At 38.9% G+C, this 123600-nt stretch overlaps 4 protein-coding genes across 6 annotated transcripts in view; 1 reads left to right on the top strand and 3 right to left on the bottom strand.

Annotated features, from left to right (window-relative positions):
* The first annotated feature begins 5968 nt into the window (after positions 1–5968).
* On the top strand, positions 5969–43319 carry LOC109044606 (uncharacterized). Its single transcript, XM_019062428.2, has 3 exons — positions 5969–6122; positions 32577–32716; positions 42042–43319. The coding sequence occupies exons 2-3, from the start codon at positions 32581–32583 to the stop codon at positions 42383–42385; spliced, it is 480 nt and encodes a 159-aa protein (XP_018917973.1). The 5' UTR covers positions 5969–6122; positions 32577–32580; the 3' UTR covers positions 42386–43319.
* Positions 43320–53600: 10281 nt separating this feature from the next.
* LOC140225691 (uncharacterized) lies at positions 53601–66591 on the bottom strand. The gene is made up of 6 exons (XM_072305357.1): positions 66468–66591; positions 64783–65522; positions 62784–62892; positions 60441–60703; positions 54419–54465; positions 53601–54058 (listed from the first exon to the last, which is right to left on the bottom strand). The coding sequence occupies exons 1-6, from the start codon at positions 66589–66591 to the stop codon at positions 53989–53991; spliced, it is 1353 nt and encodes a 450-aa protein (XP_072161458.1). The 3' UTR covers positions 53601–53988.
* Positions 66592–73169: 6578 nt separating this feature from the next.
* On the bottom strand, positions 73170–81108 carry LOC109044408 (uncharacterized). Of its 2 annotated transcripts, none has more exons than XM_072305048.1 (6): positions 79746–81108; positions 79218–79326; positions 77373–77635; positions 75539–75629; positions 74146–74192; positions 73170–73443 (listed from the first exon to the last, which is right to left on the bottom strand). In XM_072305048.1, the coding sequence occupies exons 2-6, from the start codon at positions 79270–79272 to the stop codon at positions 73360–73362; spliced, it is 540 nt and encodes a 179-aa protein (XP_072161149.1). In that variant the 5' UTR covers positions 79273–79326; positions 79746–81108; the 3' UTR covers positions 73170–73359. The 2 variants fall into 2 exon arrangements, with proteins under 2 accessions (XP_072161149.1, XP_072161150.1); XM_072305049.1 differs by having other exon boundaries at positions 79934–81108.
* Positions 81109–100910: 19802 nt separating this feature from the next.
* hig (locomotion-related protein hikaru genki) overlaps positions 100911–123600 on the bottom strand; it is a gene marked incomplete in the record, with an annotated part of 286062 nt that continues 263372 nt past the window's right edge. For both annotated transcript variants that reach the window (XM_072305530.1, XM_072305531.1), the window contains 5 exon segments: positions 100911–103589; positions 105331–105510; positions 109277–109486; positions 122492–122635; positions 123227–123361. In XM_072305530.1, the coding sequence (XP_072161631.1) occupies positions 103390–103589; positions 105331–105510; positions 109277–109486; positions 122492–122635; positions 123227–123361 (869 nt within the window).

The raw sequence follows: 123600 nt of genomic DNA, 5'->3' as shown, positions 1-123600 counted from the left end.
CATCTGATCTATCACTATATGAACTGCAGGCGTACAAAAATAAAAGGTGGCCTTCTGATTAGACCCCCATTCGATAAATTTTCGGTTAATTAACGACGTATCAAAGCTTTAAATTTGGAATAGGAAGTAAGAACTCTCCACATGTGAATGGACGGTAATTCAATTAACTAATCGTGGCTTAATTACACTGCGTCTTTTATTACAATCCTGCAACCATTCAAAAATACACCTCCCGTGCCGTTGTTTAATTTGGACGTATTTCTATCAAACGGAACTCTGTGCATGAAGACATGAGCCTTGAGTCCCATAAGAATACATACATACCAGGGCACACGTCATGATACTCATAGTTCCGTTTTACAGAAATGCGTCCATTTGAGATGAGGTACCATTAGAAGCTAGACTCTCCAACGCCGATATGCCGGAAATATAATTAAGTATTTTTGTCGAAATCTTTGGACTGTGCCTCCAGAATTCAACAGTGAGGTTGCATTGTGGAGGTTGGAAAGACAGATGTTTGTACGCCTGTTCGTATATTCTAAAAGTGATTTATTCGTAGGACAGAAAAGTAGGTACGTGGAGTTATGAGGGGGTGAGAAATCCATATTTTTTGGCAATTCTACTCATTCAGACCGATTCAGACTATGTTTTCATATATTAATATGGATAATTTAATTTTTTAAGAGAACTCATCCACGCAAGTTTCATCTAAAATTTCTGATTTCTACATGAGGTCATAAAAAAATGAATATGAGGTTCAGTTGAAAATGCGCAAGATTCTCCTGTTAAAAATGCAATGTGCGGGGTTTGGCAACATTGAGATGCAGTTACGTACTTTCACAAGGAAAACGACGATCTTTGTGCATAATATTTTTTTTTTTTTTTTTTATTTATTTATTTCATTCATTTACGAGTTTTCATGGCTCCTTCTAGCACACATAGTTCAATTCAGAAATGATCAATATATTGATTGATTTATCGAATCAGTTTCGGAAAGGTTATAGAGTCACCACAAAAATCCATTATTGCACTTCGTCAATGAACTTTGGGTACCGGATGTTTCCTCTGAGTTCTCAGCACCAGTGGCATGGGATGTTTTACGATGTATCGATTGATCTCTCATTCTCATTTAAACCTATGGAAAAGGATCTACTGACAGAGTGCTCGCAACGAACATCTTAATGATCGATTCCTCACCATAGCTTCAAATGGGGAAATATCGATAGTTGATCATCCACGCTTTGCCTCTGCTCAGCATTTTCACAAAATCGAACGCTTTCTGCTCCTGCGCAGTGAGATGAGATACCACAACTGTTGACAGTTGACTCACGCGGGTCAATCACTGCTTTTCCGGTCTGAATCCTTGTGGCACGACCGAGCGTTTTCCAGTGGCTTTTCATCAATTTCCTCCGATGATAGTTACCGCTGCGTCATTGATTTCCACCACAGGTTGATCAGTTCAACGGGGTCTCCAAATTCTACAAGAAGATTCGCCTACATCAGCAAGACTTCATTCGAGAAAAAAGTTATTTTTGTGCTGATCTGACGACTGCGCTCGAAGAGTTGCCAAATATATGCAGAATTGAGTCGTTTAAATATGAAGATTGATCATTTGTATTGGCAATTCGGCTACCGCCGTCTGATTTTGGCGCGATTGCGAGACCCTCAACCGTTCATCTCCGCGCGGCTGTCATCGATTACAGACCTGCGCAAAGCGCGTCACACTTGCTACTTCCCAGATTTTTTGCCTTTGGGAGGGGACGTTGTCATATTTCTCGATTAATTAGCCCCAAATAAAATAGGTGCATATCGGCCTTATAATAGCATCAACAGATGCTGTGGAAACCTGAGGGTGGATGATTTGCATATGGCTTTTCTATCTCCGCGATCATCAATATTCTGATAGAGGAGAACTTCTTTGAAGTATACCTTTACAGAATTCCCTCTTTACGAATAAATTAAGAAGTTAAACACAAACACGCACACACACATACAAACCGTCTTACGTGACGGAAATTTGAGAAGGAGCCCGCCCTACTGCTCAATTAATTAGTATGGCGCAATAAAAAAATTGGGATTTAATGCAATAAATCGCCACATTTTTACCATGAAATTGCAATATTTTTACTTCAGTTGGTCAGTAACCGTTGAATATAAACAATCAAAAATATGAATTCCATGTGTCAAAACGATAAGCTGCAATTTGCAAAGCAATACACTGCAACTAATTTCAATTTCATCAGCAATTTTTAATGAGAGGTTTGTCCCTTCGATCAGTGTATAGGCAACGTGCCCAGCTTTCCAGTGCAGTGCGGCAATAATTTTACCGTGCATTTGCAATCTGTGCTATCAGGGCGGTAAAGTTTCTTCAAATACAATTTGTTCATATGCCAGTCAGGTTGGTCCAATGGTCAGTGCATCTTCCAATAGTTCAACAAGTCCCCGGGTCTCTCTGGAGCACGAATCTTTTCATGATGGCACATTTTCAGAGAACTGATGAGTAGATCTACAGAAGCATATTTCACTTGGCCTTAAGCCCTGAAAATGCGAAAGTCTAGAACATGGCTGCACAATGCACACTAACCCTGTAACTTGATGCTCTTTAAAAGTTGCACAATCCTCACAAGAATTAACTATCTCAAATAACTCGACAAAAATTGAAAAAGGTTAAGGGACTTCATGAGTGACGTTTGACGATGTTTACGTCTTTTTGATCCCTGTCACACCCGCCCTGTCAGGTTCTCCATCAGCCGGCAAAAGGGCAGCCTATCTTGTAACACGAAGAATGTCACTGACAATCTTTAGATTCTAATATCAAACACTGAAAAAAAACACATTGGATCTCGAGTCCAGGCTCTTAAAAACATCGACAAGAAAAAATACTCTTGATTCGATCAGAATCTAGCTTAAATCAAGAACCAAGCATCTTAATTTAAGCGGATTTCGTTTTGATTCAAGCAAAAATCCATTTGAATCAAGAGTATTTTTTTTGTCAATGTTTTCAAGAGTCTGGACTCTAGATCCAATTCGTTTGTTTTTTTTTCCAGTGAACCAAGATGCCCAAGAATGTTCATAAATGAGCGTTCTCCCGCTAAAATGTGTAAATTCATGCAAAAACTATTATATCGAATGACGTACCCACTAAATCAGTCTATTGAAAGGCTCTTTTGGAGAAATCTGTGGGCTCTGTGCAGATTGGCAGCACTGACTGTGAGAGCGAGAAGAGGACGCAGGAAGAACCGATCGATGCGGTTTCGACTGCTGCTCCACTTCCGAAAACCCGAGCAAAGAGGCCGCTGTTTAAAGTCTGCGGTTTTTTTTTTCGTCTTTCTCTTGGCGAATAAAAACATTTTATTTTTATGCCTGATTATTCAAATCATTGTTTTTTTCAATTCAAATTGATGACCGTCCATTAACATCGTCAAGCTTTTCTCCAGATTTTAAACCCCTCCCTCTCCCCGTGTCACGTCTCACAGAGGCCAAACAAAATTTGGAAACTTTAAACGCTTATAACTCCGTTTATACACAATTTTGAGGTTCTGAAAGTGGTTCCATCGGTTTTTTTGTGAAACTTTCCTCTAGAAGCACTCCTCAAAATTTAATATGTGACGAAATACACAACAAAATTTTCAGTTTTAGTCAAAAATTGTATGTCGACTCTCTGACTGACTCAATCCCAATGTGCCTCCTCTCTCCCTTCTATGCTCTTTTAAGGTGGCCAGTCACGCAGTTCTAGAGCCCCCTTCCCCCAAGTGCCTGGCTTCATTCTTGGACGGACCCTAATTATTTAATTAAATGTAATTTTTGAACAGACGGTTCTTTCCATGGCATATAAATACTGTTTGGCTCGTGCAAAATCAACTATGGCCGTATTTAAATAAGTTATACCTCTGATATATATTTTTTCGGATCAAGCTCAAGCACGTTATACATGTGAGTAAATTCTTAATTAATGCTTTTATTAGCCCTTTTCACAAGCAGCGTTGATTTTTTTTTCTTTTTTTACTCTAGATTGATTGATTGAGACACAGGGGACTAAAAGATATTAACTTAAAGTAAACGATAATGAAAGATAGTAACTTGAATTAAAATGTAAAGGGTAGAATACAGCCATAATGTGGATTATATCGCCTCTTCTTATTTGAATTTCACCCCTCACTTATCGCAAAGAGAAAAAATTGAAAATAACAAATTGCCGTCAATGACATCACACAGAGAGAAAACTCATCACAAAAGTTCGGTCAATACGGAAAGTAAACAACAAAATGACCCAAGCTTTCGTTAGACTCTGGAGTTTCCCAGTCCCTCCATTGTTTTCTTCGCTTAATTTACCGCAAAATGTACCATGATCAACACAGAATTTTGTTTGGTTTGTGTTCGTAAGTCCAAACGGGAAAATTGTAATAATTTTTTTTTTTTTTTAAGACGCTCGATGGACGGGGTGAGGAAGGGGAGTAAGAAGCGGCCTATGGGGGCGCGCAGTGCCCCGGGGGTTTGGCCGCGTAGTGGCCAAGGGGCGAACCTCCTACATAGTATCAGATAAAACCTTTTAATCTGAAGGTACGTTGCAACCCAATTTTGCTACCCATGTAACGGCGCAGAGACTTAAACGCAAGGGTAGAAAATCAAGCAGAATATGTGGAGAACATTATGAGAATATTAAAGAATCTTTAGGTACCATTTTACAATATTTCAGAATAACCTCACAATAGTTTAGCGCTTTCATTTGAAAATACTTTCAATATGTTCTGAAATGATACAGAAAGGCCAGGTTTGGTTGAAATATTGTAAACGGAGATGAAATTCTGACTCGAATGTGGGATGCTTTTCATTGTTCAGTGCATGGTTTTCTAAACAGAACCGCATTTTTTAGCATGGCATGAAAATATTTTTTGTAGCTCGAAAAGTGCCCATGTATCCTCTTGATCCTACACTGCTTCAATGGAAGCGCAAATTTTTTTATTTCTTGCTTCATCTGAAAGTCCTTGAAGAGCTGATTTCAGAGTAATTTTTATAATTTTTTTCTGATATGAGAAACAGTCTAAAAACATATTTATAGATGTAAGAAAATTTACCGACAAGTTACGTCATCTGAAAGAATTTCCCATTAAAACATGTGTTTCAGAAAATTATATCATATTGTCATATCCTCTCCAATAATCGTTCAATATATGAACCAAAGGATATCCTCGTGTTTAGACTACACACAGGCTACATGAAAGTGAATGGTATTGCTGATTTAACAAGATTATAGTTAGAAAAAGTGTCAGGCATGTTCCAATGTAGATTCTACAATTAAAAATGCTAATTTAACCATCCGCGTCGTTACATTACCCTTCCACTATTGTAAAATGTATTTTTGAAACATGTCGGAGATATTTTTTTAACAACTAAATTGATAAATCAGCAATCCATTTTTTGCCGTGTACATCGAAGTTTTGACACCTGGAAATTCTCCATTGCTGTTGTTGCGGCAAAGTTGGAAAAAAATAAGTAAAACAAGCAAAAAGTGCGATTTGCAATTTCACCATCCCCGTGATGAAATTACCTTTCCACTATTGTAAAATGTACATTTGAAACATGTCAGACATATTTTTTTCCCAATTAAATTGATAAACCAACAATCCATTTTTTGCCGTGCACATCGAAGTTTTGACACCTGGAAATTCTCCATTGCTGTTGCTGCGGCAAAGTTGGAAAAAAATAAGTGAAAACAAGCAAAAAGTGCGATTTGCACTCTCTAATTACAACGGCATGGAGAATCCTCCAGAAAGTTCTTTTCCACAACAAAGACGTCGGACAGTTGGACGTCATGCAGATCCGAGAATATCAACAGAGATCTGTTTCACGGAACCTCACCTGAACCAACTTTACCGCGAGTGACCCTCCCCCTCCCTCGCGGTTAGGCGGAGACACGGCCGCAGACGAGATGGGGTCCTCCCCCCCGCTCCCCCCGCCAGCACCCGTTCCGGCAGACTTTAGTTAGCCCCATATAAAACGGTGGTTCTGGGCGGGTGGAACACTTGTTATATTGGTCCCGTCAGCATCGGTGAAGTGCAGTGTTCCGCGCACGCCCTTTCGTCAGCGTTTTCTAGAGTGTTCGTTTTCACTAGCCTTTACAGGTACGACATCGCATTTTCTTTCCTCGACTATAATTGAATCAATGAGAACGAAAACACATTAACTCGGTAACTCGAATATGCTCAATTTCCACTAAAGACAGTTAATTCACATAAAGGTCATTGCAGTTAACGCATCTGTTCCAACTTGGACCTTTAAAGTGTCCATAAGTACTTGTCTTTTGGCAGCAAAAATATTTTCCTTAAACTAACTTCTTCACCTACTGTGCAGTTTTGTGTGCGTGTCTTGATTTTTTTCCTTTCATTGAAAAAAAGAGAATCTTATAAATTTGCCGCCAAGAAGTACTTCTTCTTAAATCAAGAATTTTGTTGCTTAATTTAAACTACTTTTTTGCTTAACCCAAGCATTATTTTTCTTGTTTCAAGAAAAATTCAGCTTTAAGCAAGATAAAAAAAATTCTTGGCGGCAAATTCAAGAATCATCATGCATAAGCCAAGCTACTTTTTTTTCAGTGTTTTCCGAGTTGGTGTGTTTTCGTTCTCACTGATTCAATTTTCGATCCTACACGCTTCAGCTGTTGTTTTTTTTTTTTTTTTTTTTTTTTTTTTTTTTTTTTTTTTTTTGGGAACGTTGACAAGAAAAATAAATAAAAAGTGCGCATCACAATCTCTGGTTACCAAAAATAAAGAGAAAATTAAATTTTTTTTAAGAAAAAATGGTTGCGCACCTATTTTAGTTTATTTTGGCGTGACGTTCTGAAGATATGATCACTGTCTTTCTTAGTGTGTTCGCGATATAGTTTCGGGTCTTTCGCTCCCTTAAATGTGATCACCTGTCGGGAACGCATTGAGACGAAACTTTTCGTAGAGCGATTTTTGTTTAGCCCGCTGGAAAAATCGGATTTTAAGATTTCGATCGAAATCGCTTTCCTGTGTCTTGAGAACACATTGTGACGGCTCAGTATTTTGTGCCGACAAAGAGTGTAAAGTTGCATTATAATCCGGCAATATCGCACATGACAGGTTAGATGTCAATCAGCTTTTTCTCGAAACTACGTTTTGGGATTGCAAGCTTTAAATGTCATTACTCAGGTCCGGCTTGGCATTTTCCGGCGTGTTCGTCCAAAATTTTTGTAGAGGTCTCCGGTATGATCCGGTACCAAGAACTTAGTTTTGAGTTTTTTTGTGGACAACAGATTTTTTTTCGGGGCCAACTACAAGAGGTCAAATCTAAACACGGCAGCGTGTCCTTAAAGACACAGGGATCGTATCCTAGAACTGGATGTCCAGATATATTAAAAGATCAGGAAATGCAAAACACACAACGTATTCTTTATGCTATTTTTATCACGATTTCGTTTGTTTTTACTGAGTGTTTATTCGTATATGCCTCGCACAATTCCAATCGAGATCTCAGAACTCAGAATCTGCACAATGCACAATTCGACCACTTTCACTACTCTTTCGTAGATGGTTTTTTTTTTCATCGACTTTTTTCCGATTTCCGATTTGTGATTTATTACTAGACTTCTGTTACAACTTACAGTATATTATTTAGTGATTAATTTTCCAATCACAGAATTATATTACGAGGACCCATCTAGATCCTGATAACTTGAAAGTAAATATGGATCCAGCTTGCGTATTAATCTGTCGTAAAAAATCAACTAAATTTCTAAATTCTAATTCTAATCTAATATATTTTCTAAATTTTCTATGCCAAATTCCAATTTCGTAAAAAAAATACATCGGTTTTAGCAGTCCTAACTTTCTGGAGAGAAAAATCGTTTTTCAAAAGTTGCCAAGTTGTCCGCCATATTTTGCCGAATGGCTTCACATGGGATCTTTTAGTTTGTTTTCTCATTGATCTTTCTTGGCTCGTTAATTTTTTTCCTTGATTATTTTTTCAATCGTTGGATATGATTAAACCTGATATCTCAATAGTCACCAGGTCATTAAATGAATCCGAATAAAATTGATGTCTGTGAGAGACAACACTGCGGTAATTTTTGTGAGGTTGCGGAAGGTTTACATTCATATCCTTGCGTTTAAGTCTCTCAGGCATACTTGCTTATCATTGAACGCAACGACTTTTTGCATTATTAATGCTTGCATCAATATTTTGGTACGATTGTTTTATGTTTGCAGTTTTTAATGACCCAAAAACGCTCAATCGTTGATACGTTCTCAAAATTGAAATACGTGAGTTAGTTTTATCTAAAAGTGAACTTCTGAGAAGAAAAAATGAGGATTTTAGATAACATAAAATTATGAATAGACGTATGTCCGGAGATTATTTTTGAAATGACAAGTGCTAGCTTCTAATGGAGCCCACCTACATATCTGTCAAAGCTACCCTTATATAGTAAGAGGCTTTTCTCTGATCGGGAAAAGAATGTGCTATTTTTATCACATCTTGAAGATCTTAAAAAATTCCACTCGTTCCTGTCTAGACGCTTTGTTGACACCTTAAAATCAAGTAATTGAAAAGATCAACTATTTTTATTTTATTAAAAATCTGAGATATTTATTAACTAGCTTTAATTAAGACGGCACTGGAGGGAAATTTCAAAGAAAAAAAACATAAGAATTAGACAAACAAATTAAATGTCCCTCAGAATCGCCATACGGTAAGGGAAAATAAACATCAATTGCCACTTCAATGGATTAAGACTTCACCTTCTTATTTTCTTCTTCCTCTCATTTTTCTTTTCCTTGCCAATATCTTAGGGCATAACCCCAGTTTAGTAAGGGCAATTTGTCTGATACCTTACCATATACTCACGAAAGTAGATGAAATAGAAGAAAATTTAGCTTATGTCCTAACAAACAGTATAGTATAGGGAGAGTTTACTGTTTGATCGTTATAAAAAAAAAAATTACCAAAAAAAAAACAAAAAAGTACTGAGCCCATCTTTTAGGTGGTCAGTCGGGCTTCCTCCTGTTATGTGGTCGTTTAACCAGATATACATGAACCGCGCTAAGCAGAAAGGAACTATACTAAGTCACATCAGCTAATGCCAAATTTTATTGGGAAATTTAATTGTTAATATGAAAACGGTTGTGCAGATTTGTGTGCAAATTTCAGTGAAGTTTCTGCATAGTACGAAGCGAATTCCTCAACATTTTCAAAGGTATATCCCTACGAAGTTCTCTTGTAAAAAATCAAATTGCCCAGTCAAATTTGACAAAAACTGATGTGCCCTGGTTCCTTTCGGCTAAACGCAGTCCATGTAGTTATCAAGACCGTATTTGATACTGGTTCGAAGTATCGTTTAGTTCAAAACAATAGAACATAACTTCGAATTTTTTTTTCAGGATTTACGTTGAAAAAGCTGAAAATGAGAGAATTCCTAACCATTTCACTTTTCATCGGCATTTGGTGCTCAGAAGAATAAACAATCTATCCAAAAGACCCGTTCCCTCAGATTTCTAAATTGACTTTTGAAGCTATGTTTACATGCTGAACCAATCGATATCGATACAATCGCACTTGTTCGATGTATCGAATACGATCTGTAACGATACGATACCAAACGCAAGGTATCACGATTCGAGACACCAGTGGCGTGGCGTGAATAATCGATTATCGATATCTCGCTATTTGAAACTATGGTAAAGAATCGATTACTAAGGTGTTCGCTGGGAACACCCTGATAATCGATCTTTTTTCACAGGTTTAAATGGCATAACAATCGATATATCGCAATTCACGCCACGCCACTGCGAGACACCTTTCTTTTTTGCTCTCGAAGCAAAGACGAGCGACGAAAAAAGGGCAGGAAAAAACCGTTCACCCACCAGATCGATCAAATCGTCGCTTAAGTCGCTATTACGCCAATCGGACACCAGACAGAAGTCCGGCCGGATTACACCACCGGTTACGTGTCGGTCGTCACCAGCCATCGATGAGTCGGGCGCACCGTTGTCGGATGACCGCGGATCCGCCGTACGTCGCCGTAAGAGCCGGCTCGAATTGGGAGGATTTTCACACGCGGCGGCTCTTGAATAATCGTTTCACCGCTTGTCTCATCGCTCATCGCGGAGGACATCGGATTTTCGCGCTCTGGTGCTCCCGAAGGTCCCCGAAGGTTACCCTTTACGAGCGATTACGATGGATGTCGATATCGGTCCAGTTTCGTTGTGTAAATGCCACGTCAACCCTGAGGACCCGCTTAGACGTCCACGTTTGCCGCGCTTATCTGGAATTTGCTTACATTTACACTGGAAAGAAAGTCGCTTGGATCTAGAGCCCAGACTTTTGAAAACAATGTCAAGAAAAAATACTCTTGATTTAATCGGATTTTTACTTAAATCGAGAACCGATCTTAATTTAAGTGGATTTCCTTTTGATCCAGGCAAAAGTCCGATCAAACCAAGAGTATTTTTTCTTGTCATTGTTTTCAAGAGTCTGGACTCTAGACCCAAGCGACTTGTTTTTCCCAGTGAGGTTAGGAATCGGGAATGGGCCTCGAGACGCTTTAGAGCATTTGCTAGCCGTGGCTCGTACAGAAATACACTTACGGCTCAGTGACGTGTTGTACTTTGCGATCCATCGATTGATTAGCCATTTGGACCGCGTTCAGTAGAAAGGAACCAAGCCACATCACCTATTGCCAAATTTAACCGAGCAATTTAATTTTTTTGAGGAGAACGTTTGTGTGGATTCCTTTAAAAATCTTACGGAATTCGTCCCGCACTATGCGAAAAATTCACTGAAATTTGGACAAAAATGAGCACAACCTTTTTCATGTAAAAAATTATATTACCCAGTTTAATTTGGCAAAAGCCGATGTGGCTTGGTTCCTTTCCGCTTAACGCAGTTAATTTAAACTTATGGAAAAGGATCAATAAGCAGGATGTTCCAAACAGCACCTTATATAATCGATTCTTTACCACAGGTTTAAATTGGGATATATCTATAATCGATCATTCAAGCTTCGCGCCACTGAATTTTAGAGCAGGTATCAGTCGAGAAAATTTATTTTGGAGACCCCACACTGACACTCTGAGTATTATAATCAAGTTAGGCAAAAGTTAAAACCGGAATTCAACAATACTTACCACCTAACGATGATCGTTGGGCGCCTAGTTGAGCAAAAAATCGAGGAAAATTCACCTTATAATGACTGATGAGTGTCGGATGAGATTTTGTCTTGAGGCAAGTTTTTGCGAAGGTTCTGAGCCATCATTCAGTGAATTTGAGCGTTGGCATCCGAAACTAAATTTTGCCGATAAGGTTACAAGGAAGATAAGTAGTGGGATGTCTCTAAAATATTTTGTCTCTGATAAGGACTTGGATGAACAGAAAGGAACACCAGAGAGGGCTGAAGAAAATGCACTGTTTTTTTTTTTTTTTTTTTTTTTTTTTTTTTTTTTTTTTTTTTTTTTTTTTAATTTTTGCGCATGTTGCACCAATTTAATTTTTTAAAGGTACACAGACTGAAACGATTATGAAACTGAAATTAAAATCGGCAAAACAAAGCAGCAAAACAGAATCCTTGGCCAGAATCCCATTTCTGGCGCCATGCTGAGCGACGCTCGAAGTTCACTGTTCTTCACCCCGCGCTTTTTTTTTTTGCATCACATCTCTGAAGAAATTCCTTACAGCATGATGCACGTGCAGTGCAACGAGTCATCGCAGGGAGTTAGACATGAAATTTTTGACCAAAATTCTTCGCTTGGTTGACATAAGGGCGTAACTACAATTTGAGATGAGCCTGAGAAAGCACTGAGTTATATGGACAACAGGGTTCATCGTCGAGTGTATAGTTACGCCCTTACGTCAGGAAAGCGACGAATTGTCGCCCTTTGGATCCTTTGGTCACCTAGTCGGATTGCGACAACGGTAATATGTCGTCAAGCAGTTTTTAGGGTCTCCAAGTTGTTTTAAGCGTAACATTGTTTGTTGCACAGCGTTTGTTGAAAGTGAAACACCAATAGGAAACCAGGATTTCGATCGCTTGACGTTGGGCTATCGGAATCTTCCTTGTCTACAGGTGTTTCACTTTCAACAAGCGCTTTTGACTCGCAGGTGTATGTGGGCCTTTACTATTAATTGAAAAGTCTATGTGTGTTAGACTCGTGTAAAGCCCGACTTTCGGACCCTCCGGACCGGAGCACCTCGGCGACGAGAGGGAGTTAAAAGCGCTCCCGTTCACCCGGGAATCGAACCGGGATCGCTTTGCACCGTCCACGGGAGACCGGGAAAAGTTTATTAAAGCTAGGCGAAAGTTTAATGTGCGAGTGAACTTTCGCTGATCGCCGGCACACTCGGCTTGACGCGGCCTGCCCGCTGTACGCGGAGTCTGTTCCTAGTCCGAGCATCGCTCATCATGCCAGATCGAACCGGAAAGACTCCAGTTAGCCGTGAGAAATATCCAATTTGGTGTTCGATGTGGCAACAGCGAGCTAACTCGCGCCGGTGAGTTATAACCAGAAGCTACATCGGATTCTGTACGTGCAGCTTTGCGATCTGTATCAGATGACTCGTGGCAAAACGGTTCCTTGGGTGATTTATACTCCTAATTTTGTGATTATCTCGCTTTGATCTCACTCGAGCGTTTTTACAGTGGTCCCGAAGGAAAGGATAACCTTATCTATCGATGGATAAATGCCCTGGGCAGATTTCATTTGCTCTCGATAATTATTTTTGTCTCCTCTCCTCCCCTCTCCTTTCCTTCAGGATGTGGATGCAAGAACGCTTCTGAATGTTAATTGAAGAGAAATAAAAGTATCCGATGGATGAAATCGGAAAATGTGCATAATCGGCTACGATGTTGCAAATATTTGCTTGTACACCCATTTTTTTAAATAAACACATTTTCTCGCATCCTCAAGAATATCCTCAGAAAGTGTCAAAGAAATATTTTGCTTGTTCAAAAATAATCAAATGTAAGTAATCGGAAATTTTGAAATTTTGTGATGCACATTGAAGCATTTCTCAATCTTAGACACCGTATCGCTTCAATATTAATACATTTCATTCCTAGCAATGTTTTCTGTTGGGAAATGTATTTATTGGGACGAATTTCACCTCCATTGTCGTAGGTGCCATTATGTCCAATAACCGAGTAAACAGACAGGATGAGGATATTCTTTTTTTGGAGAGAATAACATTATTTGACATCCTGAGCAATTTGAATGTAGGAACTACCTCTAATTCTAACTCTAGGTCTGGTCACTGTTAATTCAAAGCAAACGCGAGACTGAGGGAGCCAATTTCGAGCTTTAGATCAAATTAGGAACAAAAGTCTCCGAAAAATCGGAAGAAAATACTTACACATTTTCCCACGAATTCGTGATTTGTCAAAGGAAATTTGGCAACGTCTGGAGGCTCATACCGCGTTTTTCCTTAGCACGGATGCTAAAATAACACGCTTTACATTATTCGGTATGGGGTGGGGACAAATCGCTGAAGTTACGTATTATCTTCCTCCCAAAGAAGTACAATACCCTTCCGGAGTGCTGATACCTGCCAACTTTCGGCAACTCTTCCTCATTGGTTCTTTTGTGCGAGCATCGCAACATGGGAACTAAATCGGCCAATCGCAAACTGTCTCGGCCGAAAAGTTAGCCTTTGTTCGAAAAGTCCGAGGTTACGTAAGTCAGCGGAAGTGGTGTCCCGCGCGGAGGTGGATGACTGGAGCGACGTTGCCAAACCGACCTTGGCCTCTCAATGTTGCACACGGACGAAAGGCTGCCAAAGAAGTTGTTTGATTGGGTTCCTCCTGGGAGGAGACGAAGGGGACGCCAGTGAAAGGGTGGTGACAGGGAGTTTTAGAAGAAATGAGGTTTGTCAACTCCCTGAGAGGCTTTGGGAGGATAGGGACTGGGCGGTTAGGGGTCGTAGAGCGCCGAAGAGCGCTATAAAAGCGGCTTTACACATACATACATATAAATGATTATGAGATTTGACTAATATTGGATATTGATAGAAAGAGAGGGAGGAGGAGTAAAAAAAGAAGAGGATGAGGAGAAGGATAGGAGGAAAGAAAGAGACGGAGAAGAGAAAGAAGAGGAAGAAGAAAGATAAAAGGAAGACAAGAGGAAGGAGAATAAGACGAAGAAAAAGGAAAAGAGGGAGAGAATGAAGGAGAAGAAGGGAAGGAGAAAAATAAGAGGAAGAGAAGAGCAAGAAGAAAGAGAGGAGGAGGAAGAAGAAGAAAATAAGGAGGAGGAAGAAGAAACGAGGAAGAAGAAGAAAAAGAAGAAAAGAGAAAGAACTGCATTTTCCTCTTCTTGTCCTTTGTATCCTTGCCCTTTCTTTTCTATCTCCTCTTTTTCTTCTCTTGGCTGTTTCTTCGGGGTCCAAGTGACCCACACAAGTTGATTTCGCCAAAATCGGCAACGTCGCAAAGGAATTGGTTTATTAATTCGCGGCAGGAGGCAGCTGCGGCACCTTCGGGGACTCGTTGGTAAGCCCGAAAGGTGTCGCGACGGACGCCGGGTCGGAGCCTTGGAAAGGAGCCAAGACAACGTGATCGGCAGTGTCGAAGGTCATTACGAAACAGCTGGAACCCAAAGCTCCCTAGCGTCCCGACGCCCCGCCGACAGCGTCTCGACGCTTGACCCTTTGTTTTATGGGCCCCGACCCGACCCGACCCAACCCCCTGCCGCTGTGGATCACCCAATTACCTCCAGCTCCATTTGTGTCTGATCATGTCCAATGTTGATTTTGAAGCCTCTTCCTCGTGTAGTTCTCCGCGTGCCTTCCTCTTGTTAGCTCTAGTCTGACGGACTCGGGTCTTTTTGACTCAAGTTTTCGACGTCCTCTAAATTGAGAGACTAAGACAAGGAAGAAGAAAAAGAGGCAAAAAATAATAGAAAATGATAATAGGGAGAACATGACGAGGAAAAGTAAATCTGCTTCCTCTTAGGTATCCTCTGTTTCTTCTTCCTCCTCTGCTTTGCCTCTGTTTCTTATTTATCTTCCTTCTCTTATTCGTTTCTCCTCTCCCCTTCTTCTTCTTACTTTTCTCTTTTTCTTCTTTTCCTTACAACAATTGCTAGGATTAAAAGTTTTATTGCAATAGGGTCTAAAAGCAAAGAGACAGACAACTGTAGCAATTCGCTTGCTTTTCTATCCATGCGTTTGAGTCTCTTTGTTGACTAAAGCTACCTCTTTTTTTTACCGTAAAATTCAAACAAATTGCACACTACAACATCAGAGATTACAGATCTTTTTTCCTTTGTAAAAAATATAGTATTTCTCAATCACTCCATCCCTCAAACCGTTTTATACATACGAATTGACATTCATCATATTGAACACAATATTTCCTTCTCCAATGTTCTTGGTTTCTGTAATAAGAAGTTATAGTGAGGCCTTTGAGATGAGCGAATTTCCTCCCCATCTAATCTGAGTTTTTGCCTTCTTCTTTGCGTGTTTTGTTCATTCTTTGACTTTTTTTTTTCTTTTGAAATTGAAAGTGAGCCCGCGGGTTCGTATCACTATAGGTGTAGAATTACAGATAATAATCCTTAAAACAACATCGCGTAACTGAGGTCAAAATGTGACACTCTCTAGGAGGCTGATCGTAGGAGGTCTTGGCAATTCTATGATCTACATCCACCAACCTTGACACTCATACTCTGTAAGCAAATCGGGTCTATAGATGTAAAATGCAAACACTTGTTGACCGATGCATTGAAACAGTGTCTCGACCACTAAGACCGCAATTCATGGTCTTCGTCTATTATATCCTATCATGCCCACTCGCCAGGCGCTATCTTTTGACACCATTATCTTTAAATGAGATCCCACGCCTCTTAGGTGTTATTTTGAAAAAAGAGTCACTTCGACCTCTCATGTTTCAAGAATGAAATGTCTTGTTTGAATTTGCATTTGGTCAAAACATTTCTCGATCTCTTCACAAAGGCGTTAATTGGAGTGCTATTTAGTAGATTTGAATGAAACTCCTTTACGATAATTCCAAATAGAAACCACACTGGAGAAAAAAAAACATTGAATCCAGAGTCCAGACTCTTGAAAACATTGACAAGAAAAAATACTCTTGATTCTATCGGATTTTTACTTGAATTAAAACTCCGCTTAAATTAAGAGGCTTGATTCTTGATTTAAGCTAGATTCTGATTGAATCAAGAGTACTTTATCTTGTCGATGTTTGTAAGAGTCTGGACTCTAGATCCAATGTGTTTTTGTGCAAGCAATCGTCTTTTAATTCTCATTTTAAAGATGATCGCCTGAAGCTCCATCCCTACAATTGTTTAGTGAATTTTGGTGTATGACTTGCGTATCCCACTTGGAAATCCCGAATAAAAATTGGAAGTGTCCGATCGCAAAACTGCACTTTTCAATACAGTTTAACAAATGCAACTTTTCCCTCAGCTCCCGTTTTGATACTCTCAGCTTTACTTTGCATTTTCAAGGAAATTATTTTGGCTTTTCTGCGTTATCTTTCTATTTTCGGGTGGAGTCTAGAGTTGAAATCAGTGTTAAGGAAAGTATGCTCGTTATTTAGATGCTTGTTGACTGCTGGTGTAAATTCACCTCAAATACAATTTTGCTGGCTAAATTCGGTTCCTGTTCATAAAACATCGAACACCAGGAAATACCCTTTATATATCGTCGTTTATTTTGCTTGATGGGGATTCAAAATTGTTTCACTCTTTGTCACCACTGGAAAAAAAACACATTGGATCTAGAGTTCAGACTCTTGAAAACATTGAGAAGAAAAAAGACTCTTGATTCAAGCAGATTTAAGCTTAAATCAAAAGGAAATCCGCCCAAATTAAGAGACTTGGTTCTTGATTTAAGCTTAGATCTGATTGAATCAAGAGTATATTTCCTTGTCGATGTTTTTAAGAGTCTGGACTCTAGATCCAATGTGTTTTTTTTTTCCAGTGAACCTTTCCATTTACAATCTCAAGATCCTAACCGTACCACGCACCACGTGACTGGACCGCGAGCCTGACTGCCAAACACCCACCGCAACAATAAAATCGATTTTGATTGGCCGTAAATCAGCGTGTCCTTCTGTGAACCTTGATTAGCGGGATCGAAAACGGATTGCATGCAGCGGATATGACAGCCGAGGTTAAGAAATAGCTGCAAATATTTTTTAATAGCTTCGACGCTGACCGCTTGGTTCGGCTCCCGCGCACACTAGTCGCTTCGCCCTTGAGCCGTAGGAGGGTGAAAATTCATGTTTCAGTGACTTTACGAGGGCTTAAAGACAATAATATATTTGGACTACATTTTGCCATAAGGAACTACTATTTCTGGCTCATCCGTAAAATCACCTATCTACTTAGGGAAACTAATAGCATAAAAGTTTTTTTTTTTTTTTTTTTTTTTTTTTTTTTTTTTTAAACTGAATTGCAGTTCCTAATTGCAGAATGTATATAGTTCAGTATCTTGACACGAGAATGTTTGATGTTACATTCTTTTATCGCGCTGAATCAAAATCTTAAATTGAAAATTGTTCCTCAGAGGCAAACAAAGTGACATCAATAAGTCATAAGAGGCAACTAAGGAGAAGAAGGGTGAAACAAAAGAGGAGGGGTAAAGCAAGTAGGAGAGGAAGATGACAAAAAAGGAAAGAAGATTATGATGATGAAGAATATTTGGAAGAAGTATGAGATAAAAGAGGAAGAAGAGGCTAGACTTTTTCCCTCGTGCATTTCTTCCTCCTTTTCTCTATCCTCTTATTCCACTATTTCACTTAGCGTTATCCTTATTCCGATTCTCTTCAATTCTATTTCATTTTCCTTCGCTATTTTTGCGCTTCTTCTTTCACGTACAATTTTTAAAACAACCCCATCTGACAAAATTGAGGGTCCTAAATTATCAAACGAGTTTCTTTTTTCTTCTTCTTTTTCTCCCTCTTCTTTGTTTCCTTTTCTTACACTTCCCATTTATGTATGATTCCATTGCTTGCTTTAATCCAATTACAGCAAGCCTCGGGTCTACAAGATCCAAGTCGGCCAGAACAGGGCTAATTTGAACGTGGAAATTGTCAAACGCAGTATCTCCTCCGCCAACGAGATCGCACGCCAATTAGAGCAATCTTGATCCGAAAGATAGCTACATTGATAAGTAGAGCAGAGGCTGACAACAGGAACCAAGCTCCTTGTAATCGCATACAGTGAACAACTGAACAACGGCGTTTAAACCGCGTGGGCTCAATATGTTAATAAGTGCAGTTCCAATAACAATGAGTAGCGTTCGGACATGTGTTATAGAGATTTTATGCCCGTCGAGTGAATGTTGACGAAGCTAATATTCTCGTTAGCATCCAAATACCCTTCATTGACTGCTTTCTTGTGTCCCATGTTCCACACTGACTATCTGCACAGCCTTCACCTATGCTTGGTGAATATGTGTCTGTTTTACATTTTACTATCAGCTTCCTCGGCGTTTCTTTCATGTCTTGCCCCCTTCCGTGGTTCTTCGTCACTTCCTTTCATCTCTCTCGATCCTATTTAAATCAGTTGTTTTCAAAAGCAAACACGTCCATTTTTTCATGAGCCTTGGCTTGTATAAAAGGACATACTGACTAAGACGCATCGAGGAATGGACCTATTCTCTTTTGAAAACGACTGATTTATTTTTACTCGTTTGACGTGTTCCTCTCACAAGAGAACTCACAGTCACAGCGATGAAGCCTATACGATGCAGGCCATGCACTTTTGACACTTCAGTCGTACAATTTGCCGTCAGAATTTTTGTTCCAGAAATTTTATACAAATTAATACATTTTGTAGACTGAGCACATTCTGTGTTTGAGTTCAACCATTTAGACAATGTTCGGTAGTTGTCGACAAAGTGCTAAAACACTGAAGAGCATTCAGCGCTTAAAACTGACATAAAGGATACTTGGTTCCTAATCCTTGACGATCTTACAAAATTATTTTTTTAATCATTTCTTTTAATTTCATATTTTTGAATTCTGAAGTTTCATGCCCATATAAATAAAAACATATAAATATATACATGTAAATAATATGTTAATGGAACATCACTAGTATTGTGATTTTATCCAAGGTTACTGCTTGGAGTAGATAGAAATTATTAGACAAATCTTACGTATATTGTACCCTCTGATCCTCAATGTATGTTTCTACCGGTCGAATTCTTTCCGCCAGCTGAAGCGAGGGCAGATTTTTTGTATCGAGCTGATCAGAAATTCGGTTTTGTTTGACATTAAAGAGATCGAAATGAGAAGAGCTTGGCAGAGGAACAAGAACCCGATGGAATAATTTTCTGTCACATCTGGTGCGGGTTGGTCAAGCGACATCGTTGTCAGGTCTGGACGGAGACTGATTGTTTTAATTTCCCTCTTAGTTCTTGAACTAAAATCAGGCAGCTTTTGCACTTCTTGCCAACGATGTATTGGACTTTCTCTCGTTCATATGACAAGAATAATGTTACGCAACAAGCCGGTCACCACAATGCTCTGATCGCCTTTGATGTTGCTGTTTACCGTGTGGAATACGGGCCATCCGATCAGACAGTGATGTATTCTGGACGTATTTATCGAAAGGAAACGGCACACTTAGTCAACGATCATGGTGTCAACAAACAGTTTTTCTAAGTTTTTGTTGACACCATGATCATCCAAAAATAAAAAATTCTGACCCTCATGAAAAATGATCACGGTGTCAACGATCACGACGTCAACGAAACTTAAAACTTGCCTCAATAACACCTTTTAAATCTCAAGTCTTGTTTTTCTTGTGTTATTCACTCTAACCTAACCTAACCTAACCTAACCTAACCTAACCTAACCTAACCTAACCTAACCTAACCTAACCTTACCTGACCTAAACTAACCTAATCCAACTATACGTGACCCAGACCTCTCCTGTACACTTAATTTTTTAATTTTACTCACAAGGAAGATATTTTTCTGTTTGTTGACACCGTGATCGTTGACACCATGCTCAGGGCCCATTTTTGCGTTTTACTGCCTGATCACGACGTCAACAATCGTTGACTCCATGATCAGATTTTTGGTTTGTTGACACCATGATCGTTGCCACCATGCAACGTTACCCACACGTACCGACATTTAAACTAAATAAACAAGAGGTATGCAACTTCACTCGAGATACAGTAGAGAATAACTCTTGGATCCAGAGTCCTGGCTCTTAAAAAATTGGACAAGGAAAAATATTCTAGATTCAATGGTATTTTTGCTTGAATCGAGAGCCAAGACTCTCATTTCAAGCGGATTTCCTTCTGATTCAAACAAAAATCTGATTGAATTAAGCGTATTTTTTCTTGTCAAATCATTTAAGAGTCTGGACTCTGAATCAAAGAGACTTTTTTTTACCAATGTGTAGTTACATTACACACACACAGTGAACACACAGTTACATCCACAGTGAAGATTCAATAGTTGATTTCGAAATTGATAATTATGGATTTTAAGAACATTTTTTCAAAAACCCTAAAAATCACGTAATTTTACTCCAGACATGTTAAAAAAAAGTCCTTTTCATGATGCAATGACGAGGCTGTCCTTAAATCTCTCTTAATTAGAATGTAAACAACATGGGACTGCTAAAGGAAAGGAACTGTTCTAGGAACGACTATGAAATGGACGTATTTCTTCCGAACGGAACTATGTGCATTTAGACATGAGCCTCGAAATCCATAAGAATACATGCATAACAGGGCTCACGTCACAATGCACATAGTTCCGTTTGGCAGAAATACGTCCAAATACGGCTCCTAATCCTAACATTCATTGGATAATACCATAGTCAGGAGAGAGTGTGTGTGAGACAACCAGTAGCATCAAGTTCGAGGTATGGAAGCGAATAATCATCCTCGAAGGCTACCGAACTGCAGAGGAAAAGTTGTGACCTACTGAGTTTCGAGTTACATGTAAATTTTGATTCACGCGTGTGAATCGACGAATTATTTCCCACGCACACGCTGTCAAACGTAAATTACTTACTATGCTAAGTTGCTAGACTCCTTAAAACCAACGGAGATTTCCTGTGCTATATGCGGACGAAAATCGCATATTTTTTTGCTCATCGTTCAACCGGGTGCGTGAACTAATAACCACCTCGTGCAACGTGCTGATTGGGAAGGACAAAATTCTGAATGATGCACGTTGCATGTTACCGCTTCTCTATTATTTTGGGTGGTTGTGAGTCATTTGATTGAGACGGTACATTGCTGTATTGGCTTCAATTGACAGCGGGCAGAGAAATGACGACTTAAAAAGCATTGGTGTTCGATTTTGAGGATATACAGGGTGATTGAGGGTTAAACGGCCGGACTGCAAGAGCCGAAACACCCCCAAACCCCCTCTTTAAATTGAGATTTCAATTTTTTTTTTTTTTTATCATTTATGAATTCAGGGCATGAAAGCACGGGGGGTACAAATTTTCATGAGATTTAGTTCATAACTGATGCCAAAATTCAGCGAAGGCGATTTACTTTCCGAAATTTTGGGGGAAAAAAATGGCTTGGATCAAGCATGATAATTCTTGAATTTGCCGCCAAGAATTTTTTTATCTTGCTTTAAGCTGACTTCTTCTTGATTCAAGAAAAAAAAGGGAGGTTAAGGGGGGGAGGGGTCTTGGGTTAAGCAAAAAAGTAGCTTATATAAACCAGCAAAATTCTTGATTTAAGAAGAAATACTTCCTGGCGGCAACTTTAAGATTCTTTTTTTTTCAGTGAAGTCGACTGTGTCATAGTGTGTCTTTTCCAGCGTCACAAGCACTGGAAAAAAAAACACATTGGATCTAGCGTCCAGACTCTTGGAAACGTCGACAAGAAAAAATACTCTTGATTCAATCAGATTTTTGCCGAAATCAAAAGGAAATCCGCTCAAATTGAGAGGCTTGGTTCTTGATATAAGCAAAAATCCGATTGAATCAAGAGTATGTTTTCTTGTCGACGTTTCCAAGAGTCTGCACTCCAGATCCAATGTTTTTTTTTTTTTCCAGTGAGTGCCACAATTGAACAACGCGCCTCACAGCGATTTGTGGGCGAGACGATAATCCTATTACAAAACTAATCATAAATTTAAGCTTATTACGAACCTGTCGGTTGTTATGTCTTACCGCGGCGTTGTTGATGGATCGAGAATCCACCCGAGATCCGACGTGATGCGGGCGGATTTCGACACAAAATCGGTGACATCGCACGAGGCGAGGATCCATCTACCGGTGAAAGTTTGGTGACTCGCAAAAACAGTCCGCGAACCGGTGACTCATCGGCGCCCACCGAGTTTGCTAATTGCTCGCGCAAATTTATGCAAAAGCATTAGGAAGTGCATGTTTATTTTGGAATCCTCGGTCCTCCAGTTTGTCCCGCGTCAAATAATTTTTGCGACAGTGTTGCCGCTTTTGCGCTTTGGAATTAGTCCGCGGGAACCCAAGTAGCAGAGATCGCGATATATTGCGATTTTATCGGTCGGTTATCACGATTATATCGGTATCAATTTATCGCAATATTTGCGAAGTAAAAATTGCGATTTATAGCGATCAAATTGCTATTCATCGCAATTTTTGGTTCGATAAAATCACGATCAATTTTCTACGACAGAATCGAAATTAAATCGCCATATATTGCAATATTTGTCTCGATGATATCGCGATAAATTGCCGGGCGATAAAATTGCAATTTTATTTCGATAGGATCGAGGATAATAGCTCAGATGTTGCTGATTCTAGCGATTTTATCGCCAATAAAATCGCAATAAATCGCGATTTTTTCGTTGAAAAATGCTGCTTGGGAAGGATGACATGGCGACCTGATCACAGTAGTTCTCCACTCCATCCAGTATCTTGGAAAACGGTTTGATAGTCAATCGATCAGTTGGACCGAGTTAGTAGAAATAAACCAAGCCACATCAGCGGGGTGATTGTTGAGATTAATAGACAAAGCTATAGACACGGAAAAAAAGAGGTATGGGTTAAGTCCCAACTGTTGGACGATATAGACATTCCCAATTAATTGTGGTAATACCCCGATTAATTGTGGTAGTATCCCAATTAATTGTGGTATTATCCCGATAAATGAGGCTACTAACCCAAATGCTGCGGTACTACCCCACTTGAGTTGCGGTGCTACCAAAATTAATTGGAAATGTCCATATCATCTAACAAATTGGTGTAGTACCACAATTTTAGGGGATAACCCCTGACACTTTTTTTCCGTGGACAAAGAAGACATAGGAAGTATGGAGCGATCCTTTTTTTTTTTTTGAATGGATGGTTTTATTGACTAAGGAGGTAAATGATGGACTAGCTATCGGGTCTCTCGTGGGGTGCCGTCAGTTAGTCTATTACCTACGTCCTTTTATCCATTGTCAATAGGATCCCTCCATATCCTTCTAGTCTTGTTTGTCTACCGCTTTGTCTATCACTTTCAAGAATTAGCCCGCAGCTATTGCCAATTTAACGGAGCAATTCAATTTGTTAAAAGAGAATGTCTATGCGGATTCCTTTGACAATTGTAAGGAATTTGCTTCGCACTATGCAGAAAATTCATTGACATTTGCACAAAGAACCGCAGAACCGTTTCCATGTAAAAACTTAAATTGGGCGATTAAATTTGACAATAGCTGATATGGCTAGATTCAATTCTGATCCATGCGGTCCACTTGATAATTTTTGGATTCCAGAACTTTTATTTGAAATCTCAATGTGTGTTTCATTTACCTTCTGTTGCGAAACTTTTTCAAAATTTTGGTTTGAATTTGACAACAAGCGTTTTTTTCTTAGACCAATTGGATTATCGTCACGTGACGTGAAAGAGATAATTGAATAATCCTCTCAACACCTGATGCGCAGGATGTTTTAAATTTTTACTCGAATTACTAATAGATAAAGCGGATTATGAACATTATACGCGATACAGTGCATCAAAAATCAAAACAAATTTTCCCCCGTGTAGGATAAATTCAACGCATTCATCTTAACTGAACGAATAATTGCGCTGAAGTGATACTTTGATTGTTCATATCCCAGCGGTAGATACTATACAGGTGAATTCAATGGAATATACGTTGTTCTTGTACGTCTATAATAGTGCTAGTGAGAACGATTATAAAATGCCATTTTCACACGTCTTTCCCGCGTGTAAGAATTTTTGCTGATCGTATTAGTTTAAAAATTCCATTAATTTGTTCGTAGTTATAGATCGGAATCTTATCATCTCAGAAGTCCTAAATAAATTACATGTTTAAATGCGACTATTTTAAACTACTCGTGATGTTTAAACTGACATTTATTTTGATCAGTCAGCATTCTTAATTATGAGGAATGAAATAATAATACTCTATTTCTGGTGTAAAAATCAAGGCTAGAATTTTTTAGACGATAATATTCAGGACCCATCTAGTGTGCGTGGTCAGTAAAAAAGTGCGCACATGCCAGCGTTACCAAGCACTGTGTGGAAATCCGCCAATTATACTCTAATTTTTTAGGTATTTTCCAATTAGCAGTGGCATTGCAATTAAGAGGCTTAAACAGAACTGGGTGTATACTTTGTATCGGTGTCTTCCATATCTGTTGTTGTAGATTATTCTAATCACGACAACTCTTCAACAGAGACTCTTCTCGCTCAAAATCTCTAGAAAAAAGACGTATCTGATACCTTGTTCTACAAGTTTCTAATTTATAACTGCGACTGTATAAATATTGCTTTTCGCGTGTAAGGTTATGAAACAAAGTTCGACTACACACTCTAATCAGTGGCGAGGAGTGAATGATCGATTAACGATATTTCCCCATAAAAGCAATGATAAAGAATCGATATTGAGGTGTTCGTTGCGAACACCCAATTTATCGATCATATTCCATAGGTATAAATGAACATGAATCGATATATCGCAAAGCACGCTACGCCGCTGACTCTAGTACGCGACAAACGGGCGCAGAATGAGATAAAATTGAGTATTTTTTCACAAAAAGAACGTCACTCCATTCTAAGATCGTAAGATCACAAGACCCAAGCAATTGGGCGCTTCTGGGTACCAGATGCGCCCTTTCCAACCGTTCGACTCCCCCGATGTAACATGTACTATACTACATGCCTTTTGCCTTATGGGTAATGACGCCATTCTGGTACACCCGGGAAAATTGGATTTTTTTTCTGCATCTGGTATTCGTAAAAGTTTTCGTGAAATGTTTTGCTTTTAAGCATAACAATCTCGCACGGAAGTATTACCTGGTTAAACTATTTTGGGGCTTCGTTATGCTTAAATGCCTCATATTCGAGGTTGTAGTTTCAGATTGATTCGAAAAAATCACGAACAGTCACGTGATCTCTTCATTTTAGTGACGTATTACTGTGCTATTTTGTGATTGGTTCATTTTCTCGGCGCAGCATCGTCAAGCGTCAGCTGTTTGCGGCTCTGGGGTTGAAGGTTTAAGGTTATGTCAGAGAGAATAGAAAGTTAGAGGCCCGACTCGATGCTAGGTAACTGAAACAGATGCGCTCGCAGCGCGCTCGCTGGCAACGTACGCAACTACTATTTTCTATTGTTTTCCAGAGACTAGCGGCGCACACTGTGGTATTGGACCTGAAAAGCTGGCCAAAACTATTTATCACCAGATATCGACGAGTTTTAAAAATATTTTACAATCAGTACTTCTTCTTAATTCATAATATGCACAATTTAACCACCTAACACATCATATGACAATTTGCGGAGAGTTTATAAAGAGGGTGCAAGAAGCCTCCAAAAAGCCTTTAAAAGGACGCAAAGTATCTGACTAAAGCGGTGTATTTAGACGAGTTTCTCCTTCACCTATGGTCTACTTTTTGAAATAGGGACTTTCTAATACCTCATTTATGGTTTTTTTTAAAAACAGCATAAGTCACTTCACAATTTTTGACGAAACAGCGATCTCTCACATTGAGGAGTAATTGTACATTTCTCAAAACAAATTAATGACACAGTCTCCTCGTGAAAATACGCGTTGCTAGTAGAAATTTAGTGACGTGGAAATGTAGTGATGTTGTTTGGTTTAAAAAACTTGAAGTGTGAGCTTACCATCGGCAATTCCCCACCTCTCGACGGTTCTTCAAACTGACAAGATAACATCGCTTCGTGCTTGCAATACCGGAAAAAACGTGTTTCAGAATATAGGTGCAGACTGTTGAGTGAGTGCTGAAGCAATCTTTGTTGTCAAGTTTGAATGTCACGTGTAAAGAAGTCATGTAAACTCTTCCATCCACAACCTTTGAATTGGACGCAGCTGGCTGAGACTCCTGTGTTGATCGATAAAATCAGGTTTTTTTTTTGTTTTGGCTGAAAGATAAAATTCAAGCTGAAAATAAGAGAGGTCTTGAAGGAGACGGGGGTTGGACTGCGCAGCGGTCGCTCTAAAATAGAGTACCTACACGGACTTGTCGGTAATTTTGGGGGTTAGATTCTATAGCTCTCAGGCCCAAAAAATAGCAAACTTATGAACTCAAAGTGTCCGGAAAAATGCATTCCCACAATCGTTACGACCTATTGTTTGTTAAACACATATATTTGACTTAGTTTTTGCATGAATTTACTAATTTTGCGGGAGGATGCTGATTATTAAAAATGCTTGGCAATTTTACTTTGATATTGGAATCTAAAAGTCGGCAGCAACATTTTTTTGGTGTTTTCCGTGTTAGACGCGGTTGAAGACATAGGGTTGATAGACAAAGAAGACATAGGGAGTATGGAGCGATCCTATCGGTTGACATGGTTGGTTCTTATGGATTAAGGAAGAAAATGATGGAATTTAGTGGGTTGCCGTTAGTTAGTCCATTACCACCTCCTATGTCCTCGTATGTCCATCGCCACCACCTGCTTTTACCAATAGGATCCCTCCAAATCCCTTTTGTCATCCTTGTCTATCGCTTTGTCTATAAGTTTCAATAATCGGCCCGTAGGAGCTGAGCTGCCCCCGGGGGGGGGGAGGGGGCTGTTCCCCGCTATAAGTTTGACCTTCGCGCGACTTGACAACCGGGAGGGAAAGTATCGGGTGCAGGTGGCCGGTAGCTTTTTACTAATCACCGCTGTCTCGGAGGTTATGTTCGCATTAATTGAGCATGGCACAGCGCGTGCGCAGTCCGCCTGCCCACTCGGCCGGGCGGATGTCTTGCAACACCGAGCACCCGCAAATCCGCCACTTTTCTCACTCGGAGTCTCGTGACATTTCCCGTCGGGCCGTAGGATTATCACTCCGCCTCCTTCTCTTTTCTCTGCGTCCCGGTCGCGGTGGCGTAGCGTGCTTTGCGATATATCGCTTGATCTGCCTTTAAACGTATGGAAAAAGATCGATAAACACGCAAAGAACGCCTCGATAATCGATTCTTTACCACAGCTTCAAGTGGGGAAATATCGATAATCGATTTTTCTCGCTTCGCCACTGGTCGATTTCGCAATCGATCTAGGCCTCTCATCGCTGTTATTCTGCCGTTCTGAGGAAGAACGCCGTATAAACCTCCAGACATCGCCATATTTCCTCCAGTAAGATACGAATTTACAGGGAAAATTATGTATCATTTTCTCAGAAATTTTTTGACAATATTGGTAGAAATTTTATCTAAAATGTCTGAAAATTCCAAGGAAAAATATCCATAACTTTTCTCTAAAATACATTTTTTATCCTGAGAAATTTGGCAACTCCCGAATGTTCATACGGCGTTCTTCCTTAGCATGGCAGTATTATCATGACGGCTTTCGGGTCTATCCTAGCCGCAATTCAGCCCCGCTCTGACGGGGGCCATTTCATCAGATGACTTTTTTTGCGGAGAGCAGAGACCCGGCTGATAATTCAACAACTTAAGAGATAATCATCAACCTTTGAGACTCTTGAGAAGAATCACGATGATATGCATCCATAAAACTAAATATTTTTGCTGGTTTTGAAAAATTTTAAAGTAGGTTCGTGTGCTTGTCTTATAATAATTGAACGTTTTCCTGCCAAACGGAACTATGTGCATTAAGTCATGAGCCCTGAGACCAATAAGAATATATGCATAACAGGACTCACGTCGTAATGCACATAGTTCCGTTTGGCAGAAATACGTCAAATTTGTCAAACTCATAGAATTTTCTCTTCCTTATTTTTTACTTCTTACGGTAAAAAATCAGTAAAATCTCTTGCAAAGATTCATTTTTAAAATAAAACTATTGGTCCTTATGCCAGCTAAATTGTTAAAAGGGTCCTCATTCGATCGCGACGTCAAGGATCTTCTCCTGAATCACTAACTAGACCATAAGGTTTCCTAAGAAAATGAACTGTTTGAAGATCAATCGTGGATACGGCTTTTGAACTAAGTTATTCAAATTACTAACTTCAAGACCTTTTTATTTACTTCAAACTTGCCTCGTTTTCTCTATTCCGGATAGAAATTTTCCTTCCTTGAAATTTGTAGCATTACAAAATCGCTATGCCTGGCTGTCTTACATCACATTTGAGAAATAATTTTCATACGTAATTTCACACAAATTCAATTCCGAAATAAAAAATGTTAATAATTATAACGGCTCTCGCTCTATCCGCAAATTTCCGGCGAGAACCAACAGCGGTTCCGTCAAGAGCTATACGCAACTGAAGCATAACCCGGAAACAATTCAAACGGATTGCGCCCAGAATTGCTTGCACTTTATTATGCAAGACTTGCAGCCCGTAGTGACAAAATATTTGCATAATGATTAAAAGGTAAGACAGGACATATCTTATCCTGCTGAAACAGAATTTGATAATGTTAAGAGGTGAGGCATGCAATCAAGTAAAACACTCAGCCTTTTCCTCTTTATTAAAAGAAAGGGGGAGGGGAATCTGGATGGATATTATAATTTTCGAGATATGCACTGAAAAAAAATTATGATAACATTTATTATAAGTCTACTTGTTCTTCTACACAGTGATACTATTTAGTGAAATAACCAGAAAGACGGTAATATTCACCAGAGCTCTAGTGTTTACCATAATATGGTGAATGCTACCTTAGAGTCTGGGTGTTTATTACCATACATGCATCACTGTGTCTGAGTATGGTAAAAACTACAATATTTGTTTTTCAGTGTGCAAACTTTTGCTCGTACGCGTGGAAAAGGAATATTGATCGAGATTCAGTAATAATAATTTTCCGAATATTTGATACTTTCTGATCATAGGCATTAGTTTTTCCCTTCAAGTTTTTCTAAACCGAATTTTCAGTGTTAATTCGCTTTTCAGAATCAAAAAAGTGGGTGAGATATTTGTCATTTTTCCCTTACTAAACGAATTAAATGCCCTTTTCCTACAATATTCTGTTACGTCACAGTCTATAACCACGAATCACACCTCTAATTTCTGAGTCAAGAGCCATTTACCTCGAGCAGGTCGTTAGTCCGATTTCTTCGTATTATTTCTCGCGTGCGATTTAGGAAAGTCGTGCCGCTTCGAGGATTTGGTGAGAAATTATCTGAATCATTACAGAGATTTCCACCTGAACATTTCGAAGGAAATCTGATAATTCCACCGGACCGTACGCGATTTCCCTAAATAAAGCAAAAATACTCATAAAAGAAAACCTTTGATAATTTTGCGGTAATTTTTATTCTTTCATGCTTGGGCGGGGAATTCTTATTGCTCATGAGCTGAGACATCCTTTTCCAAAGGGGATACTAATTACTTTGACCATAAAGTTGTCTTTTAAGGATGGTCGCAGGTTAGTAGGTATCCCATAAAGCATCCGTACAATCATTAAGTTAGTAGACTTAAACGCAGACCAGAAAGGTAGAGATGCATCCTCTAAGACTACCATAAGAAAATTTTATTGAAGGATGGTTTGCACATTAGTAGAAATACTAGAATATATCCTGCAATTATGAATTCAGAAGACTTTAACGCAAAACAGAAAGGTAGAGAATGCCTAAGTAACACGTGCAAACGTTAGGTTAGGTTAGGTTTTTAAGAGTCGGAAAGCATTTTTAAAGTGGAAGAATTTTTCGAGAGTCTGGACTCTAGCTCCGAGAGACTTTCTTTTCAGGTACTGCTATGCTAAGGAAGAACGCCGTATGAACATTCGAGAGCTGCCAAATTTCCTTGGATATGTAAAATGTTTATATTTTAGGAAAGTTATGCATATTTTCCCCCTACATTTTCAGAATCTTTAGGTAAAATTGCGAACTAAATTATCTGAAAAATTGAGAGCGAAATATTCATAAATTTACCAGGAAATTCGCGTTTTATCAAAGGAAATTTGGCAACGCTTGAAGGTTCATACGGCGTTTTTCCTTAGCACGGCAGAGTGAGATTGTCAAGCCGGGGTCCCTTAAATTTATTCTTTCTATTTTGGAGCGACAATAAATGCGGCTCTGGAACTCATTGCGCCCTCACCATGCGTGAGTTCACCGCTCACCACCGCCACACAGTGGATCGAGTCGATCAGAAAGGTCGGACATGAGATTTTTTACTAAAACTGCAAATTTTGATGTTTATTTCGTCACATTTTGAATTTTAAAGGGTCCTCGAGGAAGAAAATTTCACGAGGAAACCAATGAAATCACTTTTAGGAGCTCAAAGTTTTGTAAAAACTGAGTTATAAGCGTTTAAAGTTTCCAAATTTTGTCCGTTTTCTCCCATTGACTCGATCCACTGCGCGCCGGAGAGTTTGAAAAGACTCATTATTCAGAGGTTCGGAAGTAAGCGGGAACTAATTTGCATGGTGAACCGCACTCATTGACGAGGGAACCTCGCGAAAGTCGGCTTCAGTCGTCGCCCCTCTAACGTAGAGGCGTACCTCAATTTTCACGTGAGCCGTGGTTTAGATATAAATCCAAGTTTTCTGGGCTCACGCGGGAATCGAGATAGCCCCTTACGTCACAGGAACGACGCGAGGTGCGGGTTGGATTAGAAAGGTGCACCGTTGCAACGGAGCCGAGAAAAAACCCGTGCTTTCCCGCGAGGTAGATCATAAAATACGCACATCTCGTACCGGGAGTTGCGACGCGCAAGCATGAGATAAGTTCTTCGAGACTGACTGCCGCTCGCACAAAATTCCAAATTCCAATGCCAAATTCCCTTTGAAAAATCACGAATTTATGGGAATATTTATGGACATTTTTCTATCCATTTTTCAGAGAGTTTCCTTCGTAATTTGATCCAATTGTGTAAAAATTTCAAGAAAAAGTATTGGTAACTTTTCTTAGAATAAACATTTTATGGGAGAAAATTTGGCAACTCTCGAATGTTCTTACGACGTTTTCCTTTAGCGCGGCAGTATAAATGAAAGTCTCGTATGAAGAGTTTGATTTTCAAGTCAAAGTCAAAGATGCAAAGTGAAGTCTTCAAAGATGCAAGTAAGGAATCGATCATCGGCTCCGATTTATTTTCCACTCACCCTTGAAAGGCGGAAAGAGGCGAAGGAAGGATCCTCCGCCGAGCGGAAACGGGGCGTTGGCTTTTCCTGTCGCAACCGCTAATCGGGTGCGCCATGCTTTCCCCGGCGGAAAAGCGCAGGGAAACCCGAGCAGAAGTGCACCGTTGCGTGACCGTTGCACTCAAAGTCAACGAGAGCGCAACCCACCGCCGGATCTGTCCCGCGCAATCGCTCCGTTTCCCGCTCGATTTGGTGAGTGATGAGCAAATCCGATGGAGGAAACCGGTGTCTCACGTATAGGAAAAAAAAAAAAAAAAAAAAAAAAAAAAAAAAAAAACTCAGAGCAGATTTCGAAAAAAAGTCCCAAAACTGCATCATGATGACTGCTTGTTTTGTAAAAGTTTTTGCCGGAGAGCTGCAGGTTGCCAATAGAGTCAGTACCTGTCTGTATAGATCGTTCTCGATACATCAAATAGGTGAGATTGTATCGATATCGATTGGTTCAACATGTAAACATAGCCAATATTGAGGAAATAATGAATACTCTTACTTGAAATTTTCAGAAACGTTTGGTGAAATATTGCGAAAACAATTATTCGATAAATTTAGAGAAAAATATGTATATGTTCAGCGAGGGATTCCTGTTTCACCAAAGGAAATTTGGCAACGCCTTTAGGTTCATACTGCGTTCTTTCTTGGACACAAGACAAGATACGAATTTAGTTATTATGGTACAGATTTCCTCTTCAAAATTCCACGCTATACAAGATCTGTGCGACGAAAATTACTGAAATTCACTCTTAACCGAGCTATTAACGTTGTTTTTTGCTTCGGTCGCGACATTTTTGGATTTTTCACTCACAGGAAAGAACCAGAACCTACCAAACGCAACCAAAGCATTAACCAATCAGCAAAGTATAATTGTATATCTTATAAAATAAAGAAGAAACAAATTTAACCTAATTCTTATACTATAAATAAACCGACAGGTAGTAACCATAGAACTGTAACCCATTATTTTTTGGATAGTCCAATCGTTTAGTCCTATTAAACTACCAAAGATAGATGAACTAACTTCGAGTTCAAACGTGTCCGACTTTTCACTTATCCATTATTTTTACCAATGATACCTGATCTTGAAATATTTTGCAGAATAAGGAGAGGTTTTTCTCTAATGTCGTTTGTTTTTTCTTTTGTTGCAGCAAAATGAAAGCTTACGCATTCGTGGTAGCTGCCGCTTTCGTGGCTGTCGCCGTCTTCGCTGAGGACAAGAAAGATGACTCAAAAGAAGACGAAAGGCCAAAGACCTTCAGGCGGCTTATCCCCGCTGATGTCCTCAGAGGTAATTACCAAACCTGTCACTTATTTTTCATCTTTTTGACGACACCTACGAAACATGATCTTTGCTTGCAATACACCTATGAAACATAATCTTTGCTTGCAATACAAGTAGCGCCGAACATACTTCTAAAGGAATAGACTCTGTTAGGGGTCCTGAATGAAGCTTGATTGCTGTCGGGGAAAAAGTACCAAAACGCCTTCAATTTTTGGGTATGCAATGAGGACAACCGTTGAACACGAATAGTGGTATCCAGATGTTATGCTCAATGGTGTTTCGCGAAACGTTGCGTCGCACGTTTAAACCTGGCTTCATTTCTTTTATTTAATTTGTAACCAAAGCTATTTCACATCATAAGAAATTATTTAAATATTTAAATGAAACCAAGTAGATTTTAAAAGCTCATGAATTGACTCAATTGTACCGTCGAGTTATTAATTGTCGTCTCGATCCACTTTACAAGAAAACTGAGTTTGAGACAGTTTATGGTTCCGTGTATTCTTCTCTATCCAGGGAAAATTGGATAGTTAAGGTTAAGGCTGCCTTACTTACGTTTATCACGCGGGAAAGTACGATAAGTGTAAAATCGGTTTCATCATTTGATCAAAGTTACAAAGGCAGCTTTACATATTGTTGTAAACCCGACATCATCCAAACTTTGATCTTTAACCATGACTACTTTAATTCGAATTTTAGGGTCTTTCTTTGTTAGATGTATATTTGATCTTAGATCATAAATGGCACATATCATCAAGCAAAATTTTACCTGAATCGTGGTAGAGAACATAAGAATTTTATTCAATTTTCGGCTTAATAAGTTGACCATCGACCATAATTTGGCTGAAAGTAGAGTTAACTTCAAAATTCAATTTTTTTTTTACTCGATTACACTGCTTATAATTTCAGTGCATAGAGTCTACCTATATATGCCCAAAACTAGTTTTTTTTAATTGATTTTTAACTTACTTATTGTTTTTGACGTTATATAGACAAGGTAAACACGTGTTGAGGCACAACAAAAATAAAATATGCTTGCCTGTATCATAGACATGGATTTTCCTGTGTTGAACACATGAAATTCCCTAATTTACACAAACACTCAAAGTTAAAAACTGCGATGGGTCGTTAACGATCCAATGGGCATATATGAGTTTAAAAAAAAAGTGCCTCGCTGCAAAGTCCATGATTTTCTTGCGATAATGAGTCCTACAGCTCTCAGTGTCGCTTAAACGGTGTTGATTAGTTCTGACCGTAGATTGAAAATCGGGTGTGTCCTTGGCCTCGGTTTTGACCCATTGTACGTTTCCCCGGCCATCGCTTTCCCTCCGGCCGAAACCTCGCCTGGCAGACTGTCACATTTCGTCGCTTCTCCGACGGAAGGGCGTATTTCAACTTCCACGTGAGCCCTTTTTCCGTATAACTCTATGCTTTCCGGGGTTCATGTGAAAGTAAAGATATGCCCTTGCGTAAGCGGAGTGACGATTTTCCGACCGGATCCGCGGATGAGAGAGGAAACGGAAGCGGGCCCGAACAATCGTGGTATCCGAGCTTCGGCCGTTGACCAGAAATCGAGTTCGACATTTTGTTGTAAATTTGCTTAGGCGCACAGCCCTACAGTTCCAAATCAGGTCAACAACACGATGGCCAAGATGCGAGACCACGTATCTCCATTGCAATGTTTCGAAATTTTCTCTCTTTTTTTTCTTTTATCCAGGCGAAAGTATCAACTTTATAGCTTGAAATTTACAAAAAGTATTCTATTGACAGCTGCTAAGAAATATGAAACTTCACTGGAAAAAAAAAAAAACACATTGGATCTAGAGTCCAGACTCTTGAAAACATTGACAAGGAAAAGGACTCTTGATTCAAGCAGATTTAAGCTTAAATCAAAAGGAGTCTGCTCATATTAAGAGGCTTGGTTCTTTATTTAAGCTTAAATCTGATTGAATCAAGAGTATTTTTTACTGTAGATGTTTTTAAGAGTCTGGACATAACGGGTGACAGAAAGTTCGTAATGTCACAAACGGAATTACCTGGGTTTGCAGTGTGGTAAATGATATTTTTGGAAGTTCGTCGAAAAATCACGTCATATTACTGGTTCTAGCCGTTTACTTCATTGAGACTCTTGCAAATGCGCGGTGTATTCGACTTCGCGGACTTTTTGAAAGTAAATTCGCAAGAATGTCACGTTGAGCATTCATCATTTAATGCTCAGTTTGCGTAGTTTGTTTCGCACATTTCCAAATGTAACACGTCCCTTGGACCTTTATCTACGTCACCGGCAAGCACCTCTGCCTACAGAGAGTTCGAGAAGAGCTCTGAACTAAGTAAAAGAACGGATGATCTTGGAGACTTTAACGAAAGGGTAGAAAAGCAGGCGAAATTCACACAGAGGTGGATTCCCAATCTGACTTGTTCTAGCATATTATGGAGCAATTTTACCGGTGGAAACGAGTGATTGCAATGACCAAAGGAGGCGAGAAATGGACCAAACTATTGGTTACCAACCGAGGACCCTGTAACCCCAAGTTTTCCATCATTTCCACCCTTTGTCCATAGGAGTCACCCGTTTTAACGCATACAGCCGTGCTAAGAAAAAACGCCGTAAGAACCATCAGGCGTTGCCATATTTCTTTTGATGAAAAATGAATTTACCGGAAAAAGTATGAATATTTTCCCCCCAAATTTTCCGAATATTTCATACGCAATTCATTCTAAAATATATCTGAAAATTTCAATGTGAAATACGCATATCTCTCATCAAAAATACATCTTTATCCGAAGAAATTTTGCAACTCTGGAATGTTCATACGATGTGTTTCCTTAGCCTGGCAGTCAAGGATCGCTCCATTTTCTCTTTGTCCTCTTTGTTTATATTTTTTACTATCGATTTCAATTCACTGATTTAGTGACTACGTCATTCGATAACATCGAACTCTTGATTCAAACCGAAACAAACCAACATAACCTCGAGTTAATCGCGTGAATTTATTAAAATTTTGTCATTGATCGGTCATGAATCAATTGAAGACTCATTGAACACGAGAAATTTTGATTCCAAGAAACTTTTGGACGCATCTTACCACCATGGCGCCAAAAGCGCGAATCAGAAACAAGGTTATGTGTTTGTTTACATTCGAACCAATGATTCGATATTATATCGGATGACGCAGCCACTAAATCAGTCTATAATCAGCCTGGTGGATGAGGTTTCCGTAAATAACGCACAGGCGATGATTTTAGTGAAGAAACCTGGACGGTAACAGTGGCGTGGCGTGAATTGCGATGTATCGATTGTTCTGCCATTTAAACCTATGGTTAAGAATCGATTATAAAGTGTTCGCTGCGAACACCCTGTTTATCGATCCTTTTCTATGGGTTTAAATGGCATAACAATCGATATATCGCAAAGCACGCCACGCCACTGGACGGTAACGCGGAGCGCCCGGGCAGCGGTGCATTGATCAGCGGACTAATTATCGTGTTCCCCGATGAATTGCTGATTGCCCGTGCCGTCCCGCCTGTCAACGCACAATAACCCCTGCCTTCCCGTTGATGGCCATCGCGCTGCCCGCTGCGCCGATGTGACCCATATTGTCAAATCGTAAATTCTAATCTGACCTTCCTGATCGATGCGATAAGTTAACGGGTTTTCGGGAACGGTTTTCATTCAGAAAAAAACAATGCCCGGTAAAATCTATGTAAAAAGTGTTGAACGAACCTTACTACTTCACTGAGGTTTTATACATTTTTTCAAACATGTCAACATTTGAAAAATCCTCAGAAGATCTGGAGGAATTTTTTTTTTTTTTTTTTTTTTTTTTTTTTTTTTTTTTTAAAATGTTCTTAATATCAAAAAACGGGTCTCCTAGAACAAGGGGGAAACACTAAGAAATGTGGTCCGAACTTAATATTCCGATTCAAGCTGCCTGAACTGAACACTCTTCCCCCTTCAGTATTGTATTAGTACTCATGAGACCTCAAAATTTTGACTCTAATTGAAATTTTTTTTAACTTTTTGGCCTTGTTTTCTCCGCAAAACAGTGCGGACGCAGCACCATATTTTACCATGTTAGTAGAAAATAAGTTGTGATAGTTTCTTTTTATAGTTTACAAGCGGTTAAATAAGTAAGTAAAATAGAATTAAAAACGCGTAAAAGGTCTAAAGAAGTTTTACATACAACAGTTGAAAAAATATAAGATAAATTTTTTTTTAAAAAAAAAAAAAAAAACTTTTTCAAAATTCTAGTTTTCCTGAAGACTCCTATATTTAAATTTAACAGGGCGCAAATTTTGCCTAAACAAATACTGCAAGAATGTCTCCAAAAATACTGAACTCTAACAATTATTCAAGGGTTGCCTTTTTAAAATTGACCTGTTTTTTCGGCCGCCATGGCAATCAATAGAAAAACATTGTATTTTGTTGTCATTTTTTTGCTCATTGTCTTTTCCTCGGATCCCAGCCACCACCATGTATGGCTCAGGTTTTCATCGTTTTTTTTTTTTTCTTTTTCTTTTTAATTTTTATTCTATTTCCGACTGAAAATGACTCAGCTGTGAGTCGAAACGTCTCAGTTGTCAGTAATTGGGTATTTTAGCCTTGTTTCCCGTTTTTCCTCCTTGCTCTCCTACCGTTATCATTGTCTCGGGCTGCACTTAAGACTTTGTATCCATGACAGTCATTGTTATCAGGGTAGAATATCAACGGGAAAACATGAGCTTTCGGACCGACTTGGCAACGCCGGGCGGAAACCGAGCGAAAGTGAGCGTGGCGCTTCGCGGCCTCTGCCCCTGGCGCGCGCCGCCGCCGCCGCCGATGCCCCCCCCCCCCCCACCCTGATTGCGCATGAGCGTCCGCCCGAATCGAGGTTAATTTTCATTTTTTCGTCTCATTTTTCTACGGATAGTTAAGCTCCGGTCGATCTTTACCAATTCTCGCTGTCACTCATCTCTCAGAGGTCGGGAAAATTCGGGTTTTTTGCGGGACGGTGATGGTTTAGCCTCACTAGCTACGGTTGCCCTGTTGGTTGCGTCCGGGTTTTTGAAGGCGTTTGCATCTTCCCGAAGTCTTTGACCGCGATACTACTTCTTGCCTCTGACGGAAGAAAGTTAAGCCGCGTTTCAGCGATATGAGGGAAATGTCCAGAAAGGACCATAACTCTGGCGCAGAAATGACCAAAAATGTCAAAAATGGTCGGAATTGTTAAAAATGACCAGAAATTAATCAAACTGTTAGCCGGAAATGATTAAAATGACCAGAAATGTCAAAAATGACCAAAACTCTACCGCAATAATAACTAGAAATGTGAGAAATGACAAAAAATGGTCGGAAACGTTACATATGACCAGAAATGTCAAAAATGACCAGAAATTAATCAAACTTTCAACTATTTTACTTCCACTGGAAAGCTATTTGGCGTTTTCAGGTTGCATTAAAAAATTAAAAAAATATTGGACGGAAAAAAAGCAACTCTCTGACTTGAGATTCTACGATTATATTATTATTCAAGATCTGGAATAAAATCTATCTCGAAAATATTTAAGACTCTTGCAACTATATGCCCTTCAGTCCTCTGTCAAAATAAATAAAATATGATAAAAGAAAACTAGGCAATGTAAACCGGAATTTAACTGATTCTGGCTACTTTCTCTCAATTTATTCCCGGAAATTGAGTATAGAGAATAAAAATATTTTTCGTGGGTTTTTTGTTGTTTGTTTGTTTGTTTTCTTTTTGTTTTCTTTTTTTTTTTCAACGTTCATGCGCGACCTTTGCAATTATTTGAAAATTTCCCAGAAGTCCTGAAAATTCTGGTGAATTATCTTTGCCATAACAAACACCTCCGTGTTCCTTCACAACCTCATTATTTTTCATTAACGCTGACGATAAAATTACATAATTGGACCCACCTGTCTTCTTCTAAAATTCAAAACTGTAAAACTTCTAAATTCAATACTGTACTGCGGGACCGCGGGGCTGTACAAATAAGATAAGAGACCAGTCACAGCTTGCTATTTGCAATATCTCGACCTTGAAAATATCTCTTTTGATAACGTTGAGTACTCCTAGAAGAACCTGGAGTGCATTTCGCACCGTCGTCGCCACAATGCAATTCTTTTTCTCAGCCTTAGATTGGGAAACGAGGATGGGTGGAGTTCGAAGTGCGCCTGCCCTTGAGTCTTGTCGGATTTCATCCGGGCGCCGTCCATAAAACCGTTGATTAGCCCTCAACTAATTGTTTATGACCGGCTAATATTTCCCGTGCACTGGTTCTGGGACCGACAAGCGTTGATGTCTGTAGGAAATGCTGAGTCATTGTCACTTGTTGACTTAATGGCTGAGCTTGAGAAAAAAAATGTTTGCTTCGAGCCAACCGGAGCCATTGTAATTTTCTGTGGAGTCGCTCATGCAAGCTATATCCTAAAAGCATGCGTAAGTTTCTTTTTTGGAAAAAGCTACCACGCACTCTATAACATGCATTTCTGCATGTAAAATCTAGGTAACGACAACTCAGCCGCAAAACCAGAATTACATTTTTCGTTTTTGAGAAGCAATTGTGGAGATTATTATAGTCAGAGAAAAGTATATGTACCTTTAAGAAAAATGATCAAAATAGTGCAATTGAGTTTCAATGACATTCGCTCGAATTTCCTCGATTAAAATGAAAAATATGAACAACGAGAAAATTTATCAATGAAAATGTGAGGTTTTAGAGTTTTTGGATACTCTGAATAATTCTAGGGCTGTCAGTGTAGCTGGGGGCTCCTACCTTCTATATTTTCTCGAATCTTTTTACTCTATTTTCTCTATTTATTTGTCTTCCTTTATTGCACTTTGTGGTTGCTTTTCGTGATTGCACATTTTGATTGCACTTTGGTTGCATATTACTTTATGAATTTTGGAATGCAAGTTTAAGGAAGAAAAACAAAAATTGAAATCGGCAAGTTCAAAAATGCATAATAAAGTGTTGCTACTCTCCCAAGAGTCATTTTTGAAGAGCTCGATTTCGCTAATCGCTTCTGAAGATTGAAACCGGCGCAACAATTATTCAAAGAGCTCACTCTCTCCACGTTAACCCGGCTCATTCAATCGCTCATAGGTCAAGCATCTTAACTCATTGAGGAGTGAATGTACCGACGAGCTGGAGATTTCCTCCCTGATTAAAAAGGAATAATTGAGTCACAACCGCAATCTCAGTACGTGCGGTATTCATCACACCCGTAAATGATTATTCCTCGAGACGTGCTTCGAGAAAACGTTGAATGGGACTGGAGAATGTGGTCGAGTTAAATTTAATGTCTCAAAGAAGAAGAGAAATTGGTCGTTTAAGTGATTTACTCAAATGAGACTCTATAGAAAATACCCATAGCTTGCGGTGAATGACGTGTTTTTAGGAGGGTTTGATTGAAAATTAACCTTCAAATAGAACTGATCCATAAAAATGCTTTATCGCATTTAAAACGCCTTATTCTTTCAACAAAACATCACTGGAAAAAAACCACATTGGATCTAGAGTCCAGACTCTTGAAAACATTAACAAGAAAAAATACTCTTGATTCGATCAGATTTTTGGTTAAATCAAAAGGAAATCCGCTCAAAATAAGAGGCTTGGTTCTTGATTTAAGCAAGAATCCGATTGAATCAAGAGTATTTTTTCTTGTCAATGTTTTCAAGAGTCTGGACTGTAGATCCAATTTGTTTTTCTTCCAGTGAACAGTCTAAAACCAATAGATCGTATTCGATAGTGGTTCGATATATCGTTTGGTTCAAAACCAGAGAACGAAAATTTCAGGATTTAAGTGGGAAGAGCTAAGGATGAGAAAACTTATACCAATCTCACTTTTCATTGCCATTTTATACTCATGAGGATAAAAAATCTATCACAAGAAACCCGATTCTTTAGATTACTCAATTGAGTTTTGAGGCTATGTCTACATGTTGAACCGATCGATATCGATACAATCTCACCTGTTCGATGCATCGAATACAATCCATTTGTATCCTCGGTTGTTTGCTAATCTTGGTCGCTGAATATGCAGCTTTGCAAAATGGTAGCTCGAGTAAAACCTGTAGATTTTATTGAGAAAAATGACAGTTTTTTTACGTCTGCGACCTCTAACCGTTTAGACGACGCTGGTGTCCTTTTACATTCAGATTGATGAGGATTTACGTAGAAAGACCAGGCAATTAAGAGGACACATTGTAGCATGAATCTTTCCACTAAAAAATATAAATCCTTGCAGACAAGTTGACAATGAACCTTCAAATTGAACTGATCAATAATGACGCCATACTGCATTATACAGTGCTTTGATATGTCCTAATGTACGCGTTTGTATCCTGGACAGTTTGACAACACAGTTCGCCAAATATGCAGATAATTTACAAAACTGTACCCTAAGTAAATCCTTTTGACTTTATCGAGGAAAATGCATTTTTTTCTGTCTGCGACCTTCAGCCATCCTGAAAATCCTCTTTCCCCTTTGAATTAAACGTGATTAGTATTTACACGAGAAAACTGAACGATTTTATGTTAGAGGTTAGACTTGAAGCGTTAATCTAGATTCTCTGAAACATGATAGCCCTTGCATAGAAATTTTTAATTTTGTCTTCGCTTGACAGAGTAGGGATTGTCTTAATCCGCCACACAAGTGTCAATTCTGAACATGATTTTTAAGCCTCCGTTCATGCCCTTTTAACTATGGCTTCTTCATCGTGTCGAGAGTTTGTTCGACGAAAAAAAAATCCGATTCAATCACGTGTATCATTGCAAAGTATCAAAAGGAACTCGCTCTACGTGACACTCAGGCATTTTCTATCTTTCTACCCTGCGTTGAAGTCTCCTACATTCGTTGTTTCTACATTCGTTATTAAAACAATTGAGGGGCTTGGAGGAAGGCGCATAAATGCAGTTTTTGAAAAAATCGAAACATTAATCATTTCAAGTAAAACTAGTCCTAATGCATATCGTGGAAAAATTTCCAAAAATTTCCAAAAAACCAAAATTTTGGCCCTACACTGGAAAAAAAAGAATCTTAAATTTGCCGCCAAGAAGTATTTCTTCTTAAATCAAGAATTTTGCTGGTTAATATAAGCTACTTTTTTGCTTAACTCAAGCATTAATTTTCTTGAATCAAGAAAAAGTCAGCTTAAAGCAAGATAAAGAAAATTCTTGGCGGCAAATTCAAGAATTATCATGCTTGATCCAAGCTACTTTTTTTTCAGTGTAACTATTTCGACAAGTCCGTACTTTCCTTATAGGTACTTTACTTATTCTTGATAGAATTTTGAAGAGAAGAACTAACTATCTCCTTTCCCGTGTGTTCCAGACTTCCCCGGCATGTGCTTCGCCTCCACCCGGTGCGCCACCATCGAACCCGGCCACACCTGGGAGCTAGCCCCCTTCTGCGGACGCTCCACCTGTGTCCGCGCTGAGGACGGCGCCACCCTCCTGGAGCTCGTCGAGGACTGCGGCCCTCTCCCCAAGAACAACCCCAAGTGCAAGCTCTCCGAGAAGACCAACAAGACTGCTCCCTTCCCGGAATGCTGCCCCATCTTCGAGTGCGAAGAGGGTGTCAAGCTCGAGTACCCCGAGATCCCAGTCGTCAACCCCCAGGGAGCCTCCTCTGCTGAGAGCACGACGGCCAAGACCAAGGCTAAGGCCAAGGCATAAACCATCGATCCTCAAAATACCAACCCCCTCTTCATCCCCTATCCTTTGTCCGGCCGTGCCCTCTAAATTAACGGCTTCGTTCGTAATCGTGTCGGCAACTTTAAGTCGGCGACTCTACTTATTTGAACTGAACTGTGTTTTGCAAGATGGAGCTAAGATTTCCGGCGTAAATGTAAAAGGACTTATCTGCATAGAAAAATTAATCACATTCATCTTGTTTTTAAAGTTAGCTGGAAATAGTGGTTCCTCGTTGCGAAATATACTCCAGTTTGACGGCGTTATTTAGAATTGGTCTAACTTCATTATACGTTACTTACGTTTTTCGTGTTTTATTTTTTGACTGAAAACCAAACAACGTTCTAGAGCTTCATTTTGACGATCCTTCGCTGCATTTTAGTGATCGTGCGATGTATATGATACATATATTATTATATTTTATAATATGGCACGTATAATCTGTATAATATATTTTATTCGGAAATCAGGCAACGTGAAATGCAGTTAGACTGATTCTATTTAAAGCCGTAAAATCGAATCAATGTCATGAATACAGCCTCGAAAAATAGGCGCATAATGGTTTCTTCCAGTTGATGGCACGATTACGATCGGGGCGCCAAGTCGGGAAACCAATCACGTAATCTAGAACCACTTCCTTGCAAGTCCCCCGTCAACAAAAGAATAGCTTGTGTTCCTATACTTGCAATCTCTTCCTCTGTAAAATTCTTGTTTTTGTAACGACGTCGAAATCTCACTTTTCCCGCCTTTTTTGTATATTTTGTTTGTTTAGGTTAATTGTCTCTCTTGATCTTCCTTTCTCTTCCTCTCTCTATTTATCTTTCTTCTCTTCTGTTTTTCCTTGTGACTTGTGATTTTTTTTTCTTTTTTGTATCTAAGTGTATTTTTTATTTTTTGAATAAAAATTGCTTAAAACACATATTTCGCTATTCCATTATTCCTTTAATGAGCCTTCCGATCTGGCGGAGAAACGGTAGAACATCGAAAAAAAATCATTACTCAAATCAAAAGGAGCTTTCATTGCATATTTTCTGATATTATATCTCAGTCGTAAAAATTTTGAAAATAAAAAAATAATTAGAAAATATTTAAAAGTAAATAAAAAAGTATATTTTTGAGTCCAAAAAATTGCTCTTGGAAGAATTTGAATCATTTTTGAAACAACCAAAATTCCTCTAAAAAAACATATTAATTGAAGATTCTTTTTGATGCAAATGAGAATTTCTCTAAACAAAGCCGATGCTTTCCATTCATAAGTAGATCGCGTTTAGCAGGAGAGAACCAAGCCACATTAACTTTTGCCAAATATAACCGAGTAATTTAATTTTTTACAAAAGAGCGTTTGTGTGGCTTTGTAAAATTCTTAAGGAATTTGTTTCGTACTATGTAGAAAATTCACTGAAATTTGCAAGAAAAAAACGTTCATCCGTTTTCAAGGAAAAATTAAATTGCCCAATTAAATTTGACAGCTGATGTGGCTTGGATCCTTCCTGCTTAACGTGGTCCAAGTGGTCTCACAAGGGTGCCAATGAGTATGATATCACCTGCAGGAAAAAAATTAGAAGCACGATGCGGCATTTTGTCATGAAAGTACTCTAAAATAAAGTAGGTTGTATTGGAAATGCACTGAAAAAGAGGAATCTTATAAAGCCACCAGAAGTATTCTTGAATCAAGAATTTGCATACCGACATTTTCACGAAAAATTAAAAAAAGTTTGGACGTATCCTTGTAAAAAATTGAACTTTTTCAGTTAATTTTGCAACTTTATCCCGGAGTTAGGTTCGTTTGTCAGGGCAAGGATAAACTCCGTCGCCGAATTTTTGTCTAGCCCTCACAGAATCGAAGGCCAAGTTTAGAAGACAAGTTTAGCAAGCTGTAAAGAAAGCATAATTGTCTTACTAATATGTCTTGGATGTTTATCATGTGCTATAATTCGGTGAGATATGAAAATGTTTTGGTACCGCGGCTCAATATGACAGCTAAAATTTGTAAACTAATCTTACTTTGTGCAACCTATAGCCACAATGGTTGTAAAAATGCTCGTCTAAATCACCAAGCTATTTTCATCATCAAAGAACGAAGGCTCATAACATTTTTAAAAGAGGAAATATTAAAACATTTTAAGAGGGTGAGTTGAAAATAATGTTTCTTTAAATCTTACGAAATCGCACAATTATTCCCATGAATATAATTCTAAGGCACGTATGTGTTCCTTATTTTTCCGTCTTTACATCATCCAACTCTCTTTTGCGTATGATCAAGTGATAATATTTCAGGTGAGACTCCAGAAAAAAGGTAATAAACTAAATTACTTCTGAATTGGTTTTTTCCCGAGTTGCAACTTTCATTTCAATATTTTCGAATTTAAATTGTGTGGATACGAATGTATAGCTAGCCGGAAATCGATGGCTTCCACCTTGCATATCCTGAAAAAAATTATCACCACTCGTTTAAAAAAAAAAACTTGCTTTATACCTGTGATCCACGAAGCCGGCATGTTTTGGATGCCATGCTTTTTGCACCGATTTGGTGGTTGCCGCGTTGTTCAAAAATTCTAATCAGATCCTATATCGACAGTTTCACAAACTTGGCAAAACTGTATCACGATTTTTCACCGTCGGAAGCAGCAATTTGGCAACACCGGAGTTCCTCCATTTGAACTTACGTTAAATAATCGATTCTTGTTGGAGCACATGGCGACCTGGCCCCTCCAAGAATAGATACATTTCCATGGATTTAAATGGAGAAAAACGATGTTGTCAATTTGCCGCAAATGTTCACAGAGCAAACCAACTTTTCACTCAAAGAGACTTCTTTTTAAAAATGGCATTCCGCCACTCACCAATCTACAATAAATTAAAAGGGTCTTACTCACAAGTATTCAGGGATTGATGAAAAAAGTGTGCCTTAATTAAAAATCTGAAGGATAGAAGCAAATATCAGAAGATGGCATTAATATTTAGAAGGAAAATTGATGAGTAAAAATTCCATGAAACGTCATGCACAAATTTTCTTACATGCAGGTTTTAAAAAAATGCATTGTATAAACGATATCGTGATTTCAATGGATCTGAGAGAATATAATTATTTATGTAATTTTAAATAAGCTTTTTAATTGGCCAGTCATACGCATACCACAGGAATCGGATGTACGTAGCATTTTCTCCAAGGTGCGAATTTTAGTTTCCTCTATGATAAATGTGTGCAATCAGGGGGGCAGTGTTAACACGGTCAACTTTACTTAAGATTTTAAACATTTAAAAAAAAAAATGGGAGACGTGGGGTAGGAAATACAACACTGAATCAAACATTCCAGTGATGCTGAAAACCTAATCTGTTCGATTTCCATCTTTTTATTCAATCACGTGACCCCAGGATTTGAATGAACTCGTCACCTCCAACAACATCATATGCAAAAGTAAAGTGGTAAGTACGAAATTCAGCCAAGTGCGTTGACATTTCTCTGGTTGTGTGGTAATTTTCCATCCACACTGGAAAAAAAAACATATTGGATCTAGAGTCCAGACTAATGAAAACATTGACAAGAAAAAAGACTCTTGAATCAATCAGATTTAAGCTTAAATCAAAAGAAAATCCGCTCAAATTAAGAGGCTTGATTCTTGATTTAAGCAAAAATCCGATTGAATCAAGAGTATTTTTTCTTGTCGATGTTTTTAAGAGTCTGGACTCTAGATCCAATGTATTTTTTTTCCAGTGCAGATGGTAATTTGCGAGCATGAATTGCTGTTACCATTCACTTTACTGGGGGTAGATTTCAAAGAAGATTATCTCCATTCAAAAATCAACCTTCTTCCAAAATCAAGTTAAACAATTCTAATGGGTTATCGGAGCAATGACAAAATCTGCAAAATCGAGTTTTCTTCAAAATTCAATGTCTCTACTTCAAATAAACTCAAAACTTCAAATAATTCCATTCACATAACAATATTCATCATTCGTGTTCAAAACTAGAGTTGTGACAGGTCAGTATCTCGTGCTGCTGTATTGAGCAAATTGGTACCTCTTTCTGCCAACCTCAGATTTTGTTTTTGTTTGCTATTTCTGTCGTGATAGCGATGAGAGCAGTAAGTGCATTTCTGTATGAGCTATGGTTAACACATTCTATTATATGTCTCGAAGTTTATCCAAGCATGCACTTACTGCTCTCTTCGCCATCACGGTATATTTGTCAAAAACATGATCACGCAAGCAGTGGCGTGGCGTGCTTTGCGATATATCGATTGATCTGCCATTGAAACATATCGTAAAGGATCGATTAACAGGGTGTTCGCAGCGAACACCTTAATAATCGATTCTTTACCGCGGATTCAAATGGGGAAATATCGATAATCGATCATTCACGCCACGCCACTGCACGCAAGTATTTAGAATAAAGCACACTCCTGCTTTGCCTAATATAGGTCATAATTAAAGGTATATTTAATTTATTTTCGATAACCTGTATTTCTGAGAGTCTTTTGAACGATTACGGACAATTTTACAGAGACAGGACGATTTGTTCTATAGAACTTTCGGCTCAAACCAATTTGGGGCTATTAAAGTACATATTACGTGACCTATTTAAAAAGAGGGGAAGAAATGAACCACCCTGACTGAGTCTTACAAGAGGGTGAGTCATATCCAATCCTGGATATGCCTCCCACATAAAAGGGAAAAAAATCATAATTTTTCAGCTATTTTGCAGGGTTCCCTAGCTTTTCCACTGATAAAATGGGAAGGAGATCAAGCCAGTCTTACTTGATTCAAAAAGAGGTGGAGAGATTATATTGTAGGTGGATTAAAATAGAGAGAAGGGGGTCTAAAAGTTGATCAAAATAAAACCTAATCGACCCGTATGGTCGGTATCTCAAAAATGTCTATCGTGGAATTACTGCAGACTCTCCTCGGTAACAGTGGCGCGGCGAGAATGATCAACTATCAATTTTTCCCCATTTGAAGCTATGGGAACGAATCGATTTTTAAGGTGCTCGTTGCGAACACCCTGGTAATCGATCATTTTCTATAGGTTTCAGTTGCAGATCAATCGATACATCGCAAAACGCCACGCCACCACTCGGTAACACTGCAGCATTGTAAAACTTACGATCCTTCCAAAAAAACAAAAATATGATTTTTGTACAAAATTTCGGCCCAATCCAAAAAATGTCACTAATTACCAAAAAAAAAAAAAAAAGGAAATGGTATCAAAACGGCCCAGTTTTCTCTTTCATGCCCATGCAAAATACCAAACACCCCGAAGTGTTTCAATAGCAGATCAATCGTTCTATCGCAAAGCACGCTACGCCACCACTCGGTAGCACTGCAGCATTGTGAAACTTGCGATGCTTAATTTTCCAAAAAAACAAAAATATGATTTTTGTACAAAATTTCGGCCCAATCCAAAAAATGTCACAAATTACAAAAAAAACCAACATCAACAACAACAAAAAAAACCAGGCACCCAAAAAATATGATGGCAGTACCGTTTGGATTCATCATTCAAAAGAAAATGATATCAAAACGGCCCAATTTTCTCTTTCATGCCCATGCAGTGTATCAAATACCCCAACGTGTTTCAAAAGCAGATTAATCGATTTATCGCAAAACACGCCGCGCCACTCCTCGGTAACACTGCAGCATTGAGAAACTTACGATGCTTAATTTTCCTGTGCCTGATTTGGCAACACTGGAGCTGCGTCACCGTCTGCGGCGCGGCTCGTTGACCACAGAAAAAACAACGCTAATAAGTGCGAGGTCAGCCGCTCCGCTGTTTGCGTGACATCGAGTGAATGAATGCGGATTGAGATCAGTGGAATATCCCAAAACACGCGAGACATCGGTAAAGTCGCATAAAAAGTCTTTCGAAGAAGTCAAAGGCCGCCCGGGGAAGTCGCCGGGAGTTCGAACAGATGCCACTCGCGCGGCGTGCTTTGCGATAAATCGATTGATCTGCCTCTGAAACCTAGGAAAGGGTCGATAGCAGTGTTCGAAACTCACCTTTGAGTTTTAGTAGCCATGTGACGCAACAAGCCCGATTTTTAGGCGCCATGGAAGATTTTTTAGGGGCTAAATTGGACTGCATTTTGCAATTTGGAACTATGAATTCTAGCCCGGTTTATAAACAACGTATGTGCCATTAGTTTCCCTGTGCACATAAGTGTTTTTTTCAGATGAACCAGAATTTATAGTTCCAAATTGCAAAATGCAGTCCAATTGACTATTTGCCTATATATTACGGCGCATTTAGTGAAAATATAGACGCAAGATGATTTCGTAACAAAACTAGTAAGTAGTTGTAACTTGGGGAAGACAAAAGCACAAATGATGAAATCGTGAAGAATGGAAAAAGCTTTCACTTGTAGTGCTGAAAATTTCGAATAATCACCTAATATGAAAATTCAGATTTTTAGGGGGCAATTTTTAGGGGCCACGTTGGCGCAGAGCCTTCATTTTTTAGGCGCCATGGCCGATTTTTTAGGCGCATTTGGCGCCTGTGAGTTTCGAACACTGATCGATAGACAGGGTGCTCACGACGAACATCTTAATAATCAATTTTTTACCATAGCTCAAATGGGGTAATATCGATAATCGATCATTCACGCCTCGCCGCGGATTCGCAGCTTGGTACCAACTGGACTACATTTTGTAATTTGGAACTATACATATTCTAGCCCAGTTTAAAAAAAAACATATGTTCCATTAGTTTCCCTATGCACATAAGTGTTTTTCCGAAAGAGCCAGAATTTATAGGTTCCAAATTGCAAAATGCAGTTCAACTATTAACGTTCACGTCGGGGTGTTCACAACGAACGCCTTGATAATCGATTCTTCGCCATAGCTACACATAGGGAAATATCGATTATCGATCACTTACGCCTCGCCAGTGACAGATTCACTGCCGTGCTGAGGAAGAACACGGTATGAACATTCGACTTTGCTCAAATGAACTTGTTCTGCATTTTTTTATACAATGTATGGAAAGAACTAAGGATCCTGATGCAACAGGTATTTTCCCGGAATTTTTTCACCACCGGAAACCCCTCAAAAAATGAACTAAAAAACACCCCAAAACTCGGATTTTAAAAACGGTCACTTTAACGCGGAAACGGATCCGGTACTTTCGTGACGTCACAGTACGTGACAAACCTGGTCTCTTCATCGTTTGCAACGAATATCTCCGTAAGGAATTGGCAGCCGCTTGATGAAGAAATTAGGTTTGTCATGTGACCGAATGGACTTTTGAACGAATCAAAAAAATAAAAACAATGTTAATAACACTTAACTTAGACAAGTTTTACCAAATTCTGAGGTCAGAACTTAATAATGATATAAACACGTCAGAAGGAATTTTGTCGCTCAATATCATCAATCGATCAGGAACGCTTTTACCGGTTGCCTTATTCTTGTACTTATTTTCAGGTATTGGGATGTATTTACAAATCTCATAACTTCTCATGACACATGACTTATCTGAACGTATACACTTGACAGAGGCATAACGCTTGATTTCTGCAACAACCTTTTCAGTGGCGTGGCGTGCTTTTCGATCCATCGATGTTTCCTCCATTTGAAGCTGTAGTAAATAATCGATTATCAAGGTGTTCGCTGCGAACGCCTTGTTTATCGATACTTTTCCATAGATTGAAATGACTGATCAATCGATATATCGCAAAGCACGTCACGCCACCGCACCTTTTCACCGCACGTCCTTCCTTTCCTTTGAAAGAATGAGCATCACTCGCTGAAATGCAGGGCTCCCCACCAGACAGAGGTGAAGCGTGAAAAATCCATTACCGATATTTCCCCATTTGAAACTATGGTAAAGAATCAATTATCAAGGTGTTCGTTGCGAGCACCCTTTTTATCGATCCTTGTCTATAGGGTTAAATGGCGCAGATCAATCGACATATCGCAGAGCACGCCCCGCCGCTGATACCAGGCGACCCGCTATCGGCGTGGAGAACCAAGTCTAGGAGACTTGACGTGGATTCCCTAGAGCATGATTTAGATTTTTTGAAATTTGCATGAAATCAACCACACCCTGCCTCTTCATGAGTCCGCCCAAGGTCAAGACCAAGCGTGTCCATCAGGAGCTCCAATAATCAGGAGATTTCCATTAATAGCAAGATGCCCACATCTACTTAAACGTTAAAAACGCAGCATTGTTACCGGACTCAAACTATTTGCTACAACATAAGAGACGTTGTAACTACGACTAGAAATTAGATGGAAAATGGGATCCACTCTGGAGCATTGTAAGAGCAACGATTTTTCTTCTTCCTGCACAAGTTTTGATAACTGTCAGATTATAATAAATCTTTAGGACTGTAGATTTTATGGCATTTTCTTTTCTTCTTTTAGTAACTTTCAATGACGTCAGAATCAGTGGCATCCATAAGTTGATCGAAATGAAAGATTTATCGATACATCGCAAAGCACGCCAAGCCACTGGTCAGAATGACCACATTGTCAATATTTCAAGTCCACAATAATCATAAGTGAAAACATGTTTATGGATGCGAATGAGTGAATAAAAAAAGTCACGCTTGAGTATCGCCGTTCTCGTTTCGCATACCACTATTCCAGCTCGAGGGAGCTCGGTTTGCCTACCTGAATACCTGAAGGCGAAAAGCATTCGTCTTCTTCACGGTTTATATACCTACTATCTCAGTTAGAAGAAAATATTTTGAAAATATTTTAAAAATACTGCCGTTGTTTGGAAAATATTTTAAAGAAAATAATGCCACGAAACTACTGTTGATTCATATTTTTCTTATTCTTCTTCTTTATTAATATGTTTCTAATTCTTCTTCTTTTTCGTCTTCTTTTTCGTCTTCTTCCTTTTTGTCTTCTTTTTCTTTTTCTTTTTCTTCTTATTCTTTTTCTTTTTATTATTTTTCTTCTTCTTTTTTCTTTTTCTTCTTTTTCTTCTTTCTCTTCTTTTTCTTCTTTTTTTCCTCTTTTTCCTCTTTTTCTTATTTTTCCTCTTTTTCCTCTTTTTCTTCTTTTTCCTCTTTTTCCTCTTTTTCCTCTTTTTCTTCTTTTTCTTCTTTTCTCCTTTTTCCTCTTTTTCTCCTTTTTCCTCTTTTTCTTCTTTTTTTTTAATAAATTTCAAAGTCATTGATCCGTAACGGTCAGTTACTCCAAATGGAGTACTTTGTAAATAATCGAAGACGGTTAGCGTCCTCAAAAAGGGTCCAGGATACTCTCATTTTGGCCCCTGGTGATCAAAAGATACTAATATAGGAGCTTTCGGACCCCTGTGAAACTAGTTGCAGTTTTTTAGGAGCCGCACGATTCAAAAACTTCTATTCTCAATTGCGTTTTTCAAAATTCTGATTTTACGGACACTGGACTCAAAAATTCTAGTCTCATCCGCCCTTAAACCCCTTCATAAACGAAACATATTCCAGATTGCAGGCAGTAAGGGCCCCCTGGAAGATATAATCGGTACTCTTGACAAGGACAATAGGAAGAGATCAAAATTCGCAGGTTTCCAAAAGGTCATTAAGAGCCTAAATCATAGAAATTAAGGGTCCCATAACCCCTGAAATCCAAAGAGGTTGTTCCAATAACGCCGATTTTGCCCCCCCCCTCCCTGGATTTGGCCCAAACTTTGCTCAGATGTTGTACTAAGTGTCCCTGATGCTTGGGCAAAATTTCAGCCCCCTCGGATAATTAGGGGGGAGGGAGCAGGGGGGCAAAGTTGCAATTTTTTTAAAACTTTAAAAATCGATATCTCGCAACGGTTTGAGTGTAAGTGTTGCGGTTTGCGCTAAAAAACGTCAAAAAATATTCTCTACAAGAATATTAATGCTGTTTGCAAGGTTGCGTAATTTATCGCGGTCATAAATCGATTTTTTCGATTTTGAAGGTTCGACTTTTTTTCGTTTTTCGTCTCTCCTCTCTTTGGAATCGTTGCAACGTGAATAAAAACCTGTTGAGATGATTCTCCATAAAATTCTGCATCTACCACACTTTGTTTGATCTTGGGGAAACGATTCGTTCGTGAGTTATAGCGATTTTTCTGCGCGTTATCGGTTACGCGCGGGCGGCTTATCGGCGGCGCTCCGTCCCGCGCGGGCAAGGCAGAGGTTGTTTCACCGCTAGGGCCTTATATTCATGCTGTAGGCTGTAATTAACGATATTTTCTCCTCCCCCCGCCCTTCCCCTGCAATAAATATTTGTTTAATACTTCGTTATACAGGGTATCCCAGACCACCCGTAACAGGTCTTTTTCTCGGTTGGTTTAGGTAGTACGAAGTGGGGGGGCCGCGGGATTGAATAGGGAATTGACCCCAAGGAATCCGAATTTCACGGTCCGGATGCCCCCCAGTCCCCCTTGGGGGGTGAATGGGGGAGGCACAATGTCCCCAACTTCGGGGATTGTGACCCCCCTTTACCCCCCGAGGGTGACTAGGGGGGCATCCGGACCGTGAAATTCGGATTCCTTGGGGTCAATTCCCTATTCAATCCCGCGGCCCCCCCACTTCGTACTACCTAAACCAACCGAGAAAAAGACCTGTTACGGGTGGTCTGGGATACCCTGTATAACGAAGTATTAAAACAAATATTTATTGCAGGGGAAGGGCGGGGGGAGGAGAAAATATCGTTAATTACAGCCTACAGCATGAATATAAGGCCCTAGCGGTGAAACAACCTCTGCCTTGCCCGCGCGGGATGGAGCGCCGCCGATAAGCCGCCCGCGCGTAACCGATAACGCGCAGAAAAATCGCTATAACTCACGAACGAATCGTTTCCCCAAGATCAAACAAAGTGTGGTAGATGCAGAATTTTATGGAGAATCATCTCAACAGGTTTTTATTCACGTTGCAACGATTCCAAAGAGAGGAGAGACGAAAAACGAAAAAAAGTCGAACCTTCAAAATCGAAAAAATCGATTTATGACCGCGATAAATTACGCAACCTTGCAAACAGCATTAATATTCTTGTAGAGAATATTTTTTGACGTTTTTTAGCGCAAACCGCAACACTTACACTCAAACCGTTCGCGAGATATCGATTTTTAAAGTTTTAAAAAAATTGCAACTTTGCCCCCCTGCTCCCTCCCCCCTAATTATCCGAGGGGGCTGAAATTTTGCCCAAGCATCAGGGACACTTAGTACAACATCTGAGCAAAGTTTGGGCCAAATCCAGGGGGGGGGGCAAAATCGGCGTTTTTGGAACAACCTCTTTCGGACCACTCCAATTTTCCATAATCTCAAAGACTCCAAGGCCCCCAAAAGATTTGATCCGACCACTAGAAAAAATGAAAATAAATATAGCAAAAACCATTTCAGGGGGGCCCACCCCGGCACCCTGGGTAGTCCAGCCCTGGTTACAGGCAACGGTAAAATGAGTACCAGAAAATAATTTTCATACTTTAATCGCTTTATTTGTTTCATACTTATTCATTTATCAATTTTGAGTCACGATCGTAATAAGTATCCACTTAATCAGAATATCCAGCGCGCATGAGGTACCACAACAATGCGACCTCCCTTTAACTACCATAGAGAGAAGACACGCACAAATCCATAGACCCTATGCTATTCAAGTCCTTACAACCAAACTTAAACCGGCACATTTATCCACTCGGTAATTGAATATGCATCCAATCCAATTGCACATACTCCAGATTTAATCCAGAAGTGACCCTGCGGAAAAGGAAAAACAATAATTTAACGCAATTGTCGGACGAAAGTGAACCCAAGTAGCAGTGATCGCGATTAATAACGATTTTATCGGTTACTTATTGCGATTATGTCGGTGGCAATTTATTGAGTTATCAGAGTTTAAAAATCGGAGGCGGAAATATTTCGGCCATAAACTCCCTGCCTATAATTCATCACAATGTCCTTGAAATTCTCAGAAAATCAACAATTTTCATAATAAATACCACATGCTCAATGACGCACCGCGTTAACTCAATGTGAAAACTGGCAAACTCATAATGCTTAAATTGGTTACCTAACATATGCCCGCGTAAATTTCCTTCTTGTTTCGTGGATACTTACATTGATACCCCAATCCGGTCCCCAGGAGTTGCGTATGAGCACTTCATCTATCAGCATAGAAAAAATAGTGAATTAGATGAAATTAAAGGAGGGGGGGGGGGGTTCTTACCAGGAAAAAATGAGTAGAATTAAATAACCCAATGCACCACATGAACATTAGTTTTCAATATGATGAAACCTTTATTTTTGACTCATTTTAGTAATAATACCGTGTTATTGATTTTCCTGCTAGATGCGTGTTAATATGCATTATGCATGAGCAATTATTACGTATATTTATTGTTATACTAGGGGGCTATGCCCCCCTTGGTAAAAATTGGCGATAGGAGCTGCGTTTCAAAATACCATAGGAGTTCTTATAGCCAAGGCGATAGAAAACCATATAGCTGGCTGTAGAAAGTGGAAAAAATCATACGGCCGGGCTAAACGAAGCGATAAGAAATTATACAGCCGGGCTATAGTTCCTATCGCCTGGCTGTTGCTTTCTCGCCATCGGCTATAAAAGGCCATAAGAAATTGTGTAGAAATTCGTGTGCTCTGCAAATCCTTAAGTTTGTACGGAATCACCTTAATATTTACAAAACGCACATTATATTTTCCTTTACTACATATTTTTTCATCAATTAAAATGAGAATAATCGATACAGAGTGTGCAAACGTTTCAAAGTCAGGAGTTGAAAAACGCTGACTTCACGCGCGAGATTAAATATTAGAGGCTAACACAAAGCGGAGCGGCGGCGCACTGGCGCCTACAAACCTAACAGGGATACTTCACGCATTGCGCAATGCGTGAAGTATCTCCGTTAGGTTTGTAGGCGCCAGTGCACGTTTCACACTGGCTGCCCGCCTGCCGCGCCGCAGCATACCACGGCGCACTATGGTCCGAATAGCCGGTTTAAGCGGCATTAAATTCAGATATGTATGTTTTAAACCTCGCAACATGAGTTTTCAGGGGTTTTTAGGGTCGCTGGAGTGGCAAAAATGCTAATATTCTTCAGGAAAAATCCATTTTAAACATTTTATACTTTATATAACTGTGGTAATATTTTGTTCAGAAACCTTAATTTGAGGGCACGTAGACTAGGTTGACGCGGTGGAGCAGTTGACATCGCGTCTCACTCGGGTCTTGGTATCCCGGGTTCGAATCTCGGTAGATTTTTTTTTTTTTTTTTTTTATAAGTTTAAAAATTAATTTTACATTGGATGGACTAAAAGAAGCTAAAAGTAGAGCCTCGTCAAACACTACTATCAAGGGAAGTTGAAAAAGACAGCTCAGGATAATACTTCTACGTTTCATGGCTCCAGAGGCCTACTTTCAAGTCCCCCCGATCAGCCGTTTGAACTTGTTTTTCGTCTGCCAAGCTAAACTTAACTTAAATATATCCATTTTGATAGATTATTTGTTTGAAACATGGGTAAACGTAAAAAAAAAAAAAAAAAAAAACGTTTAAGGGACCTCAAAGTGGCTTCCTAAGACAATTTCATCGCTCGGGAGCCTTACTTTCATGCGTCCACGATCAACCGTTTAGACTTGTTTTCGTCTGCTAAGCTAAACTTATGCTAACATATATCTACACTGATAGATTATATGTTTGAAAACACTTAAAACGTCAAAAAAAAAAAACTTTTACGGGGCCTCAAAGTAGCCTCCCGAGGCGATTCTTTACTGTTCTTGAGCACAAGTTTCAATTGTCCCGATCACCCCATCAACTCGGTATATTCTGCCTGGGCAGATTTAGGCTCTAATGCATACGTCTTGATAGAATATGACAATGGAACATCCAAAAATGCATGGTGAATGGCATATGATAGCTAATAGTAGGAAGTGCTAAGGAACGCGAAAACGTCATTTTTCATGAGAAATAACTTGAGGCTATGGTGGACTATGGTTCTCTCACTGACTTAAAGGTAGCTAGAGTCATGACAATAACTTCCGAGTAAAATTACGAGGTGCTCAGAGGTGCTAAGTATATTTTTTGGGTCCTACTTCTGCGATTTTATTGATAAAACTGACTATGTCTAAGGGTTAATCTAAACATTAGATATGATGAAAAAGAAACAGTTTCAGCATGAAACATCCTTAAACTTATCTATATTTTTGTGAATCGAGTGCCCAAACACTTTCCGGTACGGTGAAACGACGAAAACAAGCCCTTAAACACAGCACTGCCGCTCGGTAACTGGAATCGCACTCATAAAGTGCTCCGCGCGCCGCACTTCCCAGGCTTGTCACATCTTTATTAGTGCTTTAATCGAAGTGAAAATTTTACAGAGTCTCTCTACAGTATGTACTATCGATCTACCGCTTAAAATCTAACTTTTTCCAACTTCACTTTTTCGATTTATTGCCGCTTAAACCGGCTATTCGGACCATAGTGCGGCGCTTGAAACAAATATTTCACACCAGAGATATTGCACAGTATCATACGAAATTGAGGGCGCTCCAACATATTAAAAATGGCAGGCATCCTTCAAAAGTACGGAGCTTTCCTAGCAAAATAAATCAAGATACTACGGCCCAAAAAGAGAGCGGTATTCCAAAAACTCACTAAGTCCTAGTATCTGTAATTAGTAACATTTAGCATACACTTTATCGCCAGGCTGTTGCTTAATCGCCATCGGCTACGAAAGGCTATGAGAAATTGTGTTGCCAGCTATAGAAGCTATTGGAAATCTTACAGCCGGCTGTACGTATGGTATTTTGGAACACAGATTCTACTACCAATTTTTACCAGGGCCCTGGCCGCTACGCGGCCCGACCCCCGGGGCGCTACGCGACCCCAGAGGCCGCTTCGCAGCCAGCGTAATCATCCAAATCGCACGTTGGCGGTTAGTGAGCAAATAATTTTTATTGAATAACATAACGATATTTCAAAGAAAAATTTCCCGCCAAACAATATTCTTGATGAATTTCTCCTTACGCTGAATTTTGATTCCTTCTTTGAAAGTCGACCTTGACAGGGCCACATATAGCTGTCTATGACTAGATAAAGGCCTCTGAAAGTAAAGACCCACTCTACTAGAACTCTGACCTTCGAATTCCCCTTTCTTCACTCATGCCCATCGACTGGTTTACTCCCCTTCCTCACCCCGTCCATCCAGCGTCTTAAAAATGATTTTATTAGAACAGAGAGAATATTATTATTTAATATTAAATTATTTTACCCCGGTTTCTTTTGGGACAACTTCTACTTAATTTTTACTGCTAAAACCGAAAGCTACTCCAGTTGTTTCCACCACTCACCAGTTTCCTAAAAAATCGAATTTTTTAGGAAAAATATGTTTGTTCCAAACATGGCACTTTTTGGAGAAGAGATTTGAGTTTGCGGAAAACTGGGGGAGGGGAGGGAGGTGAGAGAAAATGAAGGTCATTTTTGGCTCCAACAACATAACCGTCAGTTTTACATGAGGGTAAAAGAGCTGAGTGTACCCTTTGCACGGTAAAACTTCGTTATCAGACACAACAAGGGAAAACTATTTAGACACGCAGTACATGCATCCCCATGTACTTTTGGTTGCTCAATAAGATGATCACCTTGATTTTGCGTTATAGTGGATTACTTTCCCGGAAAAGTCTGAGAGAAAATTTGGGTTTTCCTGAAAATTGGCAGGTTAAAATCTCACTACTAACCCAGTCAGTCCGCAATATTTTAAAAACATTTTAAAAATATTTTCATTTTTGCTATTAAAATATCCTCTGAAAAATATTGATACAACTTTTTTAAAATAGTTTTAAAAAATATTTTTGAAAAATAAGTTTTAAATAATATTGCTAAAAAATTTTGAAAATAATTGGAAAATACTTTTAAAAAATAATTTACATAGCAATATTGTAAAAATATTTAATGTAATTATTTATAAAATAAAAGCATAAAAATATTTTTATAATGTTGTCACGTAAATAATTTTTAAAAAATATTTTCCAACTATTTTCAAAAAATATTTCAAAACTTTTAAAGTAATATTTTGAAAATATTTTTTCGAAAATATTTTGAAAATAATTCAAAAATATTGTCTGTAAACATTTTTAAAATATTAATAAAAAAGTTTTGAAAATATTTTTAAAGTATTTTTTAAAAATATTTACAAACAATATTTTTGAATTATTTTAAAAATATTTTTTAAAAATATTTTCAAGTCCTTATTTTCAGTTATTATGAGGTGTTATTTACATTAGTGTAAATTTAATGTAAGTACCTTTACGTGAGATCGAAAAAAACAAATAACAGGAACGAGCCGCGCACTGACGCAACGCATGCTATAACAGGCGTGATTTCAACCCGGCCCACCATGAGCTCTCTGTGGCTCAGTGGCTAGAGTGCTCGGCTACCAAACCCGCGGCCCAGGTTCCAGTCCGCACGAGGGCGTCCGGGTGTTTTACGCTCCTAAACGTCGCAGGAATTCATGTAAGTGGTTTAAAATGTTCAGTACTTGTGTATATCATGTTACAAATGTAATAAAATTGCAGTACTATGAAAATGACGAAATTTGCCTGTACTTCCACATCTACTTGACAGAGCGCGCTGAGTATACAGAAGGGAATAGTGTCAATAACCATTGATAGAGCGCGCATGGTATACAAATAGGTAAACATTCCGGTAAAATATTTTCGATTAAATATTTTGAAATATTTTAAAATTTTCCTTGAAAATATTTTTAAAATTTTCCTTGAAAATATTTTTAAAATTTTCCTGAAAATATTTTTAAAATTTTCCTTGAAAATATTTTAAAATTTTCCTTGGAAATATTTTTAAAATATGTACATGGAGTTAACATGTAGCAATTTTGAAAATATTTTGACAATGTTTTAAAAATAATTACAAAATAATGTCAAAAATGTTTTAAAGATGTTTTAAAAATATTGCGGTGCTGACTGGGAAAAACCTCACAGAAACCAGCTATTAAACTTATATTAATGTCTGTTTATTTATATTATTATTATTTATTTAGTTTTCTACTTCAGATCAAAGAAATGCATTATTGCTAAATGCTGATTTACACTTACGTCAATTTTTTAAACTAATGCTTTTGCTACCTAAGATTAACGAGTATTAACTCACCACCGTTGTAGCCGACTATGACGGCCGAATGAGCCATCGACTTATCCGTGCAGTTTTCTGGCGGTGGGTCCAGCACTCCCTCTTTGTAATGCTGAAAAGGATTGAACATTGAAAACCGCCGCACAGTGGATCGAATGAATGGGAGAGGTCGGACGAATTTGGAAACTTTACAAGCTTATAACTTTATTTAGACAGAACAGTGAGGTTTTAAAAGTGGCTCATGATATTTTCTTCAAGAAGCCCCCCTTAAAGGAAATAAACGTCAAAATTTGCAGATTTAGTCACACATTTTATGTCCAAATTTTTTGATTGACCGGACTTTGTGTGCCGTGACCAAAACCTACTCTTACGAATGACTTATTTACCAGAGGTAGAGGTGTCGTCAGATAAGTTGACCATTAATTGTTTACTTTCGGTTTGCAAGCGTTTTCGCGTCACTACCATCCTCGTGAAAACATTCGACTCTCGCAGAAGCAAGAACACAAGCTTGAATAAGTTTTTGAATACTTTCAAAAGCCACACAGAAATCACAACCACATAAAAGTCGCGAATCATATGTGACATCCATGAAGTACAAGAAAGGGATCCAATCGGGAATGAGATCTCTATGGAACTACTCTAGATATGAAGGGACTCTCCAAATGGACGTAATTCTATCAAACGGAACTATGTGCATTATGACGTGAGCCCCGTTATGCGTGTATTCTTAAGGGTCTCAGGGCTCATGTCTAAATGCACATAGTTCCGTTTGATAGAAATACGCCCAAATAACGAGACGAGACCAGTGGCGAGGCGTGAATGACCGACTATCGATATTTCTCCATTTGAAGCTATGGTAAAGAATCGATTATTAAGGTGTCCGTCGGGAACGCCCTATTCATCGACCCCATTCCATAGGTTTAAATGGCAGAATAATCGATATATCGCAATGAAGCACGCCTCGCCACTGGACGAGATTATACCTGAATACCATATGGGGCGTAGAAGCTGAGAGGCATCGGAGATTTTTTTAGACCCGATATGATTTCACTTGGGGAATCAGTGAATTCCATCTCCAGCATGCGAACTATGATTTTATCGGATACGTTCTTGCAAGTGCCCCCTCCTCTTCCTGTGAACGGGTAGTCCCTTTCAAGTGCCAGCCCGGTTTCCATGATGTAATGGAGACCGTTTTGGAGGTCGCCACCATCGCATCCGTTGTTCTCCTTCTCACAGTCGAGCAACTCTGAACGGAAATTCAAAAACATCAATTTTTTCAGGTTTGGTGGCTGATACAGGGTGTCCCACGATTAAGTACGAATATTGAAAGAGTCGATTCTGTGGGTCAAAAAAGGACGTTTTTGTGGTGTAACTTTTTTTCCATAAACGCTTTCTCTGGGGGTCATGCTCCCCCAAAGTTGGAGAAAAAAAATCGTCTTTCTAACAGTGTGACAATGTTTATCAACCGATATTAATGAAAATTGGGAAATGGGGGTAATTTTTAGCGCTTATTTCATTTTTGACCGCCAAAAAAGGGAAAACGCATTTTGAAGGGGGTTAAGGGGGGGGGGGTCAAACCTAAAAGTAGTCAAAAGTAATGTTTTCAGCGACAAAAATTGCTTTTTGACGGCACCTTTAGATTCAGCGTTGAAAAATATTGAGAAAATGTATCGTTTTTTCGCTATGACTCATCATTTTCGAGATAAGAGGGACTGACTAGAGCGAATGGGCTGAGGGGTAGCGTAGCCCCCAGAGAAAGCGTTTTTGGAAAAAAAATTTCACCACAAAAACGTCAATTTTTGACCCAAAAAATCGACACCTTCGATATTCGTCCTTAACCTGGGACACCCTGTACTAATAGGAACCTACAGCCACCAGAAATTGGCAGATCCATGCTCCGGGCTTTCCAAATTACCAGGGATTACGGTCGAGTGGAATCTCTTTTAGCAGATCCACTCATCAGTTCCGTGAAAATTTGCCACGGGATTCGAACCCGGGACCTATTCTGCCGTTCTAAGGAAGAACGCCGTATGAGCCTTCAGATGTTGCCAAATTCCCTGTGATAAAGTTCGGATTTTCCAAGACACCTGTGGGTATAATATTCCAATTTTACATTACATGTTTTTTTTTTTCCATGATTTGATTTGAATTATCTGAAAATTTCAGAGAAAACCAGTGGCACCATCGTGTTTCTCGCAAACTTTTACTTAAGAATCAACAGTCAAATCACAAATTCCTCACACATGCAGCATCTCCTTTACCCGATCACACGAAATTCAATACTCTCTCCACGTGAGTCCAATCCCGTGCTACAACGGTTTCGGCAGGCTTTCCAATCCAGCACTGTTCATTTTCACTCTGCGTTGTTCAAACTTTAAACAACTGTGTTTTTCAAACTATAACAAACTGTGTTGTTCAAACTATAAACAGCTTGCTACGGCTGAGCCAAAGCGTCAAGATTGAGGTTGCCAGATTTTCATACCGCAGAGACAGTCATGCTAACGTTCAGTGTGCGATTTGACTCACGCAGATCATTGTGTTTTTATGAGCAGGAGGCTTGAATTCACGCGTCAAGGAACTTTTAAGATCTCCGATAGGTTTTAATTTCAGTAATTTTCGTTGACTGTAATCGTGTTTTACGTACATTTAAGCTTCACACTCTAAGATAGTAATTGTTTTGATCAAAAGTTTTATCTCAATTTTATTTTCCTCAATTTTTTTCCCTATATTAAAATATGATAGGAAAACAATTAGACATAGACCTACTTCATTATAGTAATCATAAGTTTATTATCAGCCTAGGCAAGATAGCATTGGACTGACATGGAATTTTATGCAGTATGGGATTTTATGACATGTATATGCAGAATTCCCCAACCTTTATATATAGTTGTGTTCATATACAGTGAAGGAATCATAAAAGGAAAATAAAGGGGGGAATGTGTTTTATGAGAGATTTTGATCAAGAAACATGTACCTATCAGATTGATTAACTTCGTACCTTGTCTAGTGGTCCATTCTGCCGTGCTAAGGAAGAACGCCGTATAAACCTTCAGGCGTTGCCAAGTTTCCTCTGATAAAACACGAATTCCCCCGTAAACTTATGAATATTTTTCAGATAATTTTTCTCTCAATTTCACCAAAAAGTCCTGAAAATTTCAAGTTGAAAACGTTCATAACTTTCCTAAAAAATTAACATTTTATGGAAGGATATTTGGCAACTCTCGAATGTTCATACGGCGTTCATCCTTAGCACGGTAGCATTGCCGAGGACTTTTGTAGGCTAGCTCTTGGCTCTATGAGGGTATACTTCTCTGATAACTTACGTTGTTTAGAGAGCCGAATAACTTGCCGTAGTTTCCGCGATACAAGAATCTCCATGACGCTGGCACTTGAGTAGGCCCAGCATCCACCGCAAGAGTCATTTGCCTCATTCTAAAATGTTTCCAAAGGTAAAAATAATGAATGAAAGAACAAAATATGAAAATTCATATTCAATTTCAAAGACCAAAATCTACTTGAGACAAATCGGACGCTAAACTAACTCCCAAAGAGTCTTGCAATAGAAACATTTTCTTAAACTTTTAAGTTTCTATTTGAAAAATTGAACAGCGCCGAATCAGAATTTTTAACGATCATACTGCCTTGCGAAGGAAAGACGCCGTATGAACATTTGAGAGTTGCCGAATTTTCTTTAGTAAAATGTTAATTTTGAGGAAATTTATGAATATTTTTCCTTAAAATTTTCAGGAACTTAAGGTGAAATTGCAAACAACACTCTGAAAAATTTGAAGAAAAATATTTATGAGTTTACCAGGAAATTCGTGTTGTAGAAATGGAAATTTGGCAACGCCTGAAGGTTCATACGACGTTCTTCTTTAGCACGGCAGGATAAGCAACGGGGATATCGATCGCTAGACGTCAAGCTCGAGGGATCGAAATGCTAACCCTAGATCAACTCCTTACTGTGGTAATAACGTTTTTTTGAATAAATTCAACCACTCCGCTCAAGAAGAAAGAATAATTTACTTACGTTACATTTCACGCCAAACGCCACAAAGAGAGTCTAAGTAATATGAAAATATGGCTCATATCAGCGCCTGCAAGACTGCAGGAATACTTCATGCATTGCGCCTTACAGTGCGGTCGACGTCAAACGCATGTTGGCGCCTACAAGACTGCATGAATACTTCTCGCATTGCACCGAACGCAATGCGAGAGATATTTGCGATATCTATTCGACTAAGGGTATAAGCACACTGCCGCTAGCTAGATTGAAGACGCATCACACTGTGAAGATGACTCAACACTCGACCTCTGAATTCCAATCTGCACCGTGTTCAATCAAAAATTATGAATTCCACCTTCTACTTAATAAGCAGCATGGTGTCAACGATAATGAAGGTGGCGAAACTTAAAAATTACCTTTATAACACCTTTCAAATTGTAAAACCTGTGCTATACTATATGCATACTGCCGCATGCCAAGGAAAGACGCCGTATGACTCTTCAGGCGTTGCCAAATTTCCTTCGATAGATCATTATTTTTCAGGCTTTGTTAATATTTTTCTCCCAATTTCTCGGATAATTTTGTTCGTAATTTGGTCTGGAGTGTCTGAAAATTTCAAGGAAAAGTATCGACAACTTTCCTTATAAATAGACATTTTATCGGAAGAACTCTGGCAACTGTTCAAACGGCGTTCTTCCTTAGCACGGCAGTACACTTCATAGGCATATTTGAATCAGTGAGTTCGAAAACATACCAACTCGGGTTTTTTTCGATTTTCACTTTTTACTGTTTAGTATCACTTATGGATAGAAGCATCTGCACGCAAAAGGAAATTTCGAAATTGCAATCGGAAGTGCTCGAAAAAGCGACGGGAAAAGAGAAGAATCGAATTATTTCATTGGAAATACCAATTTTTGGCCATTTCAAGGGAAACGGGTGACCATCGCATCCGATCTTGCGGTTTTCTTTTTTCGGTTCAGTGTACCTTGTATCAACAAGCTATATAAATATTCAAGCGTTATTCAGGTCGAAAATTATACATTTTTCAGGGCAGACTATGAAAAATCAGTATCTGAAAGTCGGTGAGAATGAAAACACACCAACTTGGAAATTTTTAAACGCTTAATTCTCTGTCATCAAACATGGTGTATCGATTTTAATTCGGTGCTTTACAAAATCTCTAAGTACTTGTCCTTTGGCACCAAAAGGGTTTTTCTTAAACTAACTTCTTCGCCCGCTGCGCAGTTTTAGGTGTCTCCTGAATAATTTTTTTTCCGAGTTGGTGTGTTTTCGAACTCACTGGCTCATTTGCGTACCTGATCCTGAGCTGGGGGATAAAACTCGCTCTCGATCCAATGCACATCTCTCAGTACGTTTTTTGTAATAGGGCTAACTTTAGGAGAATCGGCACAAGGGGGTGCAGTCCTATTATAACCAGGACCAGGAGGTTTGACATAAGATCCATTTCTTGTAAGGCACCGTTCTGGCAGAGGAGGCTTGACTGTCAGTGGTTTTACGCCAACTACAGGCCGCGGTGCTCCAGGGTGAGGTCTTGGGCCGGTCATAGGATGATGTGCGACGGGGACGATTTGACCGGTCACGGGATGACGTACGACGTGGACGATTTGACCGGTCACGGGATGACGTATGACGGGGACGATTTGGCCGGTTACAGGATGACGTAAGACGGGTGCGACGGGTTTTTGGCCGGTCGAAGGAGGTACAACGGCAGAGGTAGCGGGTTGTTGGCCGGTTGAAGGAGATGCAACGGCAGAGCTAGCGGGTTTCGAGTCGGTTGATGGAGATGCGACGGCAGGGTTGGTAGGCTTGGAGCCGGTTACGGGGGGCTCAGTAGCGGGGCTGGAGAATTTTGCGGGGATGGGGTCGGTTTTGAACGGATCGATATTTTGCATTTTAATTTGTTTGCGTCTCCTTCTATCGGAGGGGTCTTTCTTGTTGGCGGCACTAACCCTGCCGGGTGTGCGCCTCTGGACAGAATGCTCGTAGGATCTGCGCAACCCTTGCCTCCTGAAGTACTTGCGCTGAAACTCAGCGGCTGAAAGGAACCCCCCAAAAAACACATGAAAACAATGATTTCATGCCCTTTCACCCAAATCCAATTGCCCACGGGAATTTTCACCCAAAGTTTTTTTACGCATAGACACTAAGCCCAAGTAATTTCACCCGTGAGATGTTTAATCCTATGGTATATTGATACAATTTACTTGACTAGAAATTACTGAGGTAGACATACGCCTCTTCGTTTCCATGACTACAAGCATTTTTTTTTCATTTAGTCCAAAATTCATAGAGTGATATTAAGTAGGTTATTTTATTTGCGCTTTTAATACAACAAAATTACCCAGTGTCAGTTTTCTTTTTCTTTGTTTTATACTATCCTTAAATTAATAAATTTATCAGTGTTGTGCATCTTTCTTCATTTTTTTCTTCCTTTCAAAATGACAGAATTAATTAATAGCAATAGAAACAAGAAGATACTATCTTTGAAGGTTATGTTGTTGTTGTTGTTGTTGTTGTAGGTTGATTGGCCTAATTCCGCTTTGCAGATAAACAGCCACTTACAAAAGTTCGGGATCACACACTAGATGATCATTTCCCAGAGAATAAACAAAGTTTAATGTCTTGGTCAATGGGTGGTTCGATAATAATCTACTAAAATTTTGTTCCGGGATGGATGATCTTCGAAAAATAATTGATCACGTCCCTTTGAGGTTAAGCATTGCCATCACTGTCCAGATCATTTGACGGTTAGTGGAGACCGCAGATATGCCCAGGAGGAAAAGACGGTTGAAGGAAGGATGAAGAGCGCAGCAGTCGGGAAGAGAAGCAGGGTTGCAAAAATAGGAAGACGAAGAACTGAAATTAGTGAAAGGAGAAAGTAAAGGATTTAGGCCTATCAAAAATGGCTCCACCACTATGAGCCTGCAGCGAAGCGACCGCCTCCGACAGAGGTTCTTTGAAGGTTATCTATATCACAAACATTCCTCAAATTCTAATCGAACACGAACGTACTGGGTGTGTAACAAAAAACCGGAGTGTTCCGTCAGAGCTGTAACCATCAATGAGCCTTTGCAAGTGATTAAGGTAGGAACATGGGTTAACATTGCCTAATCATCGTGAGTCACCTAAATTGCCTAACAATTCAAATAATCTAATAAATACGGATTTTCATTCATGGGTGAAATTTGGATGAAAATGCTGGGTGAAAATTCTTTGGGAAAAATTTTCTCGGTGAATTTGGATGAAGGGGCAATGGGGAAACTGGCTTTGGATCTTTTGACTTTTGGGGGAAAAGGTTTGGGTGAAAGGGCTCCAAACCGAAAAGAATTTGTAACATGATTAAAAAATTGCTGCAGCAGCGTGCACTGAAAAAAAGAAAAATATCACAATATCAACCAACTTTCAGCTGATTTTGGCGCCAGCCATAAGAGTAGTTGGACTAACTAGAAGTGTAAAGGCACCAGCCAGCGGTATAGTTGGATTGCATTTTGCAAAAAGGAACCACTAGCATTCCAATGTTGCTAAGATTGTGCAACTTTGTTTACCTTGCAAGTATAAACTGATAATCTAAACAAGTTTAATCTTTACTCCCAATTTACCATGAATTAAGACGAAAATTAAATGTTTAAATGTAAATGTTTGCATTATTTCAGTATTTATTTGCAGAGATTGTAAGCTGCACAATCCTAGCAACACTGGAATGATTGTGGTTCCTTTTAGCAAAATGCAATCCAGTTAATCCAACCACCTTTGTGCTGACTGTGAGGGTACCTGCTAGAGGTATGGTTGATCCAACCACACCCTCGGCTGACAACCATACCTCCGGCTTGTGCGACTACTCTCATATCTGGCGCCAACATCAGCCAGGAGTATGCTCGGGATTGTGATACTTTTTTTTCCGTGTGCAGGTAAAATAAAAGGTAAATAAGAAATCATTCACACTCCAACATTGGAATACATCTCGTGATTTTCAATGATCACATGGATGCCCGATTGGCCGGTAAGGGAGGACGGGATCCCCTACTTTTTTGAGCGCTAACTTCACTTTTCTGTATTTTAAAGGATATCCCAGATAAGACATAATATTCTTACAATATTGGGCAAATATTGTCAGTATTGTCGCAATATTTACACAATATGACAATATTTTGATAATATTTTAATCAAAATTATTTTTTTAAAAAAAATATTTAATGAATCTTCATTTAGTATTTTGAAAAATAATATGTTTGCCCGAAATATTATAAAAATAGTTCACAGTATTGGCACAGTATTTCACAGTATTTTAAAGTATTGGCACGCAGTATTTATGCCAAAAGGAGATATGGTGTACACTTTTAACATTGGCTCAATATTTAACCAATATTGGCCTAATGTTTGCATAAATATAAAAACAATATTGTTTAATTATTGGCTAAATATTTCTGTCTTATCTGGGATTTTTCATCCAATTTCTCTCTCAGCATACCGTTCAGAAAATGGCACTGTGTCTGGAGCTCAAGAGTTTGGGGGGGGGGGGGGGAGTGGAGGGCAGTCTGGCTCCGATATACTGTGCTCATGTTCAATTCTGGAAACTCATGGGAATGTTTACGGTTCCTTGTGGCATACATACTCATCGGACATGTCAGCAAAAGGGCCTACACCAAACTTGGCACTTCCTCTCTTACTCGCCATCAACTCCTCGATTATTTTCAAATTTTCTTTGAAAATCTCGAACCGCATCATTTTCTCCACCAGCGACGCATAGCTCCTCCCGAATTCCACCATAAACCCGCTCAAACTGTTGCAGAAGCTTGGTTGCAGCATCTAGCTAAGCGATTATACCAGAAAAATTAAGGACAAGTTGATACGACATCTACAGGCCGATTATTGAAACTGATAGTCAAAGCTATAGACAAAGACGACAAAAGGGATTTGGAGGGATCCTATTGGTGGAAGCGGGTGGTGGCAATGGACATAGGAGGTAGGTAATGGACTAACTAACGGCAACCCACCAAAGACCCAACAGTTAGTCCATCATTTTCTTCCTTAGTCAATAAGAACCAAGCATGTTAACCAATAGGATCGCTCTATACTCCCTATGTCTTCTTTGTCTATTGCTTTGTCTATCAGTTTCAATAATCGGCCCGCTGACATATTTAACGGGAGCGATCATTTGAAATGTGGAAATTTAAACGTTAGAACTCACATTTTGGGAGTATAGTTGTTAGAAAGTCAAATTTTGCATAAATATCAATAGGGAAGCTCAGATTACAAATTTATTTGCGCAGTGGGTCCCTCGTTCAATGATTGGAAGACGTTAAGGAATTCCTCTTGTGGAAATCTATTACTTGGGAACAGCTCATTCAGATTTCAAAAACTTGGTTTTTTTGAGGAGCTCTAATTATAAAAAATCCGAGACACACGGATTTAATTTAACATATTTAGTATCTGACACATGAATAAAAAAAATGGATGACTCTCTCATATACGTTGAGATGATTTAGATTATAGATGAATTTAAAACCCAAGTTTTAAGCAGCCTAACATTTAAATCAAATTAAACACTTGCTGCAAGAAAAATGAGAGCATAATTATAATAATATTAATTCTAAATATTCAAAACATTCATCAAAGAAATAAGAAGATTCTGGAGACAAGCTCTAGCGTGGCCAAGCAGTGCTCCACTGAGTGTGAATGACTCCAAGACTGTGGAGTATGCATAAATATATATAATGTAAATTACCTGATTTACGACAGAACTTTTGACATGATTTGTCAGATCCAGTGGCAGCGACCATTCCTTGAAAAATAAGAAAAAACATCACAATGATAAACTTCCAAGATAAACTTTCAAAGTCACTTTCGCGATTATTTTGGTTTTTCTTCACCATTTTTCACTTGCAAGCACAAAGAAGCATACATCTACTTTTAATTTAATAGCACCAAATCATGTCAATGGTCTCAAATTTTGCCTAAATTTGGCATAGGACTTCGTTATGTGGTCCATGCACACCCACTACCCGCCTTGATTGGAGATAACGCCTGAATACAACTAAACGTGCTTTATGGTCGTCCGCTTTGCATACACGAAAAATTGAAGGCGTTTCCGCTTTCCTTTCGATACCTCATTCTTCTGTCCTAACGTGTGCTCCATCAAGGTGTGGTTATTCAATGCATTAAACTGATGCCAACACATTTCTCATAATGACAAGACTTTTGGCTGAGTGTTCCTTTGATTATAGCCAGCCAATCATGTGAAGACTTGTTGTCTTACCACCCATTACATCTCGTGGTCTCTTTCAGCTTTGACCCGTGGGTATCCGCGTCCACCATTTCCGCCCTTTTATTATCTCTCATATTAAATGTGACCCCTGTAAATTTTGCACTTAACATCTTAATCTCAATACATTCAATCTTTCAATCCCTCAATTCTTTCGTATAAAGCTTTAGCTCTCCCACTTGAACAATTATTTCACTCAGTCAAGTGCCATCAGGGATCGTCAAACCCCTTCAAGTGACATTGGCGTCGTAGTACTCTTTTTAACAAAGTAAAGGGAGACAGAGGTCTGCAACGTCACAAACCGAGACACAATACAATTTGCCGCTATCGAAACGCAAATATATACTTACACGAGGTTCAGCTGATGTTTTGGACACGGGATCGGAGAGAGATAAAAATATGCAGAGCTGAAACATAATCCCAGATTCACGACAGAAAATCACTCTACTAATTTAATTCTACTACTACTTATGTGGGTATGCCGCGTTACTTCTTCTATAGATACATGTTTTTTTTGCTCTCAAGAACCAACGTTTTTAGATTTAAAATCATAGGTGCGTGAATCTACCATCATACTAATCTACATTGTTTGGCTTAAATTACTGAACTGATGAAAAGGGGGAAAAATAATACTAATAATTTAGTCCCATCTGTTTTTGAAAAACGTATGACTAAAGCTTAAACCGGAGATCATGACGAATACATGAAAAATCACGTACACGTTATCTTAGAATAAATAACTCACCAAAGTCACAACGGTAGCGGCGCTAACCATTCTCTTAGCAAGTGTTGTCTTCAACTTCAAACATACAGTTTGCAAGTATGCCTTAAAAAATGAAACATAAATGTCTGTCAACTTCAGGCTAAAATTTGCTCGCGTCCAGGATCAGAATAGAATGAAAGGATGTCTAAGGTATGGATTAGAAACACAGTCACGCGCGCACGGGCACGCATGGTGTCTCTACCAATTGAGGATTTTTTCGTGAAAGTAATGTCTAAACTCTGTGGTACCGCGCATATTTTAGCAAACTAACCAAACACACGTGTAAACGATTTTGGTAAAAGAAAATGGAGCAATTGTGCGGAAGATTGTTTGAGGATAATCTAATTGAAGCTTTGAAATCAATTCAGGAAATGATGCATCACATCGCACGATCTGAACACTGAACAGTACCACAAAAATTGTAGAACGTTTCCACTAGGTATGGCTCAATCTAGCCAATGCCGCACAGTAAAACGAACTCTTAGGAGAGGTTGGATACCACATATTTATTCAAACTGCCAATTTTAATGATTATATTGTCATATTATATATTTTAAGAAGTGTACTAATGATTAACCATGATGTCTAGTAGCGCTTGCTCTATAATCGGGAGGTTTCGATTCCCGGCTATGACCCGATTTGATGGTCAAACAATGGTTGCCTACTGGTTCAGTTTTAAAGCGATTAGCCCTTGAATTTGAAGTAGTCTCTAGCCGCAGATTTACGATTTTGTTCTTTAATTTGTTCCGAAAGTAATTTTTCGAGAAAACCATTAAAACCATTATAGCCATTATTGAACCTTTGCGTTTTAATTATTGGAGGTATAGGTATAACGATGGCAAAATCGCGAAACCACGTAACTCTGTTTGCAACGTTGGATGCTTCTTGTCATATTTTATTCTTTCCTTGGAACAATAGTCAACGTATTTTCTTGAGAACTTTGTTGATTGATAGCAGAATATTCTGTACAAATTTCTAACTACAATAGGGGCTTGTTCCTTCTCGAAAAAATAAAATAGGATCAAAGCTTTTGAAACACCGCAATGAAGATACGTGGTTCTACACTCGATAAGCTTGTCAAATTCCCGAATCATGTCTAGCTTCTTTCATTGATTCCCTCCACAGTGCGCCGCCTCAGCTAAGTAAATCTTTAGTTTTTCATCATTTCAGGTGAGCAACTGAACTGCCAAGGATCACAAATAAGCATGGCATAGCATAGCATAGCAAAGGATATCAGTTGGATCAGATTTGCATTGACTCAGTTGAAATTATTAGTGCGATTTGTTTGATTTGATTTGTTTTTTTGACCAGGAATGGCTGTCACGAATGTTCACATAGTGCGCTGGCGCTGGATTCGGTTCAAACATTTAGCTACCTGATACTTTCTCTTTGTTTGACGCATGGTTTACGCTTGATTTAGAATCTAAGTAGGAACTCTCCTGTTTCTCAGAGAGGGACCTTTTTTGCGGAAAATTTTGAGAGGAAAAAACTCTCACAGAGAAATTTGAAATATCATTGGTAAACTTTAGTTTATTTAACACAACAAGCGCATCCGATACATTCTTAGTATTACTGAAAGATTCCTCTCAGGATCTGACTGTGGTTTGACAAATTTATGTATCAATTAATTATTCACTTGTTGGTTTGAGTCAAAATAGACTGCGCTACTAACACAATTTCATCAACCTTCTTTTCCCGTTTTGAATTTTGCAAGCAGAAAAATATCAATGAACTTATACGGAATAATTCTTCAAAAGAAAATTGTGAATGATGACTTTCGAACCAGTCCGAAGGGGACAAGTGCAAGTTCACTTGCTATGTATGGCTTTTCTTTTCTACTCGTGTAGAAGATTTTTTTTCAGGTGAAAGGCGCTCCTCAGTTCCATAGCAACCAAAACATACTTATGAAAGTATTATAATGAATTTACTTAATCCGAGGTCTTTTTTCCTTATGGCGACTTGTTTCTTTCCACTAGCAGGAATTTCAAATTTTGCTTATTGCCATGTTAGCTAAGCTCCACGCTAATTATGCTAAGCTTCTCAGTCTACCCTTATATTATATAGTTTGCTAAAGCCGTTGTAGTGCGCAATTTGACTCGCGCAGGGTTTTGTTCTTCTTGTGATCGGGCAATTCAAAGTTCCCGTAACCAATGATGGACAATAAAAACGTTAGTATCTTAGCTAGAAGTTGATTTCAGGAGTTTTCGTTTCGCGAATCGGGCTCTACGTAAAATTCTGCTGAGGAATCATGTATCAGAGTGCTTAAATTCGTACCTTGTTTGATGGTCCATTCAATCTAAAAAAGTGAAAATAGAGAACTTTCCTAACTAACATGGGCCTTTTAAGCCCCATTGTTCGATGCTGCGATTATCACAAAGATTATCGTAACGCGAGTTCGAATAATCGCGCCAAACACGGTGCGGTCGGCGTCAAACTCATATCAGCGCCTGCAACACTGCAAGAATACTTCACGCATTGCGCCAAACAGTGCGGTCGACGTCAAGCGCATGTTAGCGCCTACAAGACTGCATGAATACTTCTCGCATTGCACCAAACGCAATGCGAGCTATATTTGCGATGGATATTCGACTAAGGGTATAAGCACACTGCCGCAGATTTCTGCGGCACCGGCTGACGGTGATATGAGTACCATGAGCTTATTTTCATAATTTAATCTTTTTATTTCTCTCATACTTATTTCTAAATTTTTAGTCACGGTTATAATTAAACAGCGCCACTTAAGTTAGCGCGAGGTATCGCAGCAAAGCAACGCCCCCTTTGACCACAGAGAAAAAAAAGCACAAATTCATGGACCACGCTACTTTCTTGATGTCCCCTCAACAAAACTTAAACCGCCAAATTCATCCACTCGGATATTGCATACGTTTCGTTTCCAAGCCCACATAGTCCAGCTTTGATCCAAAAGTTACCCTACGAAAAATGAAAAACCATTATCAAATTCTTAATTCAATATTTCAATATTTAATTAATAAATGCCATATATGGGTGGACATTTTGAAACGTTGAAGGTCAGATTTGCAAAGCCTCGACGCTCCTTCGAGATAAAAACAAGCTGCGGAAGACAAACGTATTTTGTTGGATAGCTTGCTCGTAATGAAATAAACCGTCCAATAAAGCGAGTGAACAGTACACGCAAACTTCCGATACAGGATTTGTATCATTGCACAGGGGGGTATTGAGATGAATGGGCTAATATTATGGCGATAGATAATTATGAAATACAACGCTACTTTTTCGATAATCCGATCACAAATTCCATTCATGTACTGGCATGAATCCACGATATAGATACACAGCGTTAGCATTGGTAAATTATTAAATATTAGATTATAAATCATTGGTACTTTATTGAAAATCTGAAGCGGAAATATGAACAAGAAAGTTGGCACTTTCATTTTCGCTCATGATTTACTCGCTTATACGTCATCGCAATGTCACTGAAATGCTAGAAAAATCAACAATTCTCACATATTAGCGCACTTTCAACGTCAAGCTGTGTCAACAAACTGTGTATGTAAATTTCGACAGTTATTCATTGAAAACTTTTAATGCGTTAATCGGTTACCGAACACACGCCTGCTAAAATGTCTTCCTCGATTCAGAGATACTTACCTTCTCACCCCAATCCGGCCCCCAAGAGTTCCGCATAAGTAACTCGTCTGTCAGCAAACGAAAAAAGGAAATTAGACAAAACAAATGAAATGGAGGCAGTTTCTAAAGCAGTGGTGGTGGCAGTTTTCATCTATGATTTTGAGTACCATATTATTAGTGGTGTTCCACATTAACTCATAGTTAATGTGGAACTCTTACCGAACTCTTAGTTAAACGTCAACCAATAGTGGTGGTATTTTACCATTGATGGTAATTTTGCCACTACGACGGTTATTTTACTATTAAGTTCGTAAAATTATCACTTAATAGTATCACTGGAAAAAAAAACACATTGGATCTACAGTCCAGACTCTTAAAAACATCGACAAGAAAAAATACTCTTGATTCAATCGGATTTTTGCTTACATCGAGAACCAAGCCTCTTAATTTGAGCGGATTTCCTTTTGATTTAAGCTGAATCAAGCTTTTATCTGATCGAATCAAGAGTCCTTTTTCTTGCAATGTTTTCAAGAGTCTGGACTCTAGATCCAATGTGTTTTTTTTTCCAGTGTAATAGTGCCACCATAATTATTTTTGGTCATGGCTTTTGCAAATACTGAGCTAATTTGGAACACTACTGACTTGGTAATTTTATGATGCAATCATTTCTCGTTAAAACATCACTGCCGTGCTAAGGAAGAACGCCGTATGAACATTCGAGAGTTGCCAAATTTCCTTCGATAAAATCTTTATTTTTAAGGAAAGTTATGCGTAGTTTCTCTTGAAAATTTCTGGAATTTTAGGTGATAATGCAGAAAAAATTATCTGAAAAATTGGAAGGAAAATATCCATAAGTTTACCAGAAAATTTGTGTTTTATCTAAGGAAAGTTGGCAACGCCTGAAGGTTCATACGGCGTTCTTCCTTAGCACGGCAGATCAGTAATCACTCCGACTCCAGTTCGAGAGCGTTTTGACAAAAGGCTATGTATACTGTTTGGATACCACGTTAGTGTGTACATTGTGAATTCATTATGACACAGATTTTAAAAAAAAAATTGCTGGAGACATGGTAGTTATATGATTTTTAGCGCTGCGCTAAGTCCGAAAATGACCTTGGTTTTTTCCTCTTCACGAGCAGATTTTCGGAAAAATCGAACTTTCATCGCATCAGACGGGCGGTTGATTTAGGAGAGAAAAAAACCGAAGGTCATTTTTGACTTCATCAGCCAATATTTGTTAAACGTGTGATGCATGCCTCTGCAGGTTTTCCAGATGAGTCTAATAATGAAGTTTTTTCGGTAAAAGAGTACTATTCGCTCATTTACGTTCATGCAAAAATCTTATTTGTTTTGCGTCTAATGGGGTGCAAATCTGTTTGCTATCCAAGCGTGACGATATTGATCACAAACTCACCGCCGTTGTACCCGACTATCACGGCCGCATGAAGTCTCTCTATATCTTGACATTCTTCTGGCGGTGGTTCCAACACTCCCCCTTCATATAGCTGGAAAAGATTGAGCATAAAAATTCAAATGGGGGAAATCCCCTATTTCGAACGTAAAGATTTGTATTCAATTTTTTCCCGTCTCGTGCTGTTTGCATTTAGAATTTGCGTTCAGATATTTTACACTGTGATGGAGTACCTATATAGGGAGAGTATATACATTGGACAACTCGAAGGTTTACGGACAGTAGGTTTACACAAAAAAGGGCTACAAAAAAGAGGGCTACCTTTTTTGGTCTACAGTCAAAATGTCTACATGAAAATGCCTATTAAAATAGTGTCTATAGTAAAATATGTCTGCAGTATTAAAATGTCTTTGGTTTGACTGCCCACTCCAAAAATGTCAAAGTACTTACATATTTATGTCGTCTAATAAGAATTTCATTTGAAATTGTATCCCCAAAGACAGGACGAGGCTGTGGATGCTGCAGAAGCTGATGCGTAAAAATTTCGAGTCACATTTCGCGAAAAATCGACCCTATAAATACCAACATGTATATTTTATTTATTTTTTTATTTTATAAATATTATATATTTTTAGTGGCCAACATAAATAATTTGACATGTGGGCAAATAAACCGTAGACATTTTAATAGCGTAGACATATTTGACTGTAGACATAATTTCAGTAGGCATTTTAATGTAGACGTTTTGACTGTAGACTAAAGAAGGTAGCCCTTTTTTTTGTAGCCCTTTTTTCTGTAGACGTACTGTCTGCATACCAACTCGAAATATGTAGCTCTTAGGGCCCAAAAGGGTAGGTAACCTTTAAAGACGAATAATGTCACTGTCAATCTTTGGTCTCCAATATCAAACACAAAATGGTCAAGAAAATCCATAAGTAAGCGTTCTTCCGCAAAAATGAGTAAGTTTATACAAAAACCAAGTCAAATACGTGCTTTACCAACGACAGTCCGGATAAAAAAGGTCGAGGATAATTGCTCAGATGTTGATGATCCTAGCGATTTCATCTCAAAAGAATCGAAAATTAATCTCAAAATATCGCGATTTTTCGTTTGTAAAATGCTCTTTGGGTACAATCTTTGCAACCGGTGAAAGTGAAATATTTCCTTCCGTTTGTGACGTCCATGAAACCTAAAGACGGAACCTAATGGACCACCAGACAAGGTACAAATTTAAGCATTCTGATACGTATTTCTTGACCAAAATTTCACGTAGAACACGATCTCCGTAACAAAAATTACTGAAACCAACACTTAACGAAGATATTGACTTTTTTATTTTACATTGTTGAGGAGAAATTTGAACTGCCCGCTCACAAGAAACTCAAAGCTCTACGTGAGTCAAATCGCGCAATACAATGGTTTCAGCAACCTTCTCAATCGAGCACTCTTCATTCCCCACCCTGTGTCGTTCAATCTATTAACAACTTGCTGTAGCTGAGCCAAAGTGTCAAGATTGAGGTTGCCAGACTTTCATATCGCAGAGACTAGCATGGTAACGTTTAGGGCATGATTTGACTCACGCAGAGCATTGAGTTTTCTTGAGCGGGAGGTTTAAATTCACGCATCAAGAAAATTAAATAGCTTCCTTAGGAGATGATTTCAGTTATTTTCAGTGCGCGTTTCGTGTTCTACGTGAAATTCTGGTAAAGAAGTATAAATCAGAACGCTTAAATTCGTACGTTGTCTAGTGGTCCATTAGAAGAGAGTTTCTTATGGAGCCACTTTGGATATAACGGGCCTCTATAAGCCGCACCAATAATTAACAAAACGAGATTACCTCAAGACCAGTTGGGGCGTAGAAGTACGTAGCCAGCGGAGAGAAATTTTTCAAACCCGATCTGATTAGATTCGTAGTATTCATGAGCTGTAATTCTCTTATTTTAACTATGTATTTATCGGTTACGTTCAAGCATTCGCCGTCCTTTCCTGTGAATGGATAGTCCCTTTCAAGAGCAAGCCCTTCATCCATGATATACGTAAGGGCAAACTTGAGATCGCCACCATCGCATCCGTAGTTCTCTATCACGCAGTCGATCAACTCTGAACGAAAATTCAAAAACATATATACTTATTTTAAGGTAAATTATTTAATATTTCGCTGGGTTTACCCCTTTATTTTATCAAAAATTCCGCGGGGTTCTCGGAATCGATTCCGATTTCCCAAAGTTCCGCGAAAATTTCAGATTTTTTCAAAAGTTCCGGGGAAAAAATTCCGATAGACAAGCGGATTTAGTTCCAAATGAATCAGTGAGAATACAAACACACCAACTCGAAAAAAAGAAAATAATCAAGACACACACAAAACTGCATATTGGGTGAAGAAATTAGTCGAAGATAAATATTTTTGGTGCCTAAAAACAAGTACTTAAGGAAACTTTAAATGTCCAAGTTGGAACAGATACGGTACCTTCAATGACCTTTATGAAAATTGTCTGTCCTTAGTGAAAAGAGCATTTTCGAGGTACCGAGTTGGTGCGTTTTCGTTCTCACTGATTCAAATATCGTCAAATGCAATAAAAAAAAAAGTCGTCGAATATGAATTAAGAATCGGTCAAACTGACAAAACCCACAATTTTGAAGAAATTCAAATAAAGCTGAAGATTTCGGGAAAAGTACCGATTGTTTGAAAAGCTTTGAAATTCGGCATCATTTCCGGGAAGTGGCAGCACTGATATTGGGATAACGCTAATGTGGTTTTTTAGCGCTTTGGAGAATGCATTCGATAATCGAACGATTGACCTATAAATTTGCTGTATATGAGGGCGTTTCTCAAGACTTTCCGAGCAACGCATCACACCGTGGTAGTTAGGTATTTGTACACACAAGACCAAGAAAATTTTGAAATAACTTCAAAAGTACATCCGGGGTCGAAAGTATACACGCATCGCAAATCGAGAAGCAAAATGATTTGCACTATTCACTAGGGACGTACTTCGGAAGCTATTTTAAAAATTTTCGCCGTCATTTTTTTTTTTTAAAAGTAGGTACTTGACATCCCACAGCGTATTTGGATGCCTTAAAGTTTGAAGAAATGTCATAAATTTTAGAAATTTGCAACTGATGAATTGAGTATCAAATAGTTCTTCGAATCGCTGAGGATATACTGATTCTGCAAACTGATTCCTTGCATTCGCTAATGTTTAAAGATGCATGATTAAAAAATTACCGAACAACCTGATTTCATTTTTGGTAGAAGGAAATTTTGAGCAAAATAGAGGAGAGGCAGGTAATTGGTCTCTTGCAATTGCAATCTTGGAAGGATTCTGAACCGAGGAAAGAGATGGGTAGAACATCAACACAAAGCTAGCCTTTTGTGGTCGAATATAAACCCGTGGCGCATACTGCCATGCTAAGGAAAAACGCCGTATGAACCTTCAGGCGTTGCCAAATTTCCTTCGATAAAAACCGAATTTACAGAGAAAATTGTAAATATTTCTCTCCATTTCCAGACAATTTTGTACGCAATTTAATCTAAAATATTCGAAAATTTCAAGGAAAAATTTGCATGAATGTCGCCAAAAATACATGTTTTATTAACAAAAATTTGGCAACTCTCGAATGTTCATACGGATCCCACCAGGTGGGCGCTGAACCCTAAGAAGGTACTGCTTTGATAACTTACGTTGCTTAGAGAACCGAATAATTTGCCGTAGTTTCTTAGATACAAGAATCTCCATGACAGCGGCACTCGCGTAGGCCCAGCATGTTCCGCACTCGGTATTTACGATATTCTGAAATTTTCCAAATGTGAAAACAATGGGATATCTTTAAGTAACTAACGATGGAAATTCATCTTGGATTTCAAAAGCCCAATGGACCACTAGACAAGGAACGAATTTCAGCATTCTGATACTTGCTTCGTAACTTAAATTTCACGTAGAACAAGATGCGCACAACAAAATTACCGAAATCAACTCCTCACAACGATATTTAATGATTCTTCATGCGTGAATTCAAACCACCCGCTCAAGGAATATACATTAAGACTAGATTTAATCGAAATCATTAATAACTCAATTTCTTCAAAAACTGCACTTATACATCTTGTCCGCCAAGCCTCTCAATTCTACTTGAGACACATGTGATATTTTGTTGCGACGGAATAAATGCCTTGAACTGGTGAGTTATTATTTGAATAATTGAACGGAACCTTGAATCAGAATACGTAATGATCATAGTCAAACAGTTCTTAATTTCTATCGACACCGCGACCATCCAACAATTAGGAATGGGCCTGTTGCAAACTTCAGCCAGAAAAAAAAGAAGAGTTGTTTCCTAGAGAAAATGCCTCCAAAACTACAATGAGCTCATCAGAAAAGTCTGAAATACACTCCTAACTTCACAAGATCCGTAAGGAATACACCGCGATCATCCAAAATTTAGGAATGGGCCTGTTGCAAACTTCAGCCACGAAAAAAAAAGAAGAGTAGTTTCCTAGAGAAAATGCCTCCAAAACTACAATGAGCCCATCAGAAAAGTCTGAAATACACTCCTAACTTTACAAGATCCGTGAGGAATATGTGCTTTTAAAGCTTCCCGCTTCAAAAACGATACTACGTCACAGGTGAACATTTCGTAAGAGGAGTCAGATATCATCATAGACTACATAAGGTCGTAATGTAAAAGGGAGAGCTGGCGCCATGTTCCGTTCGACGAGTTCCGTGCCCGGTGTGCGGGGTCACTTTTCCGATACATATTCGATCAAAAATGGCGGTATGGAATATGGCCGGGTCCTCGTGTATCGCAAACAATCGATTATGTATCGAAAAAGGGACCCGGCACCGCACAGGAATCTCGGAATTCGGGACCTGGAAAATGCTTAAAAGTGGCGCCAACTCTCCCTCTTGCATTATGACTCTATGTACTCTATGATTATCATCCAACCCATGCGCTTTAGGATGCTACGCAATATTCAAAAAATGGCTGACGCCAACCCGCCAAAACGCACATGACGAGAAGGGATTTCATCAACCGACGTTGTTTATATTCACATTATCCTGCGAATATGGTGCTTCCTCATGATTTGCGCACGGGAGCGTCAGCCATGTTGAATATTGTGCAGCATCCTCGTGCGCAAGGGTTGGATGGAACGATTTTTCTCGCAAAATCTTCATTTGTGCCGTAGTATCGTTTTGGGGGCGGGGAGCTGGAAAAAAAAAAATCAAAAAAAAAATCAATGTATCTCACGCGAATTGAGAAGTTAGGAGCTATATTTCAGACTTTCTTAATGCGCTCATTGTGATTTTTAAGCCATTTTCTATAAGTATAACTACTCTGCTTTTTTGTCTAGCTGACGTTTGCAACAGGCCCATTGCACATCCTATGAAAAAATGATCAGCAGTCTCAACGATCACGGCGGCGAAGAGACCGAAAACTTCCCTCTCTAATATTTTTCAAATTGTGAAACTCGTGTTTTATTAACATCACTGTTCGCTACATTCTATTTGCGTTTGTCAGGTTTATATCATCACTGTGATACCAGACGCATTACTCAAAAAAATATTTTCGGAAAAATAAATTGATTTCTTGAACAAAAAATCATATTTTCAAATTTTTCTGAATTTAAGATTCAAAAGGATAATTATTCTGCAGTCTGGTGACTTTTGCTTTGGGAAAATCTTACGTATACACTTCATACTGCCAAGCTAAGGAACAACGCCATATGAACATTCGAATTTTGCCAAATTTCTCCTGATAAAACATTTATTCTGGGATATGCATATTATTCTTTGAAATTTTCAAGTATTATACATTAAAGAAAGAGATTTAATTAAAATATGGGTAAACAAGGCTAAAAATTATTGAAAAACTAAAAGGCACGACGTTTCGAGCTGCTACCAGCTCATTTTCAGCTGCAAAAACACATAAAACAAGTAAAAAATTGAGTGGTTACGTGATAACGGCTGGGGTCAGGTCGCCACTCAATTTTTTACTTGTTTTTATGTGTTTTTGGAGCTGAAAATGAGCTGGTAGCAGCTCGAAACGTCCTGCCTTTTAGTGTTTCAATAATTTTTAGCCTGTTTACCCATATTTTAATTAAATCTCCTTCTTTACTCGTATATTCGAGCTATGTTTTTGTGCTTTATCGTTATAGATTAAATTGAGAACAAAATTGTGTGGAAAATTGGAAGAATAATATCGACGACTTTCCCGATAAATTCGTATTTTATGAAAGGAAAAGCAACGCCTGAAGGTTCATACGGCGTTTTCTCTCAGCGCGGCAGCATCGACATATTTGCGTACCTGATCCTCGGGCGGAGGATAAAACTCGCCCTCTGTCCAATGCACGTCTCTCGGTACGTTTTGCGTTTTTGGGGTGACTTTCGGGGTTCTGCCACCAGGTGGCGAATTCTTATCATAGTTAAAACTAGGAGATTTGATCTTGCAAGATCCAGTTCTACTAAGACATCTTTCAGGAGGCTTGATTGTCAATGGTTTTACGCCAATTACAGGGCGCGAAGCTCCAGAAATAGGTCCTGGGCCGCCTAAAGGATGCGGCACGGCGATGACTGGTTTGCCGGTTACGGGATGACGTTTGATAGATAAGATTTGGCCGGTTACGCGATCTTGGACGTAGACGGGGGCAGCGGGTTTTTGGCCGGTTGAAAGAGGCGCAACGGCAGATGTAGCGGGTTTTTGGCCGGTTGAAGAAGATGCGACGGCGAAGCTGGCTGGTTTCGGGTTGGTTGAAGAAGACGCGACGGCAGGGTTGGCAGGATTGGAGACGGAAGGGGGCTTATCAGCGGGGTTGGAGAATTTTATGGGGGTGGGGTCGGTTTGGAACGGATCGATATTTTTCTGTGTTATCTTTTTGCGACTCCTTCTTTCGGAGGGGTCTTTCGTGTTGACGGCACCAAACCTCCCAGGTGTGCGTCTCTGGACTGAATGCTCGCGAGGTCGTGGGTCCGATCCTCCCCTCCTGAAGTACTTCCGACTAAACTCATCAGCTGATAACAACGCGAGAAATAAAATTAGAACAATTTGTGACGTGGACAAAAAATGTATTGTTGCCGCAGCGTACCGATAATGATAAATTACTACTATTACTAATACTACAACTACTACAACTACTACTACTACTACTACTACTACTACTACTACTACTACTACTACTACTACTACTACTACTACTGCTGCTGCTGCTGCTGCTGCTGCTACTACCACTACTTATGAGTCGCTCTTATGGCGCTTCTTTGTGCTTTGCGACACCCACACTGAAAAAAAATTCCCGGCGTTTTTACCACGGTCCGTTGGTACCTTTACCATCTCACTTTTTTTTACCAATTATTGGTAATTTTACCAAGACAGACTGCTAAGTTTACCTAAAAACCGGTGTTTTTACTGTTTTTTTTTTTCAGGTAAGAATACCACTTTTATTGATAATCAATTCCCGGTAACTTTGCCATTATATCTCGGTAATTCTACCACAGTCGATAAGAAATATTGGCGTTTTTACCAAAGTCTAGTAAAATTACCGAGAAAGTTCAATAATTTTACCGAGATTTCTCGGTAAAATTACCAATTCCATAAATGGTAATTTTACCAAGAAAAAACTGCGATCAAATAGAACCCTGAATTCTTGGTAATTATATCCTTTTCTTAGTAAATACACCGAGATTTTTTTTTTCAGTGCAATTGCCACTGAAAGAGATCTTGCTAGGGGGGCCCAATCCAGAACCTTTTTAAGCAACCTATCATCTGGCATCCTCGGCACATGCCCATACCAGACAAGCTGTTTTGTGAAAATGTCATGCACTATGTTGTTTTCGACGCCCATAATTTCAAGTACTCTTTCATACCGAACATGATCTTTCCTTGACAGTCCGACCAATCTTCGCCGGTAGTCCATCTTGGTTGCCTTAAGAATATCCTGGGACCGTTTTTTCAACTGCCATACCTCACTGCCATAGGTTAATATGCTTTTGATGATGGAGTTACAAATTCTCTTTTTGTCAACTTTGGATATCGTCTGGTCGGTCTGGTCCAAAAAATACCATTCATCTTCTAATGGCTTTCCTCCCCTGCAGATTACGCTTTTTGATGATAAATTAATCCATATTAATGGAGTGCAATCTGTTATTTTTAGTAATAACATGGGTGTCCGATTGGACCGGGAGGTTGAGGGGGCATCTCCTAATTTTTTGAAAGCATCCCTAACTTTTTTGTGTTTAAAGAAATATTACATCCAATTTTTCTCTCAGAATACCTTTCAGGGAATGACATGGTTTGGACACTATACTCTACATCCGATATACTTCAGCGCGAGTTCAGTTGATGAAACTCGTGCTGGCTTGGAGCTTATGTCGACATATTCCGGCCAAAGTATCACCAGCGCCATGCAACGTTTTAACATTTTTGCCGCCATTATATTTTCTTACAGAGATATTGTCTAAATTTATACCAATGACTGGAGGTATTACATGCCCCCGACCTTCTTCATGATAAGTACTCTTATCATACGTTCTCTCTCATCATTATAACCCTTATCATTAAATTCATTCGTGTCAATAGATACCTTTAATCTATTTGTAAGGTAGTGGTGACAAATGTATTGTTTATCAATAAACTTTAATAATAATAATAATAAAAAAAAGATATCGTTCAACGAAGCTGTCCGAAAATTTCACTGAATTTTTTTTGTGCTGCTGATAAAATTCAGTGACATTTTCAAACAGATTCTTCAAAAATTGCTCTGTGAAAAAATAAATTTGCAGCGGAAATTTTTAAATGGCGTATGACGCTTATGATATTTTGGTCGGAAGGTGACGATGTCTGGAAATGTTTACGATTCCTTTGGGCATTTATACTTACCGGACATATCAGCGAAAGGGCCTACACCATATCTGGCACTTCCTCTCTCACTGGCCATTAACTCCTTAATTCTTTGCAAATTTTCTTTAAAAATCTCGAACCGCATCATTTTCTCCGCCAGCGACGCATAACTCCTCCCGAAATCCACTATAAACCGCTCAAACTGTTGCAGGAGCTCGGTTGTAGAATCTAGCTAAACGACCATTCCAAAAAAATTAAGGACAAGCTGATAACGCAACTGACATATTTTACGAACATGAGAATTAAAATACGGAAATTTAAACGTTGGAACTTACAATTGGATGATGAAATTTCACGAAAAATTCAATTAAGTAGCCCAGATTCCAAAAAAAAAAAAGCACGGTGAGTCCATCCTTTAATGATCAGAGGTAGATGAGGAGTTCCTCACGTGAAAATAAATGTTCTTTAAAAACCACTTTTTCAAATTTACAAATCTTGGATGTTTTGAAAACTTCTAGTTAAAAAGAATCAAGGACACTCAGACTTAATTTAACATTTTAAGTGTTTGACACACGGATCATATGAAAATGGATGCCCCTCGTGTATACACTTACACGATATATACATTCTGATGATTCAGATTATGTATACATTAATTTAAAAACCATATTTTAAGCAGTCCGGCATTTAGCTCGAATCAAACATACACTGCTAGAAAAAAGGCTATGAACGAATATAAAACTCGTAATTTCAATTTTAAAATGTTGGAACATTAATTAAAGAAACAGGAAATTACAAGAGACAAGCTCTAACAGAGCCAAACGGTGAAGTGAGACTGTAAATTCTTCATAAATATATAGATGTCAGTTACCTGATCCACGACAGAATCTTTGACATGTTTTGTCAGATCCAGTGGCAGCGACTCAGAATCTGCGACATGTTTGGTCAGATCCAGTGGCAGTGACCATTCCTTGAAAAAGAAGAAAAGACGGTTTCAGGATATTTTGTCAACGATTTTTTGTCCGCGCACCTTTTTTGTTCAGTAGTTTACGCCCACACGTAAAATAAGCAACAGTGACTTGGTCCAAGCGTTATATTTTAGTCCGTATGTAAAATTATATTGACAGTATTGAAATGAGAAATTGAGAGAGAAGGAGGTGTTGTTATGGTTCCCCATTTTATAAATGAAATGTTATTACTTTCTCCTTTTGAATCAGCTTTTTAAATTCTCATTGGTGAATATTTGGTTTAATTTCTATCCTTAAAATATTGAATGTACAATATACCTTATATATGTATAGGTACCTTTTTAAATGCTTTTTATTCTTTCTTTACGAAATTATTACTTCATTTTGAAGAAATTTATATTTTTAAAACGTGACAAATATTTGTGAAACCTTTCCCAAGCGACATTAATCTCAATGAGCAACAGTTGTGCCGACACAAACTGCAAAAATGAATAAAAGAGGGGAAAAAAACCAAGAATCACGCAATCTTTAGTTTTAACCCATTTGTACATCGATCTTTTAGAGTAAAATACGTCAAATTCTGAGCGTTTGGTTGCGCGTACACCTCGCTGCAGCCCAATAAAAGCACAAAACGTAAAAGGAAAAATCTAAGTGCTTTGGAAATCATTAAATTTGACACGGGACCACCAATATTAAAAAACACACATTACATTATTATTCTCCTTTGATAAATTGATACATATTTTTTCCCCATCAATTTAAATGAGAATAATTAATGTAGAGTGTGCAAACATTTCAAAATCATGGGTTAAAATACGCTGACTATGCGAGTATAAATATTAAAGCCTAACAGAGCAGAGCGGCGCGGCGTGCTGCCAGCGCGAGAGGCTCACTGGCGCCTACAAACCTAAGTGGATACTCCACGCATTGCACAATGCTTGAAGTATCCACTTAGGTTTGTAGGCGCCAATGCGCGTTTCGCGCTGGCCGCCCGCCCGCCGTGCGGCGGCGCCTGAAGCAACTATTTCACAACTGAGGTGTTGCACAGTATTTTACAAAATTGAACGTATTAAGAATGACATGCATCCTTTAAAAGTACAGATCTTCCCTCGCAAAATAAATCAAGATACTAAGTATCTTGATACGATAAGTCTTATCGTACACAGGAAAAATCTAAGAGCCTTTAGCTGAGGCAAATACAAAGGTTCATCCGGTTTAGGTATAACACGGTGGAAACTTCTTGAAGGATAATTAAGTCCTATAACACCAAAGAAGTGTAAAGAGTTTTAGTGAATTTTGTCTCATGGAATTGACGCTCCCCCATTTTTACCAAAACTCTCAACTATATATTATTCTCCGTTGGATCAAACAGACAATACAATAAAATGCAAGCAAACCCTCATTCTTCCAAGACATATATTTTCATCCAAAAACGTCGTGAGCAATTGTCGTTTGTATTTACATGCGGGCCAATTAACTTTGGGTCTCAACTGGCACGTGGACCAGAACCGTGGCGTGGCGTGAATAATCGATTATCGATATCTCGCCATTTGAAGCTATGGTAAAGAATCAATTACTAAGGTGTTCGCTGCGAACACCCTGATAATCGATCTTTTTTCGTAGGTTTAAATGGCATAACAATCGATAAATCGCAATTCACGACATGCCACTGACCAAAACCCTCGTGCCGAAAAAACAAGTGAACGTAAATTACTGGAAAAAACAGGTGCGCGGACAAAGAAACGTTGACGGGATGTCCTATAACCGAAAAGACATTATCAGAAAGATAAAAAGACACTTTCAAAGTCACTTTCGCAATTATTTTGTTTTTTCTTCACCATATTTCACTCGGAAGCACGGAGAAGCATACATCTACTTTTCATTTAATAGCACCAATTAAAGTTAATAGCCTCAAATTTTGCCTAAATTTAGTATAGGACTTTGTCATGCGGTCCATACATCCGCACCCGAACCTCAACCGGATATAACGCTTGAATACAACTTAACGTGCACTACGGTCGTCCGTATTGCATACACGAAAAAATGAAGGCGTCTCCGCTTTCCTTTCAATACTTCATTCCTTTCCTAACGTGTGCCCAATCAAGAGGCGGCTTCATTCAATATATTAAACTAAAATTTCAAAATAAACTAAGCACTCGGTAATAACGTTTTAATCTACATTTTTAATAGCAAGCTCATGCCTCGGAGGCCCCTAGCATCTTATGATGATTTCAGTGATACATGCATGAAAAATTATCCGGTAACCGAAGCAACTGATCAAAACAATTTACTGATATCGAAATGCGAACAGATACTTACACGAGGTTCAGCTGTTATTTTGGGCACGGAGTCGGTGAGAGACAGAATTGTGCAGATCTGAAACATAATCCGAAACTAATGACAGACAATTATACTACTATAATTGAATGTTACTAATTTGTATTATTGCCGCGTTACTTCTTCTAAAAATATTTGTTTTTTTCTTTCAAGGGACAGCATTTTTTTATATTAAATAAGAGGTGCATGCGTGAATGCGTCATACTGGTCCACATTTTTTGGTTTAAATTATTGAAGTATACATTTTATTATTGTCGCATTACTTCTTCTAGAATTTTATTTTTTCTTAGGGCCAACATTTTTTCACATTATATCAGAGGTGCATGCGCGAATGCGTCATACTAGTCCAAATTTTTTTGCTTAAATTAATGGAGTGATAAAAATGGTGAGGAGGGGGGAGGATTATATTAATAAAGCTTTACCTCTTTTCGAAAAAAGTGTAGCTCAGGCTAAAAACTGCATTATAGGGAATGCAATTATGTATACGTTACCTTAGAATAAACGGGGTAAGGTGTTTTGACCGAAGAAATCACTCACCAAAATCACAATAGTAGTGGCGCTAACCATACTCTTAGTAACACTTGTCTTCAACTTCAAACATGCAGTTTAGTAGTATGGCTAAAAAAATAAAGGATGAAAGTCACTCAAGTTCAAGCTTAAATTTGCTCGCTCAGGATTAAAACTGATGTCTCAGGTGCGGATCAAAAATAAATGGTCACGCGCGCAAGGGCACGCATAGTATCTCTACCAAATGAGGAAGTTTTTGTAAAAATAACCCCTAACTCTGAATTGCTGCTCAAATTGTAGCATACTATTCAAACACACATGTAAATTATTTTTGTAGAAAAATAGAGCGAACGTGTGGAAGGTGTTTTCAGGATAATCCCGTCGAAACTTTGAAATAAATTCGCCAGGAAATCATACATCACATCGGACGATCTGAGCAGTACTGTAAAATTTGGATACCGTTTCCGCTAGGTATGGCTCCACTTAACCAACGCCGCACAGTGAAACAAGCTTTTAGAAGAGGTTGGACACTCAAACTGCCAATTTGATGATTATATCGTCATATCATAAATTTTAACAGGGTTCACTCAAAAAACAAAAAAAAAAAAAAAAAAAACAAAAAAAAAACTTTAACTTAAGTATGATGATTTTTAAATTTTTCGCAGAAAATCTTGATTCAAGCTAAACCCATCTCGGAGCAAGCAGAAGACCCTTGGAAGTAGCAAAAAATTAACTTAAATTGTAAACAGCACCATTTTTAAGACAAGAAAAAGCATCCTTCTAGCGACAGGGCAGCAGGCGGGAAGTTTACGAATTTTATTCCGTTTAATTATTTTGAGAGAAATTTTTCAAGAAAACCAATGTAATCATACACGGAAAAAAAAGTACGAGGTTGTTGGATGATATGGACATTTCCCATTAATTGTGGTAGTGCCCCAATTAATTATGGCAATACCCCAATTAATTATAACAGTGCCCCAATAAATTAGGTAACTAACCCAAATGTTGCGGTACTACTACAATTAATTAGAAATGTCCATATCATCCAACAAATTTGGGTATTACCACAATTTTAGGAGATAACCCCTGACACTTTTTTCCGTGTATTCATACAGTTGCATTTTGTATTTATGAAGATACGGGTATAAACTTTTAAAATTTCCGAATTATGTGCAACCTCTCTCATTGATTCGCTCCACCATGCGCCGCTTTAGGTAAATACATTTTTAATTTCCATCATGTCAGGTGAGCAACTGCCACGGATTACAAATAAGTAAAAACAGGTAGATCGGATTTGCCTTGACTCGGTTGAAATCATCGGTGCAATTTATTTGATTAATGAGCGCCAATAGCTGTCACGAATGTTCACGGCGTGCCGAAATTTGATTTAACATTCCATTTGTACGAAAATTTATTTTTGTTCAGCGCATATTTTTCAGGTGATTAAGAATATAAGTAGGAACGTTCCTATTCTTCCGAGAGGGAACTTTCCTGTGGGAAAATTTGGAAGAGAAACAATTTTTACATCCACATGTACACCCCAATACGGTGTTAGGAGCCAATAGGTACGTTTTCGGGTAATTTCCCCGTTCCATTTCTTCGCATTAAACTTTTCGAGGAGTTTTTTATCTTCACGATCGAAACCTTCGCCTGACCGTTGGTGCAAAATCTACACTGAAAAAAAAACACATTGGATCTAGAGTCCAGACTCTTGAAAACATTGACAAGAAAAAATACTCTTGATTCAATCAGATTTAAGCTTAAATCAAAAGGAAATCTGCTCAAATTAAGAGGCTTGGTTCTTGCTTTAAGCAAAAATCCGATTGAACCAAGAGTATTTTTTCTTGTCGATGTTTTTAAGAGCCTGAACTCTAGATCCAATGTATTTTTTTCCAGTGCATGTGTGAAGCACTTTTGCTCCGTGAAAATAAACCCTTTGTTTTTCTTGGCAGAGGATCCTTGCTGTAGACTCCGTGGCTTGTGTGAAACCTGGGCCATTGTTTAGTGCGGAGCGTTTTCATTCGCCTTCAATCGAGCGGGTAGGCAGATAGACCTGCTTGCTATTCAAAATAACTGTATAATGTATCGGCGCGGGACAGCTCTTCTCCGTAGAGAGATTGTTAATGGTTTCCATTGTGATCTGCAAGGCTTAAAGACGCAGCATCTGTGGCGTGGCGTGTTTTGCGATATATCGATTAATCTACCATTTAAACCTATGGAAAAGTATCGATATAAACAGGGTGTTCGCAGCGAACACCTTAATAATCGATTCTTTACCATAGCTTCAAATGGAGACGTATCGAGAATCGATCATTCACGCCTCGCCTCTGCGCAGCATTATATAACAGGCACTTTTCATAAAACTGAAGTAAAATTAAACCGTTAAATTTTGGAGACAGATGCTCTATGCTTTACAAGAGATCGTAGTCAATTGATACAGAGAAAAATACAAATTACGTAAGACCATATAATATGGGATTGCGCAAATTTCAAGGTTATTTATTTCAAGATCCTTCAAGTTTCGAAGAACCACTTTACCGCCGTACTTGAGTCAGAAAAATCAGGATACAACTACATGGCACTTACCCTCTATCCGTAACGTACACGCATTATGCACCGTATGCTTTGTTCCACCAAGTTGGTAAGAAGATGTTTGCTAGCGCGAGTAGATAATACTTTCCATTTCTTCTGTAATTTTTCACCATTCAACATTAAATTGATTATCGTTCTCAAAGAATTGATGAACAATGCTTTTGAAAATGACCTAATTCCTGTATTGTTTATTACCTACTGCAATTATCAAGCCTCTGCAATTGATGGTCTTGCGGCAGTGGTTCGGGAGACATACCGTCTGGGCCGGCACATAGAAATTTTCTCTGTTGAAGGGCAGCAACCAAAGCGTCTAGATCAACCAATGCTGCAAAAGTGTAGTCGTTAATCAGTATCCATTAACGCAGGTGGCAAAATTGAGCGGTTCTGGTCGAACAGAGATCCAGGAAACTCTTCACGCTAATGCCCTTATTTTCACACGTTTTTTCGATCCTCGAAACTGTTTTGTAATAATGTATACAGGGTGATCCAAAAATCCCTTCCACCCCCTCTAACTTTTTACCTAATTGAGGTAAAGATTTGAAACTTGGGGGATATTTCTAGGTCAAAAGGGGCTACTTTTTGGCCCCCCTAAAATTTTCAGGGGGGCCCCCTCGGGGGGCAACGGTCCCCAACTTTGAATTTTCAAATGGGAAAACCCCCTTTGTGATAGCTCGTTCAAAAGAACATAAAAAAAGAAAACTTTTCGCGCAACCCCGAAGTCATTATCTCAAACCGTTTCAAAATGGCGGCCGGTTAAAGTTCAAAATGGCCGAAAATTCACACCGGTTATTTGTCGATGGATTTGCGCGAAAATCGGGTTTTAGGGGTATTTTGACACGAGAAAAACGAATTTGACGTTAGATTTTCAAAAAACCGAAATTTCCAAAATGGCCGCCGGTTAAAGTTTAAAATGGCCGAAAATTGTCACCTCGGTTTTTTCCTGATGGATTTGCCTAAAACTTGGAATTTGAGAGTATTTTGGCATAAGATAACTAAATTTGAACTTAGATTTCTAAAAAAATCAATTTTTGGTAATTTTGAACTGTAACCGGCGGCAATTTTGGAAATTTCGGTTTTTTTGAAAAATTTCAAATTCGTTTTTCTTGTGTCCAAATACCCCTACATACCGATTTTCGCGCAAATCCATCGACAAATAACCGGTGTGAATTTTCGGCCATTTTGAACTTTAACCGGCCGCCATTTTGAAACGGTTTGAGATATTGACTTCGGGTTTGCGCAAAAAGTTTTCTTTTTTTATGCTCTTTCGAACGAGCTATCACAAAGGGGGTCTTCCCATTTGAAAATTAAAAGTTGGGGGCCGTTGCCCCCCCGAGGGGGCCCCCCTGAAAATTTTAGGGGAGCCAAAAAGTAGCTCCCTTTGACCTAGGAATATCCCCCAAGTTTCAAATCTTTACCTCAATTAGGTAAAAAGTTAGAGGGGGTGGAAGGGACTTTTGGATCACCCTGTATATTGAAATTTTGATCAAAGTAAAAAACTCCCCTAGAGATTTCAACTCAAGGTCATTTCGAGTTGCAACTTAAAATTCCGATCTTGGTTATAATACTGGTCAAAAAGTTAAGGCTCTTCAACTATTGCCTAGAACTTGTGTTCGGTATTCAGTATGTAATGATAGCGAGTAATTGTTAGCAAGTTTTGACAGTCCCAATATTGGGGACCACTATTATTAAATTTGGGATTGGAGTATACAAAGCAGAGATGAAACAATGTTACTCATTTTTTAATATTTCAATATCGCTTGGAGAGGCAGAGAAATCCCTCCACAACTTATCAAGATCTCTGCCACTATCTATTCGAATGCAATTTTCAATCCTTCTTTCTTTCAAGGTTTCTTATGTTCTTAATCATATCCTTATTAATCAAACCAGTGTCAACGGCTAATTTTAGGCTGTCTATAGAATTAAAATATCGCGGGTGATCGCGTGAGAGACAGTAGCGTGGCGTGAATGATCGATTATCGATATCTCGCCATTTGAATCCGTGATAAAGAATCGATTACTAAGGTGTTCGCTGCGAACACCCTAATAATCGATATTTTTCCATATGTTTAAATGGCATAACAATCGATATATCACAAAGCACGCCACGCCACTGGTGAGAGACTGTTCCGTTGTCGGATTTTAATGCCAAATAAAAAGTGTCAGGGTTCGTGAAATGGACTGTAGAGGACTCGTCAGCAGCGCAAGACACTCATTGGCTGAAAAGTTGCGGCGGAAAAGAAGCCTCTAGATTTGAGTCTATCTAGATAAGAAAAGCGTATTTGAGGTTTCTGTCGAATGAAATATACTTTTTTGACGGGGAAAGTTCTCAAGGGTCGTTTCCCCTAGCCAGTTTATTCGATTTTTCGATGAATGGCCATCAGAGCTTGACCGTGTAACAGTTCAATTTAAAACAAGAAGAAAAATCCAACATGGATATTTGGAAAAGCGTGCCGAATAACTGAAATATTGGACACATACGTGCTATTTTCACGTCTTTGCTATTTATAGCAGTTGGTGCTTTTTACTAAATTTGGGAGAAAATATTGATTCTGCAATATTGAATAATTACATTTACGCTGCTCTCTTCGCTATTACGGCAGACTTGGTGCTGCGATTAATTAAGTCGGTAATTAGGTCAATATTTGTCACAACCTCGTAAAGGACCAGTTACACGATCAAATTGAGCCATCAAATTGGGCCTCTCATTGGTCGCATCTTCACCTCAGATCTTTTCCCACCAATCAAAGCTTCAGTTTGATGGCTCAATTTGATCGTGTAACTGAACCTTAATGCTACTTTTCTCTGCGAAGGCCCAGGCGCCCTATTCTCAGTCGTTCCTTGAAAAGTTTTTTCCCTTAGATAGCTCCATTTGGTTTACAATGCTACTAAGAGAGGTTTCAGGAGGGCCTTATCATAGTTAACAAGACAATTTCTGCAAACTTCGCGTAAAATTCAGGGATAAAACTTTGAAAATGGGTCCTTTAAAGGGATTACAAGGATTCATCACTAGCAAAAATTCAAAATATTGAAGAAAATACATTGCGAGTTTTGTAAATTTCAACTTAAATGTAATGCAATTTTATCAGATTTGCATTTGCGGATTTTGGATTCATTCAGCATGTTAATGATGAGACATTAGGAGAAAAAATGTTCAATTTTACTTTTTCATACTTTCATACTTTTTCATACTTTCATACTCTTTCATTTTCATACTTTTCTCACTTATCTACACTAGAAAAGTATCTAAAAAAATGCTAATTGTTAAGGTTCCAAGACGAGAATTCTCGTCCATGGGAGGCAAAGGGTTAACATGGCGTCATTTTCGGAAAAATTCTTCTCGTATAAGTCCTGAGCCGTTAAACTCTGCAGCTTTTTGACATTTCGAAATGTTTGTAACGCATTACAAAATTCTGAGAAAAGTTCTGAGAAAAGTTCTCGAAATGTTGAAGTACACCAAATTAAATTACAAAATGCGGAAGTTAAACCTTTGACTAATGCTGCTGCTGAACCGCGAAGGAAACGGAAGAACGTATTTCTGTCTAACGGGACTATGCGCATAAAGACATGAGCCCTGAGGCCTATAAGAATACATGCATAACAGAGCTCACGTCATAATGCACATAGTGCTCCATAGCCATAGTGAACATAGAAAGCTCCATTTGGTTCACAATGCAACTAAGGGAAGTTTGAGGAAGGCCCTATTATAGTTAACAAGACAATTTCTGCAAACTTCGAGTAAAATTCAGGGATATAACTTTGGAAATGGGTCCTTTAAAGGGATTACAAGGATTTACCACTAGAAAAAATTCAATTATGCACATAATTCCGTTTGACAGAAATACGTCCAATTAGGAAAGATGCAACGGAACCAAGATACGGTAGGAAGTGAATTTTCTCTTACGGATCACATGCATGAAAATTCACCAAATTTATTGTAATTAATAGCCAAACTATGTACAAATACCTCTAGAATGGGGCCCTTAAAATTAGAATGTAACCATAGGTCCTTTGATTTGTGCCCTTTCGCAGAAAGACCCAGAGCTTTAGTAAATTATTTAGTGAGATTATGTCGAACATCACCAAAATTTATTGATTGAATTGATTGAACCAAAAGCTATGTAAAATTGAATTTCTTTATTGTTTAAAGGTTTGCCGGTCAAAAAGGCTTTGAGCAGTTAAGTAATTCAATTTCACATAGCTTTGGTTTAATTAATTCAATCAATTTGGAAAATGATGATGAACGCAGCGGAAAAGTGGGGGCAAAATTGAATTAGAGTGATTTTTTTATATTTCTTTTTTTTAAAAATTTCCTTTGCCTCAAATATCAGAAAAACTACAGACTTCTCTCATTTTTTCTCACAGAACGATGTTGCTTCGTAAGTCTTGAACTCTCATTCAAGCGTTTGACGTTCCCAAATGTTTACAATACTTTTCCTTGCAACTATTTGTAAAGGTAAAATCACGAAAGTCAGGCGCAACAGACAATGACTGTTTCAATTCAAACCAAATGTGAATTCGGTGTCCGATTCCAGCAGGCTGATTATTAAAATTGATAGACAAAGCGAAAGACAAAGAAGACATAGGGTGTATGGAGCAATCCTTTTGGTTGAAATGGGTGGCTCCTATAGACTAAAGGTAGGAAATGATGGACTAACTGTAGGGTCTCTAGTGGGTTGCCGTTCGTTTGTCCATTACCTACCTCCTTTGTTCATTGCAACCACCCACTGTCTACGAATAATATCCCTCCGTATCCGTCTGGTCTTTGTCTATAGCTATGTAGGTATATACATTTCAAAAGTCGGCCTGCAGTTTTGTTTAGAATGAATTCACTCCGGAATTAATTCTAAACTCCGGAATTCATTCTAAACGAAACTGGAATCAGTGAATTATTAAAGTAAAGCCGTTTTCCTTCACATAGATGATTATAACTTTGGTAGCACTTTGTCTATTCTCAACTTGCGCGAACAGAAAAATTTCAAAGTTTTCAAAATTCTAATGACGCCTGAGTTTGGATACAAATCAGCTAACAGTTCTCCAACAAAAGTGAGGAAACTCGCGAATAAACCGATGATAAGCCCTATAAAAGCTGACTGCAAATCGTTTAGATCGAATGGCCTCGGCTCAGCACCTTCTGCATCTGTTCCCGCCGATGAAAATCTCATTGCCCAAGCATCATAGTCCTCCACAATTCTTCTCGTGTGACCAGTTTCTAGATTCTGATAAATTATTCGATTCAATATATCATAGAGAAAAGAATTTTTCAGGAAAGGAATCATTACCGGATACGTAATCAGGCATTCTTGCATTAGATGATACTCAGTCTCAACTTTAAATCCAAACCCCATACGAACATTTTCTTTTCGGATAGAAGAGAATGGTACACTGATCATCACAGCATCCATCAAAGCCATCGAAAGGATATTCTTTCTAATCTCCTTAACGCGATGATTAATAAAATTAGAATCTGCGGATGACTCATCATCTTCAGAGAAATTAAGATAATTAAGAGCGAATTCATCGAATTCCGCCCCAGAATAATCATATAAATTAGTCGCCAATTTGGAACATAGCACCTCAGATTGGTTTTGCTGATATAAAATTTCCTGTTCCAATTCAACATCAGCATAAGCTATTTGAATGAGCAGTTCTGAATCTTCCAAGGCTTTCAATGAATCAATTTCCGGATGCGAAACTCTCTTGCTGAGAAGCGTTGTCATGCAGCCCAGAAAAGCATTCGTTATGATGATCGCAGAAAAACTGAAAATTACGAAGAGGGCTTTTCCGGTCGAAAGATGGCCCAGGCGTAGGTTTGCTGGGCTGCCACATATGAAGTACGCGTAAACAGTTAACAGAGAAGATGAATTTCTATAAAATTCAACTTCTGCGTCTTGGTAGAAGAAGTAGAATACTTTGCATTGTAAATAATGGAAAGTGCCCAGAATGATCCAGAAACAAACAATCGTAATGACAATGAGTGTCCATACGATTGGCGAAAAGCTTTTGAAAATCACCAGACCTTGTGACATAAAACCACTATGTGGAGTTGCGAAGCACAGAGATCTCGTATCAACGCTGACTGAAAAATCATACCTGGAGTAATTTTTTCCTTCTAAATTTAGTCCATACTCAAACGGCTGCAAGTCTATGTCGAATTTCAAGCCTACTTCAATACCATAACTATTGAATTGGTCTTCCATGTAATCCGTACGTGGGTACGCCAATGTGCAATTTACAGCACGTTTGAAGTCGATTAATGCTGCCTCGTACAGTTCAACCCAAATGGCGGGGGATGAAGTCACAAGACCCTTATAATTACGACTTTTTTCTGAAGTGTAGAATGTGCTGATTGATTTCCTATGCATATTGCTCCAAGAAAAGACGAAGAAATTTTGATTGGTCTCACCTTCAGTTGATATGAGTTTCTCCATGAAAGGATTATATTTTTCACAACCATGCGAGTGGCAAATGACTGATTTTATTCCCCTGAAGAAGCGCCAAAAGAATCTGAAACAGAACATCAGGCTGGCGACCGGGTCTGTATCCACAGCGTACTTTTTCAGTCCATTCCCTATTCCGGAATTCCCTGTTTTCAATAGTTTTGTGTACGCCGAATGGCTGTAAATCTCATCGACCTTTTTCAAGATGAAAATCAGATAATTCTTAGAATTCCAAATTTTGTTGATGTACAAACCTCGAGTTGCATTAAATACTCGATCGCTTAGGATGGACTTTGGCTCCAATTCGGCTGATGATAGTCTCAACTCTTTACTGCATGTTTTTCCCCCTTGCGCCCAAAGAGAGCGTCCATCTACTGTCACGCAATACAGAGGTAGAATACCCTTCGACTGATGTTCCTTTCTGATTTTATCGTATTCGAGACTAATCGTGTTTTTGAAGTTTCGTCCTGGGTATGAGATTGTGTAAAGGATCAAGCTCATCAGCTCTCTCATATCTTTGAGAAGGAATATGATATTCTTGCCATGGTCGGTATTGACAGCGTTTGTCAAATGACTGTAGTGGGATATCAAAATGGTTTTAATGGAGGCTTCATGCAAGCGTTGATTAAAGTGTCCGAAAGATGGTTCGGCATGCAAACCGTCCTCGTAAATGTAAAACAATTCTTGTCTCGATTCGTCGACTATGCTTCGACATGCGTTGAAAGCTATTGAAGTTAAAGACTCCCATTCGCTCTCTGGAGATGGCGCCAAAATCTGAATGGTTTGCGGACTAGGGAAAATCAGACCAACGTGGAGGAAATATAAAAGAGAACGCACATGCATAATTCGGGAGCGAATATCAAGGCTTGCCGTACTGCAAAACAAAAGGTAGGACAAATCAGTTTGTAATAGATGTTCTATCCGTGTTCTTTTACACAGAATTCCCCATCCTGATAAATCGGTTTTAGATTCGATTTCCTGGAATATGAGTAAAGTATTAAGCGCTTACCGTGATAATTCTCCTCACGAAAAACAATACATTTTTATCGGTAAAAACACGTACTTCGCAAGATTTACACGATTGTAACTTATCTTCACGAGATTCAATTCTTACCTGAGTCAGTCGTCTTTCGTAGTTACCTTTAGTACCTTATCTGATGCCTCTAAAACATGCAAAGCAAACTTCTGTGGAGGTTTGTTAAGCACTCGAAAAGTTACAGCAAGGTCAAATTTTTTTCCTGTATTTTCATGTTTCATAATTGAGCTGTTATCGGGATTTTACCCTATTTGAAATTCTATTCAAGGTCTCATTTCTGTAAAATTCCTGATTGGAACGTTTCTTTAGCAAACTCAGTCATGGTACTACGGTCCTTTCGTGTCCCTGTTTGATGCATGATGTAAGGATCTCGACTTGTACGTAACTGACATAGTGACATACAGCGACGCAATTTGGAAGCAAGTGGCTGCACGGGTAAATAATTTGTACAAAAAAAAATTTAAGAGTTTGTTGAAGGTCTTATATCCGTGACACCACCGGTATGGGAGGTTTTTGAGTGCATCTATTTAACCTCGTTTCGTGTTTTCAACTTGTTAGGTGTCGACAATAAACGACAAAAGCTTCATACAAGTGGCTGTAAGAGTAAATAAATCGTACAGAAATGGTTCGATATGAAAGAAATCATTAACGTTTATCATTATGTTTGACATGAACTGTACGTGTTCGTAAGCATCTGTAAGGAAATCTAAATGTTTGCGTTCTTGGAGGGCCGCGCCGAACAGTAGATCGAGTCAACTAGAAAAGTCGGATATGAAAGTTTCGACAAAAACTGCGAATTTTGATGTTTATTTTGTCACATTTTAAAGTTCAAGGGGTGCTACTAGGAAAAAATTTCACGAGAAAACCAATTGAGCCACTTTGAGAACCTCAAAGATTTGTAGAAAACGGAGTTATAAGCGTTTAAAATTTCCAAATTTTGTCCGAACTCTCCTATTAACTAAATTTACTGTGCGCCGTGTTGGCCATGAATTTCTCATTCCTGCTACCTTCCCGAGGGCCGCCTTCGATGAACCATAAGTAACGATGACAATCGATGGTCGCAAAAAGTCACGGAAGTTCCTTTGCAGGACTGAAGTCGGGTGCCCAAAGAATGAGGAAATGTTTACCACCCAGAGAAATAACTCCAGTTATCTAGAAAAGTTTATCTAACATCGACAGTGTATTTTGTATGAAACAGCGCCTTCTCGATCGAATTAACTTCCACTTCAAACCCGCATATTTAAACGGGTTTTTTGAGGAAAATAAAAGAAATTTCACACCCGTGTCAGAAATATTGTCCGGAAATACGAATGTCAAAATAATTGGAGAGTTTGAAAGTCAATTTTCGATACTTGTCCGGGTTTTTAAACTGAGCCGGAAATTGTAGTTCCGGATTGCAAAATGCAGTCCAAATGTGTCTTCACTTTTCAACAAGCTACTTTCTGCCATCGCCCCGCGATAACAACACTGGGAAAAAAAACACATTGGATCTAGGGTCCAGACTCTTGAAAACATCGACAAGCAATAATACTCTTGATTCAATCAGAATCTAGCTTAAATTAATAACCAAGCCTCTTAATTTAAGCGGATTTCGTTTTGATTCAAGCAAATATCCGATTGACTCAAGAGTATTTTTTCTTTTCGATGTTTTTAAGAGTCTGGACTCAAGATCCAATGTGTTTTTTTTTTTTTTTCCAGTGAACAGTTGTCATGCGGGAACTAAGTACTTTTTCGAGTTCATTCTCAGGACTCTCTGTTTCCCATTTTTTAATTTCACCTTCTTTTTCTACAATGATGAGTGCTACATTTGAGTTTAATTTTTTCTGACAGACTTGTGGTTTGTAGATTTTTGAATTCACTCACGGTAGGCGTAACGAAATAATTATTGGACATATTTATTCTAAAAGGAACTATGTGCATAGGATTTGCGTGCAAATTAGTTTCTTTAAGCATAAATACGTCCTAGTCTAGCTTCTCTCAGAAAAAAACATTTAATCGGGAGAAACGAGGCAACGTTTGAATCCTCATACGGCGTCAAAACGCAACATGGGCTTTTTGAGCCCCATTGTTTTATGCCGCGAATATTTTAACGGGAGTTCGAATAATCACGCCAAACACTGTGCAGTCGGCGTCAATCTCACATCAGCGCCCGTAAGCTTGCAGGAATACTTCATGCATTGCGCCAAAAAGTACGGTCGGCGTCAAGCGCATAATAGCGCCTACAAGCCTGCATGAATACTTCTCGCATTGCACGTTTGGTGCAGTTATCGCGAAAAACTCTTGCATTGCGTTTGGCAATGCAAGAGTTTTTCGCGATAACTATTCGACCACATGTGTAGGCATATTGGCGCTTGCCGGATTGAAGGCGAATCTCACGGTGGAGATGAAAACTGTCTCGAAAATACTAAAAAAACTCGTTCTGCGAGATGGTTTATGTCTCCCCCTAACTTTATCAGCTTATGAGTAATGCTTTCAAAGCTGAAACTCTTTGAAACTATGCAGACCGCTTCTCTAATACGAATGTATTAGAGCTTTCCCGCTTGTTTCTTAACTTAAATACACGCTGCACATGGAGTCCCATGCAAAGTGTGCTGCTCATTCAATTTGAAATGAATTCTGTTTACCTTTTATAAAATTCTTTCTCCTAAAATAAATGACCCAAAACGTACAATAATAAAATTTATTATCTATATGTACAGTAAAAAATTACATCCTTCTTGCAAGCCACACTGTTTTTACATCACATCTAAACAAAACACAATAAGTCAACTATAATGTAGAATATACATATAAGGTTTTTAAGGTTTTTATTTGGATCCAGTACGAATACTATAGCGGAACTACGTTTAGGTTTGATTAAAAGTTACTCTTTCCTGAGTTCGTCAATCTGTGAATCACACACTATCAGTTTCTATTTAAAAATGTCTGTTTTCGAAAATTTGTCAACTTAAATGAGACCTTAGATATGTACATATTTTTTAATGGTCTTGATATTATAGTCTGAAATTTCCGCTAATATCTTTGTAATGTTTTTCAACTGTTGATTCTTGGTTAGCAATAATATTCTGCATCATAATGTAGCCTCCAAAACAAACAAAAAAAACTTAGTTTAGTCCTTTCATCTCAATATAGTTTTTTCGTGAGCTGGGATCTTGAATGGGCCTGTTTTATGATTATTTTATCGCTTTTATCGGAAGAACTAAAGATCCTAATGTTCCAGGAATTTTCCCAGAGTCTTTTGACCACTGGAAAATCAACTTAAACGCGCCCCAAAATTCGGATTTTCTAAACTGTCACTATTACGCGAGAACGGCTCCGGTACTTTCGTGACGTCACAGAACATGAAAAACCTGGTCTCTTCATCGTTTTTAATGTATCTCTCCACAAGGAATTGGCAGCCGCTTGATGAAGAGACCAGGTTTGTCATATACTGTGGCGTCACGAAGGTACCGAATCCGTTTTCGGGTAACAGTAGCCGTTTTGAATCAGTCGGTGCCTAAAACAGTTCTTCTTTTTAAGTTTGGGAGGTGATTTCTCGATGTGTTAATAACCCCATCGTCCTATTCCTGAAATTTATCAGTTCGCAAATCCCCGCACCCTATAACAGGCCCATTTACCGATGCTAATGTAAACGCTAATTCTTAATGATAAGTCGACTTTGGAATATTCTAACATGTGTCACTTAGTCTAAGTCAAATTATGACGAAGATGCATACTTTGCGTCTACTACCATCAGTGCCGTAGATGGGGCTCCGTGGTCACCCCCCACCCCCACTAGCCTCATTAATGGTACCTTTTTTGACTTTTGGAGGGCAGACATGACATATTATTAGGAACGTACACAAAATATTGTAAATGGACATGCACATCCCCTCTTGAAGAATTCCTAGCAGGAATTCCGAGGAAGGAACTATAGTGTGCAATGCCACCACGGTGGATGACGTCATCGCCGTGGCTTTCAATGAGTGACACCTCTGTAAATATTGGACATACAGAACGTTGGCGTTTGAACAGTTCTTGCTATTTTTTGCTAATCTAAGTTTAAAAGGGTGTCTACAGGTCTGATAGGGAAAACAAGGTCTGGTATACGAGAAACACCGATTGACGCATTTAATCACCGTTTAGCGCGAATACGACAAGGTTGTGCTTAACATTTGAACCAGTGAAACAGGGGTATGAAGCTGCGACGTAGCCACTAAAATCAGTATGTAGAGGATGATCAAAAAGTCCCGCACTTCAATTATTATCGCTAGGGTTCTTGCCCCCACGGAGAAAAAACTTCATGCGTGGGACCCAAAGTTGAGGTCATATGGATCTCTGAAGTTTCCGGATCACGTATCTGAAAAGTTGAGGTCCAGTTGCTGAAGTCCGGGTCAGACATCTGAAGTACTCTGGTACACATCGAAGTGCCTCGATGTCTGACCCGAACTTCGGCAGCTCGATCTCAAGTTTTCGGATGCGTGATCAGAAAACTTCAGAGATCAATACGACCTCAACTTTGGGTCCCACGCACGAAGTTTTTACCTCCGTGCCGTTTGAAAGGGATCCGATTAGAGTTTTAAGGGTTCTTGAAAGTCGTTTTCTTTGACGCCGGAGCGGAAAATTTCAAGTTTTTGTCTACATTTGCTCAAAAGTTACAGGAGTAATTCCTGATACGGCATCGTGCGGGACTTTTAGATCACCCTGTATGAACAACTTCCCAAGTAGCAGTGATCGCGATAAATAGCGATTTCATCGCTTGGTTATCGCGATTATATGGGTGGCAAAATATCGAGATAATATCGCATTAATAATCGCGATATATGGCAATTAAATCGCTACCAATCGCAATTTTTGGTTCGATAGAATCGTGATCAATTTTTGTTAATAAAATCGAGATTAAATCGCCATTTATCGCGATTTTTATTTCGAAAATATCGCGATAAATTGTTGGCCGATAAAAGCGCGATTTTATCGCGATAAGATCGAGGATAATGGCTCAGATGTTGATGATCCTGGCGATAAAACCGCAATATATAGCGATTTTTCCGTCGAGAATTGATACTTGGGTTAGGCATCAGAGGCATTCGTCCGACTTCCCCCGTTGACCCGTTCCACTGTGCGCCGCTTCGTTTCTTCCGTTGGGTTTCGAGGCTTGGCCGGGTCTCATATTTGGGTGTAGCTGTTGCACGGGGGGACAGGGTCGGACCAGGTGCCGTTGGGCAGGCACTCGGGCCAGATGGCCATCGGCGACACGTACTCCGGCGAGCACTGCACAGTGAGTCGGTCCCCGGCATCATACCAGAACTTGAGCGGCACTATCCGACCGTTCCGGGGCTCACCCGGGTATTCGCATTGAGCTTTGCCTGAAAAGAAAAGAAAACTGTCATGAAACAAGCGGGAAAGTTCTAATACTGTCGTATTAGAAAAGCGCTCAGGTGTTAGTAAATGTATTTAATGAAGACAGGACGTATAAACTCCGTCGACTTGGCTGGGAAATGGAAATAAAACATCAGCTGATAGCAAACAAAGGTTACCAAGGAAATCGTAAACGCGTTTTTTCGTTTCCCGAATATGATAGTCACCGTTGAGCTCATCAGGCGCGTTTTTTTTAGGCTTCATTTGAGTTCAACGATCAATTTCGATAAGATTACTCTACCGCTAAGAAATTTTCTTATAGACAAACGATCGAAACTTCCTGCGCATTACGTTAAAAGCATAAAATACGGTTTTCACAGCTTTATTTATTTTAAAAATGGACCTCCCCAAAAAGCCTACACATCGATGAGCTGGTGCGCCATTTAAACGCATTAGCACTAGTATACTAGTACTCAGAGGCAAGTCGAAATCAAAAAGCGCTGCCTATCGGCTGAGCGCTTAAAAGTAGGGTTAAACAAAATGACAGTGATACCACCAATCACGAGTAATCTCTCACAGCAGTTGCAGATATCTTCCTACCGCCGTGAACCCTCCCTCTTGCACTTACAGACATCTCATTAAAGTACCGCCATAGGGGGAGTATGGGCAACTCGATTTGTGTGGCTCATACGGCCCAAAAGGGTGACAACGTGAAAAAAGAAAATCACTTGAAAAGTGCTGCTGCCAACCTATGCATTTGGAGGATCACTCAACATGGCCGACAGCGCATTACAAACAAGTAGGACCTTGACGATTCAAGGGTCCTATGGTCTTTAAGGATTAAAACTTTGAAACTAAGATAATTTATGCGAAATCAAAGTGTTATACGTGCTTTTATAATTTTTGATCAGTGTATATTATTGAAATGTGAAAATTAGTACCACTGGATCGTTCGAGTTCCTAGTTTGGCTCCTCTTTTAGGCCCCAAAAGTTACATGACCTGATCAAACCTAACCTCCAAATTTTCGTGTTGTCCATACTCTCCCTCTGAAGGTACTCTACATCCCATAAGAGAAACTGGGATCAAGTTTTAGTTATTATTTTTAAACTTTCGAAGCTCGTGTTTGTTTCGGAGAATTTCAAACATATGATGCTTCAACTGTTATGAGCCTTAAAATTTAATAAATCTGCTGTGATTTATTTAAATAATCACTGATTTCTGAGTCAGATTTTAGCAGCGCGACGTGGTTGATTTTTTCAGAACTAACGCTCAACAGCGCCGAGGATTAACCTTAATATGGAGTCGCAAACCACGTTGTTTTTCATCCACATCTCTAGAGCACACCTCCTCTTTCCCACTAGAAAGTACGTGAAATACGTCCAATTAGGGCAGTATCCTAATTTTACACGGAGAAAAAAACTTCGTGCATGGGACCCGAAGTTGAGGTCATATGGATCTCAGAAGTTTTCTGATCACGCATCCGAAAACTTGAGGTCGAGCTGCCGAAGTTCGGATCAGACCTTGAGGCACTTCGGCACGTACCGGAGTACTTCAGATGTGTGACCCGAACTTTGCCAGCTGGACCTCAAGTTTTTAGATACGTGATCCGAAAACTGCAGAGATCCGTATGACCTCAACTTCGGGTCCTACGCACGAAGTTTTTTTCTCCGTGTACGGGCTACGGGGTACATCCTCACACATTTCTTTCTATGATGTATTCGGCAAAGTTTTAATATTGATGAACTCACACTCTGGGGGCGGGTGAGACCAAGTCCCAGCCTCGGTGCAGACGATCATGGTCTCGCCGAAGAGCCGATGTCCCGGTTGACAGGAGAATTGCAAGATGGCGCCGACTCCGTAGCGACCTGGCGTTGCATCCTCCACGATGAGACCGTTCTTAGGCGGCACAGGGGTCGGACACGATATCACTGCAACGAAAAACAGCGCATTAGATCATCGGCTTTATAGTTGCCAGATTGTGCTGAAAAATCAGCACTTATTCCGATTTAAACCCATTTCAACCCATGTACCCTGGTAGCACAGGTCAGATTGAAGATGTTTTTAAAATGTGTCATTGATCCGAAAAAATTTCTTTAAAACATTTCAATGAAACATCTTGAAAACATATCATGTGTCCAGACGGTTTTGAAACGGTTTCTAAAACAACTCTATGTCACCCCTAAATTTTGTTTCACAGATACGTCCGATAGATGTTTCTCATACCTTTACAACACATCTCAGTGAGGTATCGGCACCACAAATTCGTCGCAGAAATATATCTGACACATTCTTGAAACATTTCGGTGAGAGGCATGACATTACTTTGTATCGTCGAAACGTTTCAAAAATGTTTTCAAAACCTTTCAGTGGTTTGTTGAAACATCTTGAAAACATATCATGTGTCCCGACGGTTTTGAGAAGGTTTCTAAAACAACTCTATGTCACCCCTAAATTTCGTTTCACAGATACGTCCGATAGATGTCCCTCATACCTTTTCAACACATATCAGTGAGGTATCGGCACCGAGGCTATAAGAATCAAAAATTTTCAGACATTTGTTTTAACTAATGTCGCTGTGGAATTAGAACCATCACAGCAGGCATCCCTTGATACCAACCCTGCATGAGGGCTGAATCGTTACACTTCATCATTATCAACCTGTCAGAGGGATTAGAACACCTTCACTTTAGAGAAGTATACGCAAAGCACGATGTACGGTTTCAATATTCTAGATAATCCATAACTTTTGAGCTTTTATGGAGATGAACTCGATTCATACAAGGAATTAACCGTGTTAATAACCTCCACATAATTAAATGTCAAAAAAGTATAGCTTGAGACGAAAAATTAAGCTGAAATTTGGTAAAATTGAAAAATTAAACTTCAACGCCCTCTGGTGGATTCAGTTTGAACTAGGTAGGAAAAGTTTTAGAAAGGTCCTAGAAATGTTTCTATGTTATTCAATGAAACATTTCTAAAACGTGTCAAAAACATTTTAAGTGACGTATAAATTCGAACAAAATATTCAAAAAGGTTTCAAAGACATTGTATTTATTTTTAATTGAAAACATATCTAAAATGTGTCAGATAGGTTGCTGGGAGGTGTTGTTGAGTCGTGCAGGAAAAGTATCTGACAGCACTTTGAGAAGTTGCTTGAAACAAGCTGTAGATTCATTCGAAACATTTTCAGAATATTTCCAAAACATTTCACCAAACACTTCGAAATTAGAAGTATCTGAGAACGTGTTGGAGATGTGTTGAAAACATTTTTCTAAAACTTCAGCGACACTGGTTCGATTTATATTCAAAACGTTTTGAAATGAATTGAGGATGCTGATCGGAAAGAGAATTAAAACGTTTTGAAAATGAGTTGGAGATATACCGCACCAATCAGTAATATTTATTAATAATTGAAAACATATCTAAAATGTGTCAGATAGGTTGCTGGGAGGTGTTGTTGAGTCGTGCAGGAAAAGTATCTGACAGCACTTTGAGAAGTTGCTTGAAACAAGCTGTAGAATCATTCGAAACATTTTCAGAATATTTCCAAAACATTTCACCAAACACTTCGAAATTAGAAGTATCTGAGAACATGTTGGAGATGTGTTGAAAACGTTTTTAAAAAGTGATAGTAGAACAATTTGAAAACATTTTGAACACATTTTAAAAACATTGTTTTCACGTCTCTGTAAGATGAAATGAAAATATTTTTTAACTGTGTTCAAAACATGTTGTCTCTGATGAAATATTTTACATGACTCGCAACTTTGTCTTCAAAATGTTTTTAAAACATTTCATTTCCCCTCCAAATTTTTCTTTTGTAAAATGTTTTGGATTGGTTTTCAAAACATTTCTGTTGTGTTAAATGTATCCAATTTGAAAACATTTTCAAAATGTTTTGGATATGTTTCAATGAAATGTTCAAAGTATTTGCGTCATTGAAACATTTCTGAAATGTTTCTAATATGTTTCATCGAGATGAATCAGTTTCGACACAAGTGGAATGTTTCTAAAACCTTACCGATCCGAGCTGTGCTACCAGGGTACCGATACTCATAATAGACCACTAGACAAGGTACGATTTAAGCAATCTGACTCATGTTTCTTTACCAGAATTTCACGTAGATTACGATTCGCGCAAAGAAAATTACTAAAACCAACTCCTAACGAAGATATTAACGATTTTATTTCGCGGATTGAACACAGGGTGGAATTTTATGAGCGCCGCCGCCCGCGTGGCGCACCATGGTCCAAAACTAAAGAATAGGAAGAAATAAGTCGGATAATGACTGAAAGATCACGAAAGTTTCGTAACTGATGTTTCTTGAGTCGCTAATTTCGAATTTGATGTCAAATTGCCTACATTTTAACACCCTGAGTACCCTGACCTATTAATTGTGGGCAAGTTAACGGCTCGCTGCGGCGCGGTATACTGCCAGCTTGAAACGCGCACTGACGCCTACAAACCTAAGGGGATACTTCAAGCGTTGCGCAATGCGTGAAGTATCCCCTTAGGTTTGTAGGCGTCACTGCGCGTTTCGCGCTGGCAGCACGCCGCGGCTCTCCCGGTGGGCGGGTGGGGAACGATTTCTTGCGGGGAGAAACTCGTGAATCGTGTAAATGTTTTTTTTTCTTCTTTTTTTAGTTTTTTTTTTTTTTTTTTTTTTTTTTTTTTAAAGTTTCGACTTCTAAAATAACATACTGGTCGTGTTAAGTAATTAGTGAACTCGCAACGCTAGATGAAAAGTAGTAATGGAAGGCGGTTCATGCGCCATGCGGGCTGCGGAATGCGAAGGGGGGTTCATAAAATTCTCCCCTTTGCTCTGTCGTTTATTTCACATTGGTTACGAGGCATTTGAACTGCCCGGTCACAAGAAACTCAAAGCTCTACGTGAGTCAAATCGCGCACCACTACGTTTTGATGAAGCTTCTAAATCGAGCAATGTTCATTTCCCACTATGTGTTGATCAAACTATAAGCAATTTGCCACAGCTGAGCCAAAGCGTCAAGATTGAGGTTGCCAGATTTTTATATCGCGCAGAGACTGTCATGATAACGTTTAGCGCACGATGTGAATCTCGCAGAGTATTGCATTTTCATGAGAGGGTTGTTTGAATTCACGCATCAAGAATCATTAAATATCTTTGGAAAAAGTTGATTTCGGTAATTTTCGTTATGCGCGTCGTATTCTACATGAAATTTTAGTCACGAAACATATATCAGAATGCTGAAATTCGTACCTTCTCTAGTGGTTCATTTAGAAAAAATACTGGTATGTTATGTATGAATTCGAGCGGTCATAATATCCATTCGATTTGTTCTAAATCATCTAATAATTGCTACAATATATATAATGGAAATTTCCTCTTTCGGCCCCACTTTTGGATGCACTAACAATCGTCGAAAAATACATGGTAATGGAGTTTGGTTGACAAGAAGTCCGTGAATCTACCAGAATACGTCACCCACCTCAAATACACTCAGTTTCGGCTTTCTCTTTTTCCCTTTTATTATGAATAAAGGACTAAGAGATTTTCGCGTATTTATTTCTGAATTAATCCTTATTTATTTAAATTCATGAGTATATATTTGTGTTTCAGGGTTTTTTTTCTGGTTTTTTTTGGTAATTTCCAATTTTTAAATAATCCATAGACAATTTGCTTGCATACGCGTCTTTAAAGCGGAAATACTTACGTTTGCATGTGGGTTTCGAGCTCGACCATTGGCCGGACACCTCACACTCGAGTCCTGGCTGTCCGGTAAGGAGGTATCCTGCGGGACACTTGAAAATGGCGCGACCTCCGTAGCTGTTGTTGTGCTCGACCAGTGTCAACAATGGGTCGTCTGACGTCAGAGCCGGGCAGGTCACGATCGTACAGCGAGGCACCGAGTCCGTCCATGCGCCTGCGCAGAAGCAATGCATTTCTTGAGCGATAACTATTTTAACTCTCAGGAGGTGGGATTGCATACGCGACGGTTTGAAGGAACTTTTAATTTTTGCCGTTTGCAGTGCGGCTATTAGTCCAGTAAACGAAGCATTTTGATGGAAAAAAAATTAACATACGGCTGCATTCAGACCCAATCGATTCTTCATATGAAAAGGTGTTTTTAGCCAAAAGTCCCCATAAATCCCCTTGGGGGATTCCGCATAGTGGTCCAATGAAGTTGAAAATTGGACATGTTTTCAAAAATTCACTGCGGAGCGAGAAGTAAAATTGGAATGAATTATGATGAATTCCATGTTTGAATGCACGCTACCAAGTGAGCTGAACACAAGGATACCCTTGGTTCATAAATTGAACAATTATTAGAGGAGATATGACAAAATGATCTCATCTGCTAAAATACATGCGTTTACATGAGAAATGCCGCTAGATATAACGTCACTAGACGGCGCGTTTTCTCATTTTTGAATCTATTTTACACTATTTCCCTTAACCAAAAAAAGTTATAAAAAACACTGCAAAATCAGCCCTATACGCTCTTTCAGATGAAGCAATAAAAAGCGTGCAAATTCTCCATTGCGGGGAATCGCTTCCGACTAGGAATGAACATTCCTGACAAAATGATGTAACTATCGCGATGGACTTTGCCGTCCATAAGACTCAATGCTCTCCCCGGCTCATATTTAAGTTTAGTTACGCCCATTTTTCTACGTCACGTCGCCCCCAGTTCCATTCTCCGGTGTCCAAAGGTATCCGGAACATGGGATGTCCATGAAAGGAAAGGGGAGATCGCCGGCTGAGCAATTAAACAATGAAAGCAATTAAACAGCCGCCGGAGTACACATGCTGCGAGGACTGAGACACCCCCTAAACCGTCGTGCTAAGGAAAAACGCCGCAAGAGTCTTCAGGCGTTGCTAAATTTCCTCTGGCAAATTGCTAATTTTCGGGAAAATTTTTGAATATTTTCCGCCAATTTCTCAGATAATTTTGTTCGTATTTTGATCTAAAGTGTGTTTTTCCTTGGCTCGACGGAGTATACAATTGCAACCATCACTGAGTGGATGGTATGACTGCACGTGATTAAAAGTGAGACAAGAAGTTGCTGCGCTGTGAAAGTCGTTGCTGTTAATGTTGCATACACACGTATTTGAAGGCGACTTATCCAGCGGCATATTCCCTGATGTCGAGAGATTCATCCCTTTCATCTCAATGAAAGTATTGGTCACAATATAGGTACACTGCGGTGCTAAGGAAAAACGTCGTATGAACCTTTGGGCGTTGCCAAATTTTCTCTGGCAAATCAATAATTTTCAGGAATATTTTTGAATATCTTTCTGCCAATTTCTCTGATAATTTTTTTTTCTGTAATTTGGTCTAAAATGTCTGAAAATTTCAAGGAAAAATATCAATAATTTTCCTCAAAAATAAACATATTATCCACATAAATTTGGCAGCCCTCGAATGTTCATACGGCGTTCTTCCTCAGCACGGCAGTAAAGCACAGCGCATTCTTGGTGGCCAAAACCCGCGCCGCGATCCCTCTGCTGATCTAACTTTCGTCTAACTTTCGTCGATCTAATGACGTTCATTTTAGCAAGTAGCCGAATATCCATTATTTGAATATCCAATGGACCACCAGACGAGGCCTGAAACCAACTATTGCAATGTCTACTGTGCGGAAAAAGTACGGATACATCAAAAAGCACGGATTTCGGAAGGTCTGTACGGAAGTACGGGAAAGGTACGGAAATTCCAGCTTTTCGTGATTAAACTCTGAAGGTGATTCGACGAACGCCATTTTTTGTGTCAGAGCGACGTGCGATATATTGCATCGATTCGTTCCATAATTTCAGCTATCATTTTTTTCGAATTTTGAGATCGCACTTCTGTTAATTGTCACGAGACTGAAGAATTCCTGTACCAAATTTTACAAAGAACTTCAACGTAATAAATGGCGTGGTACTTTCAGAGGAAAATCATCACATTCGAGTGCCGTTTCGATATCGGTATCGAAAGCAATATTTTTCCTCTAGAAAAACCCTGCCTTTATTTTAAACAATGAGGAGACTGGGAAAATGCATTCCTTCGATCGCGACGTTGGTATTTACCAATCGTTTTTTATTAAACTTCCAGAAAACTACCTGGCAATGTTAACCGAAGGCTAGGGTTATTTTCTGATTATTACTTCCCGCATCAACCAAACTTTGGTGTTGAAATTTCTCTCTGTGTAAGCAAGATATACATTCAACGCAAGACACGTGTTTTAGCAAAGATAGTAATATTTTCTGGTTTACCTGTAAAATTGCAGGCAAAATAACACTTAGCGTACCCTGAATCCTCTCTTCTTTCCCTCTAAATTTTTAGGAGAGGCGTGTTGAATGACGTTGCGAAAGTGGCGCGATCTGGCAACACCTTAGGCATTATTAGGCGGGTGCCGTTGGCCATTGACAAATTTGTTCGGAACTGCTTTAATCGTGTCCCGCGATGCTGCATAAAACGGATATCGACGGTGAAACTACCAAACCACGTATCTCGTTTGCGACGTCGGAGACTTCTGTCATACTTTATTTTTTAAATGAAAAACTACTTAATATCAGTCTTGAAATTTCTAGGATTTTTCCTCACGTGCGGAGAAAATTTCAGAAATTTTCAAGAATGATGTTGATTTGGTCACTTAAAAAAAAAAAATGTGAGCGTAGATTTTTAAACACCGCAAACGAGATACGTGGTTTGGTAGTTTCACCGTCGATATGTGATTTCGGTTGGGAGGGTGTCGTGAGTTCGCTGCTCACATTATCGCACCTCCATTATGTGAGGGGAGGGAACAACCCAAGAAAAATTGCGATATTGATTCGGTCGAAACTTTGGTAATTGCTCCGACGGAGGGCTGGGCCAACGCCGTTGGGAATATGCTCCGTTTGTATTGTGGTGGGGGGGGGGGGGGTCGTCAAAGACAGTTTAGCTGCTCCACTTTTGGGGGAGAGGAATTAAGTTTAATGCGCCTATCTTAACTCTAACAGGGTGTTTCCTGTACGGAAAAAGTACGGATACACTGAGGAAACTCGTGTTTCGGAGGGTCTGCACGGGAGTACGGAAAAGGTACGGAAAAAACTCGGATCTTCCAGACTCTTAAAAACATCGACAAGAACTCTTGATGAACCTTTCAATCAAGAACTCTTCGGATTTCGTTTTGATTCAATCCGATTTCAAGAGTATTTTTTTTGAATGTTTTCAAGGTCTGGACTCTAGATCAATGTGTTTTTTTTAGTTACGAATCGAGCTTTTCTGATAAACTATCAAAATGATGTACATTGGATTTACCCTATCTCATGAGTTTTTCAGTTGAATTATTCGGGATATTTTTGTGTATTATTGTCAATCTATCGATTATAGGTGCTTTCTCAGCGGTGCTATAGAAGATCGATTACCTTAAACAGCTTAGCAACACTGGAAAAAAACACATTAGACCTCTAGAGTCCAGACTCTTAAAAACATCGACAAGAAAAAGTACTCTTAATTCAATCAGAATCTAGCTTAAATCAAGAACCAAGCCTCTTAATTTAAGCGGATTTCGTTTTGATTCAAGCAAAAATCCAATGGAATCAAGAGTATTTTTTTCTTGTCAATGTTTTCAAGAGCGTCTCGACGCTAGATCCAATGTGTTTTTTGTTCGAGTGAATCTTCATAAAATCGTGATTCTGAGGACTTTCATAGAGGATAACTTGGCAACGGTGGAATTCCAGATCACTCAATTTTTAGTCTATCCAGTCACTTGTATCTCTAGTGTGTAACAGATTCATTCCTTGGTCCCAATAATATTACCTACGAGCGGTTTCATTCCGAGAATTTGGCATCCTATGAAGATTTGATGAGTCCCCGTTACGATGAAATGTACGTGCTTAACGATGCGTTAACGGAGGAACTTACGTCGGGGGTTTTATTGCTGTGAATAAACCCAAATGAATAGAATGTAATCCCTACCTCTAATTCAATGTGCGATCACGAGTATTCCTGCAATGTATCCATTCTTGAACTCTTCAGCTACATTCTCCGCAACGTCTCTTTTATGTGAGAGGAAATACCTTGCGATGATGCGCAGAGTGGAGGCATGGATATCGACAAAATATGTTTTCAGAGAGAATTTCGAGTATTGAACCCAGATCGGTTTATAGATTAGAAGGAGCGAGGTGAATAAGCCTATTGCGAATGTCAGCTAGAGTAAAAAAAAGAGTTATCTCCTTTGTTAAGGTGATTCGACGAACGCCATTTTTTGTGTCAGAGGAATGTGCGATCTATCGCATCGATTCGTTCCATAATGTCAGCTACTTGTCATTTTTTTCGAATTTTGGATTCGCACTTCTGTTGTCATGGGTCTAAAGAATCCATGTACCAAATTTAACAAAGAAATAAAGCGTGGTTTTTTTAGAGGAAAAATATCGCACTCGATACTGATATCGAAACTCCACTTGAATGCGATATTTTTCCTCCAAAAAAACCACGCCTTCATTACGTTGAATTTCTTTGTTAAATTTGGTACATGAATTTTTTAGACTCATGACAACAGAATTGCGATTCCAAAATTCGAAAACAATTACAAGTAGCTGAAATTATGGAACAAATCGATGCGATGGATCGCACGTCTCTCTGACACCAAAAACGGCGTCCGTCGAATCACCTTGAATGGCTCCAAAATCATGATGAGCACATCGGGAAACACTAAAATGTACTCATAACTTTTAAATTGGCGTTTAAAACGTGCGTTTTCGAAGCTTCCCGCTTCAAAAACTATCCTAAGGCACAGGTGAACATTTCGTAAGATGAGTCGTTCCATCCAACCCCTGCGCACTAGGATGCATACGTATTATTCAATTGGCAATTTGGCAACGTCTGAAAGCTCATACGGCGTTTGTCCTTAGCACGGCAGTGCTGTCTACGATAACCAAGTCCGGGAATTTCAGGGAAAGTCGAGTTTGATTACCTGACAAATTTTTTACAATTTTTTTCTTTGCTTCATAGTCAAGCATTAAGTTTTTCCGTGAGACAGTAAAAAACTACTTAGACGGTCATTTAATTTTCCCAGAACCTTACACCATACACGCACGTTTTTTTAGCGGTGACGGGGCGTGAATGATCGATTATCGATATTTCCCCATTTGAAGCTATGGTAAAGAATCGATTATATAGATGTTCGCTGCGAACACCCTGTATATCGATCCTTCTTCACAGGTTTATATGGCAGATCAATCGATTTATATAGCAAAGCACGCCACGCCACTGTTTTTTAGCACTCTGACGCACGAACCGAACAAGTAAGTACATTACCGTGTCGAGAAAAAATGTCATACGAACATTCGTGGGTTGTCAAATTTTTATAAAAATACAATTTCACTTACTTCAGCTGTTAACCTGCCTAATATAAGTTATCTAAATATGAATTTGGTCTTTAGAGGCTCAAATTATTGCCTTGAAACAGTGCAGAATGCCTAATCCTTGTCTTAGCTCCCCGGTAAAAATTGGCGATTATAGCTGCGTTTCAAAATACCATAGGAATTCTTACAGTCGGCTAAAAAAGGCTACACAAAATCATATAGCTGGCTGTAGAATGTGGAGAAAATCATACGGCCGGGCTATACGAAGCGATAACAAATTATGCAGCCGGGCTATAGTTCCTATCGCCGGGCTTTACACTTTATTGCCTGGCTGTTGCTTTTTCGTCATCGATTATAAAAGGCTATAAGAAATTGTGTAGAAATTCGTGTGCTTTGGAAATCGATAAGTTTATTACGGAACCACCTTAATATTTTCAAAACACACATCATATTTTCCTTTAATACATATTTTTTTTCATCAATTAAAATGAGAACAATCCATACAGGATGTGCAAACATTTCAAAATCATGAGTTGAAAATGCTGACTCCGCCAGATTAAATATTAGAGCCTAGCACAAAGCGGAGCGGCGACGCACTGGCGCCTACAAACCTAACAGGGATACTTCACGCATTGCGCAACGCGTGAAGTATCCCTGTTAGGTTTGTAGGCGCCAAAGCGCGTTTCGCGCTAGCTGCCCGCCTGCCGCGCCGCAGCGTGCCACGGCGCTTGAAGCAACTATTTCACACCAGAGGTATTGCACAGTATCATACGAAACTGAAGGCGCTCTAATATATTAGTAATGGCAGGCATCCATCAAAAGTACGGAGCTTTCCTCGGAAAATAAATCAAGATACTACGGCCTAAAAAGAGGGCAGTAGTCCAAAAACTCACCAAGTCCTAGCATCCGTAATTAGTAACGTTTAGCATACACTTTATCGCCTGGCTGTTGCTTCATCGCCATCGGCTATAAAAGGCTATAAGGAATTGTGTAGCCGGCTATAGAAGGTATTGGAAATCTTACAGCCGGCTGTAGGTCTATGGTATTTTGGAACACAGATTCTACTGCCAATTTTTACCAGGGAAGTAAATGTGGTATTAACAGCACTCGCTCGAATTCTAGGAATTTGCTCGGGAGGAGTTGAAACCTCAGAATAATGTAGAGTAATTTTGAAAGAAACAAAAAATGCTGAGAAAGGATAAGATAAGCGTCTCAAAATCAAACACAGGGCAGTGAATGAGCATCAAAGCATTTTGAAATTCAGGTGAGCATTTATTCTCGCAAGAGAGAGACCTTTTTTGCTCTCCGAATTTGCTCTCTTACCTCTTTTGATCTCGGCGATTAGAGGGAAAATTGTTTCTCCACCGAAGCAGTCAAATTTTTTATAAAATAACAAGTTTTCGTTCCACCCAACCAACTTTTACTCAAGAGTCGGGTTATTGTTGTTGATGGAGTATCGTTTATCGAAGCTTTAACCGTAATCCTCTTATGTTCCTTGCTTATTAGACTATTTAAATGAGAGGTACAATCCATTATGATCTGGACCAATAAGATCCACCGGAAAATATGCATTGTAGGGCCTGTGACTTAATGAAGGTGGATACTTTTAATTACATCTCGTATTTCCAGAATTTTTAAAATTATAATTAATGTCGTTAGTAATTATTCCGCAGAGGATTTTATCCATAGACAAAATGTTTTATTTCGTCGCATTAAAGTAGTACCTAAAATCCAACATGTTTGACCATACGAAGAGTGAAGCTGTAGGTCTAACTCATTCATCTCTGGCTCAATGATTACGTGTCCGCGCGGTACAACGTTAAGAAACAACGCATTTTTTTTTAATAGGCAAAATTTATAGAAATAATTGCCCCATTCGCTTTAAACGCGCGGTCGAAAATTGACCTAGTTGACCCTGTTGTCGTCTTCATATAAGCAAGGAATATTGAGTGCCCCACCAAACCTGGAGGCAAACAAATGCAGAGGTTTGGAATATCTTGCAACAAAGAGAGCGGCTACCTTACTTAGCCATTTAATTCGAGGCTCAAAACTTCGTGTAAAACCGTCAAAATTACATTATCCTTTGAGGAAGGGTTTGGCGCAACCAAGGAATTCCGCCCCAGTGGGCTCAGAGAGTTTTAAAAGAAACTTAATTCATTAATGTTTATTTTTAATTAAATATTTTCCCAAACACGTCCTATCTTTTTCTCTCTCGCAGAGGCAGGGGATATGTCTTAATGGGTGAGATTCTTCCAGCAGAGGCAATTAAAAGCTTTTATCTAAAGACGCATTGAATTAAGTTAAATGGAGGATGGTTGCCTTAAGACCTAACTACAGGAGGCCTTCTAGCCACATTTGCCAAATCTAATTTAGCGATTGAGGGTATTGAGTTTTCGAATACGACACATAACTCTCTTAATTTATTATACAGATATTTTTAAAATATCCACACATGATGTGTAAAATTCTAGAAGTTAAAACTTTTTTTCTAAAACCTCATAGTCGTAGAAAATTAATCTAACACTCGTTGAAGATTGACTCTCCAGGTTATTTATCACAACGAATTGTGGTAGCAGGGAAAATTTACTTAACGACTTCAAAAAGACGGAAAGAGAATTTTGTTCATCTCTAGTACCAAAATGTGTATAATCACTAAATATATGGATTTTGCAATTGATAGATTCAATTATTCTGTCCAAAGTAATTCCTAAAGTACTATATCTACTTCTAAATTATAAAATCACCACAATTTTTTGTTCAAATTATTTACTGATCGTCGAACAGTATGCAAAAGATGCTGGTTGAAAGAAAACTCCCTTGATAAAAAGTACAATCTTCAGACAAAATGGTTTTCATTCTTTTAGAGCAAATAGTAGTTCAACGCTCTTTAACCCGCAGTATGGCGAGGCGTGAATAATTGACTATCGATATTTCCCCATTTGAAGCTTTAGTATAGCATCGATTATTGAAATGTTCGTTGCGAACACCCTGTTTATCGATCCTTTTTCATAGGTTCAAATGACAGATCATTCGAGACATCCCAAAGCGCCACTGATTAACGCAGCTGACGATTGATTCGAAGTCGGAAGATACAAATTACACGTATGGCAACAATTAAAATTGTGTATTGTATCTGAATCGTGCGAAACCTTCGCACAAGTTTCGCAGAAGTTTTCGACACTCGCGTGTAAATTGAGGGGCGCGTAGTTCCCCTTTTTTTTGCCTTTCGTCGCGTGAGTTCATATCGCATCATTAAGGTGACATCTGACTCGGAAAAAATAGTGATTACAGAAAATACTATGAAATTGATCATACCCTTCACGAGGAAAAAGGAATTTTAATGCTCCTAGTAAATTGCAGAATGCAGATCCTTTCTTCGTTCTAAGTCTGTGTTACAATGTTCTTTTTGAGCAGCAGCGGATCCAGCAATTTGGCAGCACCAGATTTCCTCCATTTAAGCCTATGCTAAATAATCGCGATTCTTGTCGGAGCACCTGACCTCTCCAAGAATCGATACAGTTCCATGGGTTTAAACGGAGAAAAGAACATGTTGCCCATTTGCTGGATCCGCCAATGTTTCGTGGCAACAGTTCTGTTGGCTTTCATAACATTGCTGATCGGGACGGTGAATGCTGTTGTAGTGGCGAGGCGTTGATGATGTTGGCTGAAGGTGCTAGACACGAACACTGAAAAAAAAGGTTTGCTAATTCACCGATTTTGGGTGGAGCAAAATTTGCTTCACTTCGTAAAGCTTTCTTATCCGTGCACGGTGTTGAATCAAGTGAACGACTAGCACGGATTGCTACACCGATTTGCTACATCTTCGCGCCTTCATGCAGTTAATCTTGCATCGAGTGGCTTGGAAGTGTAACTGCATTTTTTGGTATTGGTACTTTACGAACAGTGAAAATAGCTCAATATTTAGGCTGAAATAGCGGAATTTACGGAAAAATAGCGAAATTTACGGAAGAATAACTAAAAAGGTAACAGACGTAGCTTTTCAGAGAGCAAAATCACCTACACGCGTGTGTGTAAGTTAGCTGAAATTTGTGTAGCGATTTCACCTGCATGGTTTGCACATTCGTTTTTTAGCTACACCATGCCATGAAATACCCGCGTGCAAGGCAAATTCAGCAATATTTTTTTTTCAGTGTTGACACGAAGCCATAAAACCAGCAGAAAAAGAGGGAAAAAGTGGAGGGTAGATTATAAAAATGGCGTTATTTTTTCTGGTTTTATGTTTTTGTTTGTATTTTTTGCCAGCGTTCTTAGTTTTGCAGTGAACCATTGTTCATTGTTAGCACTTATATTGTGCTCGAGAGTTGATATTGTCAGACTTCCCTCATTTCATTCGTATTTCTATTGAAATTTTGAAGAAAAATTGTACTGCGTAGTGCGTCACCCCGCCTGATGGCACATTATTTCATCTCCGCGTTGTTCGGCGCGATCCTCGTTCGAACCTGTCATTTTTCACATAGGAATCTTCTTTACATTCTAGTTTGACAAAAAGAGGAATTTTGAGAGCGAGGGATAATCAAAGCATCAAGCAATTTTTTACAAAATGGCGGAAAATGCGTTTTTTGACTACTCGCCGACGGACACGCATGCAACTTCTGCCGTGCTTTAGAAAAACGCCGTCTGAACCTTCAGATGTTGCCGTATTTCCCCAAAGAAAAACCAAATTTACTGGAAAAATTGTGAATAGTTTTCTTTGAATTTTTCGGACAGTTTTGTTCGCAATTTAATTTAAAATATCTGAACATTTTAAGGAAAAATACGCATGATATTCCTGAAAAATACTTATTTTGAGCGTCATTGCTGGCTAATAGTTCACTGAAGGAGGGAGAACGATTGTGCAGTGATTAATTAAGACTACTCAGAGGAATGGGAGGCGAGGGTTATATATGACAAGGATTTAACGAGAACTGAGGGGAGTTAACCGCGGATTTCCAAGAAAAATGGACAGGAATGTAAATTAGCCCGCGAGCATTGTTGCCAGCGGCATTTCGCTGAAGAGGTAAAGGAGACCGCATATGAGATAAGGAAACACCCAAAGACTATATTCATAGTCGTTCCTCAAATGGAGAAATTGCATGCACGTTTTTTATTGCTTCGTCATCTGAAAGGGCTTAAAGAGCTGATTTCACAGTATTTTTTTATGGGTTTTTTCTGATATGGGATATAGTGTGAAAGTAGATTATATAGATGGTATACGCGCAATGTGTGAAGTATTCATGCGGTCTCGTAGGCGCTTATTTGCGTCTCTCTTCAACTGGACGGTCTTTGGCGCAATGCGTGAAGTGTTCCTGCGGTATTGTAGGCGTACTTTGTTTAGTGGTCCATTTCACAAATTCACGATAGGATCGAGAAAGTTCGGGATCAATGGAGAATTTGCATGCACATTTCTTATTGCTTCGTCTGAAAGTGTTTAAAGAGCTATTTTACGGTATTTTTTATATTTTTTTTCTGATATGGGAAATAGTGTAAAAATAGATTTAAAAGCGAGAAAATGCACCGCCTAGTGACGTCATTAGGCGGAATTTTACATTTCAACACATGTATTTTAGCAGATTAGATCATTTTGTCGAATCTTCTCCAATAATTGTTCAATTCATGAGCCAATGGTATCCTCGTGTTCAGCTCACTCAGCAGTTCCCACTTAAACACGAAATTTATCAAATTTCAGACACCTGCAAATTCTCTGTTCCTCCTTTCCTTACAAGGACTCATGGTTTACATAACGATTACGTGAGGATGAGGTCGTTGGATATCTTTGACATTGCATCATCAAATGAACTCTTCTTCCTAACTTCGAGTTTGTAGCAGCTTAACTTAGAAAATGCACAATGAGAGAAAGTAGACGAGTTCTTTTCTCATCGGTTTTCATCTTTTTTCTTGAACTTCCAAACGCGCCTACATCTGTAGAAAATTTTGTTATGTTAATGCCGTCAAAGCAAAAATTAATACGTTTCATATTAGCTGGGTTCTTTCTAGATTTTTTCATAACCTCTGGTGCGCCATCCATTTATAAAAATTTTATTTTTCACTTTGAATACAGACTGACAGCTGCGCGCTTCTCAAACGTATTAGAACTTTCCCGCTAGTTTTCAGTATGAGGTGGCAACTGCGATAAAAAATCCAACAAGATAGGCTCCAATTACATAATTAAATCTACGGGCTCACCACGTTCTATATCCGGGCAAACCCCGTCTCGTTAATCAGAGAGGTAATTTTCGCGCTTTTTAAAAATCTTAACATCGTCAAATTACAAGTCTATAGAGTTAGTATCGCTTCCTCCAACGTATCAACTATGGTTGAATTAAATTGTATTAGATATATGTAGTAACATACACTGATAATAATATTCGTGTTCTTGTGTTACGTTTGGCTAGCGTAGGAAGTGTAACACAAATCAACCCGCACTCTGCGTTGATTTTAGTACAGTTTGTGGTTAATTTAGCGCAGACGAAAACAGTAGAAAGACTCGAAATCCCCAGAGTTATAACCGAAGGCTTGGGTTATATTGTGTTTATACCTCCCGTATCATCCAAACTTTTGTTTGATTTCTCTTTGTATAGAAAATTCTTGAAATTGGTCCGCACCGAATCTTTGTCCGTGCTTAAATCTCGATTTTGTTTGATCTCTCAAAAATCTCCGCTCCTCTGCTGATGTAATAGTTTTTTTTTTTTTTTTTTTTTTTTTTTTTTTTTTTTTTTTTTTTTTACAAGCTTACACAGAAGCAAGTCAGATTTTTTATACCTAGGTAACATTAAGTCGATACAACGAAGTTTGCAGTGGCGATTCTTGAAAGTTGGTAACACTATGTTCTCTCAATTTAATTCCTACTTATTTAACTGTAATGCCAATAGAAGGAGGAAACTCAGCGATCCTTAGACTATGAACTAATACCATTAACATTTTAAGCAACTTTATCTGACTGAGCTTTATCTTGTCTGGTACGGTCATGTCAAGAGGATGACGGAAGAGAGGCTGCCAAAAAAGATGCTCGATTGGGTTCCTCCCGGGAGGAGACGAAGGGGACGCCCAGTGAGAGGGTGGCGACAGGGGGTATTAAATGAAATGAGGGAGTGTCAACTCCCTGATGACCTGTGGAAAAACCGAGTTTTGTAGCGATTAGGCGTTGCGCAGCGCCAAAGAGCGCTATAAAAGCGACTCATGTATGTATCTGGCTGAGTTTAAATTGATTAATGTAAAAAACACTGTATCAAATCATCAAAGTATACATATGTAACTCATAAAATAAAAGAAGAATACATTTAATCTAATTCTTAATCGGTAAATAACCTTGGCTACAATGACAATAAATCATCATTTTTCCATTCAACCTAACTATATTCAAATAAATTGTATCGATTTAAAAGATATAAACAAAAGAAAAAGTAAATAAGTTAAAAAATTTTAAATTTTGAAAAATCTTTTCAATAAAAATTGAAATCTCTGCAGTATGTGACACTATCGATTCTTGGTTAAGCAGTTTGTTTAACCGGGAAACGATTTATGTTAATAGATTTGAAAAGAGGAGAAACAGCGCTGCCAACTTTCAAAATCTCCACTGAAAGGTTGTTGTACTTACCTGAGCTTTGACAGGTTATGTTGGGGGATCCGTCGAGTCGGAAGCCGAGCGGACAATAGAATGTGGCCGTCTGCCCCAGTTTTTGCCCCTCGATTCTGGCTCGCACATACGCGTCTGGGAAGACTAATGCTGTACACTGTACATCTGTAAACATTTAATCAGTAAGATACACAAAATCAAAACACAACCCGAATACCATGCGGTATGGGATGGTAGACTAGTGTTTCAATGGTTAAAGTCAAAAAATGACTAGCTCAGATTGCAACAGTTTAAACCTCCACTCACGTTTTATTGTTTTTAAGAAAACCCGATCGCAATGGAAGGGCTCGGAAGACGAAGGCACATAAATGCATTTTTTCCTATTTCGAGAAATACGTGTTTGAAATATCGAAACTACGTGGATTCCTTTGGCAGAGAGAAAGTTCAAACTGACTTTTTGATGATTAAAAATTGGAATTTGGGAGCGAATTTTTCACAGAATATGCATTAAGACTAGATTCACTTAAAACCATAAATATCTAATTATTTTTAAAAAATGCATTTATACGCCTTGTCCTCCCATTGTAATTTTTTGTGAGTAATGTTCACTCATTCTAAAGAAAGAAAAATAAACAAAGAAACATCATTATGGTAATTTTTAGCAGGATAGTGAGGTCGAAAGTTCGAAGAAAATAATCCACAGCAACAAATACTTCCTCAGAAATTTTGGCCTCCAGTATCTTTGATGCGACTTACCTGAGACTCTTAGAATAATACTATTTGTAAGGCCATGCGGTGTAGAGCAGGTGTAAACACCAGCATCTTGATTCTTAACGTAGTGTATGGAGAGTCTGTACTTCGAGTCCTTTTCCTCTTCTGCAACAGCCCACCCTGCATTCGAATGGAATATACGAAAAAAAAACTCATTTTAGCTGAGAGTATCACAAAGATAGGAAGGAGCACGTAAGATAGGATTTAATTGAGAATGAACTTAGACCAGCAAAGCATATGCCCTATTTTTTGGGGGAAAAAATTGCTCAGCTTTTATGTGTACCCTGGTCGAGGGTGTACTCTGTCGTGCTAAGGGAGAACGCCGTATAAACATTCGAGAGTTGCCAAATTTCCTCCAA

Source organism: Bemisia tabaci, chromosome 10, assembly GCF_918797505.1.
Source record: "Bemisia tabaci chromosome 10, PGI_BMITA_v3".
In the NCBI taxonomy this organism is placed as follows: Eukaryota; Metazoa; Arthropoda; class Insecta; order Hemiptera; family Aleyrodidae; genus Bemisia; species Bemisia tabaci.
The sequence above is the reverse complement of the archived record's forward strand: the minus strand, read 5'-3'. Positions and strand labels throughout refer to the sequence as shown.

What these genes read in the sequence shown, in the direction of transcription:
- LOC109044606 (XM_019062428.2), top strand. Translation starts at nt 32,581, where the DNA reads ATGAAAGCTTACGCATTCGTGGTAGCTGCCGCTTTCGTGGCTGTCGCC. An exon ending in CCCCGCTGATGTCCTCAGAG is followed by an intron (nt 32,717 to 42,041) that starts GTAATTACCAAA and finishes CGTGTGTTCCAG; the next exon opens with ACTTCCCCGGCATGTGCTTC.
- LOC109044408 (XM_072305048.1), bottom strand. Translation starts at nt 79,272, where the DNA reads ATGGAGATTCTTGTATCTAAGAAACTACGGCAAATTATTCGGTTCTCT. An exon ending in TATTCGGTTCTCTAAGCAAC is followed by an intron (nt 77,636 to 79,217) that starts GTAAGTTATCAA and finishes ATTTTCGTTCAG; the next exon opens with AGTTGATCGACTGCGTGATA. An exon ending in GGCCGGATTGGGGTGAGAAG is followed by an intron (nt 73,444 to 74,145) that starts GTAAGTATCTCT and finishes CATTTTTCGTAG; the next exon opens with GGTAACTTTTGGATCAAAGC.
- LOC140225691 (XM_072305357.1), bottom strand. Translation starts at nt 66,591, where the DNA reads ATGTTAACCCATGTTCCTACCTTAATCACTTGCAAAGGCTCATTGATG. An exon ending in TATTCGGCTCTCTAAACAAC is followed by an intron (nt 60,704 to 62,783) that starts GTAAGTTATCAG and finishes ATTTCCGTTCAG; the next exon opens with AGTTGCTCGACTGTGAGAAG. An exon ending in GACCGGATTGGGGTATCAAT is followed by an intron (nt 54,059 to 54,418) that starts GTAAGTATCCAC and finishes CCTTTTCCGCAG; the next exon opens with GGTCACTTCTGGATTAAATC.